The sequence below is a fragment of the Eretmochelys imbricata genome, chromosome 1, assembly GCF_965152235.1.
Source record: "Eretmochelys imbricata isolate rEreImb1 chromosome 1, rEreImb1.hap1, whole genome shotgun sequence".
NCBI lineage: Eukaryota > Metazoa > Chordata > Testudines > Cheloniidae > Eretmochelys > Eretmochelys imbricata.
Window position 1 is genome coordinate 227,246,761 of NC_135572.1, and position 144,179 is coordinate 227,390,939.

The 144,179-nt window shown below is 41.6% G+C and overlaps 3 protein-coding genes and 1 long non-coding RNA gene across 11 annotated transcripts; 2 read left to right on the top strand and 2 right to left on the bottom strand.

The window, feature by feature from the left end:
* Positions 1–42,122: 42,122 nt before the first annotated feature.
* On the bottom strand, positions 42,123–67,456 carry RAD51AP1 (RAD51 associated protein 1). Of its 3 annotated transcripts, none has more exons than XM_077825125.1 (9): positions 67,330–67,456; positions 59,078–59,127; positions 56,826–56,967; positions 52,453–52,562; positions 51,190–51,276; positions 50,405–50,557; positions 49,882–50,040; positions 46,780–46,929; positions 42,123–42,265 (listed from the first exon to the last, which is right to left on the bottom strand). In XM_077825125.1, exons 1-9 carry the CDS (start codon positions 67,347–67,349, stop codon positions 42,216–42,218), a joined length of 921 nt encoding a protein of 306 aa, XP_077681251.1. In that variant the 5' UTR covers positions 67,350–67,456; the 3' UTR covers positions 42,123–42,215. The 3 variants fall into 3 exon arrangements, with proteins under 3 accessions (XP_077681251.1, XP_077681269.1, XP_077681260.1); XM_077825143.1 differs by lacking the exon at positions 42,123–42,265 and adding an exon at positions 44,769–45,601; XM_077825134.1 differs by lacking the exons at positions 42,123–42,265; positions 46,780–46,929 and adding an exon at positions 46,953–47,538.
* Positions 60,749–64,168, bottom strand: LOC144269460 (uncharacterized). The gene is made up of 2 exons (XR_013346933.1): positions 61,444–64,168; positions 60,749–61,316 (listed from the first exon to the last, which is right to left on the bottom strand). It is a non-coding gene; the product is annotated as an uncharacterized LOC144269460 (long non-coding RNA).
* A 4-nt stretch (positions 67,457–67,460) lies between the features above and the next one.
* FERRY3 (FERRY endosomal RAB5 effector complex subunit 3) lies at positions 67,461–99,826 on the top strand. Of its 6 annotated transcripts, none has more exons than XM_077825107.1 (14): positions 67,461–67,575; positions 69,260–69,454; positions 69,941–70,086; positions 70,950–71,131; positions 75,121–75,220; positions 75,308–75,429; positions 80,254–80,360; positions 81,069–81,266; positions 83,659–83,787; positions 86,426–86,500; positions 88,748–88,950; positions 95,739–95,796; positions 97,430–97,497; positions 99,133–99,826. In XM_077825107.1, exons 2-14 carry the CDS (start codon positions 69,277–69,279, stop codon positions 99,223–99,225), a joined length of 1,659 nt encoding a protein of 552 aa, XP_077681233.1. In that variant the 5' UTR covers positions 67,461–67,575; positions 69,260–69,276; the 3' UTR covers positions 99,226–99,826. The 6 variants fall into 6 exon arrangements, with proteins under 6 accessions (XP_077681233.1, XP_077681198.1, XP_077681225.1 ...); XM_077825072.1 differs by lacking the exon at positions 67,461–67,575 and adding an exon at positions 67,600–67,753; XM_077825099.1 differs by lacking the exon at positions 67,461–67,575 and adding an exon at positions 67,600–67,753 and having other exon boundaries at positions 83,659–83,766.
* Positions 99,827–135,388: 35,562 nt separating this feature from the next.
* Positions 135,389–139,212, top strand: FGF6 (fibroblast growth factor 6). Its single transcript, XM_077807408.1, has 3 exons — positions 135,389–135,728; positions 136,621–136,724; positions 139,036–139,212. Exons 1-3 carry the CDS (start codon positions 135,389–135,391, stop codon positions 139,210–139,212), a joined length of 621 nt encoding a protein of 206 aa, XP_077663534.1.
* The last annotated feature ends 4,967 nt before the right edge of the window (positions 139,213–144,179 follow it).

Here is a 144,179-nt window from a genome sequence, read left to right on the forward strand (position 1 = left end):
AGAATTAAAATGCAAGTCAATTCTAGTACAAAACCCCCTGAACATACTAGAATTATACAGCTAATATAAAATACACAGCTGCATCAAATACAGAATCCATTTTCTCCTTTTTAAAAGGGTGTTTTATCCATGAAGGCCTCTCTCAAAACCGAATGAAGGCTAAGAATACACAGAGGCAACATAATACAGAAAATATCAAATCCAGCAATGCATTTAAAAGTAGTAGCAAATGCACTATCACTCATTCACTCAGCACGCAACAGGAATACAAAAATTTCTCCCACCTTGTCAGTTATTTGTGGCAGCAAAACTGCTAGAGCTACTAACTGCCTGGCAGGCTGTTCATTCCATTTCAAAAGGGATTGTTAGAAAGTCCACCTTCATCTAGTCAGGGCATGTAAAGATCAGTTTTATCTACGTACCACACCTGATCTGAAACATGGATAAGCCTTCTGCTTGGCTTCAGTTTTAAATCTTCTTTCTAAAATGTGCCAACAGAGACTATTAGGTGCTGCAGAATTCTTTCAGGGGCCACCTATTCCATTTCTCCACCTCCCGCTAGACTGGGGTGGGCAAACTTTTTGGCCTGAGGGCCACACTGGGAAATAGAAATAGTATGGTGGGCCATGAATGCTCACAAAATTGGGGGTGGGGTGCTGGCCCTGGGGTACGGCTGGGGATGAGGAGTTTGGGGTGTAGGAGGGTGCTCTGGGCTGGGATTGAGGGGTTTGGAGAGAGGGAGGGGGATCAGGGCTGGGGCAGGGGGTTGGGGCATGGGGAGAAGCTCAGGGGTGCAGGCTCCAAGCAGCGCTTACCTCAAGCGGCTCCCAGAAGCAGTGGCATGTCCCTTCTCCACTCCTAGGCGTGGAGTGGCCCCCAACCCTCGGAGTGGGGCCATGACGTGGCTTCCGGGAGCCGCGTGGTACAGCCCCCAACATGGCACCTGGCTGGAGCTTACAGGCTGGCTTAAAACGGCTCGGCCTGCGGGCTGGATCCGACTTGCGGGCCATAGTTTGCCCACCTCTGCACTGGACCAAATCTAATTCTCCATATTTATCATGGCAAGTCAGTAACAGGAAAGGCAAATAGAACAATTATATTTGCTGTCCAACTTTGTTCTTCACTGAATAATCATCTAGAGCCTGTGGCACTGAAAAAGGGTTGTACCTGAGTCATTTATTTGCAAAATTTTCAGTCACAGAGAGCCTGTTAAACAGTCAGTGTAATTTCTTCACCAAGACTGCCTGCCTGGAAGATGATTGTCAATTAGTACATTCAAAATGGTCTTTCCAATTCGGCATTGTACTTTGTTTACTGAGGACCAAATTGTGGTATTTAATTAGTGGTTCAAGTTGGGGATGGTGCAGCCTGCTTCATGCAGTGCAAGATGGGAAGAGGATAGGCCATGGTCCCATCTCCTGTCTGCCCCCTTGGGGTGACATGAACCCTTGTGGGTTCACTGAGGGAGGAGTTTCTGCTCTCCCCCCAGAGAAGAGGTTGTAATTGTGAGTGTCTCTTGTATGCACTGTGAAATGGGGAAGGATCCTTGTACAATCCCCCTGCTCCAACACACCCAAGTAATGGCCTATCCCAGTATGACACTGATTCTATAAACAAAATAGAATGGACTAGCTCTTGCTTAGAAACCAATGAATAAAACAACTGTACATAAAACCCAATCTCTCATTCTCAGGGAGTACAGTTAACAATTCCTGCCCTACACACACCACAGTTTCAATTGTTTAGCTAATGGGGACCCATCTCTCCAACACCAACTGAGAATTTTCAAAATACTGAACTCCAGCTTTTTGTGTCTAATAATCCATTGCAAAACTATATGTTGCAAATGTGAAATCATATATTATCTTCAGTTCTTTGACAACTCCCCCCTTCTTTCTCTGCACCCTATTTTGATTCTTGTCATTGCTTTCTGTTTGTCTAATTTAGGGCCAATTCTCATTGACTTCTATGGGAGCTACATCTGTCCCTTGGGTTGTATTCTCTTTGAAGTAGGGATCATATCTTCATTCTTTCTGTAAAGTGCTGTGCATATTTATGGTGCTATATAATAAAAATAATGAATAATAATACTCCTTGTCTATGTCAAGGTTGTTGACATTGTCCTCTGGGCACCTGGATTCCTGAGAGCTGCAGGGGCACTTTACAGAACTGAAAGGCCAAGAATGATTTAAAAAGAACAGCACTTCTTGAATCAAAAGTAGTCATCCTTCCTTTACTCCTTAGCAAATAATGATGCCGTTTTTTTAAGTACGCACAAATTCCACCTCAGTCCATTACACATAGCATCAGCCCTAAAGACCACAGGAACAGTCAGATATCACCTGTAATAATATTAGGGGTTGGTCTTTCAAACTTAAAATACACAGTCATCCACAACAGCTACTCTCCTAAACAACTATCATCTTTACCAATCCACCCAGAATTGTTTTCTGATAACACAGTCGAAGAGCAAGCTCATGTATTTCCATATTCTCAGAAGTCTAAGCAATTCCCATGGCTGGTACTGATGTTCACTGTTGCATACACTGCTCCATCATGTGCCCCCTGGGAATAATGCTCTCACACTAAGCTATAGGCGTACCTCTCTTCTGTTTCCTCATTTCTTCCACCTCTCCTGCCAACAAAATCTCCACCAATATAAAATCCTCATGCAAAGGGGACACATCTCCCTAATTTACACTCCAATTAGAACATGTGCTGTCATTATAGTAATCCAATTTCAACACCAGTGAGAATACATAGAGACTCCAAATAGCAGGCTTCAAAGAAAATGGTAAAAAGACAGCACAAGTGGGTCTCACTTAAAATCTGCACACACACGTGTGCACACAAACAAACATGCTTATGTGTACACTAACACATTGAGTATTTCGATTCCAAATCTCATCTCTCCCTGGTGTACCAGGGATTTATATGAGTAACTTCCATTAAGTCTACTTAGTAAAAAAATTAGCTAGTAATAAACAAATTCAGCATTTATTTTAATAGTGCAAAATACAGTTCTGAAACTGGCATGTACCTGTGCAGTGCCCCTCCTGATGTAAAATAGGTTGTGAGTCTCAGAGAAAAAGGGTTGCATACATGTAATGTATTATTAACATTAGGGTAAGTACTGTTTATCCCCCTCACTGCTGTTATCTACTAGAACATTTTTTTATAAGCCACCATTCTGTTTGTGACCTACGGTACCAGGCACATCAGGCAGGGCAAGTGATCAAAAAATATCACATGTTGATTTCCTCCCAGTTTATTTGGAGCACATTAGTTAGTTTCATTAGAATGATTTATAATACATCTCTATAGGCCTCCACAGCATCAAGAGCCTTACTTTCGCCTCCCAAATTTTGACCCTTAACATGTCCATACCTTGACAGTACTCTCAAGGGGCTATTTCGGAGAAAGTGAATAATAAAGGATCTGGACATGCCTTTCAACTGTCTCTCATTATAAGGGATGTCTCCTGTGGTATTATCTTGATTTACCACATACACCCTCCTGTTTTCCACATTTTATTATTTTACATTATTCTTGACAGAACGCACAATTTTCTTATGTATATGTGGTATTTCTCCAGCGGACAAAGTCATTCCCTAGATAGGTTCTTCAATCAAACTTGAAAAGACACAAGTGACCAAATGTACAGCAGATTTTTTGACCACCAAATGGGTCATGTCAAGGCTTCCCTTCCCTTCCTCAGTTGCAAATGTCATGACACTTACTATGAAGAGCAATACTTAGAAGACAGCAGGTGACAGGCACCTGCTTGGAATAAAACTGATTCTCACTCAAGCTTCATTAAAGTAAAAAGTAGTTTCCAGAAAGAGCAAACTATAAACTACCAACAGATTTTTAAATAAATGTTTTACTGATACTTCAGTGAGACTCATATTCATCAGTGCAGTATTGGAGCACCTATCCTTATGCAGTGTTATTATTCCCCATTTGCTAATGAGGAAACTGAGGCACAGAGAAGTTACATCTCTTGCCCAGATCACACAAGGAGTTTGTGAAATAACAAAAATAGCGCCTTGTTTCCTGACTCCTTGAACTGTACCTTAACCACAAGACCATCATTCATCCCCTGAAATTGTCCTCAAAAGATAAGTGTCAGAAATAGGACAATAGTAAGAAAACAACATTATTGATGCAATGACAGTAACATAGTACAGAGCATAAGGTGAACATGTAAGAAACTGCCATCTGCCATCAGAGAAATCCTATGTACAGGTACAAATAATTGCCTGTCTTCCAAGTGGACAAGGTCAGCTTTCTATTAGATGTTTGCAGTGTTGCTGTAGCTGCACTGGTCCCAGAGTATTAGAAAGACATAGCGAGTAAGTTAATATCTTTTATTGGACCAACTTCTGTTGGTGAAAGAGACAAACTTTCGAGCTAGAATTAGATAGACAGATAGATAGAGGGAATATTATAAACTAACCAACAGTGTAGCATTACTTTTCAAAACCAGAAGCTATAGCAGTCCTGCCTAACAGTGCATCTGTAGAGGCTCATGTCTCTACTCATTCGCATCTAGTAGAAGTGTTTGTGAAGGAAACAATGAAAATCTTTTTTTGGGAAGTACTTTCCCTCTCAACCCAGGGGATTCATGTGCTCCTTATAGAGTATATTTATGACCTTCCTTCTAGCTAAAAGGATATGTAAAAACCTAACCTATGACAGTAACACATTTTGTATGGGCCTTACATCTGATATTTCTTTGGACAAATTTTCAGACATTTGAAAATCTTAAGTTTATTCAGATCTAATTTATTATACCTTCTTATACCCAAATTGTGACGACATCTATCAGCCTCACTGGAGGTAAAGCATTGTCAGGAAGGACAAGCTCTTGATTCTAATGGAATTCAGTGGGGTACGTGTGAACAAAAGATGACACCGAACATAGGACAGCATTGTGCTTACTGAAAAGTAAAACTGGGGGCTTGTAAGCAAGGGCTGTTAGTTCAGGAACCCAGAGAGCAGAGACAATTACCACCAAAAAAAAGTGATCTATAGGTTAAAAACGCAAACAGGACTTTCATCTTAGATTCAAAGGGAAGATTGTACAGAGCCTGGAATATGAGATTCAGCCTCCAGGTAGGGACCACCTAAACGTAAGGTAAGTTTTTATGTCACTCATTTTGTGTTCTTCTCTGAAATTTTGAGCCCAGTCGATCATGGTCCTGCCCCTTGCGCAGTCATTAATGCTAGTGCAGAGTGGATACAAAATACTTCCATTCTGATTTGAAAGCATTTAACACCCACTTTGCACTTCTTTTGCAGTGTGTAAATGACTGCATGATGTGCAGAGCAACAATGAATCAGGCCCACCAACTGGACCCCAGCAAGCTGAGAGATGGCCGTGATCACTGCTGTATTGTAAGATGGAATGCTGCCACTGCCATTATACTCAGAACACAGTCTGAAGCAGAGAAGGTTAAAAACAACAGTCCCCGCAGAGTGTCGTGAGCCTAGCTGCTAGAGAATACAGGAAATGCTTTTAAAATGACTGCTGTCCTATTAGCTGTAATAGAATATGTGAACAAGAATGTTAAATCCACTTCTTACCCAGTGCCAAAATGTAAATAAACTGATAATTTAGGGCTCTTGAAGCTAAGATTTACCTCAGCAAAAACAAGAAACAAAACCCAAAACAAACCGCTGTCAAGAAATCCCAGTTACTTTGAAAAAGAATTGCCAGCCACTAGATTTCAGAATACTTGCCCAGCTATGTTCTAGGGTGCCTTCAGATGGGTGGGATATGACAAAATAAAAGCAAAGTTTGTAAAACTTAAACTATTTGCCAACGATCTGTTCCTATGGAACTTACTGACAATGCCTGCTGCTAGTAGAAATCGCTTCTACTCCTACTGAATAACAGTAATAATTTATGGCACCTTAGAGACTAACAAATTTATTTGAGCATAAGCTTTCTGTTGTTTCATGCAGCCGATGAAGTGAGCTGTAGCTCACGAAAGCTTATGCTCAAATAAATCTGTTAGTCTCTAAGGTGCCACAAGTACTCCTTTTCTTTTTGCGAATGCAGACTAACATGGCTGCTACTCTGAAACCAGTAATAATTTAATAATACTTAGCAATTCAAGAACATTTTTCATCTGTCGAACCTGAAGAACTTTATTAAGGCGGATAAGTATCATTATTCCCATTTTACGTATGGAGAAACTGAGACACAGAAAGGACACAATTTTCAAAAGCCTGGATAGGTACCTCTAACCATCTGAGTGCCCAGCAAGGGGCTCGAATGGGAGCTGGCAACTAATGGATTTTCCAAACTGGAATATGACCGTTCCAGTGTTTTTGAGAGCCCAGCAGCTTGATCATTCCAAGAATACAGGATGGGTAAAGGGCCTGGTCTGGAGAAACAGTGCGCAAACAGCATTCTCAAAAGCATCAAGGTGTTCTCAAGAACTGTTAACAGGCCCTCGAAAATTAGTAGTTCCTGAGGCAGGAGTGTGCCAGGAGGCACAAGTTAAAGAAATGTCCAGTGAGAGACAGGTGGTGGAAAGGGTACTACCCTAGGACTGGGGGGAGTTGGTTTGAGTAGAATGGAGAAGAGGTGCTGCAGTGCAGCATCTGCCTATGCTGTGGAGATATGGGAATGCAGGCAAAAGAGACATCAGGCAAAAGAGGCAAAAAGGAAAAGGCACCCTTCACACTCCTAACAAGGTCTACGAGCCTTAAAAGAACTTCCTTACCCTCACTGAGGCACAAGGTCATACAGAGGCACAGTTTACCCTTGAAGCCAAACATCACCTTTGTAATGAGTTGAAGGGGGAGCTAGAGAGTACGACCCAGCAAAGTCAAATCCTCTCTGCCCCAGTCAGGTTCGCCACTGAATTCACCATCCTTACCACAGTATCCTTACACAGGGCCATCACAGACACTACCAACCTCAGCCAGTCAGCTGCTTCTGTATACCTAGATGATTTCCTAAAATTCTCTGATGTGCAGAGTTAATGACAACAGGCCTGACTGACCATTGAATTACTTCAGTGGAGATATACACTGGCATAAACCTTGAGCTAGGCACTGGTGAATGAGGCCCCACATTAGTTTCCTTCTAGACAGCCAGAAAGTCAATACAACTATAAAAAGTTACATTTAAAAGGTAAATGCTTAAGATATCCTTTTTAAAGGCAGAACATTTGATTTCAGACTGCTTTGACACATTGGGATTTCTTTAGCTCCCCTTTCCTTCTCCCTCCAATAAAATATTGGCTAAAGCTGTCAAAAGATATTTTCTTAGCCACAAAGTCTTTGTGAAAGCCACAAGAATAATTTGAAATCATCTTGCAGGACCTTGGACAGTTTGGGAACCTGAAAAATCAATAATTTACCTACAATTTAAGCAGAACCCCTTTGAAATAATCTTTATTTCAAGATGTAAACCTTGCCTGAGCTTCCAACATTAATAGTGTAAATACTTTTCTTAACTATTTACCTCTTCTCAATTTCCCCTCTCCTCAAACTATATGAAATATGGGTAATGATTAATCCATTAAAAAAGACATACAGAACTGACTGTACACAGTACAAATGATGAAACTGCCTTCTTCCCCTCTTCTGTCATTTATTGTCTATTCCATATAATAGCTATATCAAAACATAATGCAAACACATGTATTGTAGAATAAAAGCTAAACAAATGCCACTGCTGTTACCTTAGGCTGGATTCTTCTGTTTCTTCTCATTTGTAAACAACACTCATTGAAGAAGCTGAGATCACAACAGTTTTTGCCACTCCCTTCTCTCCCCATATTGGTAATTCTCCATGTTTTAAACCTGTCTCCATGACATTTTTCACTTTTCACTTTTAAATCCCATACTATTGCCTAATCCAGAGCTCTCAAGCAGGCCCATATCTACAAATAATAATTTGACCACTTTTACAGCAGAGTTCCTTGGTATCAATTATATATTGCTTTACTACAGTTCCTCAGCATTGCCATGAACCAAATACCCAACACAACTGTGAACGTTAGAATATTTGCTGACGTGCTAGGAAGTCTTTGAGGACTTAGTGCCAGCATAACATGTTCATCAATTAGGCTCAGCGTGATTGCAAAACTGTCCCTTGAGATGCAAGGTATACCATTTTCTTTCCATTTTTTTTCAAAGAAGCATCCTTAGGTTTGTTTCTACTGCTGTAAACAAAAATTCCTTGAGTCATTGTTTCAAATAAATTATCACCCCCTCCAGCATCCCATCTATCACTTTCCACTTGCCCTTAAAACAGAAAATTGAAATGACTGCTTTTCAGTAGTCCCGCTTCTGCTTATGGTTTAATCCTCCATCAGCCTTGACAGCCTTTTAGGTTTTCCATTAGCAAAACAAATGCTTGCAGAGAGCGAGCAGCTTAGGTTTGGAATACTAAGGAAACAGACTTCAGTGATCTTTTATTCAGTACTTATAGCAAAGCTCTGTGATCTATTTTTATATTCTCAGCAGGATCCAGCAGTGAATAACTATCAGTCTCGGTTCATCTTGTCCCTGTATTTTCCTTCTGAAGATGATAATAGCAAATTTTATAAGGAGACGGTGCATGGACAAGGTCTTTTAAAAAAACAAAAAAAGGATAACAGCAACACAAATAATGTGACTCTGAGCTCATTTCCAGGTTAGATTAAAAACAAAATATCCAAGTCATATTGGAAGTCTTTGTGAACTGTTGAAATTGGAGCTGTCAAAATAGTCCATTCAAAACTTTGTTTTTTTCAACAAAAAATGGCCTTTTGTCAAAAATGAAAATTTTCATAGAATATTTTTTTCAAAATGTTCTGATCTTTTGATGAAAAATGAAACCCCCAAAACAGGAAAATTGTTTGTTTTGTTTTCCCCTTTGCCTTTCCCCTTCTTCCTTCCCCCTTTTGCAATGGAAAAAATCAAAGAAAGGAGAGTGGGGAAGGGAAAAAAGAAAAATGGTGAGAACAGGGAGAGAAAGGAGTGAAAATCCAAAATCTGAAAACCAAAAAACCAAAAAATTACTATTTACTATTATAAAAAATTGAAGTATTCCAAGAAAATGATTTTTTTCAACATTTTTTCCACAAAACAAATTTAGCATTTTTTGACAAGTGGAATCTCAAACCATGAGAAACATTTTAGAGGATTAGAAATCTAGTTAATTTACATTACTGAAAAGTTACCAATGAAAAATAACAAATGCAATGGCGTAAACTATAAGGTCCAAAATAAAGATTAGATTCCACCTATCAATGCACATAAAAATAAAAAATGATGACACATGGTTTAATCTTGTGCCATCCGAACCGATATATTTTTATTAATATTTATGAACATTTTAAACTCTTTAATATGACAAAATCTAGTTAACAAAAAAAAAGGCTTTTATCAAATCACACCTCTTATTTTCTTAAATTTGCAGCTCTAAGCTGAGAGAGTGTGCCACATTTTGGTCTGATAGAGATGCACATAAAAATAAGTTATGAAACTTATCAAATGCCAAAAAATTAACAAGAGTCTAAATTTGAGGCCCCCTTTGAGCTTGAGGCCCAGGCCAAATGGCCCTCCTGGCCACTCCTCTGATTGGCCCTAACTCTATGAACTTAATTTACTAACACCAGGAGATTAATCTTCCACGAAAGAAATCTGAACTCACACTACTTGGTAGTTCAAAAGGAGCTTCTGACAGTCTGGGTCGGTTCAAATTAATTTTCCATGACACAAAACATTTCTTAATGGGATATTTCAAAAGTGTCAAGTTCTTTATGAATCTGACAACAAGATGCTGCCGAGACTCTGGTGTACCTTTGACTACCTCATGATAGGTTGCAACATCTGTCAAATGAACCCAGATGGAATTAATCTATAGTTTCAGACTAATGATGAAAGTAGTTAAATAGATTTTGTGGCGGGTAAGTCAAAGAGTCCCTATGGACTTGTTTGTACCATACCAGAAACTCTTTTGTGTGACAATGACCTAACATTATATATTGCTGTAACTGAAATAATTTCCAATAGGAAAATGATGGGATCTGCTGGATGCTGAGCACTTCTGAAAAATCTACCATTTCATTGCCTAAATGGGAACTGATACGTTTTGAAAATCTAACTCTGTGTGACTTGCCCATGGTCACACAGCAAATTAGAGCCAGAGTTGGAAATAGAATCCAGAGCTCCTGACTTCCAGTCAACTCCATCCCTAAGGCCAGTGTTTTCCAAACTTTTGAAAGCTGAGTCACCCCTTCAGGAAATTGAAACCCTTGCCCCTGGCAACTGTAACTTGTGCTGTTAAATTCCTGCCCATCTTAATGTATACAGCTTCTGTGTCCCCTGGCTAGTCCTGAAGGTTTATTAACAATGTGTGTGTATAATACTTGAAGCACACTTTGGTAACCCAATGGCTTAGATCTAAGTATCTATTGTTTCATGTATAAATAATTCTAAAATATTCCTGCAAAGAGCAGCATAAAGTGTCAGGGCAAAATTCTCCTCATAGCCGAGCATAAATCTTTGCTAATATTCTGTACTCTCTACCTGCTGAAATTCCCAGAGGGTGAAATTGTGGTGCTGAGAGCTACGCTGTAGCTCACGAAAGCTTATGCTCAAATAAATTGGTTAGTCTCTAAGGTGCCACAAGTCCTCCTTTTCTTTTTGCGAATACAGACTAACACGGCTGCTACTCTGAAACCTGCAACTTTGAAGAGAGAATTTTCCCACGAGATATAGATGGAAAAGGTTTGTACTATTCAAGCTAGGAATCACACCCTTGGTGTCATATCTAATATTAGTAGATATATGTAAAAACACATAATTTTAGAAATCTGTCAAGTCATTTCTCTAATTACAACTGCTCCAGTTATCACCATAAAAAAGCTTGTATACAGAGTTAGGTGTATTTACTGTAGCGTAATTACAAATTAAATGTAATGTACACATTTGGGCAAACAGCTCAAAAGATGACTAGACTTTGATCTGAGGGGGACCAAGACCATCTTCCCATTTTCCAGTGACTGCGTCACTAGACAAAGATATTCACTGCTGAAGCACAGATGAGAACCATTGTCAAGAGGTAGGTGCTGAAGGTGATTTCCTTTCGAGTACTTCTCTTAATATATTATGATGGTTCTGCCCATCTGTTCTTTTGTTCTGAAAGCAGAGTCACTTCCAAAGTCTAAGGTGCCACAAGTACTCCTTTTCTTTTTTCCAAAGTCTTGTAGATCACAAAGAAGAAGCTGCTAATAGATCCAGCCATACTTTGAATGGGCTACAGATCATATATGTTGTGTTGTTGCAGTGTTTCGTGTTACATGTTAAGCATTGACCGTATAATGCTGCACTGGCCCCAAGGAGATAGTCTAGATGACTTAATTGGCATTTTCCGTGTGTAACTTCAATGATTCATTCTGTGTCTCCTCTGATCCAGGGTTTGAATGCTACAGTTTGCAAAGAGTAAACCTTACATTGGTTGCTTCTGTCTCAGAGAAGCAAGTATAAATTAAAGCTCTTGACAAATTTCTTGTTCCATTTTACGACCACCGTGAGTCAGAGACATTCCTCTTAGCACAGCCGGCTGCATCAGCTGGAGTGACTGATATTACTGTTATTTGTATTAATGATTTATATTACAGTACAACTGAGATCAGGGCCTCATAGTGCTAGGTGCTTTCATATACACAGTGAGACAGTATCTACCCTCAAGAGTTGACAGTCTAAATAGACAAAATAAGAAGAAAAGAAGCAATACTGAGACCCAGTAACACCATATTTTAAGTATTGAGGAAGATTTGGTACCAAGATAACTAATCTGGAGATACAGCCAGGGAAATATTGAACAATGAAAGGGTTAACTGGTAGGAGTCTAAACTCAAGTGAATTGTTCAGAGGAGTACTCTAATCCTGGTAATCCTCTAATCCTTAGGTCAGCATCTACCTAAGGTCAGCTGGAAGAGTGCCTACAAGGCATCTTTCACACCACTTTGTTCCTTCAAATTCCTACAGTTCAATAGTTCAGGAAATCTATGCGGCTTGTCACTCTGTAACCAAATGTTGGTAGGACAAAGCATGCCCTAGTAGGGCTGGGAAACTGTGGCTCCACTGTGGATCCCAGGAACTCTAAGGTACTGCTTTCAAACTAGAGTATCTACTTTATGCCCCGCCAGAATATGGGAAGTTTTAAAGGGGTGCTGTCAGTTTAAATTTTATATACTTTAAACAAACATATTTCTATTACTTATATTATTAATATCACCTTAGTTTATTAAAAATGAAATAATTTAAAAATTCAATTTACATATCATTGTTTATTCTCTGTTTCTTTTTGCATTTGCCTCAAGGTGGAAAATAAAAAGAAATTAAGTCAGTGTCATATTTGTTTCTGGTCAGTTTCATTTGCACATTCTTAAGGTCCAGTCCAAAACCCACTGAAATCAATGGAAGCACTCCCACTGATGTCAATAGATTTGGATCAGGCCCTCAGTATTGCAATGTTTGGGTTTCATGTACTGCAGAGGAGAGCTTATTTGTTTAAAATACAAGTTTTCATCATATTAAAAAATGACATAAATTTTCTCTTGGTCTTTGGTTTTATAAAAAAATTGTGTTTAGACAATGTAAAATTTGGGACAAATTTCAGTTGATTATGTCCTTTTAAGCTATGTATAATCTCGGAGAACCAGATTCTTCTCTAAATCACACCTCTGTAAATCCACAGTAACTTCACTAAAGCCAAACGAGTTACTCTGGATTTAAACCAATGTAACTGAGAGTAGAATTGGCCCATTGATCTCCCATTTTCTCTAACCTTCTCAAGTAGGTACTTCTGATTTGTCTGCAGCAAGATTCCTTTTTTGATTTTGTATATCGGGTAATTGTCTTCATTGACATGAGACTTTATCTGATTCGGTCTTTGGACTGCAGGTGTCTGGTCTAGCAGAGACTGTAATGAGAACAGATCACACTATTTTGTATCTGTATCTCTACACATATATTTCAAAGTTATTAAATGAACAAAAACGTGTTGTTTTACTTTTGAGGCAATGTGCTTCTTCTGTATGGATAAGCAACAGAAGTAAGGCTCTTATGGCTGGTCATGTATCCAGTGAATTATTATGAATAGCTGTTAGAATTTCATTGCTTACCAAAGATACTTGAATACAGTCTGTCTCACTTGATAGGTTTTGATCTGTTTTTCCTTTGCATACTGAATGACACACATCTCCCCTAGGAGTCCTTCCTGTTGGATGGAATATCAATACAGAAGACAATAAATTCATTAGAACCATGTGAAATAAACCTACTGACCGCTATTCCTACCTACATGCCTCCAGCTTTCACCCTGACCACACCACACGATCCATCGTCTACAGCCAAGCTCTGCGATACAACCACATTTGCTCCAACCCCTCAGACAGAGACAAACACCTACAAGATCTCTATCAAGCTTTCTTACAACTACAATACCCACCTGCTGAAGTGAAGAAACAGATTGATACAGCCAGAAGAGTTCCCAGAAGTCACCTACTACAGGACAGGCCTAACAAAGAAAATAACAAAACGCCACTAGCCGTCACCTTCAGCCCCCAACTAAAACCCCTCCAACGCATTATTAAGGATCTACAACCTATCTTGACGGATGACCCAACACTCTCACAAATCTTGGGAGACAGGCCAGTCCTTGCCTACAGACAACCCCGCAACCTGAAGCAAATACTCACCAACAACCACATACCACACAACAGAACCACTAGCCCAGGAACCTATCCTTGCAACAAAGCCCGTTGCCAACTGTGCCCACATATCTATTCAGGGGACCCCATCACAGGGCCTAATAACATCAGCCACACTATCAGAGGCTCGTTCACCTGCACATCCACCAATGTGATATATGCCATCATGTGCCAGCAATGCCCCTCTGCCATTTACATTGGTCAAACTGGACAGTCTCTACGTAAAAGAATAAATGGACACAAATCAGATGTCAAGAATTATAACATTCATAAACCAGTTGGAGAACACTTCAATCTCTCTGGTTACGCAATCATCGACATGAAGGTCACTATCTTACAACAAAAAAACTTCAAATCCAGACTCCAGCGAGAAACTGCTGAATTGGAATTCATTTGCAAATTGGATACTATTAATTTAGGCTTAAATAGAGACTGGGAGTGGCTAAGTCATTATGCAAGGTAGCCTATTTCCCCTTGCTTTTTCCTACCCCCCCCCCCCCGACGTTCTGGTTAAACTTGGATTTAAACTTGGAGAGTAGTCAGTTTGGATGAGCTATTGCCAGCAGGAGAGTGAGTTTATGTGTGTGTGTGTGTGTGTTCCCGGGGGGGGGGGGGGGGTGTGAGAAAGCCTGGATCTGTGCTGGAAATGATTACCTTGATTACCATGCACATTGTAGGGAGAGTGGTCACTTTGGATGAGCTATTACCAGCAGGAGAGTGAGTTTGTGTGTGTATGGGGGTGGGGGGGTGAGAAAACCTGGATTTATGCTGGAAATGGCCCACCTTGATTATCATGCACATTGTAGGGAGAGTGGTCACTTTTGATAAGCTATTACCAGCAGGAGAGTGAGTTTGTGTGTGTGGTTTTTGGAGGGTGGTGAGGGAGTGAGAGAACCTGGATTTGTGCTGGAAATGACCCACCTTGATTATCATACACATTGTGAAGAGAGTGGTCACTTTGGATGGGCTATTACCAGCAGAAGAGTGAGTTTGTGTGGGGGGGGGCGGAGAGTGAGAAAACCTGGATTTGTGCTGGAAATGGCCCAACTTGATGATCACTTTAGATAAGCTATCACCAGCAGGACAGTGGGGTGGGAGGGGGTATTGTTTCATGGTCTCTGTGTGTATATAATGTCTACTGCAGTTTCCACGGTATGTATCTGATGAAGTGAGCCGTAGCTCACGAAAGCTCATGCTCAAATAAATTGGTTAGTCTCTAAGGTGCCACAAGTACTCCTTTTCTTTTTGCAAAGACAGACTAACACGGCTGTTACTCTGAAATGTGAAATAATAGGTCACTCAAGTTACATAGGGAATTATATCAAACTCATTTCTCTGGTAGGTGGGTAGCTTATATGTAGTGACGTTTAAAAGGAGTAACCAGGGGATTTTATTACTACATAACTGTTCTTCCTCACCCCATTCCCTCACGACTGTCTGCTAGTCCCTCTTGTCTAGTCATTTCTCAAATGAGGTTGTAAGTGCTTCAGGGCAGAGACTGCATCTTTTTATTTATACTGTAAAACACCTAGAACACTTTGGGGCGATGCAAAAACAATTAATAAAATAATAATAATTAACCAACTAGTAGTGGTAGGGTTTGTGAAAATACAGGGCGGAATAAGGAATGCACACACAAGTAATTCAGATACACTTAGTATATTACGGCCTATATTGTATTTGATTTTCTGCCCAAGTTTCTTCCGTTTTTATTTCATTTAACTTATTATGAGTGATTGGAGTTATTATGTATTATTTGAATTACAATGACACTTGTGCTAGGTGCTATATTGACATTAAGCAAATACAAAAGTCCCTGCCCCAGAAAATTCACAATCGCACCTAAAAACACAAGGATGAGGCAAACTGAAAGGTGGGATAGGGGAGGACGATGATGTAATAATGAAACAATTAAGTTTTTCACAGTAAGAAGCAATCACATCTTATCATGAGCACTGCCATGGTTGATTGGTAGGGTTTTGTAGCAAGAAGCATTTTGAGAAAGTAATTGAATGAAGGTCAGATTTAACTATAGGGATGACATTTTCAAAATTGTCCAGCTAAACTACAAACATAAAGCATGAGCAAAGTAGATAATTAAGCACCAATTCATAGTGAACAACAGGAAACTGCAAAGTGCACATGCAAAAACCTGAACATGTTAACCCTTCATAGCCTATCAAAACTCCAGAACTGGAGGAAATCAAGGTTCAGCCAACAAAGCAAAACAGGGATTGCATTTCTTGGCAATTGTATCATGGCTGGCATGGCCCTATGAGGTGCAAGATATATGGCTAAGGTAGTTTAATTTAATGGACGGATACAATAGTGAGATTTGAATATGCAGTTGGACTGTCTAATTATTATTAGGAAATAGAACATATATGTAAAGAAAAATAAAGACAGCTATACCCATATGGTTTTTTTTTCGTTTATATCTAAAACTAAGTTCAGTGTGGGAAGTAACATGCTTATATAAAGCAAGTTTAATATAAACACATGTAGAGCAAAACATAGAGAGCCAAGAGGACTTAGCAATTATGGACTCAGTAATTTAAACAGCTAAGGAGAGGGGTGGAGGAAACAAAGGAAAAATAATTTGGGATATTTTCACCGATATTTAGTTTTTTAAAATAGTCCCTATAATGCATTAAAAATTATTTTAAAAGCACTGGCTGATCCAGGATCCAGCTTTCCAGTGACTGTGGGATCTGGCACTTTCATCTTCATCCAGAGCCTCTGTATCTAATACTTTGATGTTGGGCTGAAGCCACTAGAGAGACAAGGTGGGTGAGGTAATTTCTTTTATTGGACCGACTTCTGTTGGTGAGAGAGACAAGCTTTCGAGCCACTCAGAACTCTTCTTCCTGTCTGGGAAAGACACTCAGGGCTTGCCTATACTTAAAACCCTACAGTGGCACAGCTGCACCACTACAGTGCTTCAGTGTAGACACTACCTATGCTGACGGGAGGGGTTCTCCTGTCAATGTAGGTAATCCACCTCCCCAAGAGGTGGTAGCCAGGTCGACAGAAGAAGAGTTCCATTGACCTAGTGTTGTCTACACGGGGATTTTGTTCTGCTTAGGTATGCCACTCAGGGGTGTGGATTTTTCACACCCCTGACTGACATAGTTAAATCAACCTAATTTCCTCACGTAGACAAGGCTGAGAATGTCAGAGCTAAATACACAGTGGAACAGATTGTTTAGCATAAATAGTTAACACATGTTCTAAGGGATCATTATGGGGGTGGGTTTTTGGAGGGGGGTGAGGGAGTGAGAGAACCTGGATTTGTGCAGGAAATGGCCTAACTTGATTATCATGCACATTGTGTAAAGAGTTGTCACTTTGGATGGGCTATCACCAGCAGGAGAGTGAATTTGTGTGGGGGGGTGGAGGGTGAGAAAACCTGGATTTGTGCTGGAAATGGCCTAACCTGATGATCACTTTAGATAAGCTATTACCAGCAGGACAGTGGGGTGGGAGGAGGTATTGTTTCATATTCTCTGTGTATATATAAAGTCTGCTGCAGTTTCCACGGTATGCATCCGATGAAGTGAGCTGTAGCTCACGAAAGCTCATGCTCAAATAAATTGGTTAGTCTGTAAGGTGCCACAAGTACTCCTTTTCTTTTTGCGAATACAGACTAACACGGCTGTTACTCTGAAACCATTCAAGGTGAAGTAGCTGTTAACACCTCTAGAATCATAGGACAAAAAAGAGGTGGGGAAGGGTTAGGGAATAGCTCTGTGTAGCTCAAAACATTGTCTCTTTCACCAACAGAATTTAATCCAGTAAAAGATCTTGCTGCTTACCCATCTTGTTGCTCTAATATCCTGGAACCAACACCGCTACAACACCACTGCAAACAGTGAATAGCAGTGATCCTTAATAATGCTGTGTTCTGTGCCCATTCAGATCACTGCATTTCCTCATGGGCCACTCCCTTTAAAGGAATATTGCTTAGTTAAGAGACAACATAGTTAAAAACCAAACAGAAAGCTTTAACTGTGTCGAAAGTACCATAATAAATATTCTGTGTCATAAAATTACTATCTGCACTTAGGGCCTGTTCTTTATTGTGGATCTTTTCTCTATTATACTGTACTCTATTATACTGCCTTCTCTTGTTCAAGGAGTAGGTTAGTATGGACTGGGGTAGGGTGACTGTCACTGCCTCTTGGGGTGGTCTCTTGAGGAGCTTCAGCTTCTCCTGACTGACCTTCCTTAGTTTGCTCTCAGTCAGGTCAGTTCCTGGACTCCCACCTCCAATTAACCCTGTCAGCCCTCCACTTTTTGGGCTTGCAGTCTCTTTCAGTTTCCTGGCTGTTTTCCTGGAGGCAGCCTGATGCTGGGATGTTGCCACCTTGCTGTCCCAGGCCCTTCTGTCTCCCTTTCCCTCTCTGTACTCTTGCCTTTATAGCCTCCAGCCAGGCTTGGCAGCTCTGCCTACGTGGTGGTTTGATCAAGCTGCTTGCTTGTAAACAGGACAGGCTCTCCTCCCCTCTCTATGTTCAATAAGGGGTTTGTAGACCCCCATTACAGTGACATTCTAGTAAGTGCCAGTCAAGGTTTCTTATTTTGACCATGCAATGAAAAAAAAATCACAGAAATGAGCCATGCAATGGAAATGTATGATGGAGGTTAGGGTGCACCCACAGATGTGAAAATAAAAAAGTAAGTTGACTTCTCCATCATGCCTTTTTTTCCTGCCTTGGAAATCACCAAGTGACAGTATGGTGACATAGTCAAACACTTTGGCTTGGTTTTAAAGAGCTAGATAATTTTGGGACCAAATTTTGTGGCAATACAAGCTAAAAGTTAAGCAAAGGGAAGCTCCCACGCCTCCAGGACTGCACAGTTTGCCAAGTGTATCATGGGGGAATTGGTTGCTTTCTTCAGAAGTGTAATTTATTAACCACTGCCAGGGGCAGAAAGCAGAGCAGACGGATTAGTGATCTGATATGGAAAATTCTATCTTAACTCTTCTGTGTCTAGAAGAACATGTTTACAATAAAGTACACTTTTCCACAGAGAGTTATATTCCCCGGTCACTATGAAACTGCTTACCTTGAGAGGAAAACTTAAGAAAGCAAGGGATAGAATTTTCTCAGTAACTGGCTCACTATGAAACTCACTTGCAGAGATTAGAAATACCACAAATCTCACCATTTGCAGAACAAAGCATAAAACACATTTTACCAACCAAAGAAGAAGATTCACTAGGCTGCCTTAGGGGAAGAAGGAAGTAAACTGGACTGCACGTGGGCCTTCATATTGTGGTGATAATTTTTGTTAGGTTATCCCACACTAAGGTGAGGAGAGCAATATAAATGTTTAGATAGATTTAGACTGTTGCAAAAATTGATGGTATTTTTTACAAAATGTGCAAGTAAACAGTACATTAAAAAGAGACCCCAAAAGTTTTAATTTTTCCTGGAAATTTAAAACTTTTTGTTTACCAAATATTTCTTATCCATTGGCTGCATTGTGGATTGTTAGATTAGTAGGGTTGCACATAACAGCTAGTCTATTGATATTTTAAGCCAGATTCTAATCTCATTTACACTGTTTTACTCAAGTGTAATGCCAATGGAGTCAGTGGAGATACACCTGATTTACACCAGTGTAAGAGAGAGGAGAATCAGACCTACTGATTTGTTTTTTTCCTCTCTTACAATTAAAAATATATTGAGGCATTTGATATGGGGGCAAAGGTAGAACTTCACACAAAATGGATTTTGCTAAGAAATATAAGAAAATAAAAAAGATTAAATTTTGTTCCTATAAGTCTTGACAGATCTGCATTGAGAGAAAAACTCAATGATAGAAGCAAGAGAACAGACAATTAATCCTAAATGATTTTTCCACTCTCCCACCACCCACACAGAAGAGCATGAAAAGCCACATGGAAACTCTTGGTAAATTGACAGTGGCTCAAAATTGACAAGGAAGGCTACAGCAAACTGCATTAATGGAGACATAAATCTGAAGGACAGCACATTGAGCACAGCAATCAGTCACTTTTAAGTAGGACACTGTATTGTTTTTAAACTTACATTTTATTTTTGTTATCTACAAAGCATGTGAAGAGCTAAGGTACAGAACAGGTAGCAGAAGTGCAAATTTCTAATCTCATTTACACTGATCAGATCATTTACATTGGTAGGGAAGTGTCTTTTAGTCCTGATTAGAAAGAAGGATGAGAGGATACATCAGTCTCCATAGCTTCATTCCGTATGCTTACTTCTGAGATTGCTGCCGGCCAGGCCAGCCATCCCATAGGAACTGAACTGAGACCACTAATTCATGTCACACATTCATTGGCCACAAAACAGCCATCAGTAGGAAACAACTTTGAGTTATTACAGACCTGGGGCAATTTTAAACCAGTTACCTACCACTAAGAGAATCCACATCTGATTACCGGTTCCTTGAGGCATGTAGTCCCATTACATCTGCTTTGAGTGAGCCCTTTTCTGTAGCTTTATGAGGTACAAACACATTCTCATAAAAATAGCACTATATCTTTTCCTTCAGCTTTTTGGTATGGAAAATATCAAGAATATTGGGTCTATCTATTGTATTTATATTTCCTAATAGAACCTCTAGAGTAGACCAGTGGTCCTCAAATGTTTTAAGTCATGCCCCCTCTGATCCTCAAATGTTTTAAGTCATGTCCCCTCTGACCCTTAAAATAATCTGCCCTTGCCCCCGCTGTCGGGAGCCAGGGGTTGGGAGCCAGGGCAGGGAGCGGGGCTGTGGTTGGGGCCAAATCTGGGACTGCAGCTGCAGCGGGGGCAGTGGCTGGAGCAGAGGCAGGACCAGGAGCTGGACCATGGTTGGAAGCCAAGGCCTGGGTCCGGAGCAGGTCCAGGCTGCAACGATGAGCCGGGGCCGTGGCTGGGGCTGGGAGCCAGGGGCCGAGGCCAGAGCTGGGAGCCGAGCCACGGTCAGGGCCGAAGCTGTGGGCGGAGCCAGAGTGGAGCTGGGGGCAGAGTGGGGCTGGGTGGTGCTCCCTCCCTGCCCCTTGTGGGGGCTGGCTTCGGCCCTGCCATGCCCCCCCAATATTCCCCCACGCCCCTTTAGGGGTCACGCCCCACAGTTTGGGGACCACTGAGCTAAACTAACGATGTAGAATAGGTTTTAGAAAATACATTTCCCATCTTAATGCATGAAATGCATAAGCCTTTCAAGGTTGTTGCAAGGCAAAGGCTATTATCCAAAAAAAGACCATTTTAACCACCTTTAATTTAGCCATTTTCCAAAGTAAGACGACTTAGCTTACAGAAATTCTGAAAGGCTCCCCTTTATTCCTGGGATGGAGGAATAGCTTGGTGGTTTGAGCACTGACCTGTTAAATGCAGGCTTCTGAGTTCCATCCCTGAGGGGGCCATTTAAGGATCTGGGGCAAAAACTGGGGATTAGTCCTGCTTTAAGCAGGGGGTGGGACTAGATGACCTCCTGAGGTCCCTTCCCACCCTGAGATTCTATGATTCAGATTTTGATCGGCAATGCCTGTATCTCAAATGACAGTGTAAAATTGTCAAGATGGCCGCTTCCTCATTTTTTTTTGTAAATATATTTAAGACATTTGTAGTTTGCTTTTTAACCATTTAGGAACCTAAATCCCATTTTCAAAAGTGACACAGGCTCCTAATTTCCACTGATTTCAGTGGAAGTTAGGAATCTAAATACCTTTGAGGATCTGGGCCTTAGGGCCAAATGTTAAAGTTATTTCAGGACCTAGGTGCCTAATGGGATTCTCAACTGTGCTTTGGCTCCTAATTCCCATTTTGGGAATTAGGTACCTGAACACATTTGAAAATTTCTCTAGGGGCCTGTCTGCAACTTTACGCACCCAAATACCTTTAAAAATCTGGTCTTTAGAAGCTTAACTCTCACAGAAAGTCAATGGGACTTAGGGTATGTGCTGCTGTAGCACCATAGTTTAGACACTTCCTACAGCAATGGAAGGGTTTTTTCCATCAATGTAGCTAATCCATCTCTCTGAGATGCAGTAGCTAGGTCAATGGAAGAATTCTTCCATTGGCCTAGGCGCGTCTACACTCGGAGTTAGGTTGACCTAACTAGTACACTAAGGGTGCAAAATGTATCACAGCCCTGAGCAAAATAGCAGTCAATCTAATTTTTAAGTGCAGACCAGGCCTTAGACAATAGTCTGTGTTGCAAGTGCTGTTATTGAACTGAGTACTCAAATGTGACTTGAATGAATATATATCAGGCACAAAATCCATTAAGAGGCAACATCTCAGTGGAAGCAAAGCACTTAAGCACCTGCTTTACTTTAAGCATGTGAATAATCCCAATCATTTCAATAGGATTACTCATGTGCTTAAAGTTATGCAGGTGTTTGTATGCTGTGCTAAATTAAGGCATTAGTGCAGTCTCATTTTACAGTATGTTGCATATGCACATGTAAATTTCATTGACTAATGATAACTCATAAAAATATTAAATAAATTAACTTTGCTTTTGAGGAGGACGGGTCTAAGACCATCTTGAATTAGCACGAGAAAAAGTTTTGCTTTTCCAAATCTATATCTCAGCATCTCCAAAGAATTTATGTCAGCATGGAAAGGTGTTAGGCACTTGACTGAAGCCAGTGAGACTTCTCACCTTAAGGCAAGCAGGATTTGGCCAAGAGGGAGCTAAATAAGTAGAGCCCTGCAAATCTGTGGATATCCACTTTGTATCCTCAGATATCCACGGACCATGTTTGCAGATCACCTATCGGATGCAGATACAAATTTTATGTCCACGCAGGGCTCTGTAAATAAGTGTTTGAAAGAAAGAAAGAAAGAAAGAAAGAAAGAAAGAAAGAAAGAAAGAAAGAAAGAAAGAAAGAAAGAAAGAAAGAAAGAAAGAAAGAACTAATGTTTTTAAATCAATAGTTTGATGCTGCAAAGCCTCACTCATGTAAGTAGTGTATATTAATTTAAATAGAAGATTACATATGTAAATTTTGCTCCATTTAGAATCAACTGAAAAATCTCTCCCCTCATGGGGAGGGAGGTTTGTGTTAGAAGTTATGCTCCAGTGTTGCTACTTCTACAGAAACAGATCTTTTATAACTGTTTTTTTTTTTTTAATGACTTGAGGGAAATATAGTAATAAGACTCTCTCATGTGTTTTTATATGGCTCAGCAATTTTGGGGAGAATACTTTCTCATTTAAATATTAGGAAAGATGGTTATAATTTCATTGCTTACCATATGCACAGGGATTAATCTGACCCAAGTTGACACTGGTTTTTTCACAGTCTTGTTTCATATTGTGAACAACAGCGCGTGCTACCTTTTCCTGTGTGAAGAGATGTCACGAGTGAGATAAATTCAGTGCCAGTGCACGAGGTCATAATGTTGTTAGAACAACAAGAAACAATACTACATTTAAGTTGTAGGAAATCTGATCAGAAATTATCTTCTGGCAGAGGGAAGCGCACAGACAGAATCAGAAATGTACACAGAAGTCATTCAAAGGTATGGCAGGTATACCTTACTGAAAGTATAGGTCTGAATTTGGGTACCAGGTACACCTCTCACTGCCACCCAGTGGTTTAACAGATGGGAGGCTTGACTAGATCTGCAAGGTGCAGACAGGTTTAGAATGAAAGAAGGAGTGTACACAAGGATAGGTCCCTCCTTCCCTGGTGTTCTGCAGCCCACTGGCCAGCCAGGGAAGTGTCACCCTTTGGCTCTGCCTTCCTACAACCATTCATTTAAACTCTTGCCCAAGTTTTCTTGAGCACCTGCCATTACCTTAATGACACTCTCTCCAACTAATCCAGGAGTGGCACTGAAGAGCTCTGCAGGGAGATGACTTTCAAACCTCTTTGGCTGGAAGGATGGGTCAAAAATAAAGGAATTTAAAAGGAGAAATGTGAGTAGGCCTCAGAGGAGACACACACACACACTTTCCTCAAAATACACTCATTTCTGTATAGCATATGTGCCTAATTCTTATTGCACACCAGTTTATATCATAATTTCAGTGAAGTTAATGGAGTTAGTCGTTAGTTCAAAACTGATGAGTGGAATGGGAGGGCCTGGGCTCCCCTACCACCCCCCTTATCACAGAAGGGGCATAAACCTCCTGTTCCACCCCTCCTCTCAGGACTGAGGAGAGGATAGAGAGGTTGAGAGCCCCAGGATGAGGGCGAGTCAGTCTCATGTGTCTGGAGGTGGGTTTGAAGTGGGTGTCAAATTGCAGGCTGCAGAAAGAGTCTCTATTATCATAACTATTATTTAACAGTTATGGTAGTGCCTAAAAGATCTCAACCAGCTAGGTGCTGTACAAACATGTGGTCAATTTTCATTCCCTGCTCCAAAGAGCTTACAGTCTAAAAGACAAGACATACCAGTGGACAAACAAGCAGGTTAGGGCAAGAGAAAAGAGGTAACAAACATAATAGGATGCGCGCAATTCTTATCCAAGAATTTTGTGTCTTCTTTACTACTTAATTTTTATTATTTTTAAACTGTAGTTGCCTTTGGCTCAATCATTTTTTAAATTTGGCTGTAAAATCCAAAAACTGAGCATTATGAACCCAGTGTTAACTGTATATTGAAATATTGTTGAATCTTTTATAATTGTAGGTGGAGGAAAGTAAATACAAGCTTTTCTCCCCAATGTGGCTGTGAAATCCAGATTGTGCTAGCCAAGTTAATTTTGCCAGGTCTAACTCACACATTAACCTGGAAATGGTAATCTCAAAATACAGCACACTATATAACAGGCACAGTTCTGGGAACTCAGAGAATGGAGATCAACAGTATGTTATTATGGGGGGAAAGGTCACTACTAGTAAGAGCAGACATTAACTAATCACTCAAGAAAGTTCAAAGAAGAGCAAGAAAGCGATGCAATCTGCTCCATTAAATTCTACATAGTTTCAGTGGCCCAGACACCAGCAGAACTAATCAGTGTATTGAAGCCATCAGATGTAATTGGAATCGATTGTTAACACAGGTAAGATTTTCTTTGGCATTTTAGTGCTCTCTAGTGTTCCAGTCTCATCTCTGTAAATCTTTCATCCACCCACTCTCCCCAGTTTCATCACCACGCTACCATTTTCCCCAGTTTGCCCAAGGAAATTCATTGAACCCTTCTACTGAGCCTTAGGCAAAATACATTACAGTAATAATCAATAGCAGTAAAATGTGCACCATAGCATGGCTAACAGCTAACAAAGTAGGTTAAAAATGTGCAAGTGACCATGTAAATTGACAACTCTAGTTTATTTTCAGAGAGAGATTTTTTTGTCTATGAATCACTAGGCTAGGAAATCAGTTCCAGAAGGAAAAAGATGACTATTTGCGGGTGGGGGCATTAAAACATATCTTACTTTAATATTAATTATCACTTTTTGTTTTCATAAGGAAAGAAAACAAATAGCATCTTTTAGATAGATGGTGAATGTTCTCCCCAAGGCCCCTTTGACAGTGAAACTCAAGATGACTGTGGGCATGCCACTTTGCTTTTTTGTGCCTCAATTTCCCATCTGTAAAATGGGGCTAATAGCACTTCCCTCCCTCTCAGGGATGTTGTGAGGATAAATACATTAAAGACTGTGAGGTACTCAGATACTATGGTGATGGGGATCATATACGTACCATAGAGAGAAGATGGGGAGAGGGAGCTGGGACCACTTTTAAATTTTCATTGTAAAGTTTTGTTCATAGCATATTACACTGACATGGAGCATGGGAGGATGACAGGGATATGGTGAGAGAGCAAGAAAACATGTGAGCTCTGCCACGCATATATGAGTTATGAAAAATACTGCACTGTATCAGAATAAATGAATCATCTAGAGAATCTCATTGCCACCAGCACAAGACAATACCCTGATGAATCCTTATCATGGAGGGTTATAGAGTTGATACATGCAGTGTACTGCTGATAAACATAAGGCTCCACAGTTTCAGATAAGTACTGGACAAAAAAGGCAGCAGTACTTGAAGCACAGAAAGACAGTCAAGCAGTAAATTACTAAGTAAAGAGCAGAATGAAACTAAATGCATTGCTTGAAATGATTAGTGACTAATACAACCCAAAGGAAAACGTATATGTAATAACTACAAAACCTGTTCATAGCACATTCCTTCTTTTATGCAAATGTTGGCAGTTTACTATAGATCCACAATCAGTAGTCGATGCAACCACAGCATTTCTAGGTCTCGGCTTTCAGTATTACGAAGCTAAGAAAAATGTCACATGACAAGTGATGGCTCCACAGATGCCCTGCTTCTGCTCTAATTGACACCAATGGCAAAACTGGGTTCAGTGGGAACAGGAATACGCCTCGATTGCTTTTGCATTACCATTAATCCCCAAATCCTCCTTTTTGTTTGATTATTGACTGGCCTGCTGACCATAATTCAAAGTATAACCATTGTCCTGCATTGTAGACATAGCAATGTGCACAGTGTGATCTTTAACACAGTCGGCCAGCTATCTCCATGTGACCCTGCCCCTTTGGGCTGCACTGTCAGTAGATTATAGCTGTAGAGCTGCTGTACCTGGTTCTGTAAACCACATCCTGCGGCGGTGGGATCCTCCAGTGGCATAGAGCCAGGAGAGAAGCACTGAGGCCTGAATGCACAAAAGGAGTTAGGTGTCGTGATGTGCAAATCCTGAGTTAGGCACCTAAGCTTCTAGAGAGAGGTAGACACTTTAGAATGCAATTAACAAAAGCCAGCGGGATAGGCAGGGAGATGCCTACAATAGATGTGCATGCTAAACCCTGCCCCTATCTCAGAGATGAGCTCCGACCGCTGGGTGGCAGGGTGGTGCCTATCTCAGCTGCAAACCCTCTCTTGTATTAGGCACTTACACTGCTAAAGAGTTGGGGCGGGGGGAGGCGAGAGAGAGAATGAGAGCAAGTGAGCGAGAGAGAGCATGTGCATATGTGCATGAGAATGACTCTCTAGCCCAGTGGTTAGAGAACTCGCCCAGGAGGTGGAACACCCAGGATCAAGTCCAATGACTCTCTCATTATTTATCCAGAGTGCAATAGCTTCAACAGGAGAGACTGAGCCAGCCCCACATTGGACTATCCCATAGCTCAGTGATTAGAACCTGGGCTCTAGGACCCTGCGAGGTTTGGGTTGGGGGTGTCCCAAAGTGCAGGCTGTAGCCCATGCCAGAACATCTTCATTGCAGTTAAATAGCCCCACAGCCCAAGCCCCGCAAGCCTGAGTCAGCTGGTGTGGGCCAGCCACGGGTATTTAATTGCAGTGTAGACAGACCCTAAGAGGCAGCAGAGCCCTGTTCAAATTCCTTCAACCTCTCAAGCAGAGGTGGAACTTGAACGAGAGTCTCCCACCTCCCAGGTGAGTTCCCTAACCACTGGGCTAAAAGTTTTGAGGAAAGTCCTCCTTTCCCTCCCCTCCCCCAGCTGTTATTGTGTGAACTCACCAGGGGGAGGGAGGGCAATCTGGTAGGCACCCTCTGAGCACGCTTACCAGATTGGGACCTGCACAGCACATCACATGACTTGGGCAGCAAAACACTTATCTTCGCCTGGTTTGTGAATCACTGTTGGAGGTGGAGCTCAGCATCTGGATGCCTAGAAGGAGGCAGCATTGCACATGCGCAGAGGCAGTAACACTGGTATCTAGGCAGGGCTGCTGGAACAGGCGGGCCAAGCGGCCATGGCCCTCCCACTTTTGAGCTCTGGCTTCTGGCCTGACCTGGGGGCGGGGCCTTGGGGGCCGGAAGCTGGAGCCAGGCCTGGGGAAGAGCAGCCTGGGCAGCTATGGGGAGCCTCCACCTGCTCCAGGTGAGAGGGTCCGAGAGCAGACCCCGGCCTGTGTCCCCATCCCCTACCCAGGGCAGATGAAGGGTCTGGCTTCCATGGCCTGGCTGTGGCTCTTCGGCCCCCGAGGCCCCACCCCCAGGTCAGGCCAGACGCCAGAGCTGGGTCAGGGTAAGAGATGCTTGGGGGGCGGAGATAGGGACACATGCTGGGGCTGCTTTCGCCCCCCTCCCCCTCCAGACAGGTGTAGGGGCCCAGGCTCCCCGGCCCGGCTCCAGCTTGGCTGAGGGAGAGGAGCCTCATAGGGAAGAGGAGGGGCAGGTATGGGACTACAGGGGGGCGGTGCCTTGTGCGCGCTCCCCCACCCCTTTCAGGAAGAATCCATCACCCTTGTACCTAGGCAACTTTTATTCTGCAAAATTTAGGTGATGAATGAGCTTAGGCCCCTACAGGGTTCAGCTGGACTTTGCGCATTGCAGCAGTCCAAAAATTGGGACTTAGGTGCCTAAAATGAGACTTAGGCACCTTACTCCTTTTGTGCATTCAGGTCTGAGTGACCAACACAGAGGGGGACTAAGCAGGCTAAGATGGTACAGCCTGCTCCACTGATGCACATGGCCTGTTCTGTGGATTGGAATGGGAGGAACCATGGCCCCTCCTGTCTCTGTTTAGGGGAGTGTGTACCCCAGGACATGTGGACTGAGAAGTCCCTGAATTCCGTCAAGTGGGTGGTCTGTGATTATGACTGACCCTTGTGTGGGAGGTGCACAGAAGACTAACAAAGCTTCTTGTGTCCTCCAACTCTGAATTCAGTCTGGCTCTTGGTTTTAGCTGCCAATTGATTCCTTCTTCTGGCACAGGAAAATACCATCATATTCTGATTTAACAGGACATTACACCTACCTCTCTGAGATCTGCAAAGGACTGAAAATCAAGGGGTCTTACCTTTGCCTGTGTTAATTGTGTTTTTCTCTCTGATTTAATGATGACAGGGAGGACGCTAGACCTGCCTATTCGTAGTTTTTCAGGCTTGGAAGCAATTTTCTTCCTACCAAGTGATGACAAAGAAAATTAATCAGTGGGACCTCACTACTAAACACACTATATATTATGCCTATGCTTAAGGGGAAACTATTCTGACCATCCTGAAAAAAAATGTTCTGGAATGAAGCTACTCAATTCACTGAAATATTGCAAGCAGTATCTATTCACATATAATGTCACTGGAATATAATACACGAGTATAATTTTGTTCTTTTTTTTTTTTGATGAAAAAATAAGATGACGAGTGTGCTGGCTAGTAAGTATCCAGTCTTGGAATGATTAAAAAGATTTTTTTCCTTTAGGGAACAAATTGCATTAAAGAAAATTGAGTGAAGGTGGATGGCCTTATAGTAGCTCCACCTAGGTTGTATTTCCCTAGTTTCTTTATGAGAAGGTCATGCGAGACAGTATCACAAGGCTTACTGAAGTCAAGATATACCACATCTACCGCTTCCCCCCTATTCACAAGCTATCAGGTTGGTTTGACGTGATTTGTTCTTGACAAATCCATGCTGACTGTTACTTATTACCTTATTATCTTCTAGGTGTCTGCAAATTGGTTGCTTAATTATTTGCTCCATTATCTTTTCAGGTACAGAAGTTAAGCTGACTGGTACAGAAGTTAAGCTTTCCTGAGAAAGCAGGATGATCAGCGAGTTATCTTAAGTGCCTATACACAAATGTAAGAAGCCTGCAAACGAGCAGAGAGAACTGGAAGTCCTGGCACAGTCAAGGAATTATGATGTGATTGGAATAACGGAGACTTGGTGGGGTAACTCACATGACTGGAGCACTGTCATGGATGGGTATAAACTGTTCAGGAAGGACAGGCAGGGCAGAAAAGGTGGGAGAGTTGCATTGTATGTAAGAGAGCAGTATGACTGCTCAGAGCTCCAGTATGAAACTGCAGGAAAAACCTGAGAGTCTCTGGATTAAGTTTAGAAGTGTGAGCAACAAGGGTGATATCGTGGTGGGAGTCTGCTATAGACCACCAGATCAGGGGGATGAGGTGGACAAGGCTTTCTTCAGGCAACCAACAGAAGTTACTAGATCACAGGCCCTGATTCTCGTGGGGGACTTCAGTCACCCCGATATCCACTAGGAGAGCAATACAGCAGTGCACAGACAATCCAGGAAGTTTTTGGAAAGTGTAGGGGACAATTTCCTGGTGCAAGTGCTGGAGGAACCAACTAGGGACAGAGCTCTTCTTGACATACTGCTCACAAACGGGGAAGAATTAGTGGAGGAAGCAAAAGTGGATGGGAACCTGGGAGGCAGTGACCATGAGATGGTCGAGTTCAGGATCCTGACACAAGGAAGAAAGAGAAGCAGAATATGGACCCTGGACTTCAGGCTGTAGATTTTTAGTAATATGTTGTTATCAATGCTCTTCAGCGATTTATTTGTAAGGAGGAAGTCAGGGAAAACATCCTTTGCCAAGGACCAGATTCTGACACCTTTACTTATGTTGAATACTATCTGACTCAATGAATAGCACCGACAAAGTCAATGAAAGTATTTATGGAGCAAAGTGCTATTAAGAATGAGTTAGGATATCAGACTTTGTTCCTAAACACCGATTTTTGATTCTAAATGTTCTAACAAACCATCCAGCCAGGCTGATGTTTTCTATTTCCTTTCAATATGTGTCTACATTTTGCACTATCTTTTTGCTGCCTTCCTATTGACAGCCTCCACAACATTCCAAGACCTTTGGTGGCTCTCCCACTACTTCTAAAAGATTCACAAAGAAATAACTGAGATAGATAGCTAGATAGATAGATATTTACTCTTTCTCAAAATGAGGCTTTTTGCTATTGTGTTATCTTATTTGATAATAAAAGTTCTCAGGAAAAGAGAAAGACTTGACAAATAAAATAGTAATAATAATAAAATAATAATAATAATAATTATAATAATTTTGGACCTAATAACAATTAGGTTTATTATTATACAGATTATACTAAGCATGAGCCTGATTTTGATTATAGACCATCAAGCAGAACTGAGGAACTACAGTTTGAAACTGTTAGAAAATTCGGAGTCTTGTTTACAAGATATAAAAAACTTTTAGGACAGAATCCTGCAGCCATTATTCACGTCAGTAGTCCTATGACAGTATGGATTTGCAGGAGTGGGTCCTTGTTCTGTACGAATTGTTGACTACTTGTTCTTCCATGCTAGGTGACTTTTAAGACACAGAAAAACTAAAGCTGAAAAAACAGAGGCCTGGAATAGCTGCTGCTTTTTCTGACCAGCTAAGTTTCTTCAGAGATCCCATCCAAAGCATCAGGATATGCATTTTCCTCAAATATATGAATACCTTGGCTGAATCAAGTGCATTAAGTGTATATTGACTGAGAAATGAACAACCTGCAGTATACTGCTATACTTATAAAATGGTGATTTTAAAATGAAAGATTAAGAACTTGTTTGCTTTTTAGAAAGTAATATTTGTGGTGGTGGTTGTTGTTCAAAGAATCATAGAAATTCAAGATGGAAAAGGCCCGTAAGATCATTCTGTCCATCATCATAGTGTATGTTTGTTTCCTACAGGAGATTATCTAGAGCTTTGGTTAATTTATGTGCCAAAAAAATGGAGCTTCCAGCACTTCCTTTGGAAAACTATTCCACGACTTAATTTTTTTCCCCTTGAGGTCACAGAGATAAGGGAGGGGTGGTGTGCTCTTCAAAACGGCATCTCTTGTCCAATACCAGACAAAACAACATCCAGTTTTGTCTCAGTACCAGTCAGGGAACAAACCTTAGAAAAGGAGGACAAATAGCCTGCCTAGTGGTAGAACATATTTTTGAAAGAAATGTCTGATTGCTACCCTCCACTGTCGTTCAATTCAGTTAGTGCTGTAACATGACCAGAATGAACAGATTTTCCAGATTTAAGATAGATACGAAAACTGAAAAAGCAAGAGATGTCCTTGTAAGTTACCTCATTTGTTCAAGAAGGAAAACATAAAACTGTCCAACCTCAGATTTTTTTGAGCTTTCTCAGGCTTTCTATTCTGAGGAGTTTTGGCAGCACTGTAAATGTGGATTCCTGGGCCATAAGCACAAAAACTGTGAAAGTGAAATTGGATATGTAACCCGCTGCTTGCTCAGAGTGGCGCGCCCCTTTAGTAAAGGGTGCCTACAGATAAAATAGAGGACCCTGGATATCAGAGAGATGGGCATGTCACACATAAAGTAGACATACAGAGATAAGAATAGATGGGAGCAATAGACCGGGGGGAAGGGGGTCTTGTGAAAAAAAAAAAGAGAGAGAAAGAGAGACTACTGTTGATTTTTGATCCCCCTTGTCCAAATTCACTTAAAGTTGGTGATTTTTATCTTTTTCCTGATTGGAACAATATTAAGATTATTTGATGTCTTTTTGTTTTGTAGTGGCAGGGGGAAAAAACAGGTGGACAAGGGAGGAAGCTGCAGAAAGCAAAACCTCAGGTTTTTAAGTGTGCCACTGTCCACAGGTATGGAAACAAACCATCACCATCCTGACCAATCTCAAAGATGACAGTCAGCTGATCTGCATGTGACACCTCAGGTGTTGAGTCGACAGACACTAAGCCCTGGTCTACACTAGGACTTTAGGTCGAATTTAGCAGCGTTAAATCGATGTAAACCTGCACCCGTCCACACGATGAAGCCCTTTATTTCGACTTAAAGGGCTCTTAAAATCGATTTCCTTACTCCACCCCTGACAAGTGGATTAGCGCTTAAATCGGCCTTGCCGGGTCGAATTTGGGGTACTGTGGACACAATTCGACGGTATTGGCCTCCGGGATCTATCCCAGAGTGCTCCATTGTGACTGCTCTGGACAGCACTCTCAACTCAGATGCACAATTGTTTGCCATTGCTCTGACGCAGGGAGGGGCAACTGACGACACGGCTTACAGGGTTGGCTTTAGGGAGCTAAAATCAACAAAGGGGGTGGCTTTACATCAAGGAGTATTTCAGGCAGGACTTCACGGAGGGTTCCAATAAGAAATGGTGCACCTAAGTTATTGTTCTTATTGGAACAAGGAGGTTAGTCTGGCCTCTGATTGATACATGGCTAGATTTACCTCGCTGCACCTTCCCTGTGACTGACGACAGTGTGACCTAGAGGAATGAGTCCCCTAGACAGGGAAGTGGGGGGAAGCAAATGAGTACAAAACAAATCTGGTCTATTTCTTGTTTTGATCCACTACATCTATCTTTTACATCTTTGGCTGGCAGCAGACGGTGCAGAAGGACTGCATGCCATCCACATCTCATGGCTGCCCGGCAGAAGATGATGCAATACGACTGCTAGCCATCCTCATCTCTTGCCTGCCCGGCAGAAGATGGTACAATACGACTGCTAGCCATCCTCATCTCTTGCTAGCAATCCATATCGTCTGCCTGCTCATCATAAGATGGTTCAATAGGACTGACTGCAGGACTAAAGAGAATGACCTGGTCAAGTCACTCCAAATTTAGTCCCTGCGCCCATGTCTGTCCAGGCGCTCCCGGCCGACGTCGGACATGAAGATGACGGCTACCAGTCATATTGCACCGTCTGCTGCCAAAAGACAATGGGTTGCTGCTACTGTGTAGCAATGCCGTACCGCGTCTGCCAGCACCCAGGAGACATACGGTGATGGTTACCTGAGCGGGCTCCATGCTTGCCGTGGTATGGCGTCTGCACAGGTAACTCAGGAAAAAAGGCGCGAAACAATTGTCTGCTGCTGCTTTCATGGAGGGAGGGAGGGAACGGGGGCCTGATGATATGTACCCCGAACCACCCGCGACAATGTTTTAGCCCCATCAGGCATTGGGATCTCAACCCAGAATTCCAATGGGCAGCGGAGATTGCGGGAACTGTGGGATAGCTACCCACAGTGCAACGCTCCGGAAGTCGACTCTAGCCTCGGTACTGTGGAAGCACTCCGCCGAGTTAATGCACTTAATGCACTTAGAGCATTTTCTGTGGGGACACACACACTCGAATATATAAAACCGATTTCTAAAAAAACGACTTCTATAAATTCGACCTAATTCCGTAGTGTAGACATACCCTGAGAAATATCCCATATCTTTGATCTCATGTACAATGGCTGATAGTGTCATCTTTGCCAGCAGTGGAATGAATTAATCAATAATAGTCTTTGATAGATATGATGTATGGCATTTTCCATGATTTGTGTGTTCATTGATGTGCTGAGCTATGAAAGGGTCGAACTTAGCGATTAGCTCTAGAACGCCAAGGTAATTGCCATTGTGTTTCGATCCAACAGTCTCATCTGAGCTATGGAATGGCAGACCATGCTCAGCAAGAAAACCTATGGTTTCAGCTATGCATCTGAGAACGTTCTTCCAATAAGCCCAAGCTTCCAAAAACTGGTTTTCCATTTGGGTATCAATTCTGCCACTAACTTTTTTTGGGCATGGTACCTGCTAATGGACAATGCATGCTGCTTACTCATTGCATGATTGGTAATGTAGGCAGTAGTCTTCCAATTATTGAAGCCTTCGCAGAACATTCCCCACACTTTGGATCAGAAAACAGGTGGCAATAAAAACAGGACACTTTCTTCTTAGAAGGCGAATAGATGAGCCATTCTCAATTGCCAATCTGTTTGTTAGGCTTCACATATTCAAACGTTGATTTGGTGAGATAACGATTCTGATTGGTGTACTCTCGCTTTGTCAATGAAAAGTCAGCATCTAGAATCTGGCATTTCTGTGGGCCCTTCTCAGTCCAATATGCAATGAGATCTTGAGAAGTCAAGTCCCACTTGCCTGGATGGTTGGAGAAGGATATTTTTGTATTACTATCACTGGGAAAGTCTTCAGAGGAGTGGGATGAGACTGCAGCTAGAGAAGTCACAGGAAGCTGCTCCTTTCCATCAGGTGCAGGAGCAGCAGGTTCACTGGGCTGGTATTCGCCTGGACTTCCTCACCACCAGACTTAGTAGGAGGAAAAAATGTTAGGATGAAAGGAGTGCCTTTCAGCACTACATCTTGTCTTTGCCGTCTTTCTTTGGCCTCCTTCAACTTCTGCCATCCTCCTTTCTTTGACATGGTTTCTATAGTCCAGTGTAGGCCTTCTGTGTACAAAGTTCAATATTGCTTGGGCCCACAAACACTTACTAGCTCACAAAGACAAAATCAAAACCACTATACATTGAATTCACAATCTTGATGGATTAATTTATACAAAGCTATATCTAATGAGACAAAAAATTTCCGCTGGCCCTGCTACTGTCGCTCAGCTGTTACTTCAATATGAAATGGAGGGCCTACAGTAGGGCCTAAAAATAGGAGAGCCTAAAAAGTAGGGCCTAAAGTAGGACCTAAAAATAGGAGGGCCTAAGGCCTTATTAGACTATGCGTTAATCCGGCCCTGACAACATCCCATACACAATTGTATTTTTAATACAATGTACCTTACTGGTATTAACTGGCAATTCAATAAGGTTCGGGGGAGAGGGGGTTAGTTGGGGAGAACATGAAACAGGAGTTATACTATAATGTTGCAACTGATTATGTCAATGTAGAGCAGATGTCCAGTACAGGTACTCTGTAGGGAAGGGACACAGTGATCAGATAAAATGGATTGGTAAAAGATTTAAAGGAGGTATTCTTTCAAGGAACAGAAACAGTGTGCCCTTGTTGCCAAGAAGGCCAATGGCATTTTGGGATGTATAAGTAGGGGCATTGCCAGCAGATCGAGGGACATGATCGTTCCCCTCTATTCGACATTGGTGAGGCCTCATCTGGAGTACTGTGTCCAGTTTTGGGCCCCACACTACAAGAAGGATGTGGAAAAATTGGAAAACGTCCAGCGGAGGGCAACAAAAATGATTAGGAGACTGGAACACATGACTTATGAGGAGAGGCTGAGGGAACTGGGATTGTTTAGTCTGCAGAAGAGAAAAATGAGGGGGGATTTGATAGTTGCTTTCAACTACCTGAAAGGGGGTTTCAAAGGGGATTGTTCTCAGTGGTAGCGGATGACAGAACAAGGAGTAATGGTCTCAAGTTGCAGTGGGGGAGGTTTAGTTTGGATATTAGGAAAAACTTTTTCACTAGGAGGGTGGTGAAACACTGGAATGCGCTACCTAGGGAGGTGGTGGAAACTCCTTCCTTAGAAGTTTTTAAGGTCGGGCTTGACAAAGCCCTGGCTGGGATGATTTAGTTGGGGATTGGTCCTGCTTTGAGCAGGGGGTTGGACTAGATGACCTCCTGAGGTCCCTTCCAACCCTGATATTCTATGTTTCTATGATCCTATGAAACAGGAGAGGCTCGGGGCTCTTATGACTGGTACAGCAGGGAGCCAACCCCCTCTCTTTCATAGTCCCTCCCACCCAGCAGGTTGGCCGGGGCCAGGATGGATAAAGGGGAGGGCTGCCAGAAGCCTCTTCGGTACATATTGAAATAATTATGGAATTATCTGCACTGTACACTTCCAGACAGTTAAGAATAAAGTTGCAGCCTAATTAAACCACATCCAGTGTCTCCTGTCCTTGCAACATAGCTGGATAATGAGGTTATTAGAAACTTATAGAAACTTGCTGAATATTGTGTGTGAGGAAGGCAAAGATGTAGCACATCAGAGGTGGATTTGATTAAAATAGGATGTTATTTTTCATTGCACTGATTTATGACACAATGCTGTCACACACCAGCTGCAGCCCACCAAAGCTACTTTGGAATTTCTGGACAGATTGTGGTCAAACGCAATTATGTATTATTCAGCAAATCGACAGTTTGCTGCATAGAGAATCACAGAATTAAGTGGCACGCCATCTAGTTTCTGTATGTTTGGGATCTACAGTGACAAGTTTGGTAGTATGCTGGGCCAAAGTCCACAAAGACAAGAGAATTAATCAAACATATAAGCCAGATAAATACTGATGTGCTCAGAGATACTGGTCTCATTAAGGGATATCCTGTAAAGCGTGGCCTGATACCTACTGCAAAGCCCAGGGGAGATGATCTGTTTCACTGCCGCCAAACGTGCAAGTGGAGTTTGAATGAGGGAGAGTAATGGAATTATTGTGCAGATTCATGAACCAACTGAGTGGCATGACCATATTGTTCCTGTTTTTGAAAACAAATTAAACTATAAGGATTTGTGTTGAACTTATTAAATTCAGCAACACTGAAATAAAAGTAAATTATGCCTTCAATTCTTACCTCACCAATGCAAAGAGAGAGCTTATAACAATAATGCAGTATTTTAAGGAGGGTGGCCAAACATACTTCTGATGAGGGCTTTTCGCATTACTTAATGAATTGAGTGTCACTGCACTGACAAACCAAGAGCCTCTGAACCGAGAATAAATTCACAGTCTTCCAAGAAATACTGAAAGGTGAGGGAGTGATCCAGATATTTGAAGCTCACATGGGATTAAGCATATGTTGAGAACAAGCGCACAAGCCATCTGGTACCTAGAAATCAGTGTAGCCATTAAAAATAAAGTAATATCTTGCACCGGCAGTGACAACAGGCTCCCAGCACGAAGAACATTTAAACTCCTCTGCCTGATGGATCATGGCAGCTACAGCTATATCTGACTACAATGGCCAATTATATTTAGTGGTCATTAACTATTTTTCATGTTTCATAGAGATATTTCTCATGCGAACTACATTCAGCAAGATAGTTATAAATGAAAGTGTTTGGTCTCTATGTAATCTATAGTCAGTTAATTTCCAATAATTTTTCATCTGCAAAATTCAAGACATTCCAGTATGCTACCTCTAGTTCATATTACCCTCAAGGGAATGGCAATGCAGAGAGAGAAGTCCAGACTGTCAAAAGTATCCTGAAGCAGAATAATCCATTTCCAGCCTTCCTGAGCTATCTCTTTAAACAGTGATAAATAGTCCAACAGTTGTTATTAGAAAATCAAATTCACATAAATATGCCATCTTTTTGCCGAAACTAGAGCCTTATTGGCCAAATTCTGAAAAGGATAAGGTGTTATATGAAACAGAAAGATTTGTGTAAAAAGTTTCATGACAAAAGAAATTCTACTAGGCCCTTACCAGACTTAAACTCTGAAGCTAAAACAGTTGGTAAGAAATAGTGGAGTGAGCCTACAGGAAAAATGAAATACTCCAAGATCCTATCTCATCAAAGCTGAGGAAGAAAATGTTACAAATTACTTCTGTCTACTCAGGATTCCTGGATAGATGTTGCTGACATTTCCCAAACAAACAAAAGTACAAACAAACAAGACAATTTACCCAGGGCTGAGGTCATGCATAAAAAATTTAAGCTAAATGGATCATTTTTCATAAAGTCATGAGCAAGTGGAAACAAAGTTTTATAATGTAAATCCCAGTGTAATATTAAACAATGGCTTTTACTACTATGTAAGTATATAGAGAGAGCTTATTTTAATTGCTTATAAGAGTTTATATGATCACTCAGATTTATCTGTAATAACGTAATTGTGTATAGACAAAATTATGTATTGGTTTATTTGTCTTTCTTTTATTTATTATTTATTTAATTGTCTTACCTATTATTTATGTATGCTAATAAATTATTCAGCTCTATAAAGAACACTAGAAAATAGGATGAGGACAAAAATCATAGCAGTGCTCATAAAATACTGATAAATCTTAATTCTCACTTCATTTTACGGAAACCCCAATTGTTATTGCAAGTCATAATTGCTCTAGCTATCTGTCTAGGTTCTTCTACCATACCCATCACTGTAATATTTCAGCACCTTAGAAACAATAAACTCGCAACAGTGTTTTCTGTCTTGAATGAACCCTAAGTATTTGAATACAAAACATACTTTTCACATATTGAGGAACTCGAATTTAGCACATATTCCTGTTCTCAGATGCTCACCGCAGATCTCTTTTGCATATTTTGCATCTGATCAGTGAGCAAAACTCCCACTAAAGTCAATGGGAGTTATCTGTGGGGTATGAATGCAGACTATGCAACCAAGTTCTGCAGCATAATCAAGAGTTCAGGAATGCGGTTAAGAGTTAGATCCAACGGGAAGGTCTTAACTCTAGTGTCAAGACCCAACTCAGCTACATAATACTTAGACCTGCAATGAGTGCAGGGGATTGGACTAGATGACCTCTCCAGGTCCCTTCCAGTCCTATGATTCTACTGCCCTCCAATCTATCTATTTTTTAAAATAATATATTTTCTTTAATTAATACACTGTTCACATTATTAAGTCTTTCAACCTCCATTTCCAAATGTCACAGACCTTGCTATATAATTATAAGTCATTATTAATAAACAATTAGTAAGTGTCTTCAAAGTTTCCCACCATGATTCAATAGAAGTTTCAGTTTTTAACAACTGTGGAGCCAAGGCATCAATCTTAATCTCCAACCTTTCCTCCATGGATCTTAATGCAGAAAGAAACGTCTTCCATGAGATCCCTAGAGAATCACCATTTTCAAAAATGGGGTCCCCGGGACCTGCCTGGCGTGAAGGAGAATAGGGAGTTGCACTGGGTGTACCTGAACATGCAGCTCCATCCCACCAATCACCAGTACTTAACCTCAAATTGTGTTCAGTAGGCCTCTGCCGATTTTTCTCATCTGGCGATTTTCTCTTTTTCTGTGGCATTATCACTGCACTCAAAGAGAGTTTGAAGTGAGAAATGCACAAGCCGATGACACAGAAGAATGCCTGCAGGTAAGGAAACCTGCTGCATGCACATTCACAGCACCACCGTCCTGCACTGTCCCCAAGCTTTTGCCATTTTGAATCTAGTTTTTATAAGCATGCTTGAGATCAAGGCTAGTGTTAGGGCCAGAGCAGATGCATGGTGTCTTTGTCGCAGTGGAATTCTGCAGATTGTATCTATGATGTAGTAATATTCTAAATGACAAACTGCATTCTTGTGGTCATAGTGACCAAACTACCCTCAAAAGTTATGTAAATAATTAGTAAATTTGCATGTGAGATTGCAATTATATTGTTTTTGATTTCATCTGTAGGAGATGGTAGCCAGATCTGTATATAGGTCTGAATAAAATTCCTTGTTACCCTGGAGTGACAATCATCCTTTTGCTTCAGCCAGGGTGAGTGGTACCCAGCTCAATCAGATTTTTAGAGGAGTTGGAAGCAAGGTAGTGGACTAGGAGCTACAGCCAAAGACCTTGTCTACTATAACCCTATTCTTAAACTCACTTATCACTTAAACTGCCTTATCACCAGTGCAGTTCCACCAATGGTAGCAATGGGAAGAGCACTAGTGTAGATAAGGCACTGGCCAGGTTTACTACTATGTTATTTAATGCTGCTCCACCTTATATTCACAAAGCACCTTTCTTTCTGAAGGATCGCCAAGTGCCTTACAAACTAAAATCAAAATGCATACATAGACTACTTACTGTCTCACTAATGAACAGCCAGCCAGTGGAGTGAAACACAGAAAAAGTTTAACAGTGCACAGCAACACTACAAAAGAATTCAGAGCAGAAAGGGAAGAAGAACATTATATATGGCTGAAATTGGAGGTGGTATTTACATAGAAAGTAATTTCCTGAGATGGAAAATGGCCAGGATAATAAAATCAACCTATGCTTGACAAAAGACAATGGGATTTCAAATGGTTAGGGTCTCCATTTTATGCATTATCCAGTCTTTTTTGGCTCCTTCTGTGTCCCTTTATAAGTTGGGGCAGAAAGGAAGCAAAACCCTTCATAGCAATGACCCTACCAACCAAACATACTAGCGAGACTTCTGTCTTCTTCAAGTGGAGCGTGAGGCAGCCCTGACACATCTAGCCAGAAATATTGTCTATACACCTCTCAAGGACAGAGACTATGGCTATGTGTATGCTACAAAATTAAGTCGACACAAGTTACGTGTCGATCATAAACCGCTATAATCACATTGCCTGTGCATGTTCACACAACGCTCCTTGTGTCCCCAGAGCATGTCCACAGATGGTGCTTTAGTATCGAGGGAGAGAGCAGTGCACTGTGGGTAGCTATCCCACTGTACAGCTAGCCACCTTCACGTGCGTGGAAGCTGCTAGGAGTTGTGGGAATGGGAAATGGATTGCAGTACATCATGGGTGAAGGCTCACCATCCCACGATGCAGTTTTTTCTGTTCCATCATTCCAACTACACTTCATGCCATTTTTCAATGGCCCCTGTAAACTGTGTGCCTGCCATCTTTGCCTGAAAACATGGATCCTGCACTGCTCTCTAGTCTTGTGATAAGTGTTATGAACACAACACCGCTGATCATGCAGTATTTCATGATCTGCAAATCTGAACAGGAATCCGTGGTGCCTGCCCTGCTGTGTGCCATGGAAAGACACAAATCCAGATTACTTTTGGCATTCATGGAGCAGCTGCACATGGTGGACCATCACTATTGGGCTCGGGAAACAAGCACTGAGTGATGGGATTGCATCATTATGCAGGTCTGGAATGGTGAGCAGTGGCAGCAGAACTTTTGGATGCCCAAAGCCACCTTCCTGGAACTGTGTGCGGCGCTCACCCCTGCCCTGCAGCACAAGTACACCAAAATGAGAGCTACCCTCTTGTGGGAGAAGCATGCGGGGATCACTGTGTGGAAGCTGGCAACTCCAGACTGCTCCCGGTCAGTCATGAATCAGTTTGGAGCTGGGAAGGCCACTGTGGGGGTTGCATTCACACAAGCATGCAGGGCCATTAATCACATCCTGCCAAGAAGGACTGACTCTGGGAAATGTGTGTGAAAGAGTGAATGGGTTTGTGGCAATGGGATTCTCTAACTGCGGCATGGTGACAGATGGCATGCATATCCCAATTCTGGCCCCAGACCATCTTGTGACAGAGTTCATCAGTAGAAAGGGCTACTTCTCTATGGTATTGCAGGCACTGGTGGATCACTGGGGTCGTTTCACTGATATCAACGTGGGGTGGTCAAGGACGGTACACGATGCATGCATCTTCAGGAACACTGGCATGTTAAACAAGCTGCAAGCGGGAACTTTCTTTACAGACCAGAAGATTCAAATGGGGATGGTGAAATGCCTGTAGTGATCCTGGGAGATCCAGCCTACCTCTTATTCCCATGGCTTAAGAAGTCTTATACCAGAAACCTTGATAGCAGCAAGGAGCGCTTCAACAAAAGGCTCAGCTTGTGCAGAATGACCACTGAATGTGCCTTTGGCAGATTAAAGGTGCACTGGCGCTGCTTTTTTGGCAGGTTAGACCTCAATGAGGAAAATATTCCCATGGTCATAGCAGCCTGCTGTGCTCTGCATAACATTTGTGAAGCTAAGGAGGAAAATTTCCCCCAAGGGGTGGAGAGTTGAGATGGCTCACCTGGCGGCTGACTTTGAGTAGCCAGATACTAGGATATTAGAGGGACTCAATGGGGGGCTATTTGAATCAGGGATGCTTTGAAGTAGCATTTTGACAATGAGCCCCACTAATGTTTTTTTGTAATGTATTCAGCAAGGCTTTATTTACTTGCTGCCTGGAATGACCCTTGTAATGACTGCTTCTTGAGCAGGATTTGTAGCCTGCAAATATGCCAATTGCCTCTGTGTATGAATTCCAGCACCAACCACTGTGTGTAGGAGAAAAAGATTCACTTTCTATGAGTACATTTTTATTAAACAGCAATAACCAATACACAGAATTCGGTGTCCTGCAAGGGAAATGACACTGAGAAGCACTCTCTTAATGGACACTCTCATAGCTGTGTGTAGGTCCAGCTGTCATTAGGCAACCTGTTTGAAGAGATGGAGAGAAAGGGGTACTGTGACGGGCTCAAAATATGCAAGGAATGTGGGGTGGGAGACAGGGGGGGAGTTTGGGGAGGGCATGGCATGCAGTTCTATACAGTCTCTCTAATCTCTTGGAGCATTTCACTATCAACCATCGTCATGCTGCTCAGGTGGCCAGTAGTATATTCCTACTGATATATTCTTATTATTCAAGCATGGAATTTCTATCCCTAGAGATTCAGTTATACAGTTTGATTCATTTAAGACTTTTACTATATTTGACTTTATACGCTTTCTTTCATATATAGAGCCACTCCCCAACAAGCATGTCTTACTCTGTCAATCCTATATATTTTGTACCCTAGTATTACCGTGTACCATTGATTATCATCATTCCACCAAGTTTCTGTGATGTCTATTATATCAATACAGACACTTCCCGACTTACGCAAGTGTTCCGTTCTGGAATGCCTTGCGCAACTCGCATTTTGCGTAAGTCGGAAACGTATACCTGACCATTACGCAAAAAAACAAATTAAAAAAACCCTCCTATTTCTATCTTACAGAACCTTTTCCGTAAGTGCGGATTTGCGTAAGTCGGGTCTTGTGTAACCCGGGGAACGTCTGTATCCTCATTTAATACCAGGCACTCAAGTTCACCCATTTTATTATTTAGAATTCTAGCATCCGTATACAAGCACTTATAAAATTTGTCACTTTTTAGCTGTCTGCCATTGTGATGTAATTGAATGGGATTCTTTTTCGTTTGACTGTTTCTTTTCAGTTCCCACCTGTTCTTGATCAACTTCTATCCTCTCATCTTTACTAGGATATAGAGAATCCTCGTTAATAGATCTTCCCATAAGGGATGTCTCTGTCTGAACCATACGCTCGTCCACAACTGTTGGCTTTCCCCCAGCCCTTAATTTAAAAGCTCATCTACAAACTTTTTAATTTTATGTGCCAGCAATCTAGTTTCATTTTGGTTTAGGTGGAGCCCATCCTTCCTGTATAGGCTCCTCCTTTCCCATAAGGCTCCTCAGTTCCTAATAACCCAAAGCCCTCCTCCCTATACCATTGTCTTATTCATGCACTGAGACCCTGCAGCTCTGCCTAACTGGCCCTACGCATGGAACTGGAAGCATTTCAGAGAATGTTAAGCATTTCAGAGAATGGAGGTCCTGGACTTCAATCTTTGAGCTGTGTCAGTCCCAGGACATTAGAGAGAAAGTGAGTGAGGTAATATCTTTTATTGGACCAACTTCTCTTCGTGAGAGAGACATGCTTTCAAGCTTATACAGAGCTCTTCTTCAGGTCTGTGTAAGCTTGAAAGCTTGTCTCTCTTACCAACAGAAGTTGGGCCAATAAAAGATATTACCTCACCCCACCTTGTCTCTCTGTTAGGATTAGGGTCAGTGATCAGAGGTTCTTTTGTTCTGTTTTAAATAATTTTGACAGGGTTGTCAAACTATAGCAAACGGAGCAAAATACTGTGTTCTTCATTTATACCGTCACCCCCTTTGCTTTTTTTGTTCATAAAAAGCATTGGTATTAATGCTAAAAACCAAACTATACAATTACTGGTATTTATGACAGAAACCAAATCACAGCACGTAGTGAATATCTGTTGTGAACGGATTTAGAGCTCAAATAAATTGCATAACAACTGAAAGGAATTATCTATCTTTCACTGAGATTCCAGCTTTTACCTAACGTTGCCACTGGGACAATTGAGGCACACAGAGGTCAGGTGACTTGCCTAAAAAATTTAGTCCATTACTTAGAATCAAGAATTCCTCTTAGTCATTCCCAGGAAACAATAAACCTCCTCGGTTTCTTAAATCCACAATAAATAATCTTTCAGTATCTTGTTTTATTTTTATAATCACATTTGAACTGAAAAAGTATAATTGTATAAAGGACTAATTACAGTTAAGTTATATTTTACTTCAAACAGCATCATAGTTCACAAAATTATATTATTCAAATATTATTCTGAACAACTGGGCTATTTATCCCTTTAATGCCTTTCCCCCATATCCCATACTGAAGGGAATTAAGAAGTTAAAAACTATCATCTATTTGCAAATGCTTCACTGATTCATTACCCAGTCCTTTGAATTGTTACGAGGTCAAATTCATCCCTTGTGTAAACTGGCACAACTGACTTTTGTGACAGTGTGCCTTCTTAAACAAGAACTGACTTTGGTCCATGGACTCACCATTTCTAAATTAAGGTCAGGTCCTGGTGGTTCAGTAACTACCATTCCAAAACTTTATTTATTGCACAATAAATAGATTTTCATAATCATAAAACCCTTGATTTTGCAAACATTTAAGCATATGCTTAACTTCAATGGGTTTTGGATTTGTCTCATAACTAGTTCCGCTGACTTCAAGGGGATAATCACATGCATAAGGTAATGCTTACATATTTGCAGGGCCGAGGCCAAAGTTTGTAAGAAATTTTCAAAATGCATAAAGTCAGTTACTATTACAAACTAGCTGTTTATAAAGTATATTTTATTTTACTCTTTTTAAAAATACAGTTTTCTAAGCAGCACATTATACATTCTTAGACATAAAATCCACACGAATACAAATATCAGTAAGTTTTAACAAAGATTTGAGAATCAACTTTTCTGGACTGGGAGGAACAATGATTTCACTTTACTAAAGGGATTCTTTAATTGGACTATGAACAGAATGAATACTAAAAACTGGGAATTCAAAACTGCAACTTTAAGGTTACATTATGAATCCATTCTATATTTTTAGATCCATAATTGATACACTGCTTTTTAGATTGTTTTTATGCAATTTAAAAATGTAATACCCCCTCCCCTTTTTTTTTTTTCAAAAGAGGATAGACATCATAAGGGTACAATCTCAAATACACAATCAATTTATTTGGGCCTGATCCATCAAAGGTGCTGAGCAACCTGAGGTCTCCTTGATTAAGTAATATTATTCAGCAGCCAAAGGTGCTCAGCACTTCACTGGTGGTACACTGCACCTTGAGGGATGAAGGCCCTTTCTTAATAACAGACAAGCAACATTGACAGAATTTCCTCCCTCTGAATGAACAGTTTAATGAATAGTTTACTGCTCATTTGTTTTCAACCCTGTTTAAAAACAAAAGAACCCCACCGAACACTCAGCTTCTTTCTAAACAGTAATCCTTCAAGTGAGAGACACTTTCATAGATCATTCAACTGCTGGCGGCAGTTGGGTGCAGTGGTTTCACTCGTGCTAATCTGGACAAGCCAAGTCTGAGACCTTGAGTAGGTGATTTAACTGAAATTCCTCCCAGTGGGTTACTACTGCATCCTGAGGCAGCTGAAAGCGTTTTAAAACAAAACAAGTGTCACAAATTAACAGAAAAATCATTGTCACTAACTTACAAAAAAGAGCTAATAAGTATCCTCTTCTAGAAATTGCAGAGAGGCCTGAACAATATTGCAGGAAAGCACATAAAAATCAGGTACACTGCCAGTGGGAACATATTTGACAGTTACAGCAGAAGGGGACAAAATCTGTAGGAGACTTTTAAGGCTCCCCCTACATGTAACCTCAGGGTGACACCAACACATTTCACTCTGCTACCATAATACAGCATTTCTCAAAATCTGGACTGCCGTACACTTGCTGGTGCTCTGCAGAACATTAGCAGGTCTCATGGTACTATACTCCTTCAATTTTTTATCAACTGCTTTTACAGATATCCTGTTTTTATTGCCATGAAGAGGCAGGGTACATGAAAAAACAGCAGAGAACAAAGAGCCCGTAGCCCTCTAGCCTAACACTAGAGGCTGCTGCTACATAGGAAAGGAGAAGAGAAACTATGAGTCCCCCGCACTGAGTCTGCTCTGCTGAAACTGTGAGCTACCACTCTGAGCCACCGGTAGGGGCAGGAGGTATAAGTGGAGGATGAACAGCCAGGGGAGCATGGAACTAGGCATTTGGCAGCATGTGTAGTAGGAAATGAGGACTTGAGAGTATGTAGACATGTGCAAGGAAAGAGGACCAAGCAGAAAGGATCCACATGCAGAAGAAGACAATAGATGAGAAAGGTGAAAAAGCAAGAGGGAGCAGCAGTGTGATCTAACTTTTTGAAAAAAGACCAAACACTTATCATACTAAAGGCAACTACAAATACAAAAATAATAGTAGGCAAGTATTGGTGTAAGGAAGCAAATAGTGCATTGCAACAGGGATGCTGGACATCTCTTAAAAGAGGAAATGTCCACAAGACAATCCCTATATTGAGATTTGTGCCACACTATTGGGAAAAAGCTTTAGCACCCTTGTCCTATCAAGAGAAAGGATACTGAGGCACCTGGGAAGTGGACAGGATAATTTTGTGTGGGACAACTGACTCTAGGACACAGAGGTGAGTGGGGTAGCTCATATTTTGATGAGGAGGTGCTTGTTCAGAAATACAAATACTTTAGAGAACATCTTTTTAAACACATGTAAATAGGTATATTTGTCTGCAGTTACCATATTACATATACCTGGTGGTATCCATTTGGGCTTCTTCTTGTCTGTTGAGGGACTTGATGTGTATAAAGGTTTTCCAATAGGTTCTGGAGAACTTGATGTCTTCTTCACTGTTGACTGAGATTTTGCTTGGATTATCCGTGGAGAAGAAACTAACGGAACCACTTTAGCAGGAAAACAAAAAAGCTTTAGAAAAATTGCTCTTTATTAAAGAAATCACACTGCACAAAATTACTGTGCAAGTGAGGACCATTCAATTCAAAGAAATACAGGTGGATATGTCTTAAGAATCCCGCCTTCCAATCAATGCAAGTACATTTATTTGAACACGTTATAGCCTCATACTTATTTCCTGGTTTGGAAGTAAGCACTTATCTTGTTACTGGCATGGGACATATTGTAGAACTGCATGAAGGGACAAGCTAACATAAACTCTGCCATAAACTCTACAAGAAAAAACATTTCCACACCACAACTAAAATGGTTCTGTAGTATATGATTTAACTTACACATTGTTTGAAACTAAATCACACCAGCAGGTCTGATGCATAGTTATTTAACACACATGTAAGAAATAGTTTTTTAAAAGGTTGTTGTGCTGATACAAATTGTGTTAAAGAGACACAATGACCCTGTAACTCAAGTGTGGTAAATAAATATCTTTAACTATGCTATTAATAAACACTGAAGATCATTAAAGGCCTTGATTCCCTGTAAGCAATCCATGTGGGTGCAGGGATCCACTCAGCCAGATGTGATCATATGATAAGGACCTAAAAGTAAAATAATGTAGAAAACCTAAATGAATCATTGTTATGTTTGTTTGCTTGTTGTTGTTTTTTAATGGGACACAGTCAATTGAAAAAAAATAAATCATCCTTCTGTCTGTTCATTTTTATTTTACTCGTTACACCTAAAACTCAAAATTACTCTAACTGAAAGATTAAATAATTATTTCTAGGGCTGTTGACTAATCACCGTTAACTCACAAGATTAACTCACAAAAATTATTCATAGTTTTAATCGCACTGATAAACAATACCAATTGAAATTTATTAAATATTGTGGATGTTTTTCTACATTTTCAAATATATTGATTTCGATTACAACACAGAATACAAAGCCTTGCATGGTGACAGGTTTCAGATGAAGTGGTCTTTAGCCCATGAAAGCTTATGCTCAAATAAATTTGTTAGTTTCTAAGGTGCCACAAGTACTCCTCGTTCTTTCTACAGAAGACAAAGTGTACAGTGCTCACTTTATATTATTATATTACAAATATCTGCAATGTAAAAATGATAAATAGTATTTTTCAATTAACTTCATACAAGTACTATAGTACAATCTCTTTATCATGAAAGTGCGACTTAAAAATGTAGATTTATTTTTACATAACTGCACTCAAAAATAAAACAATGTCAAACTTTAGACTCTACAAGTCCACTCAGTCCTACCTCTTCTTCAGCCAATTGCTACGACAAACAAACATTTATGCGAGATAATGCTGCCAGCTTCTCACTTTCAGGTGACATTGTAAATAAGAATAGGCATTCGCATGGCACTTTTGTAGCCGGCATTCCAAGATATTTACATGGCACATATGCTAAACGTTCATATGCTCCTGCATGCTTTGGCCACCATTCTGGAGGACATGCTTCCATGCTGATGACGCTCGCTAAAAAACTAATGTGTTAATTAAATTTGTGAACTCCTGGCGGAGAATTGTATGTCTCCTGCTCTGTGTTTTACCCGCATACTACCATATATTTCATGTTATGGCAGTCTCAGATGATGACCCAGCATGTTGTTCATTTTAAGAATAGTTTCAATACAGATTTGAAAAAATGCAAAGAAGGTACTAATGTGAGATTTCTAAAGATAGCTACAGCACTCGACCCAAGGTTTAAGAATCTGAAGTGCCTTCCAAAATCTGAGAGGGACGAGGTGTGGACCATGCTTCCAGAAGTCTTAAAAGAGCAACACTCCAATGCAGAAACTACAGAATCCGAACCATTAAAAAAGAAAATCAACCTTCTGCTGGTGGCATCTGACTCAGATGATGAAAATGAACATGCGTTGGTCTGCACTACTTTGGATTGCTATTGAGCAGAGCCCATCATCAGCACGGATATGTCCTTGGGAATGGTGGTTGAAGCATGAAGGGACATATGAATCTTTAGTGCATCTGGCATGTAAATATCTTGCAATGCCAGCTACAATAGTGCCATGCGAACACCTGTTCTCACTTTCAAGTGACATTGTAAACAAGAAGCGGGCAGCATTGTCTCCTGCACATGTAAACAAACTTGTTTGTCTGGGCAATTGGCTGAACAAGAAGTAGGACTGAGTGGACTTGTAGGCTCTATAGTTTGACATTGTTGTATTTTTGAATGCAGGTTTTTTTTGTGCATAATTCTACATTTGTAAGTTCAACTTTCTTGATAAAGAGATTGTACTACAGTACTTGTATGAGGTGAATTGAAAAATACTATTTTTTATTTTTACAGTGCAAATATTTATAATAAAAAATAAATATAAAGTGAGCACTGTACACTTTGTATTCTATGTTGAAATTGAAATCAATATATTTGAAAATATGGAAAACATCCAAAAATATTTAAATAAGTGGTATTCTATTATTGTTTAACAGCATGATTAATCGTGATTAATTTCTTTAATTGCTTGATAGCCCTAATTATTTCTCATTTTTTATGTTGTCCATTTGACAGCAGTTTGTGTACAGTTTCATTATTACCCCAGATAGTTAGTGTGTCAGTCAATTTCCCCTATTTCTCTAAGTATTTCACACAATACAGGACAGACTTTTTTTTTTTAAATTAGGAAAAAATGATTGTAAAACCACAAAAATCAGCAGGTTGACTGAAGTACAGGGAGAGTACCTGAAACTTCTTTTCACTCACTTTTTGCAAATGACTCTGCTTTGAAATGTAAACAGGTCAGTGTGCGCTAGGGAACTTTTAGTACATGGTAGCAGGGTTCAGAGGGACAGTTAGCATATTGCACAACTGCATGTTGTAGATTCACCCCCCAGTTCATATTCACTAACTGTCTGTCTAAACAAGTCCTGTATTTTTTGGTGATTACATCAAGCTTACGTGTAGCATTAGTTCTGGATTTGGAGAGTTTCTTTTCTTTTTCTGTTTGGACCTTTAACTTAATTTCTTTCCTTTTATTTTCTTTAGTTTTCTTCTTTTTTGCAGCAAAATCTTCATCATCTTCCTCACTGAAATCTGAACCAGCCTCTGATTCCTCATCTAAAAACAGAAGAAAAAAATATATGAGGTTTGACATCTCTTTGGTAGGAGTGCAATTTATTGTTGCCACCTGGTTTTTTAAGCACATTCTGAACAAAAGGAAACCATGTTTGGAGTCCTAGGCTGAAGGTCGAATAAGGAATAATAAGCTCAACTGACCAAGTCAAAATCCTAGCCTTTAGCTTCGGTCTCTTGAAATGCATTCAGGACACATAGCTAATAACAAATTGTAGTATTTCAACGAGGAACAGAGGTATATAAGGCTGAAAACAGTAAACATTTTACTGAAAATATTCTTCTCTCAGGATAATTAGACATATTCAAAACATACCCAATAGGAAAAATGTAATAGTAGAAAACTTACCAGACACAAAGTCTGGCTCACAGTTATCAGCATGGTCTCCCTCATCACTGTCATCTGTCAGTAACTTCTGCTGTGACACAGCTTTAGATGCTGCTCTTCTTTGCCTATAACCACCTGTGGGGATGTCATTGTCATCTGTGACCTGATCAGGGCCTGTAAGATAAACAGTGGTCTTATTAACACTAGTTACTAAAGGAACTGGTTGCATGATTAATAGTAAGTACTAAGTGTTTTGCTGGACTGGAACCTTAGTTTCCAGTACTGATTCTGAGTATTTCTGGAGATCTTTATCCAAGTGCACAGTATCTGAGCTTCTTCAAATGTCTGTAATCCTCATTTTATTTTATCTTTTTAAAAACTGCTCTGAGTCCTTTTTGCAGGTAAAAGTTGCCAATGCTATTCTGGAATCAAGGTGTTAAGAGTGAAGACTCAAGTAGTTGAGAGTACTTAGATCTTCCAAGGAGATAAGCAGTGCCTTAAAATATTTGTGTGTGCACATGCATGCATGTGATTTGTTCAGTTTTCACTTCTTGATGATAAATTGATGGTTTAAAAAGATTATTTGGAAATCTGAACTCAATTCCTACCAATTTTAAGACAGGAGCCAAATTTAGATCTAAACAGATTGAATATATCTTTCAGACCAAAGCATATCTACGCAATAAAAATCACTTTTATTCTTTTTTCTCCAATAGTTTTTGCCTTCACTCCCCTAAAAAGAAATGTTTCAGGAACACTGCTTACACATATGTTTACATATACAGACAGACACAAAAATAACTTACCTAAGAGACCACTATCTGCACTGCAGTTGGAGAGGATGGAACTGCTATCTACATTTTCTAATTCAATAGCTTCACATTTTTTAATGCCTATATTTAAAAAAATGCATAAAATATGTTTGAAAATTTGCCCTATAAAGACTCAGGATATCAAAAAATGAAAATAATTTAGCCCAAACAAGTTAAACTCTAGCAGATTCCAGATAAAATTATTTTTAGTAGATAATGATATTATTTTTTGTCATAGAAAAGCTGCAATGTAATATATTAACTTTGACCAGAATTACAGTTGCCACACTGTGATGGGCTGAAATAATTTGTGATTTTCTTTGTTCTTTATAATAAATTGAATTGCATTATATCCATTTCACTATAAGGAAACAAGGTGTAGACAGTATAGTACAGTGTTAAGAGGAAGATGTTAATATGGAGCATAAATGCACTTGAAACACTTTTCTCACACTTTTTTTTTTTCCATTTTAACTATGTTATTCTCCCTCCACACATTTTGGAAGCCAAGCAAATGCATTTAATGTTTAGTAATATTTCTTTGTAATTACAGATCTACATTCCAGTAAAAGCTGGGACAAAAAGAAGCTATTATTGTGGAAAATCCACAAATTTTGAGTATTGATACAGATTTTACTGTACACTCCAAAGACTAAATTTGCAATTGTAAAATTAAGTCTCTAATACATCTGCTTGCAAAGATTACCATCTTTTGTTAGGCATGGACAGTGTACTCAGTAATATACATGCACCATTAAAACAACTTCTGCCCCCACATTCTTCCAAAGTCTAAATCTGTAGATTTTGAGGACTACGCGACTGAAATGGTTGAAGTCCTCCGCATGGGCCCAGTTCAATTCTCATTGAAGTTAATGGAAATTTTTCCACTGACATCAATGGTGAGTTGCATCAGATCCCTATGAGAGAAAGTTAATATTGTTCTTGGAAAGTTTAATCAAGCCAAGAGCTTTATATTTAGGATAGTCAAAGACTGAAGCTTAATCTACATTATACACAAGTCATTACAGTAGGTTTTTTCAAAATTGCATAGCACTACTTAGCACTAGAACAATTTCGTATGATAAACCTCATCCCATCAACGAATAAAAAGAAATGTTCGAGTCTTCTCAATTAATCAATTAAAAGAACGGATACAATACCAGCACGGTTATAAAGCAACTACAAAGGATGCTGAATACAATCAAGGAATAGTTTAAAATGGGAAAAGTTGCAATGCATTTTAATTGTAAAGATAACCTTGTTCTTGTGAATCTTGCGTTTCAAGGATGTCTCCAGATGGTTCTTTCACTGACAAGGCTAACGCAACTTCTAAATCTCTCTGGTAAAGTTTGTCATCTAAGGCTATCCTGAAACAAGTAAAAAACGTTCTAGGAATTTTTTTCCAGTAAATCTGGTGAATATTATTTTCGCGAACTGAAGCGATGCAAAGCTACTTCTGAGCAGCTACTCATTAATGTAGTTATAAATCAGCATCTATGCAGGAAATAATAAAAAATGTTACAATACATAATCTGTAATTTACTGCATACCAAATGAACAGAGGTTTGTAAAATTCAGATGATAGAACAGAAGTACGTCACACTTACCAATACAGAATGCTTTATGTCTTCAAAGTGTTGTACATACATTGATTAATGATCAGTAACAGACTGGAAAAATCTATTTCATTTGTAGAAAATATCCCACTGGCATGGAATTCCACATAAAATATTTTCTACCAAAAAAGTTGTTTAAAATAAGGATAATTAAGTTTTATTTGACTTTTAAGATCTACTTCTGAATTTCTGTCAAATATGAGCTGAACTTTTGTTGAAGCCCTAAGTTCACTTGTTTGAACCTTTCACTACACTGCACCTTTAAGTGGGGGGAGGCACTTGCCGGGGAGAGGGAATAGCACTGGGGGGTGGAGTGGGGTGAGGCTGAGAAGCTGCTGCAAAAGGGGGAGTGAGCCAGCGAGGCCACACTGATTCATCCCCAGGGATCGGAAGGGCCGGGGAATTCAAAAGGGAAAAGCCCGGCAGAGAAAGCCACTTTTCCCTGGACTAGGTGGAGCAGCACCTGCCCTCCCTCCCTCGAGGTGGCAAAATACCAGGTTTGGTCAGAACCTGCTGTGGGCATAACCACTCCTGTCTAGGAGGGCTGGAAAGGAATTTTTCCCTCACCACCCAATTGGCCTAGGTGGAGTGGGGATTTTTTTTGTTTTTGCCTTCCCTTCACGACCAGATTACCCTAGGTGGAGTGGGGGTTTTTCACCTTCTCCCACAGCAAGTTCAGGGAGGGTTTTGTTATTGTGAGGAGAGAAAGGTGTTAGACTATTATGTCACAACTCATTATGTAAATGTGGGGCAGATGTCGAGCACAGGTACTCCATAGGGAAGGGATAGAGTGACAGACAAATGGCTTGGTAAAGGACTTAAAAAGGAGCTGTTGGTTTAATTTTCCTGATATCTGCTGGGAGAGCAATACAGCGGTGCACAGACAATCCAGGAAGTTTTTGGAAAGCGTAGGGGACAATTTCCTGGTGCAAGTGCTAGAGGAGCCAGCTAGGGGGGGCGCTTTTCTTGACCTGCTGCTCACAAACCGGGTAGAAACAGTGGGGGAAGCAAAAGTGGATGGGAATCTGGGAGGCAGTGACCATGAGTTGGTTGAGTTCAGGATCCTGACACAGGGAAGAAAGGTAAGCAGCAGGATACAGACCCTGGACTTCAGGAAAGCAGACTTCGACTCCCTCAGGGAACGGATGGGTAGGATCCCCTGGGGGACTAACATGAAGGGGAAAGGAGTCCAGGAGAGCTGGCTGTATTTCAAGGAATCTCTGTTGAGGTTACAGGGACAAACCATCCCGATGTGTCGAAAGAATAGTAAATATGGCAGGCGACCAGCTTGGCTTAACGGTGAAATCCTAGCGGATCTTAAGCATAAAAAAGAAGCTTACAAGAAGTGGAAGGTTGGACATATGACCAGGGAAGAGTATAAAAATATTGCTCGGGCATGTAGGAATGAAATTAGGAGGGCCAAATCGCACCTGGAGCTGCAGCTAGCGAGAGATGTTAAGAGTAACAAGAAGGGTTTCTTCAGGTATGTTGGCAACAAGAAGAAAGCCAAGGAAAGTGTGGGCCCCTTAATGAATGAGGGAGGCAACCTAGTGATGGAGGATGTGGAAAAAGCTAATGTACTCAATGCTTTTTTTGCCTCTGTCTTCACGAACAAGGTCAGCTCCCAGACTGCTGTGCTGGGCATCACAACATGGGGAATAGATGGCCAGCCCTCTGTGGAGAAAGAGGTGGTTAGGGACTATTTAGAAAAACTGGACGTGCACAAGTCCATGGGGCCGGATGAGTTGCATCCGAGAGTGCTAAAGGAACTGGCGGCTGTGATTGCAGAGCCATTGGCCATTATCTTTGAAAACTCGTGGCGAACGGGGGAAGTCCTGGAAGACTGGAAAAAGGCTAATGTTGTGCCAATCTTTAAAAAAGGGAAGAAGGAGGATCCTGGGAACTACAGGCCAGTCAGCCTCACTTCAGTCCCTGGAAAAATCATGGAGCAGGTCCTCAAAGAATCAATCCTGAAGCACTTACATGAGAGGAAAGTGATCAGGAACAGTCAGCATGGATTCACCAAGGGAAGGTCATGCCTGACTAATCTAATCGCCTTCTATGATGAGATTACTGGTTCTGTGGATGAAGGGAAAGCAGTGGATGTATTGTATCTTGACTTTAGCAAAGCTTTTGACACGGTCTCCCACAGTATTCTTGTCAGCAAGTTAAGGAAGTATGGGCTGGATGAATGCACCATAAGGTGGGTAGAAAGTTGGCTAGATGTCGGGCTCAACGGGTAGTGATCAATGGCTCCATGTCTAGTTGGCAGCCGGTGTCAAGTGGAGTGCCCCAGGGGTCGGTCCTGGGGCCGGTTTTGTTCAATATCTTCATAAATGATCTGGAGGATGGTGTGGATTGCACTCTCAGCAAATTTGCAGATGATACTAAACTGGGAGGAGTGGTAGATACGCTGGAGAGCAGGGATAGGATACAGAGGGACCTAGACAAATTGGAGGATTGGGCCAAAAGAAATCTGATGAGGTTCAATAAGGATAAGTGCAGGGTCCTGCACTTAGGACGGAAGAACCCAATGCACAGCTACAGACTAGGGACCGAATGGCTAGGCAGCAGTTCTGCGGAAAAGGACCTGGGGTGACAGTGGACGAGAAGCTGGATATGAGTCAGCAGTGTGCCCTTGTTGCCAAGAAGACCAATGGCATTTTGGGATGTATAAGTAGGGGCATAGCGAGCGGATTGAGGGACGTGATCGTCCCCCTCTATTCGACATTGGCGAGGCCTCATCTGGAGTACTGTGTCCAGTTTTGGGCCCCACACTACAAGAAGGATGTGGATAAATTGGAGAGAGTCCAGCGAAGGGCAACAGAAATGATTAGGGGTCTGGAACACATGAGTTATGAGGAGAGGCTGAGGGAACTGGGATTGTTTAGTCTGCGGAAGAGAAGAATGAGGGGGAATTTGATAGCTGCTTTCAACTACCTGAGAGGTAGTTCCAGAGAGGATGGTTCTAGACTATTCTCAGTGGTGGAAGAGGACAGGACAAGGAGTAATGGTCTCAAGTTGCAGTGGGGGAAATTTAGGTTGGATATTAGGAAAAACTTTTTCACTAGGAGGGTGTGAAACACTGGAATGCGTTACCTAGGGAGGTGGTGGAATCTCCTTCCTTAGAAGTTTTTAAGGTCAGGGTTAACAAAGCCCTGGCTGGGATGATTTAATTGGGGATGGGTCCTGCTTTTGAGCAGGGGGTTGGACTAGATGACCTCCTGAGGTCCCTTCCAACCCTGATATTCTATGAAAGGAGCAGAATGGGTGATGAGGGGTGTTTGGGGCTCCTATGACTGGTACGGCAGGGAGCAAACCCCCTTTTCCTATAGCCCACCTTAACCCTCGTTCGGAGTTGGTGGGGAGGGAGGATGATAAATTCCTAGCAATGGGTTGTCTAGGGGACCTGGATGGAAAAAGTGGGGGCTGACGGAAGCCCCCCAGTAGATATTGAATGAACATGGAGCTCCCTGCACTGTACACTTTTATCTGCCAGGTAGTCCCAGGCATCTAATAATGAAATTGCGGCCTGATTAAAACCGTGTCAAGCGTCTCCTGTTCCGTTTTGTATACTAAGCCTATGGACCATACAGTGTTTTCATGTGCTATACTGATGGGTTCCCTAGAACTACCTAGATTAGATTAGCCACAAATTTACCTAATCTAGGCCCCAAACCTGCACTGGCGCTATGTAGGCAGATCTCTGCACCAGTGCAGAGCCCCGTTGAAATCCACATTGCTTCACGTCATCAAAAAGGCCCACCGAGTCATCAATGATTGAAGAATTGAGGTGCAGGCACTCCTGCCATTAGACATTATTAGATTACCCTTCGCTCATTAATGGGCAAAAGAATTTGATAATCAATCGCAGACTAATATGTTAGAACTTTATTTGTAGTTATTTAAACTACACTCTAGAAAAGCGTAAAACTCTAGGAAAACTACGAAATTGAAGTGTTGAGATGGAGCTTTTCTATTGCACACAAATAACTACACTTCATTACCTCTCACCTTTTACTGGGTGTTTTCTTCGGCACTGTAGTCACCTCCTTGTGTGGCCTTTTCTGCTTCTCCTTTTTCTCCCTGTTTGTCTCTGCAGGTACTACTCTAGATTTTTTGTTTAAAGGTGCAGGTACACAGGCAAAGTCTTCATCTGTTTATAAAAACATGCGCAAGTTAGAAATAGTTTTGCCCATACAGTGCAAGTTTCTCCAACCACCCCGAAAAAGGTCTCTCTCCTCGGAAAACTTATTTAATCACAAATATAAAATATTCTAAATGTTCATGTTCTTATGGCCCTCAGCTGAAACCAATTTTCAGTCTCATAATCAGAAGACAAATAGATGTAACTGTAATGAGCTCTGGGATACTCTGGAACAAAAGGTACTAGCTAAACATAGATCGTAATCCTAGTGAGACCTGATCCTACTATTTCTAACATAATTTTCAAGATGTAGATATTCAAGTTAATTAATTATCAACATGGGGATAAAGTTTCAATCTCAAATATGTTCTCAGAGTTCTCATTCACTTGTGATTCAAGTTCTTCTGATAACTGAATACCATTCAATACACACCATTCTTACAGTTCTTGGTCTTTTGGAACCTTTTCCTTTTAATGATTCCCATTCGTAAAAAAGATCTCTCCCCTTTCATTACATTGCCTCTTTACAAAGTATGTGTCTTTAGTCCTCCAAGGCCCAAACTGGAAACAAAGACTGAAAATCAGGGATATCAGACTAAAAGCAATCCAAGAACTTTAAAATTTTGTCTTTAGCACATATAACTACGATGCAAAAAAACTGCCATAAAAATAAGTGATAATATCAAGTTTGAATGGGATGGAGGTAAATGCTGTATAATGAGATTTACTCAGCTAGTAGACCAAAAAAAAAAATGTCTTCCTGTCTGCTTTATAAAATATGTTGTCTATCAATGTTTCCCTGGACTCACATTGTTATACTGCACAAACCATACACCCTCAGAGGTGTTCCACTGTAACAAAGAAAACCTTTAATCTCTATGCAGCAAGGATACATCAAAAGATAACAGATCAAATTCTGTCCTTGAATACAAGCATGAAACTCCTACTGCAGCCAATGGGAAATGTTCACTCACATTCAACGACAGAGCTAAATGCTTTCTGCTAAAGGTTGGCATGCTTATGCAGTAGATCAATCTTTAAAACTAATCTATCAGCCAGAAGAATGGTAGATGTAATATAAGGCGTTGAGGGTCAAAGTGAAAAACAAGGGAAATGGGAACAGTTCTCAGTGCTCTCAAAATGATGCAGAAACCCTTCCTGCAAGAACATTAAACATTCAGAGAAAACGACCACTTAAGATGCATCTGCTGGAATAAGAAAAATTAATTAACAAGACTTTTTTTAAATGTAAAAGAATGTCTCCCTCAGTTTCAGAGCCTATATATCAAGTATCAGCTAAAGAAAATTTCTATACCAAACGTAAACACCTGAAAATAGGATAATGAAAAGGATTTTGCTGCCTACTGTGGAGGGCGGACCCCCTGCACACAGTTTCCTCTACCTCAAGAAAAAGGGAAAGTTTAGTTGTCTTTGTGACACCATCCCCTCTTGCTGCCTCCAGAGCCCAAGGAAACTCCTCAATGGGGCCAGTGATCAGTGCAGAGAAAAAGAGTGGAAAATGGGTGAACTAGGTAAGGAGGATGCATGGCACACCACACTGTTCCCCTCCCAGACCTCCAGAGATTCCTAAGGAACATTTAAAAACCCTAGAGCTGTATCTTCTATTTCACAGAAGGAGGTGGACTGCTATGTATTGAAGCCGGACCAACACAGACATAGAGCTTCAGCAGAGAGGCATGAGACCTCTGCACAGATGGCCCTAGATTCCTGTAGATCACTGTCATTTACAGAAAGCCCTGTGGCCTGTTCCATGGAAGGAACATCCCTCTGGAAAATTGTCAGAGAAATCTCTGCGAGAAGAACCTAGCAAAGCTCTCCTGTCCCAAGTCTCCTCCTACAATTTGTTTTTCCTGCAGGAGGGGGCTGACCTAACCCAATATTATGAACAGGTCAGCAGTGTAAATATCACTGCTATTGGGTAATATCCTTATAACATGTATTGTATTCTAACAGGGCCTGAATTTGATTCCACTAAAGCCAGTAAGAGGTTTTTCACTGAATTCAACAGAAGGATAGGGCCCATATTCTACCAACATTTTATACAAAGCCATTGCAGAACTTAACTCTTTTTGGTGTGGATAATAGTAGGACCACTTACCATCATTTTCAAAATCCCCAAACTGTGAATAATCAACAATTTTCTTATTCCTGTGACAAAACAACACACATTATTAGTCACTCAATACAAGAATCATTATTTGTTAATTTTAGTTTCTCAGCATTGTACTAATTCCCCTTTTCAAATCAGCCTCTATTCATATATATAGTTAGTCATTGCTATCATATAAACTGTAAGCTCAATTCAACATGCGTTAGTGTCCAGCTATTCAAGTGTTTTGGAAGTAAATGGCTTTTTGTTGCTAATTTATTTCTTCTATGTACACAATTTATCTAAATAATTATTTCCTTCTAAAAAAAAATTAATCTTATAAATTACGTTATTGTCTTGTATAGTTATTTGAGATGTGTTTTCCAGGGTACTTTTAGATTTTGTTTCCTAGACTAAACTGTAAGATCATCGTATAAATATTACCATATGCAAGACTGCATCATCAAAACTTTCAACACATTACTTAGGCCCTTGATCCTGCAACAAGTTACATGCCAGTAGACCCAAGCCCACGTGGAGATCTGTTGACTTCAATAGGATCTCTGATAAGCACAGGGATCTGCCTGCCTGCACAGAGCTCAGCAGGATTGGGGCCTAAGATCTGATTGTGACATTCTATACCGGGGGGGGGAGCGTGCTGTAATCTCCATATTCCTCATTTTCATATAATAGTGATCTTATGTATAAAGCATGCCTTGCAAGGTATCAGGAGAAAGGTTATGATCTGCAAAACTCATTTATCTATCCATATATGTGTAGCATTAATGCATATGAAGTTATGACAATTGTGTAGTATTGTTTTCACTAAAACATGATGTAAGTTGGGGGCATCAGCCAGATATTAGCTCCCCAGAGGCAACAGCAAGGAAAGTTACCAACGCCCGGGCGGGGTGTCAAAGAACCCACCAACAGCCATTGTCCAACAAGGGAGCCACAATGGAATGACTCACCTGCATGAGGCCACACTAGGGGAACTGCTCAACTTTGCTTGGAGAGACTCAATAACGCTCACCTGACTCTGAAGTGGGGAGAGGGGCAAAGAGAGAGGAAAGGACATGATAAAAGGAAGAGATGTTTGCCACGCTCTTCCTCTCTCTTCCACCTACCCCTACAGACACCACACCAAGCGACTGAAGCGCTGATCAAAGGGGAGAGCCTGGCTGAAGGGCAACCAGCCAGTCTGTGGTGAGAAGCATCTAAGTTTGTAAGGACGCTGAAAGTGTTAAGATCATCTTAGAATGCGTTTTGCTTTTATTTCATTTGACCAAATATGACTTGTTTTGCTTTGACTTATAATCACTTAAAATCTATCTTTATAGTTAATAAATGTTTGTTTATTCTACCTGAAGCAGTGCGTTTGGTTTGAAGTGTGTCAGAGGCTCCCCTTGGGATAACAAGCCTAGTGCATATCAATTTCTTCATTAAATTGACAAACTCATATAAGCTTGCAGAGTCCAGCAGGCATAACTGGACACTGCAAGACGGAGGTTCCTAGGGTTGTGTCTGGGACCGGAGATATTGGCTAGTGTCATTCACTTGCAAGTAGCTGGGAGCAGCTTACATGCCCGAGGCTGTGCATGAACAGCCCAGGAGTGGAGGTTCTCACAGCAGAGCACGGTAAGATCACCAGTCCAGATAACTCCAGAGGGGAACATCATACTGATCCACAGTATATTTATTCACTAGTGACTCAAACCTAAAGATGCTGAGCACATTCAACTTCATTATGAGTGAGGACAAAGAAATAATAGGTATTTAGGAGAGCAATGTTAGAAATATAGACAAAAAACAACAATACAAGAAAATGCATCTGGAAAAAAATAATCAGGAACACAGATATTCAATGAAAGGGAAACACTGAGCCTACAATGACTTCTGCACAGGTACGTGGATCTGCCCATGCAGAGCTCATTGTAGGATTATAGCTTAGAAGAATAAACCATTGTCAAAAATGGGATCTTTATGTCACTTTCTCAACAGAGATCGAAAACTGTTTGCCCACAGGTGTAGATGGGACAAACTGTTTTCAACATTTGTTATAGGAAGTGTTATAGACACATTCTGGAATAAGTTGTCTAAAACATGTTATGCAGCAGGTGTGGTTATTCCCAGTCTACACATTCCTCAGGAAAGCCACTGTCTTCAATTGCTGGTATGAAGAAGCCAGAGAGGACCTTTTGTTAACTTTTGCCATCATCGATTAATTCTTTTGTGTCGATGTAACCTACTGTGAAAAGAGAATGATGGGCGATAGTGGAGAACAACTCTAATATGAAACTGAAATGATTACAGTGTTTAAAAAAGCTGATATTACAAAGATGCAAGATGGGAAATCACAGTCCCTCTCTGTATACCTTTTGTAAGGGCACAGTCATAATACTGTGTTCATCACCATCATGTTCCTATTACGCCTCTGGTGTTTAAGGCGGTGACGAAGCTCCTCCACTCCTGTCTGTTTCTGACAAGTCTTTCAATGGTTCCCCAGCTGTGGCCTGGGTTTTTCAGCTCGGCTTCCACAAGCTCTTTGCCATGTTGTTTTCGGGCGGCCTTGTTTTCATTTGCCTTCAGGTGTCCATCCTATTGCTACTTTGTGGTTAGAATCAGTTTCTATCTGAAGCACATGACCGATCCATCTCCAACGCCTCCTGGCAATGATGGTGCTCAGATCCTCTTGGTTGCACTGTGTCAATAGATCTTGGTTTGAGATTGTTCTGAGCCAAAAGATATGGAGGATTTTTCTGAAGCAGGTTGAATGGAATAAAGACAGTTTGGACATGTCATACTTTCTCATTCCCCAGCATTCTGTACTATAAAGTAATGTTGAAAGTACGCAGCTCTGATATATCTTGAGTTTGGTTTTATTGTTGCATTTTGATGATTTTCAATCTGTATTTAAGCTCCTGAAGGTGTTCCTGGCTTTACTGATTTTGTTCCGAATGTCCTGGCTTGTTCCACCGTCCTGGCTGATGGCGCTACCCAAGTATGTGAATGTTTCTATTTTGGTGAGAACATAATCCCCTATCCGTACTGGTGACGGTGAGGCAATATTAAAGGTCATATTGTGGTTGATTTTCAGTCCAATTTGCTGGCTGAATGCGTTGAGTTGTTTCTTCTTGTATATGGTGTTGGGTATGTGATAGGAGAGCGACATCATCTGCGAAGTCCAGGTCTTCAAGGGATGAGAAGAGCGTCCATTTAATGCCTCTTGGCATGTCTACTGTTGTACGCTGCATTACCCAGTCGATGGCAATGTTGAAGAGGATTGCAAACATGACACACGCCGATGTACTGCTGTTTTCACTTCCAAACTGAGCTTACTGTGATCAGTACAACCTCAAATGTCTGTATATCATGGGCTTTGATGCTAGAGTGTTGCAGATCTTATAAGTCCTTCCCCCTCCAAGATAGGGAAATAAGTAACAGCAAACAAGTTTGGATAAATGTATGATTATATGTACTGTTGTTGTAGCTGTATTATCAGAGATAAGCTCGCCTCTCAGCAACATAAGCTGCTCCAATAAAAGATATTACCTCACCCACCTTATCTTTTGCACATACATAGGCAGTTACTTGCAACTGTATGGCACCCACCACCAAAGTGGGTGGAGAACTGTACATAGCTTAGATGCATACTTGCCTAACATCAAGCTTTTAGGAGGGCTTCTCAGGCCTGGTCTACGCTACGCAGGTTGACGCAAGACAGGTTACATCAACCTAGCTGTGGAAGAGTGTACATAAATTTCACTCCCACAGATGTAACTGCCCCACTACGCCAAATTAGACCTTGTGTACACTACACGGTTTTGCTGACAAAAGTTAGCTTCTGTCAGCAAAACAGTGGAGGTATACACACTGAAATGTTCTTCCCACCAATGTAACTCCCCTACTCTGACAAATAAAATCACCTCGACGAGAGGCACAGAGCTTTTTGCGACTTAGTTAGAGCGACTCAATGTCAGTGTAGACACTGAACCTGCTTATGTTTCCTAATTGGCCTCCAAGAGGTGTCCCACAATGCCCATCATGACCGCTCTGGTCAACAGTTTTAACTCTGCTGCCCTGCAGGAACACAAGCATGCATCCTTCCCCCGTTTGAAAGCCTGGGAATTTTTGAAATTCCTCTTCCCCTTTGCTCAGCATGGACTGTTCACACAGCATCTTCCCAGCTGACCATGCTGGGTTTCCGCAACAGAGGTGCTCCCGCCTGGGGTACACCAGAGCCGTTGGATCTGTTGGGAGAGGAGGCTGTGCAGTCACAGCTTCGCTCAAGTTGTAGGAACTTTGATATCTACAGACAGATTGCTCATGGCATGCAGAAGGGACAAAAAGGGACAAGCAGCAATGCAATGCTAAGACCAAGGAGTTAAGGCAGGCATACGAGAAGGCAAGGGAGGCAAACAGTCGCTCTGGTGTAGCACTGAAGACACGCCACTTCTACCAGGAGCTGGATGCCATCCTCAGCAGCAACCCCACCTCCACTGCCAAGAGCTCCATGGATACTTTGGGGGACTGGAGGCAGCAGCCAGCAGAGTCAAGCCCGAGGACAAAGTGATAGATGAGGAAGTGGAGTTGGAGGAGGATGTGGGACATGTGACAAAGTCATCTGGTGGCATGGCAAGTCAGGACCTATTTTTGACTCCAGAGGGGTTTAGCCAGTTCCAGCACTATGGCTCTGGTGCTCATGAAGTAGGAGATGCATGCTCTGGTAAGCACACATTTTGCTTTGATACTGCACAGAGATGTGAGATTGAGGTCTCATTTACTTTGTTATATGGTAGAGGAGGGATAAGAGATAGAAATTACCAACAGAGCCTGAGCAGCTAAGCAGTGGGGGCCCGGCAGAAAAGTTTGTTAATGTCCTGGAAATCCTGCATAGAGATCTCTAGGAAGCTTTCATGTAGGTACTCTGCAATCCTCTGCCAACGATTCTTTGGCAGAGCTGCCTTGTTTCCCCCCGCTGTGGGAAACTTTGCCATACCAATGGGCAATTATTTCTGTAGGGACCAAAGTGGCACACAGGGAAGCAGCATAGGGAGCCGGCCTGAAGCCGTACGCATGCAGGAAGTGCACCGTTGCATCCGGAGTTACCTTCAGGAGTGAGATATCGGATTTGATTACCCCAGCCTGTGGAAAAGGGTGACAATATTCAGAATAGTCTCTCTAGGTACGTATAGTATCCCTCTTCACAAACTACCCAGAATCTTTGTCCATTCTTGCCCATTCCCTCTTCCTAACATCTTCCCCTCTCCCCCACTCCACCCCTGCCGAACTCACCCTATTTTGGACTCTTGTCCAGCTGTGTGCTAGCTAAAAGACAGTGAGAAAGAGGTATATGTGACTTTTATGATTCACAGCTGTCAGTGAACTCACAATACTGTCTCTATTCTTTATTTCCTTGGCTTCTGCAAATGTGCCCTTGAGGACCATCTCCTACACCCCGATGGAGCACCTCTGTCAGATAAGGAGGCGAACCAGGTGTAGTAAGGAGAGTGCAAAGTGCTGCAGTCAACACATACAGCAGATAGCAAAACAAAAGCGTGGAGGGAGACAGTTAATGAAAAATGTAAGCTAAACGTTGCTAAAATTCAAATACAGTGGCTATAAGCAGAGGAACATTTGCTCACTACAATTAAAGCCCAGGAAGCAAGCCTTACAGGAGTCATTCAAGGAAGCACGTAAACACTCCCTGGCCGAATGTATCACAGAAAGACACTTTACTGGGGCTCATTGTCTTAATGCTCCTTCAAAGCCTTCCTGATTCGAATAGCCCCCTGCTGAGCCCCTCTAATTGGCCTGGTATCTGGCTAATCAAAATCAGCAGCCAGCCAATTTATCTTAGCGCTCCATCCCTGGGGAAACCTTTCCCCCAACGCTTCACAAATGTTATGTAGAAGACACCAGGCTGCTATGACCATCAGAATATTGTCCTCATTGAGGTCTACCCTGCCAAAGGCACAGTCAACGGTCATTCGGCCCCTGCTGAGCCTGTTGTTGAAAAGCTCCTTGCTGCTGGCTAGGTTCCCAGTGTAAGACTTCATGAGCCATGGGAGCAGGAGGTAGGTGGGGTCTCCCAGGATCACTATGGGCATTTGCACATCCTCCATTGGAATCTTCTGGTTGGGAAAGAAAGTTCCTGCATGCAGCTTTCTGTACAGTCCAGCGTTCCTAAAGATGCGTGCATCATGAACCTTCCCTGACCAATTTACATTGATATCAGTGAAACGGCCCCAGTGTTCCACCAGTGCCTGCAAGACCATGGAGAAGTAGCCCTTTCGGTTGTTATACTCCGTTACAAGATGGTCTGGGGCCAAATTTGGGATGTGTGTGCCATCTATTGCCCCACTGCAGTTAAGGAATCCCATTGCTGCGAAGCCATCAAGTATTTCCTGCACATCACCCAGAGTCACAGTCCTTCGTCGCAGGAGGCGACTGATGGCCCTGCACACTTACAACACCACAACCCTCAGGGTGGACTTTCCAACTTCAAACTGATTCTCAACTGACTGGAAGCAGTCTGGAGTTGCTGGCTTCCACACAGCAATCTCCACTTGCTTTTCCACTGTGAAGGCAGCTCTCATTCTGGTGTCTTTACACCACAGGGTAGGGGCAAGCTCTGCACACAGTTCCAGGAAGGTGGCTTTGCACATCCAAAAGTTCTGCAGCCACTGCTTGTCATCCCAGACATGCATCATGATGCGATCCCACCACTCAGTGCTTGTTACCTGAGGCCAGTAGCAACAGTCAATAGTGTGCAGCTACTCCATGATTACCAGGTACAATCTTGAATTGTTTCTTTCCACTGCACACAGCAGGGCAGGCACCACAGAGTCACCTTCTGTTTCCCAGCTCATGAAATACTGCAGGACCAGGTGCTTTGGGTTCATAATACTTATCACCAGACTGATCAGCAGTTCAGGATGGTTTCAGGCAGAGATGGCAAGTGCAGTTTACAGAGGCTATTAAAAACAGCACGAAATGAAGTCAGAAGCCCATGGAATGATTGGAGAGAAAGAACTACATCATGGGATGGTGAGCACAACCCCATGATTAAGGCTAAAATTTTGTCACAGATATTTTTAGTAAAAGTCAGGGACAGGTCATAGGTTTCTGTGAATTTTTGTTTATTGCCCGTGACGTGTCCCTGACTTTTACTAAAAATATCCCTGAACAAATGAGGAGGGAGAGGATGGTCCAGCACCCACAGCTGCTGTGGCTCCGGGGGTTCCCCCACCGCCAGGGGCAGCTGGGCAGCTGCAGGGGGTCCCCTCGCCACCCAGGGGTTGAAGTGGAAAGGGCAGGGACAAGGAATGACAGCTCCAGCTCCAGCCCTGCTGCCCTGTGGCTGAAGTGGAAAATGTCACAGAGGTCTCTGGAAGTTGCGGATTCCGCGACCTCTGTCACACAAACATAACCTTACCCATGATGCACTGTGACCCACTCCCAGACCTGCCAGCGGCAGAGAGGGGCAAATTGCACAGGGAGATCGCTACGGACAATGCAACACTCTCTGTCCAGGCAAGAGCACCGACTGGCGAACGTGCTCCGCCGACAGGAAGAGCGGTTGTACAGATGGGCGCAACTGATGGAATTAAAGCGGCTTACGATCAACACCGTAACTTAAGTCAACTTAACCCTGTAGCGCAAACATGGCCTGAGCAACCCCGTTTCCCCCAGTGGCGCAGAGTCTCAGTCGCTGTAAGGTCGGCAAACACAGCACGTTGCTTGCGCCAACGGCTACCAGCTTCGAGGAGCCACCCCACAATGCCCCGCGCGGCCAGGACAATCCACCCAATGGCGCCCGGTGAGGCCCCCGCACCACCTACGCAGTCCGCAGGCGCGCGCGCGCGCACGATGTAACAGCAGGGCCGGGCACAAGCGGACACCAGTGAGCTAGACACGGCGTCAGACGATCAACCCCCCCCCTCCCCCAGCGGCGCCCCCCGGGCCTGGCCACAGGCGCGGGAAGCGACCACGCCGCCAAGGCAGGACCAAGGGCTACGCTAGCGGGGGATCCAGAGGACTGTTACCCCCCACCCCCAGTCCACGGCGCTGAAGTGCCCCCGGGAGTCCGAGCCACCCCCGCGCTAACGGGGGTGAGCGAGAATCAGGCTGCGCCCTGGCGGCTTGATCACAAGCGATCCCGGTGTAACGGTCCGCGCCGGGACAGCGCCCCCCTGGCCCGTGTGTGTGTGTGTGTGTGTGGGCGGCCGGGCGCGCGCCGGGGCGGGGGGGGCACCCACCTCCTGACCGGCCTCTCCATCGCGGCGGGGCGGCGCCGGCTCCCCAGCCGCCGGGCGGGCCGCTCCTCTCCCCGCTCGCGCCGCCCCGGCACATTCGTCACCTGCACAAAAAAGGAGGCGGGGCCGGGGCGGGGAGGAGGAGGCGAATCTGCGGCGCCGGATCCGAAGGAGCCGCCGGGAGCGGCAGCGCCACGCCACGCCGCGCCGCCCCCGCCAGCTGCTCCGCCCCCGCCGGCCGGGGCTCAGGTGAGGGAGGGGCTTCCCCTCCCCCTCCCCCTCCCCGTCACTAGCACCGCCCTGGGCAGGGAGCCCGGTACCGCCGGCCCGGCTCGGCTCAGTTGCCGGCGAGGGGCCAGGCCCGCGACCGGGCTCCCCCGCCCCCTCCTAGCGGGGCCTGGCGCGAGTGGCTGAAATAGCGGGCGGGGTAAGGAGCCGGGAGCGTCGGGTGTTTCCGCGGGGCCTGCGGGCGGAGGCTCTGCCCGGCGCTGGGGCCGCCTCATCCCCGAGCCCCAACGCCCCGAGCCGCGCGCCCCACGCCCCGAGCGCGAGCAGCGCCGGGCTTGGGGCTCTCACGCGTGGGTCGTGCTGGCCCGTGGGGACAGAAACCCGTGGCTCTAATTCAGCCTTTCCAGCGCTGCCGGTCGGGGAAGGAGCGTTGTGGTCATTGAGTCTGATCCCCAATTTAACCTAGGGAACCGTGTGTCAGAGGAGGCTAAAACCTCAGACATCATCAGCTCCTTCCTTCATTTGTGCAGTGGTGCCCTAGAGAGCTTTTCTCCACCCCATCTTACCCCGACCCTCAAAAATCCCAGGATCCAGCTTCCCACGGATAGTAGGATGGCGGTCTGCGGGTGACAAGCCTCTTTTAATGCAGCCAGAGAAGTTCTATCTGCACCAGGTCCCCTCTGCTCACATAAGCACCGGGGACATTGTCGTCCCATCCACCCTGTTTCATTAATGTATGTGGTTATAAAACGTGGTTACTTTTTGCACTTCACCAAGTTTGGATGATGAAAATAAACTAGCCAGTTTCACTTTCTGTTCTCGTGAACTAGTACGATGCTGTAAGGTTTGAGTTGCAAACCTTGCCAGGGACCGTTTAAATACAAACAGACTTCTAAGTTGTGGTGTTTTTAAATTCATGCAAACATTCATTTTAGGTTTTGTAACTGAGGTCTTGTTAAAATTGTTCTATTACTTTTGTGTAAACCCCTCAAAACAACATTTTTTATTCTAAAATTTACACTTACCCCCGAATATTCCCTCCCTGTTTTAATATATCTGCATTAAGAGGAAGTGAAATCGTAATTAACATGTATGCTCTCTTTGGGCCTGAACCTACAAATGCATACTATTGGATGCAGTGTTTGATTTCAGCAAGACTAATTATGGCAATGTGCACTACCCCATCGCATGCTTGAGTTTGGGGGCCTAAGCCAAGTTTTTCAGAAATGGGTGCTAAATCCATATTTAGTCATTAAAATTAGTGGAAGCTTCCAGGTGCCCAGCACTTTTGAAAATCAAGCACCTTATTAAGTACCTAATTGTGATTTTTAGGTGTCTTAGGGCAAGTCTACACTATGGCACTATATCGGCTGTAGCGCATCTGGTGAATGTACACTGTGCTGACGGGAGAGCGCTCTCCAGTTGGTATAATTACTCCACCTTGGCGAGAAGCAGAAGCTACGTCGCTCACTGGGGGGCTTTTTCACACCCCTGAGCAATGTAAGTTATATCAACGTAGGCTATAGTGTAGACCTGCCCTCAATGTATTTTTTAAAAAAATTAATTTAAAAAAAAATTGGCTATTATGTCCACTTCCCTGAATATTTTAATTATTGCCAGAATCACGTTTTGTGTTTCCTTTTGTTCACGTTTGGAATATGTGAATATATAAACAATACAACATGCTGTTTTGCTTATTATGCAGAAAACCAACAAAAGAAGATGAAGGCCAATAAAGGAAAAACGTACACTAGAGAAAGAGAGTTTTTGTATAACTTCAATGCTGGAAATCAGCACTTAGTGCTTACAGTGCCTATCAAATTTCCTGTGCAAGAGAATGCCAGTCATTTGCATGGACGTCTAATGCTCCTGCACAATTTACCATCCTTCATAGAAAATGGTGAGAATTGGCTTTGTAAATGATCAGTGTCATATGTATTAATGACAGGTTTCAGAGTAGCAGCCATGTTAGTCTGTATCCGCAAAAAGAAAAGGAGTACTTGTGGCACCTTAGAGACGAACAAATTTATTTGAGCATAAGCTTTCGTGAGCTACAGCTCGATGAAGTGAGCTGTAGCTCACAAAAGCTTATGCTCAAATAAATTTATTCGTCTCTAAGGTGCCACAAGTACTCCTTTTCTTTATGTGTGTTAATGTGCTGTGACAGACTAAGCAAAAGAGTATTATTTCTAAAAGATTTTAAAAGGAATTTTTAATAATATTTAGCTGTTTTTATGGTTTGACTGCATATTAATATACGAGGAAGGAGCGTGGTCAAGTAAATTTAGCAGTTTTAAAGTACATGTTCATGCAGTTGTTAGAAATTTCCTTTATTTTAACTATTCATAGTAAACTCTGATAACACATTCTTTTCTTATTACAATAGACTTAAAGCAATCTCTTAGTCAGTTCATAGAAGGAGAATCCATAAAAGATTATGATAAAGAAGCAGAGGCGGCCCTGGAAGCTGTGAAATCAGGAGAAGTGGATATGCACCTGCTGGCAAATGCTTGGGCTAAAGCTTATTCAGAGGTGAGACGCAAAAAGAAAAGGAGTACTTTTGGCACCTTAGAGACTAACAAATTTTCTGAAATATGAATTTCCAAAGGTTTGCTACGTGTGAAGTCTTTCAAAATGTATGTAGGCAGCATTAGAAATTACACTGAAATTCAGTTTTACTGATCACCCCACGTGGTGATAATTTGGCTATTCAGATAAAATCTGAGGGCTCATTCTGCAAGTTCTTAATCATGTCCGTGGAACTATCCATGAAAGGACTACTTCAGTAAGAATTTGCAGAAATGAGCCCTCAGGGTAAAATGCTGCTCTTTAATAAAGGGCAGCAACTCCCATTGAAGTCTGTGTAAATGGGGGCAGACTTTATCCTTGTACTTTGCATAAGACGCTTCCTATTGATGCTGATGTGTTGGCCCCTTATTTACACCGATCAGTAAGAATTTTTGTTGAAGAGATCCAATTGGAAATGATTTAACTGATTTTTTTTTAAGCGTTCTCACAGGTAGGAAATAATAAATCATTTTTATTCAAACTCCGTTTCAGGTAGAGAATGTTATTTATGATTATCAGTTCATCCACATTTGGAGGTTGAGCAGTCCCTGTTCTGTTATTTCCACCCTAATGTACTGGGGGAGAGAATGTTTGTGATAGAAATGAAGGGAAAACAAGATGGAATGGGGAAATGGAGGAGAAAGAGAAAATTTCAAAGATAAAAGTAGATGGGGGAGAGAAGCCAAATTAGAAAAGGAAAATTTTTAAAATTTTGAACAGTGTACATTGGCACAAAAATTAACTCTGTCATTTTAAATGACTTTGGTTCTGTGTGTTTAAAAATGTCCATAGCATTCTTTAAAATATTTGACTTTATTACTTTCTAGACAACATTAGAACATGCAAGACCTGAAGAACCCAGCTGGGATGAAGATTTTGCGGATGTGTACCATGATCTGATACATTCTCCAGCTTCTGAAACTCTGTTAAACCTGGAACACAATTATTTTGTTAGTATCTCAGAATTAATAAGTGAAAGAGATGTGGAACTGAAAAAATTACGAGAAAGGTATTTTTAAAATGTCTCATTAAACCCGATGTTTTCTATATGACTCTGTTACAAGCTCTGCAAATGAACAGTTAGCAATATAAGGCTTATTTTAGCTTTCTTTTTCCTTCTTTAAAAAGAGTACAGGTCAGTTAAAATATAAAAATGTGACTACATGTAATATTTGTTTCAACTTTGAGTCTAATCAAAAGCTAGAAAATGTAAAAGCTAAGGTAATCTGAATCACATTATGTTCAAGTTCCACATACATTGTGGAATATATAATTTTTTTTAAGTACATCAGAATTAGGAAGCCTGCCAAACAATCAGTGGGGCCACCGGATGATCAAGGTGCTAAAGGAGCACTTAAGGAAGACAAGGCCATTGCTGAGAAGCTAAATGAATTCTTTGCATTGGTCTTCACTGCAGAGGATGTGAAGGAGATTCCCACACCTGAGCCATTCTTTTTAGATGACAAACCTGAGGAACTGTCCAATATTGAGGTGTCACTAGTGGAGGTTTTGGAACAAATTGATAAATTAAATAGTAGTCAGTCACCGGAACCAGATGGTATTCACCCAAGAGATGTGAAGGAACTCCTAATATGAAATTGCAGAACTACTAATTTGTATGTAACCTATTGTTAAATCATCTTCTACACCAGAGGACTGGAGAATAGCTGTTGTGATGCCAATTTTTTAAAAAGGCTCCAGAGGTGATCCTGGTAATTACAGCCCATAAGTCTACAGTACCCAGGGAAATTAGTTGAAAGTAAAATATAGTAAAGAACAGAATTATCAGAGACAGAGATGAACGTTATATGTTGGGGAGGAGTCATCATGGCTTTTGTAAAGGGAAATCTTGCCTCACCAATGTATTAGAATTCTTTGAGGGGCTTGGCAAGGGTGATCCAGTGGATATAGTGTACTTGGACTTTCAGAAAGCCTTTGAGAAGGTCCATCACCAAAGGCTCTTAAGAAAAGTAAGCAGTCATGGGATACGAGGGAAGGTCCTCTCATGGATCGGTAACTGGTTAAAAGACAGGAAAGAAAGGGTGGGAACAAATGGTCAGTTTTCACAGTGGAGAGGGATAAATAATAGTGGTGTCCCCCAGGAATCTGTACTGGGACAGATATTTATACTGTTCAACATATTTATAAATGATCTGCAAAAAGGGATAAACAGGCAGGTGGCAACCTTTGAAGATAATACAAAATTACCATATATACTCGATCATAAGCCGGTTCGTTTATTAGCTGACCCCCCTCAAGATGGATAAGTAAAAATGGAAAATTTTTATGACCCGTTCATAAGCTGACCCTATAATTCAGGGGTTGGCAAACTTTGGCTCCCGGGCCATCAGGATGGGCCGAGACAGTTTGTTTACTTCAAGCGTCCGCAGGCATGGAGGTAAACCTAAGTAAACAAAGTGTCCCGGCATGCCAGCGGCTTACCCTGGCAGGCCGGGATAGCAACTGGTGGGGAAATTTTTTTGGGGGGGAGAAGCTGGGGGTCAGGGGAGTAACCCCTGTGACCACCCCCCCAACGTGGCCCCACCCGTAGCCTGGGACCCCCACACTCTCCCCAGCCCATCCCTTCCCACCTTATCTGGGGAGGATGTCTCTGGTCTGGCCGGAGCTGCTCCGGCGGGCCAGACCAGGTGGCACAGCCACAGCATGTTCCAGCGGGCTGGGCCAGGCAGCATGGCCACAGCGTGCTCCAGCGGGCTGGGCGGCGTGGCCACAGCCTGCTGTGGGGGGCGGGGCCGAGCGGCACGGCTACAGCCTGCCATCCTCGGAGCTGCAGCTGCTTCGGACGCTGGGGCAAGAGCAGCATGGCCAGAAGGTCCGGCCCCGCCTCTTCCCTTCTGGCTCTGCTGCCTCTCCTTGCTCCCTCTGTTGGGGGGAGGGGCTGTGTCCCACCTCTTCCTCTCTATACCGTTCGTAAGCCGACCCCCCTCTCTGATGTTTCTCTTTTTTACTAAAAAAAAAATTCGGCTTATGAACAAGTATATACAGTACTCAGGATAGTTAAGTCCAAAGCAGACTGAGAAGAGTTCTCTGTTCTGTTCATTCCCTCTGAAGTATCCGACACTGACCACTGTCGGAAGACGGGATACTGGGCTAGGTGAACCATTGGTCTGACCCAATATGGCCATCTTTATGTTTTTGTTGTATTTTTAAAGGGAATGTATTATATAGACAATGCAACATTTATTTATTTAGATTCTTGAAAACACAAAAAGGCCCCTAAACAAAAGCTCCAGTACCTTTTAACATGCCTTAAGAAATGCAGACCAACAACTTCCTCACACCAAAAGAGGGAGAGAGAACCTCCACTCCAGCCAATGATTATAGCTTATTATAATACATATTATTGGAACATTGGATTCTAGATAACTGGTAGACGGTTGAAAAGCTGCAAAAATCCTCTTTATCCACTAGGGAAAGTATATGCAATGCTTTCCTTTTTAGAGCAGAAATAAAAGCTTAAGCTGAAACATTAATACACAGAAAAATATATAACCATATAAAATATTAGTTAAAAAGGGACAGTTGTGAGGCTTCATTGTATTAACACCAAAGTGACCCAATTACATAGCTTGTTGAGTAGCAAGTGAAGGTAAATTTCTCAAAACATCAACCTTCTGATATTATACCCACATTACAGAATGCATGGATACATATTTAGTTTTTTCTCACAGTATGAAGTTACTTTATTCATGCCAGTTATGGAGACATTAAATTGCTACAATATGGGTATAGTATAAGGCTCTGACTGCTAATGAATTATTTTCTCAGTGAATCACATGTATGGATAAGCAGAAAAAAGAGCACATGGAAATAGCTCCACATTCTATCGTGCAGAGCTTTGCTATGGTATAACTGTGTATTGACTTCAGTGGAATTTATTTTCATGTACTTTGCATGACCATGAATCTTCATATGTGAGGGGCTATTGAAGTTACACCAATTGCGTGTAGGTGTTATATAGTCTATTTACAAATGACCTGATTCGAAAACCCTGTCCCTAGGTTTTAAATTGATGTTTTGTGCCAGGTATTGCTCCCAGTTCTGTGCTGTGTTGAGCTGATCTTTCCCTGGAGAAAAGTGTGCCTGCAAAAGAAACCATGAGGCAAGTGACATAAGAGGATTAAAGAAAGGAAAGAGAGTTTAGCTGAGCTGGCTCAGATGATTGGTGCTTATGTGATACTGAAACTTTCTTTGAATGTAGCTCACACTGGAAGTTAGTCCAATATAAAGTGATTTGGCAGTCTCAGTCCAGTTTCTGATGGTTAGGTATCCACATCACAGAAACACTACCAGTTGATAGTCTCACATGACTGAATGGATTCAGAAATTAAACTATCCTTTCAACACAACAGATATTCCCTCCAACTCAGAATTGAGAGAAGCTTGTCCTGCTCTGTTTCTGTGAAAAGGATTTTAGTATCCAGGTTGCTTAATTTAACACACTTCACCTGCTTTAATTTTTTTAAAAGGAAAAAGATTAAAATAAACTGTATTTAAACTATTTTCAACAAACAAAACAATGACATCATCCTGATATGCTGAGATTTGAAAAGTTGCTACTGCACATGTGGAAATTGACTTTTTTTTAAAATAATTGGTGTTGATCCACAAACTGTGTGTAAAAAGTTCACTCTTAAAAGGAGTCAATCAGTAGCATTTATCTAAAGCTAACAAACCTTCCTATACATGGTTTGTTAACACTGGATAAAAAGTTGCGTAAAAATCTGCTTGCTTTACACAGATATACCCAGTGAAGTCCTTTGCACTACTTATGTGGATAAGTTGGGTGGGTTTGGTTCTGGATTTCTGATTTTTTGCCTTCAAGTTTAATTTATATTTAAAACTACCTTGAGAATGAAAATGTTGGTGATGTAATTGACAGCGATAAGTGGCTAAGCTTTCAACATTGGCAGAGACATCCAGAAAGTTTACTTAATGTAATTAGGCATTGGTCTAAATGATTGGCTTCCGTTTTAGACAAGGAGCAGAAATGGATAAGGTGATGCAAGAACTAGGAAAATCACTAACAGATCAAGATGTAAATGCATTGGCTGCTCAGCATTTTGAATCCCAACAGGTAAATTAAGTTCAGTGAATTGGAATAAATCATGCAAAGAGTTGTCTTAAAAAAAAATGAATTGGTTGGAATGATGTCTACTTTTAGGTTTTGGAGAATAAATGGACCAGTGAACTAAAACAGTCCACCGCCATCCAAAAACAGGAGTATCAAGAATGGGTGATAAAACTTCATCAAGATCTAAAAAATCCCAACAACAGCTCAATCAGGTATTTATCTCTGCTGTAAAGTTCTCTCTAAATATTCTTTCTGTTCAACTACAGTAGTTTACAGGACTCACTTTTTACTAGTTGTTCTCTCATAATAGTCATTTAAATTGAAAAAATGTACTGAAAGGCTGAGAGCCATTGAAAATAGAACCATCACATGTTCTTTTATAGAAGAGAGAAAATATATAATAATTTAGGCCCATGCAAAATGTGTCTTTAAGTTGTGTCTTCCTACTTTACCTTACTATTTAAAATGTATATTTCTAATATAATGTTCCAGAATGCATTCTGAGGTCATTTAGGAATGGTTTGCGGTATCACAGAATGTGCAGGGTTTATAAACCCTAAATTCATAGTACAGGATTTGATTGAATGTAATCTGAAGGAAATCAGTGGATGTTACCTGGCAACTGGAAAAAATCCTAGTGTTTTGTGACTGCTGGTTTGCTTAGGCTGAAGAAAGGTTTTCTGACTGCAGGCTAGGGGGTGTAGAGGCACATTCTTGCTCCCCATCTTGTGGGAACTGCCTCCTACACTAGTGTGCAGTGTGCTGCTGCAGGTTCCTAACTGCTCCCTCAGGCCAGATACCAGAAGGGAGAGTATAGTTGCAGGGATAGGTTAGGGGTGGGAAGGAACCAGTATGGAGTCCACAAGTACTTGTACAAGTATGCCAATTGGTATGGCCAGCAATAAGAGGAGGCAAGTTTGGAACACGAGGCTGTTGACCTGCTTGGGAGAAGATGATTGGGGGGGCGGGAGCAGGAGTTGGTATTTAGTGAGATAACACTGCAGCATCTCATGCTCTCTGGAGGATAAAGGAGAAGTGAGGATGGAGACTGCTTCCACTGGAGTGGAAAGAAAGAGGGGAGATAATGAAAACCAGAATACTTTCAGTATAGCTCAGTGTTCTACGGATTATAAATTGACATGGAGAATATTGCAATACATATTTAAAGTGTGTTTGGGAGTACTTTTCAGTTGTCAGGTCATTTCGAGAATACATACTCAGGAGTATATAACTGTAAAGCAAAGCTGAGCTGCTCTCCAAGGTAGTGAGCAAGGGTCATACAGTAAAAATCAGTAGCGGTGCTGTCATAAATCTAAAGGGAAGGCTAACCACCTTTAAATCCCTCCTGGCCAGAGGAAAAAACCCTTTGACCTGTAAAGGGTTAAGAAGCTAAAGATAACCTCCCTGGCACCTGACCAAAATTACCAATGAGGAGAGAAGATACTTTCAAAGCTGGAGGGGGGGGAAGCAAAGGGTTCTCTTGGTCTGTGTGTTGCTTTTGCGGGGACCAGAGCAGGAATGCAGGTCAGAACTCCTGTAAAGGGCTAATAAGCCATCTAGTTAGATATGCGTTAGGTTCTGTTTTGTTTAAATGGCTGGTAAAATAAGTTGTGCTGAATGGAATGTATATTCCGGTTTTTGTGACTTTTTGTAACTTAAGGTTTTGCCTAGAGGGATTCTCTATGTTTTGAATCTGATTACCATGTAAGGTATTTACCATCCTGATTTTACAGAGGTGATTCTTTTACTTTTTCTTCAATTAAAATTCTTCTTTTAAGAACCTGATTGCTTTTTCATTGTTCTTAAGATCCAAGGGTTTGGGTCTGTGTTCACCTATGCAAATTGGTGAGGATTTTTATCAAGCCTTCCCCAGGAAAGGGGGTGTAGGGCTTGGGGGGATTTTGTGGGGAAAGACGTTTCCAAGCGGGCTCTTTCCCTGTTATATTTTGTTAGATGCTTGGTGGTGGCAGCAATAAAGTCCAGGGACAAAAGGTAAAATAGTTTGTACCTTGGGGAAGTTTTAACCTAAGCTGGTAAAAATAAGCTTAGGGGGTTTTTCATGCAGGTCCCCACATCTGTACCCTAGAGTTCAGAGTGGGGAAGGAACCTTGACAGGTCCTCTAGTCAAGTCCCCCCCCGACCCCCCCACGTCCTAGAATGTTTCTGATTACACTGTCAGTTTAAAACTAACCAAGTTGACATCTAAACCATCACAGAATATGATAATTGGCCTTCATAGTTAACAGCTCACTGACGTGAATAGGCAGTTCATGCTTTTCAGAAATATTGGGCCTGACTTGCCTCCCACATTGATTTTTACACCAGTAAAACTAGAAACTTAGAGGAGTATGATGGGATATACAAACCATACATTGGCATGGAAGAGGTTAAAGGATAATATTGGGCCCAGATAGCCCCACCCCTCCAACCCTGCGGAGCCTGCTGCAACTGGAGAGGGTTGAGAGCAACCCAGCTCAGAAGGGGGTAGGCTGCAGAAGGAGTGCAGACCTGTTGTACAGGCTCCTGGAAAAGGGGCTAGAGCCGCCTCCCTGAAACACCAGGACTACATGCTGAGCCCTGCTTGAGTCTGACAGTTTGGTGTCCTTTTTATTGTTTCTTTTTCCTATTTTGAACCAGAAGCGGAGAGTGTTGTAGGAAGTGACCCAGGGACGGTAACAAAGAGGGTCCACACTCCTCCCAGGGTTCAATGCTGATCACCTTCCTAGAGCCCTAGGTCAGAGTCCAGTGGAGTGGCCAGACCTGGGCTCCCCTACCACTACCCTCCCTCCTCTGTCTGACTGGTTGCTAACTACTAGATCACCCAGCTCACCGAGGACCGTACCAGTGTTTCCTCTTAATTTTTTACGTCCACATGTGGAATGAATTTTGTTATGTGCACCAATATGGAGGTGATGTGTGACACGACACCTTCATATTGGTGCACATAACAAAATTTGTGTGGTGGGGGTGGGGCCGAGGGGTTCGGAATGTGGGAGGGGGCTCAGGGCTGGGGCAGAAGGTTGGGGTGTGTGGGGGGTTAGGGCTCTGGCTGGGGTGAGGCTGGGGATGAGGGGTTCAGGGTGTGTGTGGGGGGGAGCTCAGGGCTGGGGCCAAGGGTAGGGTGCAGGGGTGAGGGCTCCGGCTAGGGGTGAAGGCTCTGGGGTGGGGCCGGGGATGAGGGGTTTGGGGTGCGGGAAGAGGCACAGGTCTGGGGCAGAGGGTAGGGTGCAGGGGGTGAGGGCTCTGGCTAGGGGTGAAGGTTCTGGGGTAGACCTGGGGATGAGGGTGAGGGATGTAGGCTGCCCAGGGGCTACAGTGGGGAGAGAGGACTCCCCCCAGCCCTCTCTCTCCACAGCAGCTCGGTGCCCAGGGAGAGGCGCCTCTCCCCGGCTGCGACAGCTCCAGTGGGGCTGGACTGGGCCGAGGGAGGGGCTCCTCTCTCCTGCAGCTCTGGCGGGCTGGGCCGAGACGAGGGAGGTTCGCCTCTCTGCGCTGGGGCCCTGAACCCCGGTGCAGAGCTTAATAGGCAGCTGCGCGGCCCGTGCAGCTTAGAGGGAACTTAGGACCCTACTACAATCAGTTTCTCCCAATTTACAGCTGTGTAAGGTGATAGGACCTAAAGACTGAAACTGATTCTCCTATTTGCAGATTCAGAAAGAAAAGGCATCCTGCCATATGAAGGTTTTCTTCACAACTCACGATCAGAAGGGCTAGAAACAGTTTTTAAGAAGCATTCATAATTCTGAGGTCCCAGTTTTGTGTGCTCAACTTGAGACATTTTGGTTCAGTTTTTTATTGGGTGTAAGCTGGTGTAGCTCCAGAGTTGTCAGTTTATACTAGTTGAGTTTCTGACCCTTGTTTATGATTTTCAGAGTACCAAGAGCTGTAGGTCCTTAGCACATCTGAAAATCATGCTCAAGGTCTCAAGTCAGGTGATACCCAAAAATGGAGCTATACCAACTGAGGCCCCAGTTCTGCAAATGTTTGTGGATGGAGTAGTCCTGTTGAGTTTAATAGAACTACTCATAAGAGTTCACAGGATTGAGATCTTTACTAACACTTACAAAAGTTGGAGTCTTAATTTTTGTAATTAAAACTTTAATTATGCAGAAACAGAGAGAACTTCCCAGGTGCCCTAACACAGCATGCTGTCTCTTACTGTTTCAGCCGGACCCAGTTGTGAGAGGAGACTGAAAAGTTGTTAATGATTAACTTTAATTGATTTGGAAGATGCTATTTACACAATGGAGAGAATAAAAATTAAATCTGTTTTTAAAAATAATACACTGTTGTTCAACTTGATACTCATTACTTTTTTTATTTTTTCTTCTTGTGACGTTTGTCTTAATCTTCTAATGTTGCAGAAATAAACATGCTTTATTTATTTGTGCATGAGCTGCACTAAGCATGTTGACAACAGTGTTTTATGGAAACAGCGTTTGTCTTCTGCCGGGGAATCCAGCAAGGGGAGCTTTGTGATCTTAATGTACCACAAAAGAAATTGAGACTTTCATATCATTCATTATAAGCAAACGGTGGATTTTTTTTCTTTTTTAAAGGAGTGTTTAAAAGCTTTCCTACCAGATTGTAACAATTTAAAAATAGGTCTAATTTTAAGCTCAGATTCCTTTGATATCCCATTTTAAAACATCCACAAATGGATTTTTATAAAATTCAGCAACTGCAGAATTATTTACTGGATGCTCTCAACAGCTAGGTTAAGAGGAGAAATTAAATATTTTTTTTATCTTAAATCTCCCCTTCTTATAGTGGAATCTATGACTTCTGCTTATCTTAGGATAGAGCTGGGAGCTGTAATCTCTCTGGGCCATACCACTGTATTTTAATTATAAGGCTGCAGCCATCTGCTCTGTTTCATGCAAATTATATGCAGCCTTTTGGCTTCCACTGATCGGTTGGGCAAAGTGTGTATGCCTCTAGCATAAAACAAAACAAAATTCTGCCTTTGAAAAGAAGAACATTAATGGGAAACCTACTAGAGCTTTTAAATGTTTTTTTTTTTTTATGGATTTCAGTGAGGAAATTAAGGTTCAACCCAGTCAGCTGAGAGAATCTGTAGAAGGAAATGGAAGAATTTATGAAGAGCAGAGACAGTTAGAAGAAAGTTTTACTATTCATTTGGGTAGGTATAGTAACATGATCCCATAGATAACTGAGCACTGATTCTCAAGAAGTCATTAAGCTGAAGTATGATTATACTGGGAATAAGTGACAAAGTATTAAAATAATACCTAGAATAAGGCATCTTGATCTTTTGTAAGTAGCTAACTGAAAAACACTTTCTAGGGAAAATTTCATGATACAGTTAAAATGTTGGTTTTTTTACCTAGAGCCTGATTCAGCTTCTGTTAAAGTCAATGACAAAAGTTGAGAGTTGGATTAAACTCTACAAAAGAATTTCCAAAAATTAAATATTTAAAATGAACAGTTGTAATTTGTTTATGCAATTGTATTTTTTTAATATTTGACGTGCTGACAACCTACATATTTCATCTTCTGTCTCGTGGTGGAGGATGGGACTTGTTTAGAGGCCTAGATTTACCTTCCTCTATCATACACACATTGTCTTATCAGACCCTTTAGTCTCGTAAATTGCTACTATCGGTAGTATAAAATCTTGACACCTTTATAGATGCTAAAGAAAAAACCTCACTCATTACCCTCATTTGATTATTTGTTGTGTATCTCCATTCTAAGTCTTGGTCACGCACGTACACAATGCATATTTGAGCATTAAAGGGTTGATAGCAATGAGTACTCTAGTTCGTTATTTAGTAATATTTATGAAGTTGTTTGTATTCAGCGCTCTTTGCGTTTGCTTTCTATACAGGAGCCCAGTTGAAAACCATGCATAATTTGAGATTATTGAGAGCTGATATACTGGACTTCTGTAAACACAAACGCAATCACCGAAGTGGAGTAAAGCTTCACAGACTTCAAACTGCATTGTCACTCTATTCAACTTCTCTTTGTGGTCTGGTTTTATTGGTAGACAACCGAATCAGTTCATACAGTGGCATCAAAAGAGGTAGGTCATCTCATTCAGTGCATTGTGGAAGTGAACGCCAAAGTTACCCTTGCAATCTTTACTCTTGCTCCCCATCCCTTCTCAGAAAGAAGCAATTCCTATGAAACTTGATTTTACCACAAGTCCTCCATTTCTCTCTCTATCTGTTAGATCTCAAATCTTGTAGCTGAATTTGCTTCATCTTATCTCTGTCCTAACATAACTACTAAAATAGTCTTGCAGTGTCTGGATCCCTCTCTCACTTGCCCACTCTGGAACTTGCCTAATAATAATAATTAATAATAATTATGTGCTGCACTGCCTATATCTTTACAAAGATCAAGGTTTTCACAGTTGGGTGCCTAAAACTAGGCTTTAAAATCCATATTTAGGCATCTAAAATGAATAGGCCTGAGCTTCACAAGTGTTGAGCGCTGCAAATTTGAATGGAAGTCAATGAAAGTTGTATGCGCTTTCTACTCCAGAAAACGGAACTGGTAGCAGTTGTGAGAGCACCCCTTTTAAATAGCTAGACTTGTATAAATGGTTATCCACCGTGGGCAAGGCAACTGACATTTTATTTGCCCCTGTTCCAATCTTGGCCACGTCGGCTTTCTCTGAACTGCATTACAGACCTCTCCCAGCTTCCTCCTGAAATTCAGTACAAAAATGTTTACATTTCAAATGTTTGTTTTGGCCAGAGCCACTGTTACTGGTTGGGTCTCCTGTCCCTGACATCCTGTCATATCCTTTCCTTAAAAAATACTTCCAGTGAGAAGTAAAGTATTCCAAGAGAATAAAAACAGCGTAGCAGAAGAAACTGCAGCATGATATAATTGCCAATACTACTATTTCTCGGCTGCTTCGGTTCCTAAAAGTATGTTTCATACTCTCAATTGTTTTTATTTTTTTACTTATTTCAGTTTATCAAAACAGACAAAAAGCTGCTAGTCCTAATCCCTAGATGTCCTTGACAATTATTTAGAAGTCCTAATAAACAAAGATTTAAAAAGGCAGCAATTTCTGTCATATACAGCAGCAGCTAATTAGAGCTAAGGGGGGAAAATGTCTTCTGCCTAAAAACCACTTCTTAAGAAACATTCTCTTTCCCAAAAGCCCTCTTAAAAGATTAACCTGGTCACATGCCGTGGAGGTCAACGAGGTGTATATAAAAATGCTTACTACCTGACTTTTCAATCATTAGCTTCCTTATTTAGTGAATAATAGCAAAAGCACCATGTGCACTCTACAAATTTTGAAGATATTTTCCCATTCAGTTTGTTTTTAATAACAAATAAAAACCTGAACCCGGTGACTTTTATTTAGAGAGGGACTGGAGGAAAATTCTTAGGCCCCGATCCTGCAACATAAACCTACAAGTGGATTGTAGAGCCACAATGAAGATAATGGGGCTCCATAGGTGCACAGCATGGATCAGGGCCATATTATTTGTTCAGGGCTGACAGTGTGCTCAGTGCTGTACAAGAAAGAAGGTCTTAGAACTTACTTTGATAGCTTTGCTTATGTAGCCCCAGTGTTGCAGATATTTTATACACATGCTTCACATGGATAGTTTTGTAGTGCCCTGCAAAGATTTCGAAAGCCTTATCTTTGCTCATGTGAGTAGTCCCATTGAAACAAGTAGTCCCACTGAAGCGTGTGTGAATAAAGTTAAAGATGTGTGAGTGGTTTTGAAAGACAGAGGTCTTGTGTGTGTGTGTGTGTGTGTATAGAACCTAGCAAAATGGGGTCTTGATCTTGGTTGGAGCCTTTATGCACCTCTGAAATACTAATAGTAATTAATTTTGTACCAGAATTGAACTTTGATCTAGAGAGATTCATAATGTTATTCTGTTGTTCACAGAGAGGATAAGGAATCTGCTACCAGCTGGGGCACTCTTCTATAGTTGTAAAGTCTGTGTTTCTGGTGTTGAAGAACTAGGGTTCTGATTCTGGCTTTCTAGATATGTTGTGTGAAAAATGTATCTATATATGCATTTTCTCTGCAGCACATAACTTTTTACACTAGTAGTCATTCCAGTTGTTGGTAACTAACACTCTGACACATTTCACTAAAATATTTATAGTAGGTACCAACAAAAGAAATTACAGCATTCAAATATATGTCTTACAAAATAAGAGAAAAAAAATTTATGCACACAGTATTTGTTTGGTTCAGGCATGGTCTTTTAGGGTTACTTGGTATGTAATATCAGTCTTTGAAGATTTTCCTTTTTAAATAATCTATTTATTTTAAAAAATGTTCTAGCTCTCTTGTAAATTGTTTGAATTTAAAGTGGAGCGCGGTAGATACATTTGCTATTCTCACTAGCTTGCTAGAGTTCTCGCACAAAATTATATAATATTCACAGACAAAAGCTGCAATTTGTGTTTTAAACTTACTTTCTTTTAGATTTTGCAACAGTTTGCCAAGAATGCACAGATTTCCATTTTCCTGGGATTCAAGAGCAGCTTGAAATTGTGCAGCAGGTTGTACTTTATGCTAGAGCACAACGCAGCAGTAAGTCAAAAAGACAGCATGGTCAGTGGCAATCAAAATTATTTTTCTTGAAATAGAACATCCCTGTGACTAAATGCTTTGTGTGTGTATGTCTGTAAGGGCAAGTCACTTAACCTCTCTGTACCTCAGTTTCCCTATAGGTAGAACAGGGATGTACCTCCATAAAACACATTGGGATTGGTGCGGGGGATGAGTGATATATATAAGCACACAATAGTTTATTAGATCACTTCTGTCTCTTTAAGCATAAAGGGTCTGCCAGAGTATGATTGTCTGAAACTAACATACAAAATTTGCAATAGAAGTAAGCTAGAGAGCTCAGGGAAGACAGAAACATTAGGGGCTTCTGTGGTCTCCAATATAAGTTACGTTTACTTTGCTTCGTAGCAGTAATTCAGCTAGCTCTCTTTTTACTTTGTTTTCTTAAAGGTTCATATGTAGGCAGAAACATTCATCTGTTAGATCCTTTCTCTTCTTAAATCTTGAGAGATCTCCAAAAGACAGGATCTGTTATGTAGTAAGCAAAGAGTAATTGTCGTCTTTGATATTGTTTACTCTATCTGGCACTGAATTAACTTGAGACGCATTGGTCCTGGTGTGGAGAAATCTACCTGGCACAATTTTATAACTTGTACCAGTCCCTCTGTTAATGCATAGAGCAACATTAGTATTATCTCTTTCCAAGCTACTGATGAGCAGATATCAAGGGTTCAAACGTGCACTTTAATATAGTGCACATTGCCATATATCCTAACCTTCTACACTCGTGCATGTGTGTCCTGTAATGATTGTAACAGCATTGTGTGTCCTGTCAGAAGTTAGGCTCAAGCCCTAAAAGAAAATACTATAAGTAAAGCTAATTGTTATGATACTTTCACTAATTCTGTATAGCCGGAGTCACGTTTTTAAAAGAAAAAAGATAGAGGTACTCTTCCAATGTCCTCCCACAAAAGAAGCTGCCTGCTTGAGAGGTCACTCATGATAGATTGAGCAGATAATCCGAATAGTCCTCTGGGCTTGTTTACCTCTCAGTGGTGGTCAAATACACCCATAGGTTCTCCTGGATGTCTTGGATCCATCTTATTTTTCTCCCCTCCAGTCAAGTGGCAGTATCTCCACTTTCATGACGCCAATATGAGATGTTAGTTATACTTAAAATACACCAGCAACTGAGTTAATGCCCTGTATAATGAATGGGGAAGTTCACCCCTTTTAGAGCTATTGTTCCAGTCTGTCTGTAAACTTGGGCACATAACGTGGCATCAGTTAACAGAAAAAGACTTAATTAAAAAAAATCTTGAGATTCTGGTGCACAAAGTGGCAGCTTGAGAGAGGTTCTGGCTTGCTGTACCTTCTCCCTCTCTCCAATTTAAGCCTGCCCATAGCAATGGACAAATTTTAGTCTGATTTATTTTTTTATTTTCTATCCAAAGATTTAGAAATTTCAATCATGTGGAGGGAGTTACGATTTTTTCCCTCACAACCACTGGGTAGTAAAGAAGAGAATATCCTGACTAACATGAGGACCAGGGGGAAGTGCATCATTCACCACTCTACCTTGTATTTACAAGTGGCTAAGAGATTGCACAAAATGGCAGGAAGTCTTCAACCACATGCTGTTGAGGCAGTACTCATACTTTTGTTTTCATGCAAAGAAGTACTTATGTGGTTTAAGTGAGTCAGTAACGTGAGTAGGCTCACAAAAGTATATAGAGAAACTATTTTCCTTTAGGAACCAGCATTTTGTAATAGACAGTCTTACGAAAGTAGTTTTCAGTATTTTCTTCACTTCCGGTTTTATGTGAACATCTCCATAATTTTCCTTGATACAAAGAAGTAACTCATTTTCATGTAGTAAATCATTATGTTGTTTTCTTATTTTTACACTCCCTTTAAATTCTTTTTGTATAAAAGAAATGGTAAATTGTTGGTTATATGTTAATGAGCTTCCATAAACATTTATGTTCCTGTTTGCAAATTTAAAAAAATCAAGTTACTGCTCTCCTCTTATCTGTAAGATTCTGATGTGACTTTAGAGAATTAAGACCATAAAAATAAATGAAAATTAGGAGACAAAGCAGGGAGAGGGCAGTTTTAAGAAAGGTTGAGAACCACTGCTCTTCTGTTTACCATAGTGGGCCACATAGAGCTGCATATGTGTTATGTGGGCCACATCCACACAGTATGCATACTACCTGTATGGCCCTGAGGCTGTTACATGGGCCTCAGATGTGTGCTGATTCAGCCACAAGTGGGCTGTGGGTTGAGAACCACTGGCTTAAAGTGACTATATATTTATATGGCCCCAACATGATAGTATCTGAGTGCCTTGCAAGTACAGTGATATAACAATCTTTCTTCCTTCCAAGTCTGTTCATAGCATTCTGTTTCTATTATATTTTGGGTGCATTTGGTTTTCGGAGTATGCCTAAATAAAGGACTGCTGTGTGAAAGCTAAGTCAAAGAGATGATTTTGCATTTAGGACCTGATCCAAAGCCTACTAGAGTCCATAAAAAGATTCCCATTAATTTCAGAGGGCTTTGGATCATCTCCTAAATTCTTACAATGTGATGAGTGAAAATATTTAATGTCAGTTTACCAAGGCTAATATAATAAATAGCTTATATACAATATATTTAATGGTTATATTACATACAGATTCCGTAAATAGAAATGGTGGAAATGAAGATAAGTCCAAGAATATTGAACGAAACCAATCAAATATTTTGCCTGGTGAGTACTGTTATGGGGATTTGTATTTGTTTTTTGTTTTTTAAAGCAAACTGTGCTTTATAGATACATATTTTTCTAGTTCTAAATTCAGAGCATAAATTTGAAACTAAGCACAACTTGCCTTGAATAAGAGAGGAGGGGTGTTCTTGTGGCTAAGGCATGGGTCTGGGTGTCAGGACATCTGGTTTCTATTCCCAGCTTTGCCACTGACTCGCCATGTAACTTTAGGGAAAGTCACTTAACCAATCTGTGCCTAAGATTCGTTTTGCAAATAAAAAACAACCCAGTTTACAATATTTGAAGGAGTATTGAAATATTTTCAGAAAACAATTGTCTTTTAAAATAGTTGATTCTAGTCACTATTGTTGTGACCCAGCAAAGCACTTAAATATGTGCTTAACTTTAGGCAAATGAGTAGTTCCACTAAAGTCAGTGGGACTACTCCTACACTTAAAATTAAGCATATTCTTAAATGCTTTATTTAACCAGGGACTTCAGGAGGAAATATCTCTCATTGCTTCTCCGTGTATGTTGTCCCATTAGTAAGAAAAGTTTCTGTAGAAATGATTTGAACATCTACACACAACTTGTGCACTATTTAGAAACAGATTTAGTTAAATCAGGGCAATCCCTAATGTGGACACTTTTTCAAACACCCAGTGGGTGTTTTAAATCAGTTTAGTTTAATTACAAGCCAACTTAAGATAAGACCTTCAAACTGATGTGAAGGTGTCCATGCTGGGGGTGTGGCGGTTGCACTGACTTCATTAAAGCTGTTTCTAAACCAGGGCAGTTAAATGAATGTACAAACTGCGTGTAGACCAACCCTATAGGGAGAATAACATTTCTCCCTTGTTTTGTATAAGCATTGTTGAAATTAGCCTACCAGAACCAAAGGGCCCAACTCAGAACTTTGTTTCTCTTGCCACCTCCCATCACAAGCATTCTTTCCTTTTGCCTCCTTTACTTTGTCTGGTTTTTTTTTTTTTTTTTTGGTGCACACACCTCCTTTCCTTTCTATTGACCCTTTTACCACTCCCTTTATAATTCTCTTGTATTCCAGTTCGTTCACATACCTGTCCTTCAGCCACTTCTAAAACTCTTGGTATTTTGTGTGAGTGGTGGTAGAAGAGTAGTGTTAAGTTCTCCCCTCTTTTCTCGCTCCACTTTCCAGCTGGCGTGTTAGCCACTTTTACAATATCCTTCATTTCAAAAATATTTTGTTCATGAAAATCTGCGTCCTAATGATGCTGTTTCTATATCCCATCTTTATAATTTGGTCCCAATCCTGCAGTGAGATTCACACAGGTGAAGCCCCTCCCCCCCCCGAGATTTCCCTCTTGACTTCAATAGGGCTATGCCCAAGTGCATCTGTTTGTTGGATTGGCATCTTAATTTGTGGTGGCTGTCCCCAAAATTTCCTCACACCTTCATCTCTGTTACTTTGTGGGCTAATATCAGATCCAAGACTCCATTGCCCCTCCTTGCTTCCTCCACTTTTGGGATTAAAACTGTTCCAAGTCTAAAAATACTTTTTGACAAATTGTTTTTAGGCAAACCTTTTTAAACTTTTTAAACAAACCTCAGTATTTAATATCCCCCATTACTACACCTTCTTTTTAATTTTGATGCTCTCTGATAACCTGCTTCATCTTCCTGTACATTCCTGTTAGATAACCCACTATCCTTTCCCACAGGCTTTTTGTAGCCTTTATTTTAACCCATCCATTTTGGGTATTTCCGCCTCCCACATCTGTCTTCACTTCACTGCTTGCGTATATATTTTCACTGTTCCACCTCCTCTTTATTTTTTTTCTCCTTTGACGTCTTCTACCACATATAGATCATATCTGTCTATATTGGCACTGTCATGCCTTATTACACCAGATCTCTGATGCCAACTACATTCAGTGGAAAAGCATGAAAATAAGTCTTGGGTCAATGTGAACAGGGGAGGGGTGTCACTGTTCTGCAGGTTTTTACATCCGTTAGTGTCTTTTCTTATTTATAGCTTCTGATCTAGGTTAGATGGGCACATTTTGCCTTGTGTCTTTAAAATAACAGTACGAAAGTACAGCAATTGATTTTATTTGATAAAGGATTGGATCCACATCGGATTCAGACCATTAGTATTAAAACATTTACACTGTCATTCCCAGCATGCTTTGATGTTTATTATCTATGTTTGTATTTAGTATAGATTACTAGCATGATAGAGATTACATTGTCTCTTTCATTATTCTGCAGGAGAATTTTACATCACACGCCATTCAAATCTTTCTGAAATTCATGTTGCTTTTCATCTGTGTGTGGATGATAATGTAAGGTCTGGTAACATTACTGCTAGGGATCCTGCGATCATGGGCCTCAGAAATATTCTCAAAGTTTGCTGTACACATGATATTACTACAATTAGCATCCCTCTTCTGCTGGTCCATGATATGTCAGAGGTAAGTAAAAACAAACAGCAAAAAAAACAACAAAACCACCCAGTAATCTAACTTCTATGTTTGCACTCAGAAAGGTAGCGTATTCCTAGATCAGCTCATCTAATTGAGAAAGCTCTACAGTAGTTGTGCCATACTCCCAGTTTTCATCAATGTTCTTGAAAAAGAGTGGAGATGAGAAATTTAGAGCATACTAGCACTATTTAGATCTGTTCTGTTTATTATTTGTAGATAGTATAGGATGGTCTTAGTCTTTATTTTAAAAAAGAGGGGGATTGGGAGGAAAAAGCAACCTAACTTAAAACGCCACTTTCAGCATTGCATATTCCTTCTTCAGAAACTAATCAATCTAACCCTAGTCTTGCAAAGGAATCAGCAGTAGGGATCCTTGCATGTATACAGAGTATGTGTGACTTAAATGGCATTCCACACAGACATAGGGTCTGCACAGATTCTTTTGTAGGATCAAGACCTATTATTGTAAAAGATGTAATTGTGCAAAAGTTAGGAAACTCTCAGTTAATGTTGTGCAGAATTATATACTTTAACCTAAAAGTTTAGAACTAGATAATTAACTCTCTTAAAAATGAAATCTTATCTCTGATATAAACATTTTTTCAGGTCGCAAACCTGAGGTGATCTATGCAGGCATGAGTCTATTCATGTAGATTGGTTATCAGAACTTGAGTCTTAGGTTTTAATTAGGGAGGGAGAACATCAGTTGATTCCTACGATATATTTTGTGGATTTTCTTCTTCAACCTTTAGTTCAGTTTTATTTTCAGTTGCATATCTTAAAACAAACAAACAAAAACAAAAAAACAAAACAAAAGAAATACCCTGTTCTTGTACTCTAAGGGCAGGTCTGCACTACAGCCCAAGTAGATATAACTTACATTGCTCAAGGGTGTGAAAAATCACACCCCCAAGCGACGCAAATTTTCACGTTCCACACCAGCACTGTGTCAGTGGGAGACACTCTCCCACCAACATAGCTTCTGCTTCTCGCCAAGGTGGAGTAATTATGCTGACGGGAGATCACACTCCCGATGGCATAGCATCTCTTTATCAGATGCGCTACAGCGGTGCATCTGCATTGGTGCAGCTGTGCTGATGTAGCACTGTAGTGTAGACTTACTCCTCGTTTTCTGATGGGATCCTAGTTAAAAGACATGTTCTACTATGTGAAACTGAAGAGTAGAATTAACACCTAGTTCTTTAGATTCTTAAATGCTAATTTCTTTTATCTCCCTTTTTGTATTGGTTTTCTGGTTTAAGCATTTGCAAAATAAACATTATGACCAGCATAGTATGTGTATATTAGGCAAACCTATGTATTCATCCTTGATATACTTTGTGAATTGAATTGGAAATGCTGGTAACAAACAGTTTACTGCAGCTGGCTGGCCTAATTTAAAACATGCAACTTCTGTAATACATTGTACAGGAAAAAGTGAACAATCTCAGATTTCTGAAGGCTAATCTGAACTTGGTGCCTTTTGGAAACCTTGTTTTCTAAAGTTGTATTTACCACCTACCTAAAAATTTTTTTTGTAAAGTGGTTAACCAGGAGCACAGCTGCAGAGATGTTGAGATGTTTCATTGTGACAGGCATTCATCAGGCGCTTTCTTTATTGTTCTGCAAAAAAAAAAAAAAAAAAAAAAGAAGCCCTTTTGTAGATGGATTTTTATAAATTAGCAATGACATGGAGTTTATTAAACTGAATGAAGGGTGACTTCTTTTTTACTGGTACACCTCTACCCCAATATAACACAACACAATATAACACAAATTCGGATATAATGCGGTAAAGCAGCACTCTGAGGGGCGAGGCTGTGCACTTCAGTGCATCAGCGTGTCTGGCTCCGACTCGCTGCTCTTAGAGGCGTGTTAAGGGTGCTGGGCTAGGGCCAAGGGGTTGGATAAGGGGCAGAGGGTCTCGGGGGGCGGTCGGGGACAGGGAGTGGGGGGGGGTTGGATGGTTTGGAGGTTTTGGGGGCAGGGCAGTCAGGGGACAGGGACGTTGGATAGGGCGTGGGGGGCCTGTCAGGGGGCAGGGGTGTGGATAGGGGGTAGAGCAGTCGGGACAGGGAGGAGGGGAGTTGGGGTCCTGGCAGTGATTAGGGACGGGGGTGTCTCTGGAGGGGACAGTCAGGGGGCAAGGAGCAGGAGGGCTTAGATAGGGGGTGGTTAGAGGCGGGGGGGGGTCTCGGGAGGGGGTAGTTAGGGGGCAAGGAGTCGGGGGGGTTGTATGGGTCGGGGGTTCTGAGGGGTCAGTCGGGGTGGGAAGTGACTTAATAACGGAAATGCTCAAGGCCAAAGCAAGTTGGATATAGCACGGCTTCACCTATAAGGCGATAAGATTTTTTTGGCTACTGAGGACTGCGCTATATCGGGGTAGAGGTATATTGGGATTTCATATAAAGCGAATGTCACAAAGAAAAGTTGCTTTTACTGTTTCACTTGTGCCTAGTGGCCCTGATCCATAACTGGGGCCCCTTGGTGATATGGCAATACAAATAATTGTTGATAATAATAATATTGTTGGGGTTTTTTAAAAAGTACATTCTGTAGACTTCAATGCATGCAAAACCATACCTGTTCTGTAGAAACTGAGATAACTTCATACCATTTCCTAGTGCATAGGTGTTTACATTTCATCACTGAAAACACCACAACTGCTTTTTTTCTGTGGAGTCTGAGCAGAGGGGCCGTTGCTGTTGCCTGTATTACTGTTCTGTAGAAAAGCAGAACATTTCTCAAGGGTGTCAGTCAGGCACCTTTTGTGACCATTACAGTGATGCAGAACATTTTCTGAAAAGTCCAAAAAATGAGAAATGGAGATTTACAATCTGTAGCATAAACTGGCTGGCTGTATCATTTTTGTGTTATGGCAAATTATTTTGGGTATGTGCCCTTGTACCACCATAAACAATTCCACTCCTCATTTCCATCAGATATATATTATGAGACAGTTACCAAATTGGCATTTAGTCAAAGTATACCTTTTGTAGCCTGGTGTCCTTACTAAGGCAAATTTATTTAAATTAATTGGACTTTTGCCTACCTGAGAACTGCTTAGAGACTTCAGGACTTGACCCTCTATTTTTAGCCCTTGTAGGGCCTGATGCTGTAAAAACTTAAGCACCTGGGTGACATTCCCCAGAGATGGACAGCTGTGTCCCTCAGTTCTCCAACCTGGGGTCCCTTTTACATTGCTTTACTGTGAGAGCAACCACTCCTGGCCTTGCTCACACACAGCCTCTCTAGCATGTAAATTACTCCCAGCTGAGTTTTATGAGTGCTCTAAGCCAGCCACTCCTGAATTATATGTCAGAGTGACACCAGCAAACTCCTAGTCCCAGACTTGCCTCCAGAAATGTGTGCGTTGTACAGCCAGGTACCCTCCTGGACAACACCAGCTCATAGAAAGTCTGTTATTTTGTTAATAGAAAATAACATGCACAAAATTTGGGATAACAAGTGGAGCTTCCCAAACACTTCAATTGAAACACACACTGGTTTAAGCAAAACAATAAAGCAGGTTTGTTAACTACAGAAAGCTAGATAAAATGATTACAAGTAATAAGGCATAAAAGCTAGAACTGGTTACAAAGAAATAAAAGGTAAAACGCAAACGAATACCTAACTTATCAAGCAAAGTGAATTCAAAGCAAAGATTTCTCTCACCACAGGCTTTATCAGTGTTACTGGCTGAACTCCTTTTAGACAGGATTCCTCCCCCCCCCACCTCCTCAGTTCAAAGCTGTTCCATTGTTCCTCAGATGTGTTTGCCACGGATAGAGAGAGGAGGAATTGTGGCCTCTGTTCTCCTTTCATATAGCTCTCTATTTGTATTCTGTTTGCATGGGAATTTCCTGCTGTTCTGTTGCCAAAATGTAAATTTTTCGTTCACACCCTTTTTTCTGCCAAAATATGGCTGCTTAACTAGGTGATAGTTCATTTGATTTTGTTGACACCTGGCTGACGTGTCAGTTTGCCTTTGTGTCTGAGGACCTGGCTCGTGCCTGCTTTTCTAAACTTGGGACATGCCTCAGGCCATGTCTGCACTGTCACTTATATCCGCAAAACTTTTGCCACTCAGGGGTGTGAGAAAACACCTTCCTGAGCGACATAAGTTTTGTCAGAATAGCTACCGCAGCTCATTGAGCTGGTTTTATTATATCAATGGGAGAGCTCTCTCCCATTGGCATAATTTGGCTACATGAGCACTCTTACAGCAGCACAGTGGCCACAGTGGAGTCTTATAACTTTATACATAATGTTGCCCCATATTTTACCAGGACAATAGTGTTCAGCAGATTATGAGCTTTCAAATGATAGCACACAAGGTACAAAATTTATGAGCGTTTTGTAAAAGTGGTGAACATAAGGGTACCAACTGTCACAACCTGCTTTAACTTTACGCATGTTACTAGTCTCACTGACTTCTGTCTCTTTCAGATAGAAGCTTGTGTGTATATATAAGGTTTGCAGCAGATTCTATAGGACAACATACTTAGGCTGTCTTGGACCAGCAGGAGAAACAAATTCCTAGACAATGGCCCTCCTACTAAAAAATCAAGCTCTTTTTTTGATAGATTTTAGAGCGCAAGACAGGGATGAGATCCTGGTTACTGACTGCAGACCATAGCTCCCTGAACACTTCTTGTACCTCACTAGAGTGATAGTAATCAAAACTCAACCTAGAATGATAGTATCTTTTTTTACCCCATACACACACAGGACCCTGCCCATCTGATCTGAGTAGCCTTATGAACCTTAGTGGAATACTCTGCATGTAAAAAATAACCTGATAGCATAGTGAAATCATGAGTATATCACTTTTAAAGGTGACACAGTAATGATTCAGATTCTAATCCATATTTGAGTTTTTTTGGGTTTAATTCATTGGCATTCTGTGTTCAATCTGTTATTTCTGTGAGTGCCCCCAACACTTAACTTCTGTACGCCTCTGACGTGGTCCAAGAACTGGTGTCATATCCTCCTTCTTTGGTAGGTCCTTTTAAGGTATCAAATGTTTTTTGACCTTACTGACTGCAAAACTACTGTTAATTTGACCTTTCTTTTTAGACACTGGTTTTTAAACTAGGCCAAAACAGGGATCAAAACCACCAACAAACGCCTACCTTACATGTGACAGCCTGTGTAGGCAGATAAATTACAATGAAGACCCAGTATTTCTTCCGGAAAGCTTGAAAAAAATATATATTCCGTTGTGCAGCATTGTGCTATCTGATTCATTTGTTGCGTAACTTAAGGGCAAAGCAAACAGATGCTAAGGATTTGCATCATGAGAAAATTGTTTTTAAATGTTTCCATTTTACGATGTTGGTTCTACTGCCGCTCTCGATTTTTTTTTTAAATAACGATCCACTGTATCTAGTGTAGGTGGGAACTACAGCTTACAGCAACCCTCTAAGGCCATGTATGGGGTGAACTGTATTTGTGTTAACCAAATGATCAGAAGTTTGATACTTTTTAAATAAGGCTGATTTTTTTTTCCCCTGCTGTAGAGATGCTCTTTGTGTGGTGTTTGACAATCTGTCATTTACACTGTGTAGATTTAAAACCATTTGCTGGTTTTGTGGAATACAAAAGTGCTTAAACTGGAAATTTGGAAGGGTAGGTAGAGTGCCAAGTCCATGTTTATATGCATAGTTCTGTTCATACTGGGAAGTGCTTATCTTTTGAATCATAGGAATGATTCTTTTTAAAAAACGTTAACAACATTGACATTTTTTTATCTGCCACTGATAGTGTTTTCCATTTCTTGGCTTAGATTCCAAGGAATGTCCTAAATTCATGTAATGTTTCCCAGTGTTTAAACTTCTATCTAGATCTCAAATTTATTTGACAAGTCCCTATTAACCATGCCTCTTGGGATACTTTATAGGTGCAAGGTACCATACCTAATCTCGGTTATTTAACGGAAGCTCCAAATTCTCTCTCCATCTCTTCTTGTATCTGTATCACTTGAATTATTGAATTTATTTTGGGATATAAATCCAACCCCAATAGAGGATCTATCTGCCAGGGCATTTTTAGTATGTCAGTGGCGATAGTATGAGGGTCATAGCTAGAAGTCCTCAAAAAGAATACCAGCAAATTCAATGACTGCAGTTAGGCTTCTGAACACATCCTTACTCTGGCAATCCAAAGTTTGGATCGGACTGTATAAGCAGTTTAATTGTACGTAATACATGAAAGCTGAGATATTCAGAGCTGCTTATGGTAATAGTGCATGTGAATATCCTTGAGATGAATGGGAGCTGTGCATCAATATCCCCCTTTGGAAAATCTAAGCTTAAAAATGCATATTGCACTGTTCACACAGTAGCCTCTCAGCACTTTACATAAAGCAGTAGCTAAGTTTTTGTGGTAATCCATAACAATAAACATTTTCAGAATGCTTTGGAAAACTAAGTGTTCTTTGTCTATGATATTATTTGAAAAGAATGAAGCAGATCAATAAACCACATTAGCAAATGTGCTCTATGGCCTGAGACATTCGAGAGAGACCTCTGCTTAAGGAGAGAACTTTCTGCTTTCTAGCAGAGAAAATTGTGTTCAGAAAATGAGCAGGTGTGCAAGCTCATAACACTAGAGACCGTAAAGACAATATGAGAGTAAATAAGACATTGGAATAAGATAAACACGAAGATATAGAAAAACATTGTCTTGCAACACTGTTGTCTTGAGCCACTTGTTGATGCTTTTGTTATGTTATTAACTTTAACCAATTTTTAACTAGCCTTTTTTTTTTTAAGGAAATGACTATACCATGGTGCTTAAAGAGGGCAGAGCTTGTGTTTAAATGTGTCAAAGGTTAGTGCACGCTTCACCTATTATTTTGTCACATTAACTGTCAGCAAAAATCACTTAAAATTACATATTGCAAAAGAGATGAAAAATGTGAGGAATTCAAAATAGAGTGTCAGAAGTAATTTTGTATCTGTTGGCATAACTTTACCATTAATGTGTATGTTTTCTATATTCTTTCCTGTTTAAAAAGTGATGAACACATGATGCTGTGTTAGAACAGAGGGGAAAAAAGTAATATTAACACACACTTCTCATATCAGGGCTTGTCTACACTTGAGCACTACAGCTGCACCACTGTAAACGCTTCAGTGTAGACACTATCTATCCTGATGGGAGGGATTCTCCTATTGGCATCAGTAATTCACCTTCCCCGAGAGGTGGTAGCACTGTGGACAGGAGAATTCTTCTGTCCACCTAGGGCTGTCTACACAGAGGGTTGGGTTGGTATAGATATGTGAATAACGTAGCTGAAGTCGATATACTTGCCATGGGTTCCACACTACGTGATGTCAACTGGAGACACTCTTCCCGTCGACTCCCTTTGCGCTTCTCGTTCAGGTGGAGTACAGAAGTCGACGGGAGAGCAATCTGACCTGCTAAATCAACCACCGATGCATCGATCACCACATGTCAAACCCCCGGTATGTGTAGACAAGGCCCAAGTCTAGAAGACAAAGATGAAAAAAGACACATTACACTATCAAGACATCTGTCTGCCAGTGCATAATTGTTCCTTCCCAGTATATTTTCCAGTATCTCATTCAGCTGACATTTTAAATGACCCACACAATGGAGCTTCTACTAATTTTTTTAGGAGATTATTTCAGAGGTGAATGAGCAGGCATTTTCCTGATACTTAGTCTCAGTTTCCCCTTTTTATTTGTCTGTTGTTGTCTATTACTACTGGTTGTACTCCTGTGCCCTACATTTAAATAATTCCTCACCATCTTTGCTGTTCAAACCCTTCAAATATTAGTTGAATGTTAGGCCCCCTACACTAGAAGTTAGCCAGTTTCTTCTTAGTGGGGGTTATTAGGTGGGAGCCATATGCTCATTCACAGTTATACAACATCCCTATGTCAGTAAAATAGAAAAATGCTATTAGGAAAGTGTACATGTTTTGCTCTTTCTTCACAAATCAGTTCCTCATGATCATTTTTATTGCTCTTCTCCAAACTGCGTCCAGTCTGTCAATATATTTCTGGTATTAGAGTGCCCAGAACTGAATTCAATATTCCAGGTGTTGTCACACCAGAAAGCATGGCTAGTTGTTGAAAGCAAGCTGTCAAAGTAATACGGATCCAGAAAGTATCTTCTGATGCCTGCTGCAGCTCCATGTTGACCAGCACCAGACTGTGCAGTTTGCTCAAGCGCAGGAACTTTACACCCTTCAAGACTAGAATGGTGTTCTCCATAGTGGATCATCAGGATCTGCAGGCTGACCAGAGATTTGAAGCAGCAGGTTGGGCAGGCTAGTGAAGACTAAGGGCCCAGAGGTGCTAATCTGGTTTATGCAGCTCCACCAGGTGTCTGAAATCATAACTGTATATGTAAATGTATACCACACTCTGATAAGTGTCATTAAAAGGAAAATCTAATGCGTATAATGTGTAAATATGTGAATGTTGTCTTCTAGGCTTCATGATGGAAATGGCTTCATGGGATGGAGGAATTTCTCGGACTGTACAATTTCTGGTACCGCAGGTAGGTTTAATAGAGAAATTAACTCCTGTTATGGCCTAGGAGACAAAAACAGAACAGGGTTCTGGGTGCTGACAAATCTGGGTTTTGTTCCCTGCTGTGCCTTTTAAAAAAAAAAAAAAATCTCTGTGCTTTAGTTTTCTCATCTGTAAATTGGGAAGAATAGATGCTTTAGAGGTGTTGTGACACTTAATGACTTAATGCCAGCCACAGATAGAAGGCATTATAGGGTATATCATTATCGCTGTTTAAAAACAGACACATCAGATAACGGGAGTCAGAATTCACAGAGTTTTAGAGAGTACATACTAATATAAAGATGTGTTTTTACTGCTAGTTTCTTCGGAAAGTGTGGAGTTTAAGCTTAAATGACTTTATTTTAAGCTTTCAGTTGGTCTTCTCCAGCATCTTTGAAAGTTAGTGTGGCAAGAGCCCAATCATGCTCCCACTGAATCAGTGGCACAGCTCCCATTTACTTCAGGGGCACAGGATCAGGCCCCAATAGACGTGCACTAGAACTACAAAGTTGTTTGTTAATAACTACCCCAAATTGTTTGAATTCTGGATGATCTTCAGAAGCAGGAAGTCATCCAAAAGTTGTGATCAGTGCTAAGTTTTGTTTATTTGCTGTAGTCCTTTAAGTTATGTACATTGTAAAGTTAACTGGAAGAAAGCATTATTTGGAAGCATATTCATAAGTTAAAAAAATTACTTAACACAACATTATGAGCCTCTAGGCAACGAGAACCAAGAATAGACTATTAGCAAAATCAGATCTAATTTTGGAATTCAGAGAGTGAGACACTAATCTGAAATCATGAAAAGGTCTATGCTAGGGCTACGTAAGAGAAAGTCAGTGACTGGAGGAAGAAAGCCTCTTTAAATAGATATTTTTTACTAATGTAAATACAGGGTAATATTCCCAAGTAGGTTTTGTCCTATTAATTGCTAGAATTAGGTTATAGCTAAGAGTCTAGTTCATTTGCAATATTGTGGAAATTACAGATACTGCAATATCAGGCTTCCACCACAATTTTGTTTTTAATTAGCTTATTTTGCACAGATCACAATTTTGCATGCATTTTGAGCATGCAGTTAGTACTGCACTAACATTCAATACCTGTAACATGTAAAAGGCTAATGTGACTGGTCTTGATTTCTATAGCCATTGTGTTAAGACTTAATTGCTGAATTTTATGTTGTACTGGTGACTTTAAAAAATAATAATAAAAAAAGGTGTAATATAGTTGCAGCAAAATGTCTGGTTACAAAAAAATTAGCAGGCATAACATAATACTTGAGTGTTTATTATTCCAGCAATTTTTTCTTAAGCAAATAGGTCTACTCTAGCTTTTCCAAATTACTGCTATTAACAAAGGTCCGTTATTACCTTTCTGCGATTTTCCATCTCTTGTTCGCGACTCAGATGCATTTATTTGAAGATCATCCCACGATTCAAGTAGGGCCCTAGTCATAGCATCAGTGGCTGGAAACCTCATCTGGATGGTGGATGTGCTGCTATAAGACTCCACTACCGAGTAAAGTACTGGAGGAGAGGGGAGAATATAGAGAGAATGGTTGGTCTCATCCAAATTATAGCAAACAAATCAATGCTTTCTGTTGTCTTCATTTTTACAGACTATATCTGAGGAAATGTTTTATCAGCTGAGTAATATGCTCCCCCAGATCTTCCGAGTGTCCTCTACGCTGACTCTGACATCTAAGCACTAACCCCTCTGAAGTAATAAGATGCATGTCACTGGAAGAGATGAGAGTATTGGTTTAAATATCTAGAATTTCTCCTCTGTATTTTTCCCAAAATTGACTGTTTATTTGGAAGTTAAATTTTATTGCAAGTTGCAAACAAAATAATGTGTATCCATTCAAAAGTTCATAAAATCGATGATCTGTCTTGATTTAGATGTTTGCCAAAAAAATGAAATACAGTCAATGTCTTTCAGCAAGATATTAATGTGAAATATTTCACCTTTTTACACATATCATGTACTGTGAATGTTGGAGTGTGACCTAAAATGTGTGTATTTAAAAGTTATCTATAGAAACAGAGTAATTGTCATACCTAGGCATTTACAGTAGCAGGAATAGATATCTTTACTTTTTTGGAAACATTCTTGTTTTCTGAATTTGCCCAGTGCAATTTAGAGGAGCGTGAATTATATCAGGCAAGCCTTTTTGGTATAATTTAAATAATCTGGAAACATTGTAAAAGCAACTGTAATAAGGTCAACCCTGACCATGAGAATAAAATTGACACCCCCGCCCATAACAGTTACAAAATGAAAGGTAAAATAAAATGAAAAATAACCACTAACTTCTTGTATTGTGCAAATCATTCAGTAGATAATATACTCTTGTGACAGTGATTATGGGTTTCAAGTTATAGTCATTTCCATTTTCACAATGGGGTTTTTTTCTTTTTCATGTCCTGGTATTTTTAGTGTAGCATCTCTTGTTCAGAAAGGAGATTTGGCATTGGTGGGACTTCCACACAGGCAATTCAATAACAGTATCAGAACTGCCACACTGGTGTATTTTGTTGCCTGCTATGAATTTTTCAGATTTCATAATCTAAGTAAATTAAAAAAAAAAAAAAGTGGGGGGGGAGGGGCAGGCGCGGTTCTGCTCTGTAAAGATGACACTGAACAGGTCTGCTCCCTTTATGTATCCCAAATCTCCTTTGCTGCCTTTTAGTGGCAAAATGAGATTTTGCTACTCTTTAAACTTTAGCACAGCACATTACAGTTTCAGGGCCAAGTTAGTAACACCTGTGCAATCCCATTGAAGACCGTAAGTGCCCACTTTTCATGATAAGAGCGTTCCAGTTAGAAACTGCTCTAGATGTAATATACTACACATAATTTCCTGGATTTCTCATCCCATATTCTTTATAAATTAAAATATTGGTTCTTTAATAGGCATTCCAGCCCAATGAGGCCTCTAGTGGTTAGTATCCACTCAGTCGTGTGGAGCTTGGACATGACCACCCCACCGGGCTCTAACCCTAGGAAGGTTGACAGCATTTGGCCTCCGGAGAGGACCCCCTGAGTTACCCTTCCCGGGTCACTTCCTACTAATGCTTCCCTCCATTCCTGATCCTAGATGAAGAAAAGGAAAACAAACTGTCTGCTCCGACCGGGCTCAGCATACAGTCCTTCAGGGAAGCGTCACTAGTCCCTTTTGGCAGGAGCCTTCAGGGTAGGTCTGTACTCCTCCCCATTCTGAGCTGGTTTGCTCCTTTTCAACTCTCTCTCTAGTTGGGGCATGCGCTGCAGGATTGGAACAATGGGGTTAGCTGGGCCCAGGACTGTCCTTTAACCCTTTCTGTTCCAGTGCGGGGTTTGTATACCCCATCACAGGCTCTTGTGCCACACTGGAGAATGAATAGGGTGACCAGATGTCCTGATTTTATAGGAACAGTCCTGATATTTGGGGCTTTTTCTTATATAGGCTCCTGTTACCCCCCCACTCCCTTCCCAATTTTTCACACTTGCTATATGGTCACCCTAAGAATAAAGAGGGAGTAATAGTATCACTCCCTTGAAATGGAACATGGCTTTGGCATGAAATTAATGGAGTGACACTAGCATAAATAAAATTGGTGTAACTGAGTGGATAATCAGGGCTGTTAGCTTTTCTCTTCTGAATTTATCAGCATCAGAGAAGAGAGCCATCAACATTTTTTGCTACCACTTTTTCATATTGCATATATAGTGTTGAGCTAGAAAATACCATTTGGGTCACCCTGGTTAGTCCACACATGAGACGTATGTTTTTAATTACAAGAGAATGAGCAATAGACAAAACAGCAGCCTAAAGACTAATTGCTACTGGAGAGATCCTGTATGAGTCAAGGAAAGCTATCTGAGAATAAGAGGAAAATGACTTAATAGGCATGAGGATTGCTATTTGTATGTGCAATGCAACATTCCTTGGAAGGATGACAGTGCTGTTCACTGTCTTTACTGCCTTAAAAATACTTTTTTTAATTGTGTGTTGGCAGCAGGTGGGCTGGGCTCCTACTGAATAATTACCAATAAGAAAAACAAGCAAGGAACATGACACTGCTGTTGATTACTAGTATATTGACCTACTCACCATAGTTGATTTTAAATTACAAGTGGTTTTATAGGGACAGAATTCAGGTTATTAAATAAAGTTAATTGAAAAGAGAGTCTCTGTCATTCTAGACATAACTGGCAAACCGCCAGCAGGTGCAGGCTAATACTCTATTGTCTTGAGTTATATGATCTGTGGCAGTTTGCTTGGATGACGACTGACACACAGGAAGAGAAGAATCATGCAAACAATTGAGAGACACAGCTTCTTTCTAGTCCCTAATAGGAGAACCTGCAGTAAGAACAAAAGGCCAAATAGAATACCATCTGCTCACACTAGGTTGGAATTTGAGCCAAAGTATTCAAATATGGGACCTCCCTGTGCTCACAGACCTGTTTTACACTGGGGTAGTTCCAATATTTTCACTAGAGTTACTCTTGATTTACACCACCAGGAGAAGAATCAAGCCTAAGGATTTTTTCTTCTGCAATAGTTTTCTTTTGGTAACAGAATATGGTTGGTGAAGCATGGACTGGAGCCACAATATTTTTCACATGACTTATTACCTTGCCCTTTACATGACAGGTTAGCAGAGCCAACCTAAAGGAAAGCTGTGGAGAGGCAGTATAGCCTAAATGAAGGAACTGGGGTTGAGAATTAAGATGTCCTGCGTTCTAGTATGGTTGTGCCGTTAACTCTTGTGTAACATTGGGCAAGTTACTTAAGTTCTGTCCCTCAACTTTTTCCTTGTGCACAATGGGGATATTAGCTAATGTTTGTACAGCATTTTGATTATGTAAAGTACCCAGGATTACTATTGTTTCCTGTCTGTGACAGAGCCAGGAATACAGCCCACTTCTCCTGGGTTTCAGTCCAGCGCTTTAAACATAGGAGGATATCCCTTCTCCTCTTGCAACTCTCTGCACCTTATTCACTGTCCATCTTATGCACTGAATGAGGCAGGGGTCATGTACCTGCTATAATATGTAATCATGTAATTAAAACACATACCACAATGCATATGCATAGGTAACCTTAATTCTGGCCTTTTCTAACTTCTGAGAGCTTGACTTTACAACCTTAATGTTCTTTTACATTTTTAATGTAATTTCCCATGTTTTTAGCAGCAAATTGAACAAAACAAATTCCATTATTGGCAATGATATTGATCACCCACATAGGTGATGATGACCTCTACACTTGCAATAAAGGAGTGTCTGGTAGCACTAGTAAGCTGTTATCCTGTAGAAGGAGACACAACAAAGACTTTACTTCCCACCTGTGCCAGAAGTGACTTTACTCTGTTTCTCATCTGTGAAATGGGGCGGGATGATACTTGTTGGCCTCCTAAGATAGGAGTATGAGTCCTTACTCAGTAATAAAGACTATGAAGTGCACAGATTTGTTAACACCAGTCAGTGGAAGAACTCTGATTAAAACCCCTGCCAAAGGGGAAGTGTCCAGCTGCACCCACCTCATCCAGAGCTCTAGCTCTAGGGAGAACATAAGCACATAACAATATAGTGGGTCAGACCAAAGGTCCATCCAGCCCAGTATCCTGTCTGCTGACAGTGGCCAATGCCAGGTAGTGAACCTAACAGGTAATGATCAAGCGATCTCTCTCTTGCTATCCATCTCCACCCTCTGACAAACAGAGGGTAGGGACACCATTCCTTACCCATCCTGGCTAATAGCCAATCAAGAAGCTGCTAGAATCAATTAAGGCAGGCTAATCAGGGCACCTGGGTTTTAAAAAGGAGCTCACTTCAGTTTGTGGTGTGTGTGTGAGGAGCTGAGAGTGAAAATGCAGACTATTGGAGGACTGAGGTGTACAAGCATTATCAGACACCAGGAGGAAGGTCCTATGGTGAGGATAAAGGAGGTGTTGGGAGGAGGCCATGGGGAAGTAGCCTAGGGAGTTGTAACTGTCGCACAGCTGTTCTAGGAGGCACTCTAGACAGCTGCATTCCACAGGGCCCTGGGCTGCAACCCAGGGTAGAGGGCAGGCCCGGGTTCCTCCCACCTCCTGGTCAGGCACAGGAGGAGTCGACCTGGACTGTGAATTCAGAAAAACGGCCAAGCTGAGGGCTGCTGTGAAGCTCCAAGGCGAGCAAATCCGCCAATAAGTGCAAGACCCACCAAGGTAGAGCAGGAATTTTGTCACAGCTCCTTTTGTATCTTGATGGTCCAGGGGCCCCACTGGTTGTTTAGCAGGCTTCCTGCTTCTGATGTACTTAAAAAAACATGTTATTACCTTTTGAGGTTTTGGCTAGCTGTTCTTCAAACTCCTTTTTGGCTTTTCTTGTTACATTTTTACATTTAATTTGGCAGTGTTTATGCTCCTTTCTATTTACCTCACTAGGATTTGACTTCCACTTTTTAAAAGATGCCTTTTTATCTCTCACTGCTTCTTTTACATGGCTGTTAAGCCATGGTGGCTCTTTTTTAGTTTTTTTACTGTGTTTTTTAATTTGGGGCATACATTTAAGTTGGGCCTCTATTTTAGTGTCTTTGAAAAGTGTCCCTGCAGCTTGCAGGGATTTCACTCTAGTCACCGTACCTTTTAATTTCTGTTTAACTAACTTCCTCATTTTTGCATAGTTCCCCTTTCTGAAATTAAATGCCACAGTGCTGGGCTGCTGAGGTGTTCTTCCCACCACAGGAATGTTAAATGTTATTATATTATGGTCACTATTTCCAAGCGGTCCTATTAGAGTTACCTCTTGGACCAGATCCTGTGCTCCACTCAGGACTAAATCAAGAATTGCCTCTCCCCTGGTGGGTTCCTGTACCAGCTGCTCCAAGAAGCAGTCATTTAAAGTATCGAGAAATTTTGTCTCTGCATTTCGTCCCGAGGTGACATGTACCCAGTCAATATGGGGATAACTGAAATCCCCCACTATTATTGAGTTCTTTAATTCGATAGCCTCTCTAATCTCCCTTAGCATTTCATCGTCACTATCACTGCCCTGGGCAGGTGGTCGATAATAGATCCCTACTGTTATATTCGTATTAGAGCATGGAATTACTATCCATAGAGATTCTATTGAACATGTGGATTCATTTAAGATTTTTACTTCATTTGATTCTACATTTTCTTTCACATATAGTGCCACTCCCCGCCCCGCAAGACCTGTTCTGTCCTTCCAATGTATTTTGTACCCTGGAATGATTGTGTCCCATTGATTGTCGTCACTCCACCAGCTTACTGTGATGCCTATTATATCAATATCCTCCTTTAACACGAAGCACTCGAGTTCACCCATCTTATTATTTAGACTTCTAACATTTGTGTACAAGCATTTTAAAAACTTGTCACTGTTTATTTGTCTGCCCTTTTCTGATGTGTCAGATTCTTTTTTATGTGGATGTTTCTCATCTGATCTGGCCCATACTTCATCCTCTTCCATTCCCTCCTCCTGACTAAAACCTAGAGAATCTCTATCAATGGACTCTCCTCTAAGAGAAGTCTCTGTCCGAACCACATGCTCCTCTGCAGCAATTCGCTTTCCCCCATCTCTTAGGCCACATCTACACTACCCGCCAGATCGATGGGTAGTGATCAATCGATCCCCACTCACTCTGCCGTCGACTCCGGAACTCCACCATGGCAAGAGGCGGAAGCGGAGGTGACGGGGGAGAGGTGGCAGTCGATCCCGCACCGCGAGGACGCGAAGTAAGTGATTCTAAGTCGATCTAAGATATGTCAACTTCAGCTACGCTATTCTCGTAGCTGAAGTTGCGTATCTTAGATCGATTTCCCCCGCCCCCCAGTGTAGACCAGGCCTAAGTTTTTAAAAACTGCTCTGCAACCTTTTTAATGTGAAGTGCCAGCAGTCTGGATCCACTTTGGTTTAGGTGGAGCCTATACTTCCTGTATAGGCTCCCCCATCCCAAAAGTTTCCCCAGTTCCTAATAAATCTAAACCCCTCCTCCCTACACCATCGTCTCATCCACCCATTGGGACTCTGAAGCTCTGCCTGCCTACCTGGCCCTGTGTGTGGAACTGGGAGCATTTCTGAGAATGCCACCATAGAGGTCCTGAGTCTCTTTCCTAGCAGCCTAAATTTGGCATCCAGGATGTCTCTCCTACCCTTCCCTATATCACTGGTACCTACATGTACCACGACCACTGGCTCCTCCCCAGCACTATACATAAGTCTATCTAGATGCCTCGAGAAATCCGCAATCTTTGCACCAGGCAGGCAAGTCACCATGTGGTTCTCCCAGTCATCACAAACCCTGCTATCTATGTTTCTAATGATCTCCCATTACTAACATCTGCCTTTTCCTAATGACTGGTAACCTCAGAGAGGTAACCTCAGTGTGAGAGGATACCCCAACATCATCTGGAAGGAGGGTCCCAACTATGGGAAGGTTTCCCTCTGCTCCCGTTGACTGCTCTCCTTCCCTGAGCCTTTCATCCTCCTTAACAGTGCAGGGGCTGCCTAACCGGAGGTGGGAAAAATCTAGTGTCCCGGAAAGCTTCATCAACATACCTCTCTGCCTCCCTTAGCTCCTCCAGTTCCACCACCCTGGCCTCCAAAGCCCGTACATGGTCTCTGAGGGCCAGGAGCTCCTTGCACTGAATGCACACATACGCCACCCGCCCACAGGGCAGGTAATCATACATGCTACACTGAGCGCAATAAACAGGAGAGCCCCCACTCTGCTCCTGGGCTTCTGCCTGCATTCTCTCCTACAGCTACCTAGGCTAATGATAAGGTTTTTGTCTAAAGGTTTTTTGATTATAGTTTAGTTTAAAGGTTTTAAAGAATGGGACGTGTACCTTGCCTCCTTCCCACTCCCCTTCCAAACTCCCTCTCGAAAATCCCTATTCGCGGCCCCGTTCACAAAGCATGCTCAGTGTGTTTGCCATGTGAAAAGCATTGTGGGGCTGCAGCATGCTCAGTGCAGTTGGCATGTTAGGAAGCTCTGAGTGGCTGGAGCATGCACATCACAAAGTTCTAGAAAGAAGGGAAATCAAGCCATGAGTTGTCTCCTTCAGCCCTACTGCCAGACGGGGTGAACAGGCTGAATTTCCTCTTCCTGCAGTCTCCCATTGAGACTCAGGGCCAGATTAAAGTATAGGCATTATAAGTCCATGTGTTAGGCTCTAGCTCCTGGAACCTGAGCTTTTACATAAGTTTCTAGTCCTTATGGTTGTAAAGAAAACATGAACTGAGTGTAACCAAGGTAGCAATGTCTGGCTGAGCCTGCAAACAGCGTGAAACAATCACTGTGAGAGGTTTGACTTCCCCATGGCAGCTCACCAGAGCATTAACTGCAAGGCACATTCTCAAAGGGGCCTTGCCAACACCACCCTAGCAGAGAGCTGTGTGTGGCAGGAGAAGAGTGCAGCAGGACTAGTCCACCCACCCAAGCAGATACACCCTGGCTGCTGAGCTAAGTACTGGGGTAGATTGGGGTTTTGCTTCCACCTCTGCCTCTTTGAGGGAGAAAGGAGAATCCTGCTGCTGCTGCTGCTTTCAGGAAGAAGGGGGCCCCAAGCCACGAGCCCTGTCTCTCCAGGAGGGGAGAAGTGTCCCCACACCTGTGTCCAAGTGGGGATGTGGCCACAGGGAGGGGGCAGAGTCCTTTGGTGAAGAAGTGTTGTACCTAGGACTCCAAATTACTCAAACCCAGCCTTCTCCAAGGATAGGAGCGGGGAGAAAGGGTTGTCTCATGAATTGCTAAATCAGTGAGAAACAGACTGTACGTACTCACAAGTGGCTGTTTCCACTGCTTTTGTCAAAAGCTGACTTGGTGGAAAAGATGGAGTAAACATATCTCCAGGACCAAATGAGATTTCTTCCAGCACGGTCACTGGTGTGACTTTTCACTGAGTTCGTGGCATGAGTGACTAGAGGGCTGGATGAGAAATCAGGCACTCTATACTAGTACATCCATCTACCTCTGGGGCAAGAATGTTTTAGTGCCCTTTGGAAAGGGGAGAACTGATGAGCTTCACAAATGGAAAGCGAGACCATGGCTGGGGTGGGATACAAGGAGCAGCTCCCATTTCACCCAGAGAATTCTGTGAGGAAGCTGGATGGTGAAGTGGTGAAGAGAATGTGCTCTGGGCACAGTGAGGCTTTTGATAAACATTTTGCATGAGAAGTTAGGCCTCAATTCTGAAAGTGCTGGCTGCCTCCTGAGCAGCACTGCTGAGTAACTGCACCTCCCGCTGAAGTTGGATCCCAAAGCAACAGGTGATAACGTGATGGAAGTTAAATGAAAGCCAAGGGCACTCAGCAACTTGTAGTATCAGGATGTTCAAATGCAAAGCCACGAATATGGCCAGAGTGATGACAGGGGGAAATTATTGCTGAGTGGAAGAATGCGGGGAGGTGGGGAGGGGTAGGAACAGGATGACTCGGAAAAGTTCTTATCGGTGCTGGGGCCAATTCTTTTTGATACTTCCATTAATGCCTTTGAAATCAGAACAAAATATATGCTGTTCAAATTCACTGACACCATTGCAATAGCAAGAGGAGTAGAGGCATTCAGGGATAACACAGAACCACAGGTCAGACTAGACAGAGCAAGGTGATATGGAAGAGAAAGCAGCAAATGGAATTTAATATTGCATACTGTAAGGTGTAGCTATACTCTCAATGGGATATAGCAGAAAGGAACTCGGGTGGACAAAGGAAGAGACGCTAAGACGGCAGTGAAGGATTATATGAAGACTTGGACGTCAAATGCAGCTGAACTTTGGCAAGAAGATATACGTGCTCCTCATGGTCTCCTTCCCCAGCATGAAGCAGAGTGTCTTTTGGAAAATATATTCGCAGATCAAATCAGAGCCTGAAATCTCTTGTTGGCTCATACAGTAATATCTCTCCTTCCAGAAGGGTCAACAAACAAAGTAAATATAGGGCGCAGCTTCTGATTTGTCTGTTACGTCTTGGTCTGGGAAGAGACGGAGACATTTTTTTATCTTAGGGACAACCACCAATACCCAATGAGAAAATTAATGTTAGGACTAGAAATAATGATGATCCTTGTATTTAGGTAAATATGAAGCACTTGGTCCCAGATATTCTTCTGTGATTAAAAGCAAATGTGGGCAATTTCTGCTAATAAATACAGGAAAAACATTCAGTTTGGTTTTGTGTAACAATCTTATGCAATCAAAAGCAAGAGGATTGTGATGTTATTTCAGACCTTCCCACTAGTTCTATCCTTTATTTAAAAAAAGTCCACTTTTGTTCTGTTATACTGGTGTAAATCCAAAGGAAATCCACTGAAGTCAAAGTCTGAAGTTCATGGAGTTGCTCCAGAATTACTCAGATGTAACTGAGGTCAGAATTCGGACTTATGTGCCATTTTTTGGGTGCTAGGTACAGAGTAACAGTGGCTAAATGACAACCAAACAGGAATATCAAAGGCATTGGAAATCCTGGAACTGCGTAAACATCAAGGAGGAGGAAGGTTTATGTAGGCTGCTCCAAGTGGTGTTAAATAACTGACAGTAATATGGTTAAACTGGACATAGGAGAATGTATGATGAATTAGAGGGAAAATACCTTAACAGTAAAGTGTATAGAACAATATCCCAAAATGAAGTGATATCTATTATGTAATTTACAGATAAACTGAAAACAAGCAGTCAAGAATATGCACTAAGGAGCAATCCTAATCTATCTGGGAGATGACAAAATATGACCTATTTTTATCTTTATGATGTGTTCAAGTCAAGTTAACAATTCCCTCTCCTAGTGTTCATAAGGCCAATACATGGGAGCTATCAAAAAAATGTTATGTGAATCAAGACCAGCCGTGGCTTTGTCTTAGCTTAACTATATAATAAATTGACTTGACCATGGAATAAAACCCCTTTTCTGGGAGTAGCTGTTTTTACGGATATTCCATCTTTACAGAACTGAACTGTTCTCATTCTAACTTGGTGTTTTTGTGCATGTGAGATGCTGTGGGTCAGCTAAATAATAACAGCATTGCTCATTTTCTGATTTGGCTTCAGCTCGCTACCCTGATTCTTATTACAGTATTATGGCTGCTATTCCCATGTAATTTATACTAATCACGGCAGTACATTCTGTACTTCATCCAAATGTCTGCAACTGGATGTCCAGGGAGAAGGGTGCTGTCCGAGCTCTAACTGGGTCGAAGAATAGCAATGTATTTGCCCCCACCCATAATAATCAAAACTGGTGGTTGGTGAAAGAAATAACAACACATCTTGGGGCTTCTGAACAACCTAGCATTTTACTCAGCTGTCTCAATTATGGGTGTCTCAATGATTTTGGTGCCCAACTTAGATATCTAAAAGGGTCCTGACTTTCAGAAAGTGCTGAGCACCCATTTCTTTGATTTTTCCAGGGACAACCCGCTGCCCTGGTCTGGAATCAGACTAATCCATTCAGCTCTACATAACAATTCTAATTAATAATACCTCGCTCTTATATTGTGCTTTTAATGACTAGATCTCAAAGCACTTTACAAAGGAGTTCAGTATCATTAGCCTCATTTTTACCAAAGGGGAAATTGAGGCACAAGGAGGGACGTGACTCGGAGTGGCAGAGCCAGGTATTGAACCCACCTCACAATTCAGTGCCCTGTGCAGTGGGCCACACTGCTTCTGTGCTTCCCCACCCTTCTCTGTTGCACTGGGACCAGTAACTCCTCTGCCAGGTCCCACTTGCTCTGCCGTTTTCAAATCAACTCTTTGGTGTGCGCCATGTGCATACAAACTTTTTCTCTGCATTCCTGCAGGAAATGCTCCTTCCCTGGGAGGGAGGCACAGGGTCCTTAACTGAACTCATTTATTCAAGTTTGGAGCAAGGTATGCCGGAAGAGATAAAGAGCTGCGGGAGGTTTCTTTTAAATGAAGTGGTTGTCTCTTCCCTACTGAGAATAGCCTCACCTGACACTCTACAATGGAACTCTGGGCTTGATCTCATGAACACCTCTGATTCTCAATAGCTTCAATGGGAGTTCAGGGCACCTGGCACCTTTGCAGGAATGGGCCCTTTAAATATAAATTTAAGAGTGCCATGAACTGGAAAGTTAGCAGACTTGAAGCGGGTTTGGTTGGCTCCCAAATATCTTCTTTTAAGTGGCTTCAATTGAACCATAATGGCTTCTGCCTGGCACAAATTATAATCCTCCAAAGTGCTCTGTATTCACTCACAACAAGTCATTTATAGGGATCATTTTGAGTTTGTCCAAAGACGACTTTTAAAGCCAAGCAGAAATAGTATAGCTCAACAAAGAAGAAGGCTTGCTTCCTTCTCACACTTACAACCCAGGAAGATTCAGGTTATTTCAGAAGCGGAAATCCTACCAGTACAAGCAGGCTAAATCTCCTTTTTTGAGACATGAATCTTTTGGCACTCCCCACAGACTGAGAAGTGAAAATTGCAGTGGGTCAGTGGCACGTGTTTTCTCTCAAGCTTGACCAGCCTCACAAAAGGATGTGGATAGCTACTGTAGACTAGTTGTGGTCAAACCACTGTCTGACCACCAGTTTTTATCTTGGATGTGTTTTTATCCCTTTCGGGCCATTCTCCCTGCCCTTGGAAATGGTTCTTCCTTTCAAGCAGTGCCTTAATTATGGACATGTCTTTAAAGCTGATGTTACTACATGCAAAACAGCACACTCCACTGTCATGTTGATAACTAACCTTGCTAAGCTCTATTTATGAATCCTTCCTGTAAGTGATTTGAGCTGCAGATAAAAATATACTCTTGGAAATTGCTATATCTTTTTTCTTAGGTTTGCTTATGTGCCAATTTTGTTGGATTTATAAACCTTAAACACAACTTAGAGAAACCCTGATGTTGTACAAAGGTGAAGGGTATTTTGTTTATCCCAAGGGCAACACCTTTTCTGATATTTACTTTTAAAATATATTCTGGAAGGTGGGATTTGCCATGCAGATTGGACCACTTATCCTTCATTTCTGCCTCCAGGAGTGGACAGAATCTGAAACTTCGCAGGAAAGTGAAAAATTTCCTGTATTACTTGGCACATGTATGGTACTTTTCATCTGTACATCCCAAAGCACCTCACAAGGAATGGCTGTTATCATTATCCCCCAGGGGTATACTAAGGCATGGATAGGTTAAGTGACATGTCCAAGGACACATAGCACAAATGGTCAAAGAACTCCTGTCTCCCACTCCAGTATCCTATCCACTTTGTCATAGTGCCCTTGGTCAATTACGTACTACTGTACACCAGGGAATCTTTCCTTCCTGACCACTGCAGCCACCAATTGATGCTCTGAAGCATGAACGCTGATTGCCCCTATTTAGGCATGGCAGTATGGGAGAGATTTTCAAAGACATAAAGGAGAGTTAGGTACCTAATGCTCATTGTCTTTCATTGATAGCTAGGCACCTAACTCCCCTAGTCAAAGTTCTTCAGCCCTTTTAAAACTCCTGTCACAATATTTGACTCTTATACCTCCTGAAGCATCGAATTCCTCAGATTGACAAACTCTGCTTAAAGAAGCATTGAGTTTTAGCATTTGTCCTGCATTATCTACCATTCATTTAATCAAGCACTGATTTTTCCTCATATTAAGGGGCAGTGTAAAAAAGAAACAAATGATTAATTTTCACTTCACCAATCATTATGTTGATTATTATTACTCCTTAACGTTTATCTAGTGGTAGCACCTAGAGGTGGTGGACTGTGCAAACACGTAGTAAATGACAGTCTTTGTACCAGAGCTTACATTTCCAAATTAATAGCAACTAAAATATTGACAGGAAAAACAACAGGCAGGAAAGTATTTTCTTCTTGTCGTCCCACCATGGTCAGGTCTCAGTCCAAAGTTAAATTCTGTTTGGTAACTAAACAAAATGTGGTTTTGAGTCTGACAGGGAAGATTCCTTTACACATTTTTGCATGTGTGCTAATACAACTTTAAAATTGTTGAGATTTGGAAGGTCAAATGCTGCACATTGAGAGCATGCTAAATGCTCTGCTAAGTTTGCAAACATTCATTTAGTAATAACAAAATCACATAATACCTACCTAGGCCTTGATTCTGCTATTGAATCTGTACAGAACCCCATTGACTTCAATGGGTTGGATTGCAGGATCAGCCCCCATGTATAAGGCATGCAATAGGTTTTAGGGATATTTAGTTTTTAAGTCTTCAGTTGCGTAATTTATATATGGCATTATAGATGCTGGTGGATGACATTAAGGAAGAGGGAAAATAGCCTGTATATCAAACTGACCTTTCGGAGTGGGATAGGGTGACCAGACGTCCCAATTCTATAGGGACAGTCCTGATTTTTGGGTCTTTTTCTTATATAGGATCCTATTAACCCCTACCCCCTCTCCCGATTTTTCACATTTGCTGTCTGGTCACCCTAGAGTGGGAGAAGTATTAGGCTGGAGAGGTGATAATCCTTTTGCCTGGGGCATTTAAAATTGGACTGGACAAAGCACTGGAAAAATGCATTGTAGGGAATAGTCCTGCCCAGGGCGATGGGCTGGATGGGCTTATAGTGTCACTTTCAGCTCTGGCCTCTGAGTCCATAGAAGCACGCCTCAAAACCCTCACTAATTCCACTGCAGTTCTGCAGTCGGACATATACTCACCACCTCTTACCACCCACTAGCCCACACTCCCCTTTAATTTCCTCACCTCTCTAGAACATTTGAAATGTGATCATTAGATGCAGTCAGAGCACTCAGCGACTCATTCCACCAGCTCAGGCTGCGAAGGGCCAGACCTATTGTCCAGTGAAGTTAATGGAAATGAACAACTCCCACTGACTCCAGGGGGCTTTGGATCAGGTGCCAGGAGAAGAATACTCAGTACCCAGTTCACATTAGGAGAGGATTTCAAGTCGGCATTGACGCTGCCTAGAGTTTCTCCACAACACCGACATAGTTGCAAAGAGGGCCATGGGAACTTTAATAATCAAACGTGGTCAGGATCTCTTGCATCAGCCCTGCCAGTATTTGAGCTGCTAGGGTTTCTAGCACTGGTAGTGAATAGTACGCCCCATCTTTGCCAGCCTACATATGGCCTTGGAGGCGAAAGTGCCACCTACTGAACCCAGACTATTTCCTGAGGCACCTCCATCATTCCTGAAGAGCTCCTATTTAAATACTTACCCAGTCTAGCCATTCTTCACTCTCAGCCTTCATCTATGTGGGTATGACGCTTCCAGCTATATTCTGATGTGCGGTGAGCTTTGAATCCACATTTGTGTGTGTCTACTGCAGAGATACAGTAAACGGAGCATTTTTTAAATATGTATATAAAAGGAACTTAACACAGCTAGGTAAAAGGCAGTTGGAAATAACCTATATTTATCATACAATAAAAAAAGACCCCAAACACAGTACTGACAATCATCAGACTTAGCCTGTGTGCTGTCTCCCTAGCTTTGTCAGCCCGCCCCCCCCCTTTTGTAGAAATACAGTGGGGAGATTTTCTATACACAGAGAACATGAAACAATGGGTCGCTGCCCAGCGATGCTCTTTATAGGGCAAACTGGAGGGAATGTTAAAATTCTTCAGGGGAAGATTTGTCTTTTGGTTATAGATTGTACAGCACGTTTCACAACTGAGCCCCCAGTCCCTAATTGTGGCTTTGAGGTTCTACCACAATAATGAATAATAATTGTCATTATTATAGCACACTTGGGTACTACTGCCAAATAAATAAATACAACAGCGCATACAAGAAAGCTGGTGTTTTCAGCAAGAACTCTGTTTTTCACAGATTTTAAGGCCAAAAAGATCAAAATTAAAGGTGCCATGATTTTCACTTCCAGAGCCAGGGTTGACCTGGGATTTGAGCATGGCATCTCTGACACTAAGCAAGAGCCCAACTGCGAGGCCACCAAATAGACTATTAAATAAATTCTATTCTGTGCAACTGTAACAATCCCTCCTTCCTCCATCATGCATCAGTATCAGGGTTTGAACTTAGAATCTTCTTGAATCTGCTACTACTTGAGCTACAGGACTCTAAAACTACCTTAAGGTCTCTGTCATATACACTAGTATAAAATCTAGCTAAATGTAACTCCTAACAGATTTTTTTTCTCCAAACTAGATACATGTGGGGGAAAAAAGAAAATCGTCAGCTGTTTTACTGAGTGATTCAGATAGTAATGAAACATTCTTTCAAGAGAATGATTTAAACAAGTATCGAGAGCAATTTTTTGAGCAACCTTTACTTAACGTGGAATGAATGAGCACTCTCACCAGAGTGAGACCTTTTCAGACTGTTTCTAGGAACCTCTGCATATTTTAACATTCCCCCCAGTTTGCCCTATAAAGAACATCACTGGGCAGCCCCCCATTGTTTCATGTTCTCTGTGTATATAAAATCTCCCCACTGTATTTTCCACTGCATGCATCCAGTGAAGTGAGCTGTAGCTCGAAAGCTTATGCTCAAATAAATTTGTTAGTCTAAGGTGCCACAAGTACTCATTTTCTTTTTGCGGATACAGACTAACACGGCTGCTACTCTGAATCCTCCTAGAGTGGAGAGCCTGAAAAGCCCAGGCACAAAACCGCTCACGCAATGCATTTCTGCTGGATGCCAGCGAGCGGGCTGACTTCACTTCACAGTCGGACTCCTGCCCTCAATTACACAGCTAAGCCACGTTCAGAGCTGTGCGGTTTAAACAGATGTAGGGTGTAATTCTGGTCCTATTGAAGTCAATGGGAGCTTTGCCATTGACTTCAGTAGAGCCAGGATTTCGCTCATGGTGTTTATCTTGGGATATGTGAAGTTTAAATAAGAAAACAAATGTGCGTAAAATATGTAGGGATTATCAAATCTCTGCAACTCCCACCTCAACACAATGCATTTAGCAGCATGGTTCAGTGACTAGGGAGTCAGAAGGTCTGGGTTTAATTCCTGTTGCTGTCAGTGGTATGATCTTGGGAAAAATCATCTCTCTGCACATCTGTTTCCTCATTTGCAAAATAAAGGTAATGATAGTCATGTTTGCAAAATGCTTTGAGATCATTGGATGAAAAGTGCTATATATGTGCCCAGCATTACTATTTATGCCATGGGCTTATATTAGCATTGGGAAGCTGGATTTCCGAAGACCTTATCGATCACACCCCATCCCTGATAAAGTATATATTCCCAAAAGCCCCAATCCTGCAAAGGCATATGAGAGTAGCTTTCTATGGGACTACTCACTTTGATAAAGTTACTCAGTTTCTTAAGTTTTTACAGGATTTGGACCTAAATAGAAAGATGGGAAAGCTCTGAAGTGGATAAATAAGGTTCAATTAAAAAAAAAAATCAAACTAAACTGAATCAGATACTGTCTAGTGCAGAAGCTGGAGTGCCCTAGTTGGAGTATTAATCTTAGCAGTACAGTAATAACAATTGTGCCTAAGGTTAGATATATATCTCTCAAGTCCATAATTAAAGGGACACAGTATGTTTAGAAGTCAGTTTTAAAAAAAATGAAAACAAATTATTTATATTCTAAAGAACTCATTAAGGTTATTAATGGGAAAAGCAATTAAAATTAAGCATCATTGATGCTCTTTGTTTACCTTTTGCATTCCCCTCCCTCCCCCAGCTTGGACAATGAAAATAGGTTTTACTTTTAATAGTGAGTTTCTAGTCCATTTAATTTTCAGATTTTCATGCATCAACATTTGGTTTGCAAACACTACAGGGGGAATGTTTGTTTATTTTAAAATGCTGTTCCATTTGGATGATTTTTTTTAATTATGGAAGTTTGTTGCACAAAACCTAATTATTTAGGCAAATGTGAGCTGAATGTGGCTCTTTAAATTGTTCCCAGTATGTTAACAATTCTGTCTCCGAATTGTTCCATTCCAAGTGTTCAGAAATCATGAGTCAGGCTCCAAAAATCATGAGATTGACTTTAAAATCACGAGATTTTAAAAATAATAAAGTTGGGTTCTTTTTATTTGCCTTCTGTTTTTTCAGACTTTAAAATTCATGATTTCAAGCTTTTCTCCACAAGCCTGAGGGCTAGAAATTTACTTTCTTTTTGACATGACAGGAGAGATTCTCAAGTAATGGCATGACTCTATGAGCCAAGACTTTAAGGAAGACACCAAATATTGCAAGGCTGGTAATAAAATTGTGAGAGATGGCAAAACAGCAGTTTTTTAGAAAACAGGTTACCTTTGATTTTACGATAAGGTAATTCTGTCAGTGTGGGAGGAATAGCCACAGTGGACCAGATCCTCAGCTGCGATAAATTGATGTAGTTCCATTTAATTCAATTAAACTATATGATTTACATCAACTGAAGAGCTGATAGATTTCACACACTGGGTAGGATGTTAAATAGAAAGGGTATACCTAACAGAAAATTATCAAAGTTCTACATAAATAGTATATAAAATAACATTTATTTGAAAAAGGGAGCTGTCAACAAGTTTTTGACAACTGCAACGGGATTTAAAACTAAAATTCAATTTAAAAATATACTGGAATATGTAGAACAATCATCCCAGATTTGAAGCCTGGTTCTATTCTGAAAAGAGATTTGGTAAAAAGGAGTACGTGATTGTTTTAGTTGGTTTAAACAAAAACATTCTCTGATCTGTCCAATCCCTATTTTACAAAAAATAGAATGATAATGCTTTGCAATCCTATGCCATCTTTCAGCTGAGGGTCTCAAAAGGGATCAGACACCTTATCACGATGAGCAATAACTTATACTCCTGTCTTACCACTGATAAATCTGACCAACTGTATATAGAAATCACTTCAGCCAGCACTGAAATGCATCCATCTCTGGGGTGGAACAAGAGAGTCGATTTCTTACTGCAACACCACAAAACTGTTTAAGGCCCCACTTTAGGAAAGCACTGAAGCATATACCTAACTGTAAGCACATGAGTTGTCCTAAGATGAAAGCTAGGCACATTTTTAAGCACCTTCCTGAATCAGGCCTCCAAACAGTAAGGGCTTGCGTTCACTGCAGAGTTGACCCATGCTCTTACTTGGGAGTTGCCTTTAACCCAGCTCCTGACCGCCCATAAAACCCTCTCACCTGGGTTTGCTGGTGGTTTCAATCAGAACTAGCTGGCCTCACTGGGGTTATAGGGTAAAGCCTAGGTAAGGCCTTCATGTGGGCGGGTAACCAACCCATTTCACAGTGAGGATACAGGTTAAATCACTTGAGTGCTGCTTATGGTCCTCCCGTGTCTTCCCACAATTCCCTGTGTGCCCAGGTGAACAGAAAAGTTCTCCCACAATTCACCAGGAAAGAATCATAAAAAACAGCTCATCTTAGTGCAGCACAAAACCCCCTAGGATGTGCCCCTAGAAGTCCTAGCAAGACACACAGCTGCATGCAGCACCAGTGAGGGTGCGGTAACTCGGGTATGGTTTTTCACCATGGCTGCTCACACCTGGGTGAGGCTAACCCAGGTGTCAATCACTTGAGTTCACTCTGCAGTGAAGATACCATCAGTGCATAATATCACAAGCAATAGAAGTTGGTAAGGGAATTTAATGAGATAGAATGCAGTTGGGAGTTTTAATTTGGCCAAAACACGGGCTAATACCCCTAGTTCTTATGCAAAATACCATGGGATAGTTTATGACTACTCATGCTCAGGACCTTGGTTTTGCATGTCTTCCAAAAGCCAGCAGTGATTTGATGGAGGTCAATGGAAGTGCAGCAGATGCATGAACGCACAGCAATTACATATCTGTTGCATTTTTAGAGAGAAAAAATGCTTGCAGCACAATATAGCATGTTAGCACCAAGGTGCTATGGGTCAGATTTTCAAAGCAGCCTAAGAGTTTGGGCTGCCTAATTCCCATTGAAATGAATGGGGACTGGGTGTCAGTCTCCCCTCCTGGCTCCAGAAATCTCAGTCTGCATATCTAAATGAAAACTCCATACTCTGTGCGAAGATTTCCAAAAGGGACTGGTGATTTTTGAATACCCAACTTGCGGGACCTTGAGCAGCTTGGTTTTCAGATAATGGATACTAAGCACTTTCTGAAAATCAGGCCCATTTTTAATGGGTCTGAAGTGGGACACCCAAAAATCACTAGTCATTTTGAAATTCTTGGCCACTAGTGTGTAATGTAATAATCTAGGGGCACAGCTCTGCTATTACCACATGTAGCGCTGACCACCAGTTGGAGTCCTTGCTTTCACGAGTAGTCCCATGAGTTGACCTGCAGTAGAACTACTCTCTGTAGTAAACACTGTGCCCGGAAGCAAGGGCTTGCAGGATTGTAAGAGAATAATTGCCTATTGCATAACCATCATATTTTGATAGTGGAATCATATACAAACCAGGCTAGCCAACCACACAGAAAAATAAAAACAGAGCAAGAGCAAAGACAATATAAAAAGTGCAAAGCAAACTATGAAAACTAGGGATGAAGTAATTCACAAACCTCAGCAAGAACCACACAGGATCGAGTTAAATATTTCTGTGTCACCACGCAAAGAGAAGCACAGTACAGAAAATAGCAACAGATGGTCAGAAATTGCTTTCAGGATTGATCAACATGCATTTCTATGTCCAGCCGGTCATCAGTATGGACTTATTCTGCCAGAAGCATGATCATTTTTCATGCCTTTATTTTTATTAATGCTTATGAAAAGTTATTAATTGCAGCATGTTTCCCTTCCATTGAATTTTGCAAAGAAAGGAAAATGGCAGACTGGAAAGGACAGCTGGGATTGCATATGGTATATGTCAGTTTACTTATGTGTAACCATTTTACTGCTGTAGGGGAATGCAGCAAAAGGTCAGTGTTGAGACCCTACTGAAGAAAGTTCAGTGCACATTCCGGCTGTGAACATATGGTCACTACGTAGCTGATCAAAAAGGGAGTTTCAGTGCTCTGCCACATGCTTACCTTGACCCTGCTCCATACCACCCGCTTTACGAGCATCAGACAAACTATTCTTTAATCCCACATGGAATATGCATTCTGTCTAGAAGATACTTGGAATAACTGCATTTCGTCATTAGTGCAGCAGCCATGAACTGGGCCTATCTGCATGGAGGAGTGTGCAACAGACACCATAGTAAGTAAACCACACCCAAAGAGTAGGGATGACAGATACCAAGATGGTAGGTGCCTTATAAATGCACAAAATAGAGAGGTGATAATATTTCTTAGCCCTTATACAGCAAATTCCACCCACAGATCTCAAAGTGCTCTACAATGCAAGATAGGGCAGTATCACTGACCCTCTTTTAGACATAGGGAAACTGAGACCCAGAGAGGTTAAGGTCACATAGCTAGTTAGCAGCAGAGCCAGGAATAGAACACCCAGGGCTGCTGTGCCATGCCCTAACCCCTGATCACACTGAGGGTACATTGGAAAGATCAAAGAGAGGGTAGGAGCAGTGCTCAGCCAGAATGTCTCTAGGAGTTACAGCAGAGCACACATCAGGGCAGGAGCTCTGTCATCATTTTTCAGCATACCTTGCACTTCCTACTCAGACAGCCTGTGTACAGGGTGCAAAGAGCCTCTTTGCACTCTTCCCTTGAGCACTCATACATGTCTGCCAGAATGTAGCCCTGCCTGAATTTGGATATTGATTGCTCAAGGAAAGTAACGTAATATTATGTAGCCCTTAGAACTATTATTTTCTGTCACTTCTTTAAACGCGTAATCTCCTAGACATGATCAGAAGCGTTCAGTGTCAGAAGGAGAATTCTGTGCTAATAAAATAAGCAAAAAAGCTGAGCCAGTTGTTAACTCAATTAGGCCTTTCAGAATTACACACAAGGAGTTCCTAAGGCTTCAAGGGCTTTCAGCTGATTTAGAACATGCCCTCATAACATCACTTGATAAAAATAAGACACTGACTTTTTAATAGAATGAATTACTTAAGTTTTATATTTAACCACAGTCAGTGTTGAGGCTATTACTGGTTTTCAGAATATTTTAGGAATCTGATCTTGATCTTGCATATGCTAAAAGCCATCACAACAAATGTCTTATGCTATGGCTGCTGGGGAGGAAAGAGCAAAGTGGCTGTAGCTGTTAGCACAATGTGTTTCTTTTCCATTTAGATTTGCTGCTGTCATGTCAGTATAAGCATCTGAAATAGTAATTTCATTGCAAGCAGGAGCAGGGAGGCAGTCATGAGCCACCAAGACTTACTCATCTGGCTCTTTAGTTGAACTGAGTAACAATGATTCTGATTTTTCAGGGGAAAACTTTCAAAAGCCCCTAAGTGATTTAGGAGCCCATGTCCCATTTTCAGAATGGGTGCCTACATTTAACTGAAAGTCAATAGTATTTAGACTCTAAAGTACCTAAAAAGAAAAGGAGTACTTGTGGCACCTTAGAGACTAACAAATTTATTTGAACATAAGCTTTCGTGAGCTACAGCTCACTTCATCAGATAAGCTCACGAAAGGTTATGCTCAAATAAATTTGTTAGTCTCTAAGGTGCCACAAGTACTCCTTTTCTTTTTGCGAATACAGACTAACACGGCTGCTATTCTGAAACCTAAAGTACCTAAGTCACTTCTGAAAATGGGACATAGGCTCCTAATTCACCGACGGGCTTTTGAAAATTTTACCCTCTATCCACTGCAGTTGATCCAGTTGACAAGATTAGCTGCTCTGGGTTTGGTCACCTCTCCTTGCTTTTGCGCTTTCATTTGGAGTAATTAGCAGAGAGCTTAATTGTATAATACAGCTGGTAGCGACACAAAATCATGCATCAGTTCAGGTCAATAAGTTTATAGCAATAGGTTAAAATCAACAACCCTTTTTGTCTTTCTATTTAGCTTTTGTTCCATGTGAATGCATTGCTCAGCATTAGTTTAATGTGTTAGTTTCCTTGCTATTTGTACCAGGTGGGATAACCAAATATCACAGAACCACAATTAAGAATAATTTGCATAGTGGCAATAATGTGATGCTATAAATAATGGATATTTGGGAAGGGATGGACATATTAAATAGTTGTGTCATATCCTCCCACCACTGTGATATTGGTCTGTTTTATTGGCCCAATTCAGTGTTGCCTAGTCTAATTTTCAATAACCCCAGTGGCAAAGCTTCAAAGCTGGAGTAATCTACACAATCTAATTGTCTTCTTTGATGTGCAGCCTAAATTTCCCTTCACACAATTTCATCCCACGACTCCTATGTATAAACAATTCCTCCCCTCTTCTTATATGCTTCTAGCCAGTTATCATGGAGCCGGATCCTACAATTACTGAGCACCTTTTTCACTTCACACAGTGCAATAGTGGCGGGCTGGCGAGACACTAACTTTACTTGCTGATTCCAGTTTCTTGACATGTGAGAAGAGTGAAAAAATAGCGGAATGTTAAGGTTGCATGGGTAAGCTCTGAAAAACGAACTCATTATCCACGTTTAAAACCGTCCTCAAAACCTTTGCCATGATGCCTGCAAAAAAAACCATGACAACGGCTAGGCTGAGATCACTGCCTATTGTTCTGGCCAATAGTCTCTCATTGCATCCTTGTAAAAAGAAAAGGAGTCCTTGTGGCACCTTAGAGACTAACCAATTTATTTGAGCATGAGCTTTCGTGAGCTACAGCTCACTTCATCAGATGCATACCGTGGAAACTGCAGCAGACTTTATATATACACAGAGAATATGAAACAATACCTCCTCCCACCCCACTGTCCTGTTGGTAATAGCTTATCTAAAGTGAGCATCAGGTTAGGCCATTTCCAGCACAAATCCAGGTTTTCTCACCCTCCACCCCCCCACACAAATTCACTCTCCTGCTGGTGATAGCCCATCCAAAGTGACAACTCTTTACACAATGTGCATGATAATGAAGTTAGGCCATTTCCTGCACAAATCCAGGTTCTCTCACTCCCTCACCCCCCTCCAAAAACCCACCCCCATACACACACAGACTCACTCTCCTGCTGGTAATAGCTCAGCCAAACTGACCACTCTCCAAGTTTAAAACCAAGTTAAACCAGAACATCTGGGGGGCGGGGGGGTAGGAAAAAACAAGAGGAAATAGGCTACCTTGCATAATGACTTAGTCTCTAAGGTGCCACAAGGACTCCTTTTCTTTTTGCGAATACAGACTAACACGGCTGTTACTCTGAAACATTGCATCCTTGTACTTCCCAGCCTGCCTGTATCCATCGGTTATCTCTTGTCTTATACTTAGATTGTATATACTTACTTCTTTGGGGAAAAGATTCTCTTTCCGTTCTGTGTTTGTACAGCGGCTATCACAATGGGCTCCTGGTCACTGACGAGGGCTCCTAGGCACTACAATAAAACAAATAATTAATAATTAAAGTCAGCAAATGCTCCAGTTAAACTTGCAACTTGAAATCTGCCCATTTGTGTGTATGTGCTGCAATATAGCCTTAACCTCCTCACATGCTATCCAAATCTGATACTAGACATTTATTTTTCTGCTGCCTTAGATCCACTCCTGCAACATCCTGGTACAGTAGTTTTATTGGCCCATATGGTTGCACAAGTAGCTTTAACTTTGGCATTTCCAGACACTTGAGTTTTCACTTGAGCAAAGGCTCTGTAACCCTAGTGTTTTGGACAGAGATATGTGTAGAGTTTGTGACTCAACCTGGGATGAAAAAAGAAAAGGAGTACTTGTGGCACCTTAGAGACTAACAAATGAAAGGTGCTAAAGAAATTGCAAATGTAAAACATTGCTATTTTGGAGCATTACCTGGCAAAGTGCCCAATTCCCTTAGTTCCCATTAAAGGCTCCAATTTAGCAAAGCGTTTGAGAGCAGACTTAACTTTAAGCGCATAGTTAAATCCCATTAAAGTCCATGCTTATGTGCTTTGCTGAATCAGGGCCAAAGCTAATTAGAGACATGTTCTCAGCACCTTGCAGGAATGAGCTCTTTTTTTTTTTACTAGCCCATCAGTCCCTCTTCCATACTTCCGCAGGCATTTAGATAAACACATCCATTCTCAAAAAGAAAAGGAGTACTTGTGGCACCTTAGAGACTAACCAATTTATTTGAGCATAAGCTTTCGTGAGCTACAGCTCACTTCATCGGATGCATACTGTGGAAAGTGTAGAAGATCTTTTATACACACAAAGCATGAAAAAATACCTCCCCCCACCCCACTCTCCTGCTGCCAATAGCTTATCTAAAGTGATCACTCTCCTTACAATGTGTATGATAATCAAGTTGGGCCATTTCCAGCACAGATCCAGGTTCTCTCACCCCTCCCCCCCCCACACACAAACCCACTCTCTTGCTAGTAATAGCTTATCTAAAGTGACCACTCTCCTTACAATGTGTATGATAATCAAGGTGGGCCATTTCCAGCACAAATCCAGGGTTTAACAAGAACGTCTGGGGGGGAGGGGGGGGGTTAGGAAAAAACAAGGGGAAATAGGTTACCTTGCATAATGACTTAGCCACTCCCAGTCTCTATTCAAGCCTAAGTTAATTGTATTCAATTTGCAAATGAATTCCAATTCAACAATTTCCATCCCACCATCAACCTCAGCCTGGTCCAGTCCACACAAGAGATCCACTTTCTGGACACTACAGTGCTAATAAACGATGGTCACATAAACACCACCCTATACCGGAACCTACTGACCGCTATTCCTACCTACATGCCTCCAGCTTTCACCCTGACCACACCACACAATTCCATCGTCTACAGCCAAGCTCTGCGATACAACCGCATTTGCTCCAACCCCTCAGACAGAGACAAACACCTACAAGATCTCTATCAAGCATTCTTACAACTACAATACCCACCTGAGGAAGTGAAGAAACAGATTGATAGAGCCAGAAGAGTTCCCAGAAGTCACCTACTACAGGACAGGCCTAACAAAGAAAATAACAGAACGTCACTAGCCGTCACCTTCAGCCCCCAACTAAAACCCCTCCAACGCATTAAGGATCTACAACCTATCCTGAAGGATAACCCAACACTCTCACAAATCCTGGGAGATAGGCCAGTCCTTGCCTACAGACAGCCCCCCAACCTGAAGCAAATACTCACCAGCAACCACATACCACACAACAGAACCACTAACCCAGGAACCTATCCTTGCAACAAAGCCCGTTGCCAACTGTGTCCACATATCTATTCAGGGGACACCATCATAGGGCCTAATCACATCAGCCACACTATCAGAGGCTCGTTCACCTGCACATCTACCAATGTGATATATGCCACCATGTGCCAGCAATGCCCCTCTGCCATGTACATTGGTCAAACTGGACAGTCTCCACGTAAAAGAATAAATGGACACAAATCAGATGTCAAGAATTATAACATTCATAAACCAGTCGGAGAACACTTCAATCTCTCTGGTCACTCGATTTCTGATCTCAAAGTGAGTATCCTTCAACAAAAAAACTTCAAAAACAGACTCCAGCGAGAAACTGCTGAATTGGAATTAATTTGCAAATTGGATACAATTAACTTAGGCTTGAATAGAGACTGGGATTGGTTGAGTCATTATACTAAGTGAAACTATTTCCCCTTGTTTATTCCTCCTCCTCCTCCCCCTCTCCCCCCGGCACTGTTCCTCAGACATTCTTGTTAACTCCTAGAAATGTGCTGGAAATGGCCCACCTTGGTTATCACTTCGAAAGGTTTTCTCTCCCCCCACCCCACTCTCCTGCTGGTAATAGCTCATCTTAAGTGATCACTCTCCTTACAATGTGTATTTTTTCATGTTCTGTGTGTATATAAAATCTCTTCAGTATACTTTCCACTTTATGCATCCGATGAAGTGAGCTGTAGCTCACGAAAGCTTATGCTCAAATAAATTGGTTAGTCTCTAAGGTGCCACAAGTACTCCTTTTCTTTTTGCAAATACAGACCAACACGGCTGCTACTCTGAAACCTGTATTAAAATGCAATTGTTTCTGGGTTATTGTAAGATTGTATGTGACTTTTCTAGGAGGCTCACTAATGTAAACCTGGGGGGAAATGTTAGGAATTTCAAAGAACTGTCTGAGACAATACACGTGAATTGTGTTTCCTAGGAGGTACTTAGGAGGCCTTTTGAAGCTATGCCTTATGGAAAAAACCCATTGTCTACTGATTACCTCCTCCTGGAAACTCCAGATCAAAGACCCCTAAACTGTATAAAGGAGGGACTAAACTTTTCATGACTGTGTTAGTTCAGAACTGAGGCTGTTATGAACTTGCAACCATTTGTGCTATAGCCCATGCTGGAGATAGTTTTTGGGGGGATGATCTCTGGTAAGCTTATTAGTAGGTGTCTAGATTCTTTTAATGGTTTCTCTGTAATGCTTAAACCTTAAGAATAAATATGCTTACACAGAAAGTGTTTTTGGTTTATAACAGTGGCAACTGCACTGTTAACTATCTCTAAGGAGAAAGGCAAGCAGACTATGCTGGTGAATTCACAGTATAATCAGGGAGTTGTGCAGCCTGGAAATGCTTTGGTCAGGAAGCAGGGAAACAGGTCTCCAGCTAAGAGAAGTCACAGCCAGGGGAGCTGGAAGCCTACGCGTGGGTGCCCTTGCTGGACTATGCAGGGGAATACAGATACAGTTGCCCTGAACTGTAACGCGCGATTACTCCCACTCCAAAAAATAAATAAAAAAAATTACAAAGCATTAGCTGAGTTCAGGAGAACTCATCACATGCTTAAGCACCCTGCTGAACTGGGGCCTTAGCTATTGTACTAACTTGAACATATCTTTGATCCACAATCTTTATTTTTTTAAGTCACCTATAACCCTTATAATTTGTGAGAGTTTGTTTTGCCTTCTGCCTGCTCTGATCTTTCCTCTGCATCATTTTGTAGATCTATTTAGTTCCCACCTTATGTCCAGGATTAATTGTTCTCTCCTTATCGTATCTGAAAAAATCCTTTCCCCCTACTCTTCGGCTATTGTTAGCTCATTCTGCTTTTGACCTGCCCTTACCTTTCTTCTGTAAACTTTAAATGACTGTACATTTTTGCTTTATTCCTGCCCTAGTTCTCCATTTTCCTTACAGGGTTTTTCTTATTCTTTGATCTTTGAGCCAATCCCTTGTGAAACTGCACTAGCCACTTCTAGTGTGCAGTTTTCTTCATCAATGGAATCTCCCATTCCCAGCTCCTTCCAGGTTCATGCAATTTAATACTTCCTCTTATTACAACAGGATCATGTTTCTTAATTCCCACAAATCTGCTTTCTCAAAATACAATAGCCCACTGCTGCTGCATTCTAGGGACCCATTCTTTAGAATACTGAATTGAAGAGCCTGTGGGTATGTGCACCCACCTTACCTATTCGTCTTTTGAGTTCTCAGTTAATTTGCTGCTTGCTTTTGATAAGATGTAGATGCAAAGGTAATTTCTTCTCTGGGTAGTCTTTATTTTCTGTGTCAAAGTTGTCCTCTGATTAAATGAAGAACCCCTTTATCCTCCATGATGTATTACCTTTGTTACCCACAGATATCAGGAACAATCCCCAAGAGAAATAATCCTGCAATTTCTAACAACTTGATAATAAATCATGGATATTTTCATTCTGACTCTTCTTCAGTGCTTGGGGTAGGGAGGTCTGTACCAAATACTTATTACTGTTACTCCTTTGTTATTGTATCCTAACCCACAGTGTTTAACTTCTACTGTCTTCAGTTACAGATTGTAGCTCAGTGGCTACAAATATTTTGTGACATAGTGCCCCAGTACCTCTTTCCCCCTTCTTATGTATGGTACTTAACTAACGGTCAATACTGATATGTCATATGTGAATCGCTGCTGCTGGTCTCAGTTATACTCTCTAGACATCAGCTACACTACCTCTCCACCACACTACCTCTCCACCTTCTCTCTTTTCATTCTGGGAAGTGTGTGTCAGAGCATAAGAACAGAAGAATGGCGAGGCTGGGTCAGACCAAAGGTCCATCTAGCCCAGTATCCTGTCTGCCGACAGTAGCCAATGCCAGGTGCCCCAGAGGGAATGAACAGAACAGGTAATCCTCAAGTGATCCATCTCCTGTTGCCCATTCCTAGCTTCTGACAAACAGAGGCTAGGGACACCATCCCTGTCCATCCTGGCTAATAGTCGTTGATGGACCTATCCTCCATGAATTTATCTAGTTCTTTTTTGAACCCTGTTATAGTTTGATAGACTATATAGAGCAGTGGGAGTTATGTGAATTTGAAGCTTTCAATTAACAAACTGCCTCCTTTGAATCCAAGAGAATGATAACCTACTTGTTCTATCTGATCCAAACTTTTGCCTTCTCACCACAGAATCCGTCCTCGTGCTGGGCCAATCCAAACTGCTTTTCTCTGTGCTCTCAGCCCTATCCAGGCGCTGATCTCTAGCATTAGTCTTCCTCTTCCTTCATTCATGCTTGGCACTTAAAACATCCTAGCAAGGGCCACCTGCAGCAGTCCGAACTGTACTTATTTCCTCAGAAAAAAGAACAGGAGTACTTGTGGCACCTTAGGGACTAACAAATTTATTAGAGCATAAGCTTTTGTGAGCTACAGCTCACTTCATCGGATGCATACAGTGGTGGAAATGGCCCACCTTGATTATCACTACAAAAGGTCCTCCCACCCCAGCCCCGCTCTCCTGGTGGTAATAGCTCACCTTTCTTGATCACTCTTATTACACTCTGTATGGTAAAACCCATTGTTTCACGTTCTCTGTGTATATAAAATCTCCCCACTATATTTTCCACTGTATGCATCCAATGAAGTGAGCTGAAGCTCACGAAAGCTTATGTTCAAATAAATTGGTTAGTCTCTAAGGTGCCACAAGTACTCCTTTTCTTTTTACGGATACAGACTAACACGGCTGCTACTCTGAAACCTGTCTTTATTTCCTCAGGTCACTGAAATCAACATTGGGGTTCTATCCAATCTCTCCCCTGTATATCCCTGGTTCCCATGGGAGGTCTATAATCCTGAACTCCCCTAACATTCCTCAGGATAGCCTCTACCCTGCTCATTACATCTCTTGTCCTGGTGCCCAGGAATCATATACTATTCCTGTTCTCTTGCTCACAAAAGGAAGAGGAGAAGCAAGTAGAACAGCTGAATTGCTGCCGTCACCTCTGAAAGCTCATGCTATTTGTTTTAGCCCACAGGGCTGACGAAAACATAGATCTCTTTTGAAGCAGCCCCGAGTCAAGTTGTCATTCAGCTGATGCCTTTTCTGTTTAACTGGATGTAATTCTGGTGGTGAAGGAAAATGGTCTTTGGCCATTTTTACAGACAACTGTCTGAGATCATATCCTAAAGTTTACTAGTTGTCTAGTAATGAGATTATATTATAATTTACTAACTTGTTGAGAAGGGACTCAGAAGTCATCACTTACTCGTGTAGGTCCAGATTCAGTAAATCACTTAACCGTGCTCCAATTCCATTTGATCAGTAAGTATTGTAAGGAGTTTTACACAAAGACTGAAGTAAAAGAAAAAAGACAGACCCCAACTTTGGGCTAATCTGACATTTTGGATCAGCTGGACAGCTCAAACTGACACTCCCTAGATTTGTATCCTTAGGGGTTAGGAGCAGGGCATGTTCACTGGTGGTCCCTTCAGTCTGGAATTTGCTTCACCCATGTATATTGAACATTAGGACATGTTTTACAGACTCTCTGTTTATTCAGGCTCTCTTTGAGGGGGTGGGTTGAGTTACTGTTTTCACGCATAAGCACACTGTGTAAACTGTGAGTGTGGGGCGGGGGGGGGGGGGTGATGACAAAAAAAGACACCCAAGGAAGAGCCATGATGTTATCCAGACACTGCCCTTGACAGTGTAAGCACCTGGATGAGTCTGAGCTGTGCCCTGCTGAATCAGATCAGAAGGACGTGGAAGTTTCATGGTTGCTGTAAGAAAAAGAAATGGGGAAGTCGACACTTTTGGCCAGCAGGTGGAATCTAACTGGAACAGAGACTTATTCATATTTGTTAGAAGCCATCGGAAATGGGAAAGGTTGGGGAGTCTTGTTTTTCCTGTTCCTCGCTACGTTCCTAATTCTGTTCTAGCTCTCCAGCACTTCAGATACATTCTGTCACAGGCTCAAGGGCACGTATGTAAGGTGTTAAATCTTCGCTCCATAGCTCCCCTTGCACTGGTAACATTCATTTGGGGCTTTTAACATAGAAATGTATTAGCTATAACAAGAAGCCCAATGTTTAAGAAACCTTGGTGTAGGTCACTTGAGCTAGTCTGCAATCCTCCTGCGCTTTTAAAATTGTCCACCCCTCTACTAACCAACACTGCAGCACAAAACAAAAGGAAAGGTACAAATTTAGGGCCTTTGGCAACTGACAATTTCCCCACTCTAGCACAGCATAAGAAGGTAAAACACATGCCTGCCCAACCATGTAGAAGAGGAATAAGGCTTACTCTTGCAATGTATGTTTCACCCTTCAGAAAGTGGATTCTTAAAATTTTGTTCAGAAAAAAAGATTTACATATTCACAGATGTCGTTACTGGACAGATTAGAGAGCTTCCAAGCCAGGCACTACTCCTTTGAATGCTGTTGACCCATCATCAGAATTTTCAAAGTAACTGACTAGTAAACCCATTTACTTCTGCACTTCCAAAGCATGTTGCTGGACATGGAATGTTCTGCAATCTCCTTCTCGCTTTTAAATTTGGAGAGGCAAAGCATGTTGAAGATTTGAAGGCCAGATCCCCACTATGACTCAAAGACTACTCAATTTCACATAGAATGATACATCCCCATCTCTGTGGGCAAATGGCATGATAGGCTGGGGTTTTCAAAGATGCCTGAGGAAATTTGGCTCCCAGCTCCTACTGCATATGATGAGAGTTGAACAGTCTTAGGTACCTTTGAAATTCCCAGCCATATTAGTTAAACCCAAAAAGTGTGAGGTGGGTTTGCTTTTCCTCATATCCAAGATTAATATTGTGTGGCTCAGTTGAAAGTAGCAGTCTAATGATATGCTGAAAACCCCTGAGACTTGGGTTCAAATAGAACAAGACTGTACTGCTAACATTCTCCTTAAAGATCAACTCCTGCTCCCTAAATACCAGAGATATAAGGAGTTTCGCTCCCACTCACCAATAAGTGTGACTAAGGTATCTTGGATACAGTATCCACGGCCTGGCATCCTGCTACATTCCCTTCCCCTTTAGCTCTTATTAAATACACAAAGACATTTCACTAGCATAGCAGAAGGGTTAGAGCAGTAGGAAACGGCAAGACTAAAACGAGGGGATCAACTTTATGGCACCCCCATATTATCTCTCTGAGCTTCTGGCCTTCGGTACTGTTCTTTTGGCAAAGAATGAGACAAGCAAAACAGCACCAGGTAGTGATACTCTACAAATACTTTGTAAATCCCAGTTAGTAGCAAAAAGCACAATCTCTCTGGGATTCACAACCCTCTACTAAATGATATGAACAAAGACACGGACCTACAGAATAAGTTGTTAGGAAAAAATTCAAACAAGTAATGGAAAAACATGAGGCAAAGAGCCAAATTTACATGTACTCGCATACAAAAGTGGTCCATTACAAGATAATGTACTAATGGTACATGACACCAATATGACTGTGAGAAATATATGGCACACTAGCCTGACAGCTGCTGGCATAACTGTGTGGGGACTGGCTTTCTTCTTCAGATGTGATGGGAATGTCTAATCACCACTGAATTTTCAAAATCTTGCCATCTTCTACACTGAAGATCTGATTTCCCACCAACTGTCCTGGGTCCCTTTCATGTTCCTTTAAAAGGAAAGAGGAAGGTAAATAATCGCAGATCTCTTGGTAATGGCCGAGGGTATCCTATCAGAGCCTTACAAAATTGCCATGAAAATGTGCCAGCTGTGGCTCAAAAATCCAGTTACTTGCTCTTTATCATGAAGACTGATGATAATGGAGGGGGAAATACTTTAAAAAACCCTATTATTCAAAAATGCCCTGACCTGCCAAAAATAATTACCTACCCAAGTAACTGACAAAAAGTTTTGAAGATGCCCTCACAGTCATATTGCAAAAAAGAGGAGCAACCAACACTCAGGTGTTGGATAGCCATTGTATGAGATGCTTTTGGTATCATTGTATGAGCCATTGTATGAGATGCTTTTGGTAAACACTGACATTCCTTAAGCACGGATAGGTGAGTGACTATCTAAACAATTTGGCTTCCAATTTTAGAGATTGGTTTATGGAACTGAGCACCCAGATTTTTCAGCAAAGACATTAGATTCATGCTTTTTCTATCAACGATTCTTCCAGTAGCACCATTGTTCCTGTTGCAACTGGAAAGTGGAGACATATCAAAAAACAATCCAAGTTAAGCTTATTTCATGTCACTCAGTAGCTCTTGTCTGCTTGGTAGCATTGGCCAGATGGGTGCTTACACAGAGTGGGTGCAATTACTGGTGCTGGCTGCTGTCTCGATTTTTTTGGGGAGGAGGGGAGGAATGAGGAACAGGCAATGTTTTGTTCTCATACTGTACAAATCCTTTCATAATGGGCAAACCTAAGAGACAAAATGTAGGAGTAGAGAGGCAGTGTGGGTTACTGAGCAGGCCTGTAGCTGCGGAGTCAGGAGATTTGAGTTGTGCCACTGACCTACTGTACTAAGTATATATGAGAGAGGGTGTGTATGTTGTGTGTTAGCAGACCAGATGCGCTAAAGATGCAACAGGCTGTGTAAAATGCACTTCCCTTTGACAGCCTTGCACTGGCCGACAGAATCGCCCTTCAGTATTTCCATTGCTATCCTCCTTTGGGTGTCATCCAAGCTCCGTTACCATTGAGAGGAAGCACTGAATCAATCCTTGCATCAGCTGCCTTTGCTATGCCCCCTTCCCGGGCAGCATTAGCTGCCTTTGCCTCCCAGCTCCCAGGCTGCAGATGCCTTGCACCACAGCAACTTTCTCTCCTGGAGGACTTCCCGCCACCAGGTTCCCGTGCTAGGATTGAAATTGGTATAAACCTGGGGTGAGTATTGCCCAGCAACTATAAAATGTCGGAGCTAAATTCTGCTCTCACCTCTGTGTGAATCCACAGAAGCCAATACCAGGGTAACCGAGATTAGGATTTTGGCTCATAACCTGGAGGTTAATAGTTGTATGGGAAATACAAAGGTAAACTGTGTTTCATAAATATGAATGAAAGCTTTTGTGGCAGCCTATAAGGAGTAAAAGGTTTCCTAACACTGCTGCTGGTGTGGAAGCTGTTGTGTTTGACACTTGCACTGCTTCAAGTCAGCAAAGACAAGCACAAAACAATTTTTGAAGTGTGTGTAGTCCCCTCCTGCAGTGGTAGAGTCAACTTATTCCTCCCTCCTCTCTGGCTTCCTTTGGGATCCGCGATTGCTGGGTTCTCCATGTGCCTTCTCTTCCTTCCCTCAGCGAGCAGGGAGAGGTGGTATTTCCACCTGCCGCTGGAAGCCAACCCACTGTAGCCAACTCCCCTACCACAAATGCTGCCTGTCTGGGCAGTTCCATCTGTATGCAGGCTATCCTGGGATTGCAGTTGGTTGCCCTGGTGTATCATTCAGGTACCCAATCCAGTAACTTCTTCTCTTCTTCTCTGTCCCAGTCTTTACTACCAATCTGGGTTTCACACATGCGCTGGGCAAGCAATTTCAGTTTCTCAGCCTCTGCTTCTGTGCTGCTTTCTTCCTGTGCACATGACTGGGAATTTGCTCCATCCAAGCCCCACAATAATAAGGGACTTTCAATGAAACGGGCTCCTAAATCATTTTGAAAATGGGATTTAGCAGCCTAAGTCAGTGAAATGCTTCTGAAAACTTTATTCTGCATCAGAGTACTACACTCTGCTGCTTGAATTCCCTAGCCAACCCTGAAAATGGATCTGTATTGCTGTGTTCCAAAGATGCTTTATTTTCCAATATTGTACTGAAATACTGTCATCTAAGACCATTGTTGGAGAGTGGCAACTGGTCTTGGGCCTTAAGATCTCAAGGAAGTAAAGACTGATTCAGGTAAATTTTCCACCAGATTGGTATCGGTAGAATTTAAGTGCTATTCTGGTGGCTTCTCTCCCAACAGGAGTATAATTCCTCTCCAGTTTCTCAGGGTACAAGACTCAACTTCTCACTGCGGTCTAGCAAACCGCCCGAGATCACAGCCCCTTCTCCAGTAAGAGAGACATCACAAGGCAAGATTAGAAGTAAAGCAGAGTCAAAGGCACCCTCTACAGAAGACAGAGTGTTTAGCTGCTTTAGCTACTTCTTGGCATTTTCCTGACCAGTCCCAATGTTTACCTTTCTATACAAGTTTGGCCAGGCTGTAATGTCATGCTTTTCTGTGATGCTATAATTTTCTAGACTATTTTACTAATGCCAGGAAATCTGCACAATCCAGTGACCAAAAACCCCTATATAGGAGTTGTTCAGGGCCCACGCTTCAATTCCTGCCTTAGCCGCAGTGGGGGCACTGAGAGGCAGTAGGCCTTGCCCATCAGCTGGGGTACATGTAAGTTTCATCCCTCGACTCGGAGTGGGAGGAGAGGTGGGGGGAGTTACCTGCACAACACTTTATTCAGGCAAGTGACCTAGCCCATCTGGACCAGATCTTCAGCCCCTCTTAAGCTTAAACTGGACTAAAAGCTGCTTTAAGGGAGCACCTCAAGGTTCCCTTAGTGAAGGGGAATCCTCAGCTGGCATAACCAGTCCTGTGCAATCTGCTCCTGGCACAGCCTCTTCCCTTGGGCAGGGAGCCTTCCAGGGTGGGTGGGGGCGCTAGGGCTTGAGCGCAATGCACTCCACTGATTCTGCCAGCATAGTGACCCTTTGGTAGTTATTTGCCAGGGAAAGTTGGAGATGCCCTGATGGTTCTCTAGCTTGTTGCAGGGGCCTGTTCAGCCACAGACTGCCTCCAGAACTGGGGGCAGGGGACAGAAAGGTGGTGGAAAGCCACCTATGTCTCATCCCCTTCTCCAACAAGTGCACTGAGTGCTGCTCCGCAACACCTGAGGATTTGGCCCACAGCGTTTACCCCTATATAAAATAGGGAGAACAATCACCATGAGCAAAATCCAAACCATACTTTAAGATCCCACGGGCACATGGAGCTTGGTAAGGAAATATCATTCTCTGCATTTTAGAGGCAAGAAAACAGAGGCTCGGAGACGTTCAGTGACGTACCTGGGAGTCGCAGTAAATCCACCCCCACAAATGGAAGTTGCCTTACAGACACAGGTCTGCTATTTGCACTCAGATGATTCAGGGTGAGGTGCCTTGGATTTGTTAGGTGCTTAAAGAAATACAAACACAGCCATTTATTACCTATTCTCCCAAACGTTGCCTTAATCTGCCTGAGCTATCCTATTGTAAATTCAATGAATGTCCTGCGGAGGAAGTGGCTGGCAAGGTTTCTGTTACTCCCTAGTCCACAACTGTTTTTGCACCTTCTGTTCTAAATAAGGAAGCCTGCAAGATATCTGACTATCCAACCAATTTGTCCTCTTTGCATTCAGCAACCCCTGCCGACCATCCAACGAAACTTCATTCCTGCCTCATATATTGGATGACAGCATTCGTCCAACCTCAGCCAGCCCAGGAGAAGAAAGTAGGTTAGTGTTACAGCCATGGTGAGTTTACCTTTGGCAAGCTGTTGATGTCACAGTGATGCTGCAGGGTGGAACAGCCTCCAAACTATAAAGATAGGTCAATCCAGTATATTGAGGCTGCCCACCAGACAGCAGGAGCTACAAAACATGGTCCCCACCAGTGAGAGTTCTGCTGGCCTGTCTCTGTTCCCAACCCAACTGCTCTCAGGCTTTAGTTTCATGTCAGCAATCTTCATCTGCCTTCCAAAAATAAGCCTGTGCCACCATGCGGAAGGGAGAAAAACAAGAAGGGCGGTATTTTTAGGGCCATTAATTCTGACCACGTGCCCGAGAGGTGAACCGGATGGCCATTGCACAAAGACTTCTCATCACTATGTCCTGTGAAGCCAGCGTTCACTGGACGTTGCCTGCTTTTGTTCTCTTGGGTTTTCTGGCTGGGATTGTTTCATCGTATCCAGTTGTAAGCAGAACTAATGGCACATTGCTGGAGAGAGGATGGGAGTCTCTGTTGTCCAGGTCCATTGCTGGGATGTCAGGAGAGAAATCAGATGTGAACTGGGAGAGTGACTATTTGCTAGGAATCAAGAGGCAGCGGAGGCTTTACTGCAATGTGGGCATCGGGTTTCACCTTCAAATCCTCCCAGATGGAAGGATAAGCGGTGTTCATAATGAAAACCAATACAGTGAGTTGCATCAAGAAATGAAATAGAATAGATGTCACTTAATTGCGGTGATCTCTAGTAATTACCCTGCGTAGGACACAAATGTTACTGCTTGATATTCTTAGTCTAAACTACATCTGTTGCCTTTTAAAAGTCTCCAGGATCAATCAGCACTAGAAACCTCCAGGCTGAAACATGTCATGAATGCTTGGACAAAATTAGATACCAACTTATTTTTACTCTGCTTTACTTTACAGAGTAGAAAAGACTAACCAGTTTGCAAACTTTTTTTCTGATGCATTTTTTCACTCATGCATTTTTGCTCAGTATTTGAATCTTGAGGTTTTCAATTCACTCAGCATATTAGCATGACTTCTGAATAGCAGTTTGCTAGCAGTTTAAGGACGTGAAGGATTTGAAAGGGCACAACTAATCCACATTTATTAGCATTGCCATTGTTTTTAATCTGCAAGATTAAAAGAAATGTATTTTTAACTATTTATTTGAATTTCTTGTAAAGTGCAATTTACAAAACCATTTACAACTAAAAGATTATGGTGAGTTTCATGACGCAACCCCCTCATTTCTTGTGGCAAGAATGACAGTATTGAACAGTCAATGGCTATGATTAACTAATTAGGAATTATTCCCAAATTCTATAGGACTTTATAGTTTAACAGGGATGAAACCAACAGGATTCTATAGCAAGTGAATAGGATTTTATAAATGTTATTCTAAAAACCTACAGAATTTAATAAAGAATGTGATACCCTGTATATTTTTGGAATTTCACAGTAGGGATAATAGGAAGATTTTAAGTTCTGTAGGACATTCTCATAAGGGTTTTAATAATTATATTGTTAATTTCCTTTGACTGAGCATTATAAGAGTAAACTTTTTTCTGTTTATTTAGGTCTTTTAGAAATATCAACTGTGGAGCGAGGTGTTGTTAGCCTGTTTGGGGTGAAAAGTGCTCTCTTTGTAGCAATGAACAACAAAGGGAGGTTATATGGAACGGTGAGTACAAGCGCAAGTTTATTTTTCAAGTCTTAAACATTGGACATGACACTATTATTAAGAAGTCTTGGGTATCTTTTTCCCTCCATTTAAAAACTGAGATCACAAGTGGAGAAAACAGTCTTTCAATTATTGCAGTGAGCCTTCTGGACATACTGTCATCCAAGAGAGTCAGTGCAGCAACTGGCATGATGTCCGTGATGGTTACTGTAAAGCATTCCAGCATGATTGTACAAGGGGCACCTCAGAAATATGAATATGTCAAAAAAGGGGCAATGATCAATAAATGGCTTTTCTGTCTACATGTCTTGCAAACCCTTTCTAGCACAGGTAAGCCTTGTTTTGTCAAGAGTTCTGTTAGGGTAGGAGAGAGGGCACACATTTTCCTGGGCAAAAATCCATTGCAGAGGGTGGGGACCACTGGTGAGTAAGAAAAACCCCATGAGATTCCTCAACTGGAGTTGCTTTCAAAGTTCTTTTACATGGGAAAACCTGGGTGGACTCACAGAATAAGCAGGAAGTTTGGTCCCAGAATCCACAAATACCGAGGGACACATGGACATCAGGAAATCTCCCAGAAGCCTGCTTTATAGCATCAGGCCCAAAGGGGAAAAAAAAAATACTCATTGCCACTAACAACATTGTTCATCATTATATAATTGGTTGAACAGCCGAAGAGTTGTGACAGGGGTTAGTGATTGCTGAATGCAGTTTAACTTTCACATCCAGTGTTCCAGTTTTCCTGTTGTAAACTATTTTTTGTTTTGAAATTTAAGATAATTATAGTAAAAAAAAAAAAAAAAGGGATCAAATTGGAAACAAAGTATTTCAGCTGGCCCAAACAAAAGGTGTTTCTTTTAATTTTCAGTTTGTGAATATTTTTCAAACTTCACCCACTTGTCCTGATCCAGGAGGGAAAACTGTTCTGATATCTGGAAAATTTGGAGGGAACAGGAAAACCTTTTCCCTACCCAGCTCTAATGAATGGTCTAGCTCCAAATAAAGAATAGAGTTTGCTGAAAATTTCTTTTGTACACAAACAACTGAGTTGTTTCCTTGGAAAAAGTTGTCACTTCAAGAAAACTTTTTGGTTCTTTAAATAAAACATTAAACGATGGCCAGATCCTGGAACCTTTACTGACATGAACGATTCTTAAGCATGCAAATAATCCCAATAGGACAACTCAAGGCCACAAAGCAGTAATGTACACACACACACACACACACACACACCCCTTTAAGCATTCAAATAGTACCATGTGCTGGATTGAGACCTGTTTAGGGACTGCTGGATCAGGCCTGCCCCAGAGTCCTGCCTCTTTTTCCCTCCCACCCCACCCCCCTTTTTTTTTTAAAACTGTTTCAATTCAACCCCACTAAAAAACTTTTAAAAGACAATTTAGAAAACAATAATAGTTGAATATTTTCCATTGCAAAACCATCCTTGGTTAAAACCTGTGAGACTTTGGATAGATTTGTTCCAAAAATATCTGATCAGAAAAGCATGAACTGAAAACATTACAGCATCAGTGTTAGTGGCATTACATATACAGGACATTTGATCTCATGGAATCATTTTCGTTTGTCCTTTCACACAATAATGCAGCCGCTTTTGCCAACCAAACATTTTGATGTCTGTTTGCATGTGTACTTATTACAGTATGTGAAGTAATAAAAAGTTCCCCATGCAAATATATGGAAGCCAATTCCTCAGATTTAAGTGACCCAGCATGCAAAACATACAAGCACTCTCATAACTGAGAACTCTTTGGTGGTGTGTTTGATCCTGTACAATTTAATTCAGGTTTTAAAAAAAGGATTTAGAACCAATTTGGGATCTGATCCTGCAAAACCCTTATTAAACCACATAGTTCTCACTCAGTGGGACTGTTCATGTGAAAAAGGGTTGCAGGATTTCTGGCAGGTGACATTATTCCTCTATAAATGACAAATAATTTTTTGGGGGGTGGGCGGGGGGGAATAAATCCATGTCATGTATACAGCAAATTAGTGTGACAATGGTGCAAAGAATGATTTACAGAGACAATTAAGAAATCCCTGATTTAGTATGAATTAACTTGTTAATGGGGGTCAAGAAGCACATAGTCCATTATCTGAACAGATGGCATTAGCGTGCATCTGACACTGAATAGTGCTGAAGGAGTTTTTATTGTTGGACACAGACGCTACGGCACCACCTGTTGCATACCATAACAGGTTCTTCTGCTGCACAAATAAGAAGAAGAAAAATCACTTGGGTCTTTTAAAAGTATTTATGGCAACTGCTTTGTTCCTTTTGTTTTTCCTCCAGGCAATTTTTCAAGATGAATGCAAATTCAAAGAAACCCTGCTGCCCAATAACTACAATGCATATGAATCTAGTGCTTACCAAGGGGCTTACATAGCGCTCAGCAAACACGGGAGAGTGAAAAAAGGAAACAAAGTCTCTCCTGCGATGACAGTGACACATTTTTTGCCCAGAATATGAAAACAAATACAACATATTAAACCACAGGAAAAAATATCTATTTCGTTTTGCACATGTGAATAATCTCCCAGGTAAAGTATTTATGCTGTTTGTGGATATATGTATATGTGGATAGAGAAGTTTGTATTAGATCCATTACACAGTATATGCTGCTGCTCTTGTACTCAGTGTACACAAATTATGTATGGGTGCACGCACCTGAACTGGTGCTATACAGAGAGAAAAAAAAAATGCAACCCTGACTGAAGGGCAACAAGTATCTGGTACTTTTTGTTGTTGTTGTTTGATTTTAAATTACCTCACATAGTAGCCTTTTGATTGAGAGTTTTTATTAATACATACAATGGGCCAAATCCTCAGCTGGATGGACTTCAATGGAGCTACACCAGTTTACACCATCTGAGGATCTCCCCTAACCCCCATATAAATAGTGCTGAATCCCAAAGTCCTCACTCAGTTTTACTCACTAGGGCCCACAAATGGTTCCACGTGAGCAAACTTGTTTGCCGACAAAATCCCACTGAAGCGAGTGGTGACTCCACAAGGGCCTAAGGCTCCGCCCACGTGGACCTCTCTGCAGGATGAGAAACAAAAGTCAGTTTGCCTGAACCCTGCTCTTCATTTAAAATTTAGATTGACCTAGTTATATTGCTGGGGGTGGGGGCGGGGAAGGTGTGAAAAATTCACACACCCCGGAGCACCGTTGTTATCCCAGCCTCTAACCCCTGCTGAAGATGTGGCTAGGTTGACGGAAGAATTCTTTCCTCATCTTAGCTACAGCCACTCAGAGAGGTAGATTACCTACAGCAACAGAAGACCCCCGTCTAGCAACATAGGAAGAGTTTATACTATGGCACCACATCAAGACTGCTCAGGCCCATCTCGTATGTACACATCTGTGTGCATATCTAGTTTATTACACACACACAGACACACACAATCTCTGTAGCTATGTATTTTTAATGCACCAGTCACCATGGCATCCAGGTGCCAAGGTGCCCACACATACGTGCACACAGGGAGGTAAATATTTAAGAGGCCATCTATTTTATTTCACTTTCACTACAGTGATCTCTGCGTGCTGGAATTAGGCTGCAGTATTTAACTTGTAAAACGTATGGCATTCATGGGAACTTCCCACAAAGGGATATGTGAGAGAACATCTTTGTTTAAAACACTGACTGCCCGTCATACTGGAGAGTCCTTCTTAGACCCAGATGAATCTTTTTTTGTTTGATAGTTCAGGCATATCCTATTGCCATATTCTTCTTTCCCTTGTCTCAGTCAAATACAGCAGCTTACATGTTGTCCAAAACATTCTCTTTGGGGGCTGCAGTGGAGGAAGTTATGTCATAATTCCAACTGGTACAGATAAATACTTATTTACTTGCAAGGGCTGTTTGCAAATTTCATGTGTTGTCCCCCAAACCTCTCCTAAAAATACACACAAGGGACATACAACCCTGCCCAACTGTTTAGATAACCTTTTTCCAGAATACCAGTCATGCCACATTCTCTGTGCCTTTAAGGAGTATTTTAAGAGGCCTTAAGTCAATAGTTGCTATAAATGTCAGTTACTAGAAGCCTTGAGATGCCTGCATTGACGGGGTGCTCCTAAATTTGAAACTAGATTCAAGGCAGCGTCAGAGCAGGAACATTTTCTGCATAGAACCCACCATGTTGCTGCAGAAGCTTATATCCGAGTGCAAGATAATCTCCCACGTGCAACCAAAATGCTGAATATCACCGGCCTTGACATGCCATTCTATTTGCAGCGGGTGTATATTTGAAATGAATGTGGGCCTTTTGACCTATGAAGTAAGGGCCAGGGCCTCAGCTGGTGTAAATCAGCACCACTCCATTGACATCGGTTACACCAATTTACACCACCAGATGATTTGGTCCAAAGTGTGTCTGTGTATGCATACGTACATGGACACTTTTCAAGATATTGTGAAAACAACTTTATTAATTAACAAGAAACCATTTTCCAGTTACTTTTGTGTGATTTATACTTGAATTTATTTTGCTCAAAATGTAGACTTTCTGAATTGCTCAAACATCTTGTGATTACTGTGTAAACAAAGAGAAAAGGAAGGACATGTGACTTGGACATTTTTGATAAGGCAAAGAAAAAGAATGATTGAGTTGTTGAGTACGGTAGCATGGAAAGAGACATGAGGTTGGCATACTATAGATGTCTGCCATGTGTGAAGCTATTTGCTTCGGAAAGCTTTGCATTTTTAAGAGGAAAAGGAGGATGTTTGAAGGTGGGTCAGAGCAATGCTTAGAGAATAGCGGTTAGATCCCCAGCTGGCGTAAATAGGCAGGGCTCCATTGAAGCCAGTGGATCTACAATGAGACACGAGCAGAGGAGCTGGTCTATTTTATTCCTAGTTGTCTTGAAAGGACATTTAAAGAGGGATAGCAGAGTCAATGGAAAAAGAAATAATGTTTTGAATGTTGATACATCAGCTATATTTGATCACACTTTAGCTCAAATCTTGATATACTGGGAGTGTTCTCAGTTACACTGGTTTAAATCAGGAGTAACACCACTGAAGTGAATGGTGTTACACAAGTGTGTAACTGGCATACAAGATCAGAATCAGCCCCATTAACTCTGTGTCATCAGTGACATTACAGTACACACTAGGTCATGGAGTCGGTTGTTCAATGTAACACCCAAAAGTTACTGATGGGCTGACCTGGTCTGTATAAATGCAGGCCCCCTGCAGGTGCATTTTGGCTGGGTATTTGGATATCCAGATGACTAACTCTACTGAATTAGTCTGAACATTGCCATATTTCCCCACATCTTTTGTGGAGTCGGTGCCAGTGAAAGCAGAACTTGTAGCAAAGATAGTGCAGCATAAGGAGCATTGATTAGTGTGTGTGTGTGGTGAATTATATCACTCAAGTGCTGCCTTCTGCAGGTGATGCCGCAGCATGGTGGGGTTGCATACCCATTGGATAAGCAGGCATTTGGAGAGATGCTTTGACTGTGATCCCTCTCTAACGTGTGGTTATGTTCATAAAAAGTGACTGTCAAATGGCACATGTTTACTCCACATGTGTCCTCAACTCATGGCGTTTTACATTACAGCCAAAGCCAAGTTTCACTGTTGTTAGCCCTGCAGAAGCAAAACAGCTGCAGGAGAGTGGCCCTGATTTTGTTCTGCCTCATGCATCGCTCGCAAAATTGTCAGCTGAATTCCAACAACAGACTCCTCCTACTTCACCATAAGTAATAAGGAGTCAGAAAGTACAGCTTACTTTGCAGATCTCAGGGTGAGATTGCAGAGCTGGCAATTAGAAAAACCACCTTCAATTTATACACGCTTTACATAGAAGTTACTGGGAGAATTTGGGTACAATCTTACAAACCCTGACTCGCATGAGCAGGTCTTTACTGAGGTCAGCTACTCCCCGGAGCAAAAAATGTAAGGGAATGAAGGTTTTTGCAATATGGGGCAAAATATGGAACCCCTTTGTCATTATCAGAGCATATTCACTCATCAGTGCCCATTAGCAAGTTATTCTGAACCATATTACTTGCTCAAAAAGTGTCAGCATGTCAAAAATACCACATGCATGCTAATTATTGGCTATGTAGCTCTTTCTTTGTACATAGGTAACAAATCCATAGGAGAATCCCATTACAAGGACTGTTTTTTTTTTTTTTTGTAGGCAAACCCCATAACAACTAAGGGCCTGATCCAACTCCCACACATGTCAGGGTCTCTCTCTCAGAGTTAGATCAGGACTTTACTTATGTAAATAAACTGCCCCACACACATGCCGGGAAAGCAGAGTCATCTTTGTATACCTCATTAACTATTTCAATTCCAATATTCTATTTTGCACAATAAAATGGTGCCAAAGTTCTAGCATTGTTTTCTTGCCACCAAGATATACCTCATCTTCTGACTCAGTGTGGACTTACAAAGAAGATTGTAAATTTGTAGGAAACAAAAAACTGTCCAATCGTTTATAAAATGTAATTGCTTCTATTTTTATACATATGTGCTGTGCACAACTGTTTAATGTATTCATAAAATAAATTCTTTTGATACATTTCTTGTGTTTTCACTCCCCATTAAACTGCTTTGGGCTTATTTCAGAACTGCTGTATTCAGAAGAAATGACGTCTACTGCTGGTTTTTATTCACAGCTGCAGTCAGAAGCCCTGTAAGCAAAGTTAAGGCAGAACTGTGGGCTTCTGTATGGTTCATGTGTCCTCTCTGGGGAGCCACGAGCAAATCCTACTTAGCAGCTAAGAAACTGGGAGGTTTGGGGGAACAGTAGTAGTCTGAGCTGTGGGGAAAAAAAAAAAAAAAAAAGCAAAAGGTGGAGTCTGGTCAAAGTTGTGCTGTCCTGGACAAGTGTGTAGATCCACTGAAATCTTTGGCTTAGGGGCTCTTTATCTGGGGAAATTCTAGAATGATTCTTCTGTTATTAATGCTCTTAAACTTATAAATTTCATACAAGCATTAGTTTATTGCTTAATAGGAATGGCCCAAACCCCACAGCTACTTTACATACAATTAATTTAAATGGTCCCTTCTAAAGATTTTGAGCTGCAGACTTTAGTTAAGTTTAGCCCTTAGTCACCTCAGGCTGTGACCTCGTCAGTCCTTACAAATAAACAGTTACTCCAGGTGAGCATTGGCATAGGAGACCTCCAAGGAAAATCCAGTGTGCTACAGGCCACGGTGGCTGGGATTTGGGGGCTTTGGATGCCTAACTCTTACAGGCGCTTTTGAAAATGATTTGGCCTATTTTCCTGAGTCAGTTCTGAACCAGTCCTTAAATTAAGTGGGTCAGACATCTCTCCCCCCAGTTTCAAACTCCTGCCCTCTGGGGAAATAATGTAAAAAAAAATCCATTAAAAAAAGGTTGGTGGGACGAGAACAGTCACTCTTTTCTGTTCAATCCCTCTATTGAACTCTAACACCCAGCCTGGT

What these genes read in the sequence shown, in the direction of transcription:
- FERRY3 (XM_077825107.1), top strand. Translation starts at nt 69,277, where the DNA reads ATGAAGGCCAATAAAGGAAAAACGTACACTAGAGAAAGAGAGTTTTTG. An exon ending in AAGTTTTACTATTCATTTGG is followed by an intron (nt 80,361 to 81,068) that starts GTAGGTATAGTA and finishes CTTTCTATACAG; the next exon opens with GAGCCCAGTTGAAAACCATG. An exon ending in CCAATCAAATATTTTGCCTG is followed by an intron (nt 86,501 to 88,747) that starts GTGAGTACTGTT and finishes ATTATTCTGCAG; the next exon opens with GAGAATTTTACATCACACGC.
- RAD51AP1 (XM_077825143.1), bottom strand. Translation starts at nt 67,349, where the DNA reads ATGGAGAGGCCGGTCAGGAG. An exon ending in GCAAGATTCACAAGAACAAG is followed by an intron (nt 51,277 to 52,452) that starts GTTATCTTTACA and finishes TTTTAAATATAG; the next exon opens with GCATTAAAAAATGTGAAGCT. An exon ending in GCCCAAATGGATACCACCAG is followed by an intron (nt 45,602 to 46,779) that starts GTATATGTAATA and finishes AAACGCTTTCAG; the next exon opens with CTGCCTCAGGATGCAGTAGT.
- FGF6 (XM_077807408.1), top strand. Translation starts at nt 135,389, where the DNA reads ATGGCCATTGCACAAAGACTTCTCATCACTATGTCCTGTGAAGCCAGC. An exon ending in TCATAATGAAAACCAATACA is followed by an intron (nt 135,729 to 136,620) that starts GTGAGTTGCATC and finishes CTGTTTATTTAG; the next exon opens with GTCTTTTAGAAATATCAACT. An exon ending in AAGGGAGGTTATATGGAACG is followed by an intron (nt 136,725 to 139,035) that starts GTGAGTACAAGC and finishes TTTTTCCTCCAG; the next exon opens with GCAATTTTTCAAGATGAATG.